This window comes from Podarcis pityusensis, assembly GCF_964106645.2.
Source record: "Podarcis pityusensis genome assembly, chromosome: 7".
In the NCBI taxonomy this organism is placed as follows: Eukaryota; Metazoa; Chordata; class Lepidosauria; order Squamata; family Lacertidae; genus Podarcis; species Podarcis pityusensis.
The window spans coordinates 44,478,900-44,623,078 of NC_138031.1; the positions used below are offsets into that span (position 1 = coordinate 44,478,900).

At 42.5% G+C, this 144,179-nt stretch overlaps 2 protein-coding genes and 1 long non-coding RNA gene across 4 annotated transcripts; all 3 read left to right on the forward strand.

Annotated features, from left to right (window-relative positions):
• Positions 1–9,232: 9,232 nt before the first annotated feature.
• On the forward strand, positions 9,233–68,168 carry CHST9 (carbohydrate sulfotransferase 9). 2 transcript variants are annotated; one of them, XM_081014461.1, is made up of 4 exons: positions 9,233–9,477; positions 19,039–19,250; positions 54,166–54,203; positions 66,782–68,168. In XM_081014461.1, the coding sequence occupies exons 2-4, from the start codon at positions 19,151–19,153 to the stop codon at positions 67,877–67,879; spliced, it is 1,236 nt and encodes a 411-aa protein (XP_080870587.1). In that variant the 5' UTR covers positions 9,233–9,477; positions 19,039–19,150; the 3' UTR covers positions 67,880–68,168. The 2 variants fall into 2 exon arrangements, with proteins under 2 accessions (XP_080870587.1, XP_080870588.1); XM_081014462.1 differs by lacking the exons at positions 9,233–9,477; positions 19,039–19,250 and adding an exon at positions 50,539–50,771.
• A 15,727-nt stretch (positions 68,169–83,895) lies between these two features.
• On the forward strand, positions 83,896–96,822 carry AQP4 (aquaporin 4). Its single transcript, XM_081014465.1, has 5 exons — positions 83,896–84,019; positions 88,976–89,390; positions 92,113–92,277; positions 94,081–94,161; positions 95,878–96,822. Exons 1-5 carry the CDS (start codon positions 83,985–83,987, stop codon positions 96,154–96,156), a joined length of 975 nt encoding a protein of 324 aa, XP_080870591.1. The 5' UTR covers positions 83,896–83,984; the 3' UTR covers positions 96,157–96,822.
• Positions 96,823–96,845: 23 nt separating this feature from the next.
• On the forward strand, positions 96,846–100,496 carry LOC308481774. The gene is made up of 2 exons (XR_013988883.1): positions 96,846–98,487; positions 98,749–100,496. It is a non-coding gene; the product is annotated as an uncharacterized lncRNA (long non-coding RNA).
• Positions 100,497–144,179: the final 43,683 nt, after the last annotated feature.

Consider the following 144,179-nt stretch of genomic DNA (forward strand, 5'->3'; position numbering starts at 1 on the left):
ACACATGCTCAAGAAATACTTGTTTTTGGTTTAATTTACCCAGATACCATGCGTGTCATCTGACTATATAGCCGAATCTTTAGGAAAATACAAAGTGCTTTAAACTTTGTATTTGAACAAAGAAAGGAAACACTTGCCCCATATTACAAAAACAAGTAAGATTCTTTTATTATGTAAGAACTGCGCATTGCTCTGATAAGTCTTCCTCTTCCATCTATACTGTGCAGGCATAAAACTTAACTTAAGCATTCTGTGCAGCTAAGAGAATGAGACCTAGCAATTCCTAATCACTCATTAGCCATCTGCATCATGATACGTGGCACAAGAAAAACCTATTATGAAAGGCTTGCCCTGAGGCTGAACTGCTTTTTTATTGAGTCAGCTGAAACATGTAGCGGTGCCAGCTTCAGTGTATAAAGAATCATGTTCTCTTCTTGTCAGTCCTTTTGCAATGCTGGTTTCCTTCATAAGGAAGTTTTAAGGAAGGAAAATCTGGCTATGCAGGTATGTTCTGATATATTAACTCTTTTGGGCAATGATAAATAGTGCTGGAATTTGGTTATGGAAATGTGTTTTATGTTTTCTTCATGCTGGAACAAATCTGTAGGCTGTACAGTTCATGCTGTTGAACACTTGAATCAGCCTCTTTTGAGCCAAAAGTTGTATGCTCATTCCATGAAAATGCACCTATATGGACTGAGGGAAGAACAAAGTGATATGTGGAGGAGAGCCCCTAAGAAGGGGCTGCAGTATTAAATATGTGTTCCATGAATCAATGTTCCAAGTGAAATCTAGATATTCTAAATACTGGGAACAAGCAAGCAGCAGAAATATGTCAACAAGACAGTTAGGTGACTATAGTCAAGCATTATATTGTGTGTAGTGTGTTACACCTGTGTGTGGCAACCACTTGGGCTACTAGCCCCTTCAGCCCTGGCATGTGGTCCTTGGATAGTTAGCTAAGCTGTTGAGGCCCTTACCTCATTGTGGAACATTGGGATGAGAAGGGCTATTGACATGATTGCCCCAGAGTGCCTGGCCTGATATGGCAGAGCTTATTCTGCTCTTCGGTTCTTTTCAGAGTTACAATGGAGCTGGCTGGTCAATGGCTAAAGTAGAAATGACAAATAGGTTAGGTACAGTGAAAGGCATCAGCATAAATCCAGAGTCTGTGATCCTTCCAGACCCTGCACTCATTGCCCAGCTGTCAGGGACTGGACAGAGGAGGAATGGTAGAGACCGCCTCCCCCGCCTGACCCTTCCAGAGAAGAGGAAGACAGATCAGAATTGCAACAAGGGTTTGAGGGAGGTCACAGCTCAGAGGCAGATGACGGGGGAAACTGGGAAATAATGGGAGAGGAGAAGGAGGAAGAAGAGGAAGAGGAAGTGGAAGCACAAGGGGGTGACAACTGATGGACACAGTGTCTTTAGAAAGCATTCCAGAACCAACCCCCTCCCAGAACCTGGTGAGCCTTGAAAGTAGGAGAGCAAAGAGCTTGGAGACAGAGGGGCCTACGCAGCACTCATAGAGGTGATGACAGTGACAAATGAGGAAGTGGGAGAAAGGTGAGGTGGAAAATCACTTGGGACAACACCATTATCCAAGAAGCTGTGTTCCAAAGTGTGTCTCTGTAAATATTGAATAAAAAGTGGATGGTAAGAAACTTTTCCTTGTCTTTGTACATTCCTGGCAACTGGCCATGGGAGTTCCTTGCAGGCATCTGACACCAGCCACCTGTAGCCACAGAGTGCCAGCTGAACAGACATCCTTGGTAATAGAAGATAACCATTTACCTTTTTATTTAAAGATCATTTGAATAGATTCAAGATGTGTGGTAGATTTGGAAAGTGCAGTTGTGATAATATTTTCTCTGTGTCTCTCCTCTGTTAAGGGGAACACAATGTGCACTAAAACCACAGCCACTTCTGGGCAGGCGAAATAAGTGAACTAATAACTTTTATTAGACCCACCAGGTTTCAAAATGGAGCCCATTAGCTTTTGAGTGACAATTTTTTCTTCTTCAGGGTAGATTTTAAAGAACAATATATAACCATCTTTCTTTTTAAAAAGGAAAGAAACAAGGTTCTGGGTGGGAGAATGTTGTCAAATTCAGTGCACCATTGGTCTCAAAACTAGAAAAAAATACTTGTAGACATAATGAGATTAAAACTAGGATCTAGTCTTAACTTAGTAAGTACTTTCTCCCATATAACTGCTAAAGCATGTGCAAGGTTTTCAATTATTCAAAAGTCTTCTGGGACAGGACAGTAATGGAAGAAGCTCCCTCTGAAATCATTTTAAAAAGTTATAAACCAATCTCTCTCAGTGTTCTCAATGCTATTTTGAATTCATAATCCCCTTGAGAGGCAGAAATAAAGAAAAGCAAACTAACTGGCCTTTTCACTAAGAACGCTGGAGGTTCCCTAGAAAGGGTGTGCTAAGGACAAAGTCAACAGGAACTAAATCTACATTTTAACCCAACACTTCCTCAAAACAGTTTGCTTCCCTCAATCATTGTGTTCTCACAACAACCCTGTGAGGTAGGCTAGGTTGAGAGATAATGACCTGATTTAGAACACATGCTGAACAAAATCTTGGTATTTTTGTTTTCAAAGCTAGCATGTCACAGAGAAAATGACATCCTTTCCTATGTAGCGGGAATTATTTGTATGGAGAATAATATAACAATATAAACTCCCTATCTGCAGTCTGAAATGGTACTGAAGAGACACACATTAATCATCTCAGGGAGAAATTGACCTTAATGTATATTTTATTTACTGTGGGTGATAGTACGGTAATTCTTTAAAGATGGGACCAAATTCAATTACTTTCAACTTGTGCTGCCTGACTCACTATCTGTGATCTGCACTGTAAAGCATTTGAGTTTATGCTGTCACTGTCATAGCCTGTGATCTGCCATAAAGAGTTTCTGAAACCTCACAGAGCAATGTTTCCTATTCTTCTGGGGCCGTACCCTCACACGTACGTGTGTGTGTGTGTGTGTGTGTGTGTGTAGTCCTTAAATCTACGATATGAAAACAATGCAAGCTCACTCTTTCTATCTACAACCTTTAAAAACCTAACCCATTTTAATGAAATAATTTCAAACATACTAAATATTGAGCAGCTTTCCAGATGTACTGTATACTTTTGTGGGAGGGATTCAACTGTATGCAAGAAATTTAGGTGTACACAATTAAAATGGATGAATGCATGCTGGCACAGTACATCAACTTTTTTTAATGGACTCTTTGCAGTTAGGAAAGTGATGGGGAAATGCACTAAAAAGTGTGGAATAGATAACTGATCAACAGGAATACATATGACCACTGCATAAGTAAATCAGAATGAACACCCATTGATGTACAATCTCCCCAGGGGGGCGGGAATCAGAATGAACTTTCAATACATATATTGTCAAACTTGTACATGAGCTTTATAAAGGCACACCAGAATGAATGCTCCATAAACAAGTTGCTCAGAGGATCCCTCCATATCCAAACTGAGCTGTGTCACTAATACCTACACTTAATTCAATTAAATTGTTGTGACATTTCCTGTTGCAGTTGTCAAAGCCTTCAAGGTCATTCACCAAAAGGATTACCGTATGTCTGCTACCAGGTGAGTGGGAAATGTTCACCATCTTCTGGAAGCACTTATCCATCTTTTTTTAAATGGGAAAGGAAGGATACTGGTGCCCAGACAGAAACTCTCACAGAGTCCCTGTTGCAACTGCTTGGTGCTATGCTGGGAAAAGCAAGGTGCAGCTGCACTACAGCTGCTCCCCAGTCATACCATATTCCTCTCCCATTCTGAGACTCAGAGCAGTCACAGCTCTCCATGCTTTCAGCAACAAATGGTAGACTGCTCAAGTATGTTTTCTCAGGGCCCAGCCCCCCGCCCCTGTCAAATACCTTTGAAAAAAGACCACATCCCAGTTTTGAGAAATTGGCAGATTGATTGGCTTCCTTTGGCTTCTTTTAGTTCATTTGTTTAAGCTCCTTCTGTTTCTAGCTGCTGGATTTGGATTAATAGCCAGACATGACAGTTTGGTATGTGCAGATATCTACTATGCATGGCAGACACATGCCCTTTTGACACCATTTCCGGTTCTTGAACTGTTTAGGCAGGAGCGCAGAGCCCCAGCTCATTTGCTCACATATGTTCTGGGGCAGGTAAATCCTGTTAGCTACATTGGCTCTCACTGCCCCCAGGGTACTGAGTTAGACCATTGGTCACTTTGCTTAGTATTGTCTGCACTGACAGGCTGCCATTCTCCAGGATTGCAGACGGAATCTCTCCCATCTTGGGCCTACTTAGAGATGCTATAGATTGAACCTGGGACCTTTCACATGAAAAGCATGTGCTGTTTCATGAGCCATGGCCCTCCCCACAATGTTCCTGATGATTATGCTGTGTTATAATTAGGATACTTCTCCCGCCCTCCTTCTGCCAATATGATATCACACAGACTGTTGGTTCTGCTTTGGCCACAGATGGAACTCTGCGACTTGGAGTTCTTGAGAATCCTTGAACAACAACTTCTAGCATTTCTTGTGTTTCCTGTTTATGTTAGAAAATGAACAGCTCACTGTTCAAAATATCGCTTGTTTTGTTTGATCACTGCTTCTAATTGGCTCCACTAAATCTCACAGGAACTGGATACCATAAAGAAGGAAAAATAAATTTGTATAGACTCTCTTAAGAATAAAATACATTTTAGCCTCAGTATTCTCCTTCACAGTAATGGCTATGCAGCATTGGCTAGAATTCGCTGAAGTCCATTAAAGCGTGCCCATTTCTACTCCCACTTCATGCTTAAGGCCAGTAGAGAAATGAATGTTCCAGCTAGAAGAAGGGGCTTCTGGGATCATTACTGAACTTAATAAACCACTGGCCCATTGTTCTCACTGCTGTGTCCCTTTGGAAATTCTAAATGAGACATACTTTTTGCCATCTTCTGGGTAAAAATTTTGTGCACAAACTGTATAGGCAATACATTTTTTATTGTAACTATCTGTATCTGCAACAAAACATGTCTCTCCCATATTGGTCTGTACAGCCACAACAGGCTCAGTCACCTTCCAACAGTTTAACTTCACCCTGAAAGGTGCATTCTTCCATTGTCTCCTGAGACAGATGGATCTCAACCACTGTGCTTCTTCTGTTCAATCTCACATAAGGACATTAACTGCTGCCAAACAAGTGCAAGTTTTCCAGGGTTAATCTAGACAAGGTAGTCAGAGATTCCTGATCAGATCTCCCACTGTATTTTAAAAGTTAAAAGCAGCTACACTGGGTGGTGGACGAAGTAAATTGGGACTATAGAACTGGGGAAAGAGCTTTTCAACCCTTTCCCTTCATGCTTTTCTCACTATTGAAATTTCCCCCTAAACTGGATATTTCCCCTTTTGTTTGTTCTCTATGAAGCCCTTTCTGTAAGTGGCTGGCAGAAGCTGTGAAGAGTTGCAGCAGAACACATGCTTTGCATGTAGAAGGTCCCAAATTCAACCCCCAACATCTGCATCAGAGAGAGACTTGTCAGAAAAGCAAGGTACCTGCTGCTAAACAAAATAGCTAGAAAGACCAATGGTCTGACTGGGTGTAACACAAGTTCTTTTGTTACTATTAGATGGCAGACAGCTACATATTGTGTTTTACCAAGCTCAGGAAGCTGAGATAAGATTGCTTTGTGTTGGAAACTCATGAAACTCAAGGGGATAATGAAGCAGTCCAGGTTGGGCTGTTTTCATAAGTAGGAGAGGGGAAACATTTTTGAGGGCTGCTTATTGAATATCATTAAATACATGCATGGGTAATATTGCAGATATATTGTTTCACAAGGCTAGGATTGCATTTCTATGCACCACACTTTCCCAGGATTACACTCCACTGAACACAATGGAATTAATGTCTGTGCAAACATGCATGGGATTGCACTGTAAATGTTGCAATCCTAAGATGAACAAGTCCATTCAACATCACACTTGCAAGAGGAATAATAATAATAATAATAATAATAATTTATTATTTATACCCCACCCATCTGGCTGGGTTTCCCCAGCCACTCTGGGCAGCTTCCAACTGAATATTAAAAACAGTACAGCATCAGACATTAAAAACTTCCCTAAAGAGGAAACCATGAGCTTTTTGCCAGCAGTCACTTGGTAATGTATCCTTTTGCCAGGTAATTGATATAGAAAGAGGAAAGCTATCCCTGACCAAAAGAAACAGTTGAAAACAATACAAAGGTCAGGAAAAAACCTATACAACAAAATACTTTATTATCATATAACAGCATATATAAAAAGAAAACTAAAATGTTTAGAGTACAAAAAGATATATGCAGTACATGGAAACATTGCTCAAATCAATCTCCACACACACTTTCTTTGGGTGTAGACGGAAGATGAGAGTTCAAATCATCAACAAACATAGGAGATAATAGGCAAATGGGATTTAAATAAAAATAGATTGAGGGGGAGCACTGTGGCTACAGGCTTTGTTCTGGAAACTCACACGTTTGTGTTTGCTTGCACAAACTAAGCCACGATTTGGTTTAGCATTATATGCAAACTCGGTCACTGTGTGTTTATCAATGCTCAAAGGAAAGCATCTTTCTAAGAAAGTATCTCATAAGAACATGTAACCATATATTTAAAAATAAACATACCCAAAATACTTGCATTCAGCTAATTGTTTTGACAAAATGATGTTTGTTTTGACAAAATGAAGATTGTATTTCCTCCTGACATGTAAAGAAACACACAGAAGGTTAGCACATGCACCTGGTCAATGAAACAACAGGACACACACACCCTCCCAAATTCCAAACCTTTGTGAGCGCCAAGGCAAGGCAGCACAGTGAAATAATGCCCCATAACTTATTATCACAATATCACAAAAATGTAAGAACAACTTTGTTATCTAAACAAAATCATTGAGCACAGAAAGCCTAGTTGTAGTTTGGCTTGAATGATTCAAAGTGTTACATGGCTGAAAGAAAAAAATAAATAGTTCTGTATTCCTCGGCAAAGATGAAGCTCTGCCAAGAATATTTGGGGCAACTTACTTTGATGTCTGTAAATTGTGGAGGATTCAGAGGGGAACAGAGAGATTATAAATGGCCTGGAAATCCTTTGCCATATTTCTTTCTGCCTAGAGAGAAAAAGATTGAGGGCTAACACAACAGCTTCCAGGACAATGTAATAACAAAAAATAGAAGGGGGTGAGAGGATAAAGAAAGCACAACATTAAAACTGCAGCTGTAATTTAGTTTGGCCAACAGGGAAAACATCCTAACTTTAAATTACACAAAGCCTACTGCCACTGTGCAAAATTTCTTCCTTTTTCTTTCGTAGGCTGCAATCCTATACTCACTTCCCTGGTTGTAAGCCTCATTGAACTCAATGTTCAAGTGGGGGTGCCTAGCAGGGATCATAAGTCCCCACACTTGATGCTAAACTCCCCAAGATGCTATCAATTTTGGCAACAGCATCATAAAGAAAAAAATTAAACTGGCCACAGTTTAAACCTCTCTGCTCAGACAAGTGGCCTGATGGGGGGGGGGGGAATGGCCCCATCCTAGTCATCATAACCTGGTCCTCAGCTGAGAGAAGGGGAACTGTGCGCACCCAGTCATACCCAGACTTACTTGGGAGCAAGCACCATTGAACACCATAGGCCTTAGGTAGTAACAGGTAAACAGTGTCTCTTGCTATTATGAGCAGTGCCACAACTAACCATAACTGTGCCCAGTGTGCACCATATATTGTGTGCCCCCCTCAAATTGCTATTTGTATTAATGATCAAACAAAAAAAAATGTAATTTGCAGGACTGTTGTTGTTGTTGTTGTTGTTAATCATATTCATGAACCACATATATGAAACAAGAAAAATTGTAATTCTGATTTAACATGAACAGCAGCAATTGCCCCTTCATCATTATTTATTAGATTTATATACCACCATTTATCAAAAAAGCTCAGGGCGGCTCACAAGATAAAAATATTGCACCCCATGTTGGGACACTTGCCACTTGGTCCTAGCTAAGCAGCTTGTGTGTCACTAAGACTTGACCCTTCATATGGTTCATTCTCCTATCCAGTTGTGTTTTAAACTGTTCATCAATAAATAGCCTCTTGTATCAATGGGTTATGCGCCAGATGGGTGGGGTATAAATAAATAAAAAATATGATAATGATGATGATGGTGTTGATGATGATGTTTGAGTTATGTTATGGTGGAAGATCCATTCTTAAGGAAATCAGCCCTGAGTGCTCACTGGAAGGACAGATCCTGAAGCTAAGGCTCCAATACTTTGGCCACCATGAGACGAGAAGACTCCCTGGAAGACTCTGATGCTGGGAAAGATTGAGGGCACAAGAAGGGGACGACAGAGGATGAGATGGTTGGAAAGTGTTCTCAAAGTTACTAACATGAGTTTGACCAAACTGCTGGAGGCAGTGGAAGACAGGAGTGCCTGGCGTGCTCCGGTCCATGGGGTCACGAAGAGTCGGACACGACTAAACAACTGAGCAACATGGTGGAAGAGGGGGGAAGGAGAAAATAAGGGGGGAACCAAATCTTGTTAATAACTTATTATTTATACCCTGCCCATCTGACTGGTTTACCCCAGCAACTCAGGACAGCTTCCAACATAATAAAAACACTGCAAAAAATCAGTCATTATATTAAAAAACACCTTTCTTAAAAACCTATTAAAACATTTTAAAATAAAGCTTCTTGTTCTGAGCCTGCAAAGCAAGCAATCCTATCTTTTATCACACAGAAACTTAGCACCTTACTTCTCTGCAAGCATGCACAGAAAGTATACTTTTGAATAACTAAACCTCACTGGCTTCAGCAGAAAGTGAACCTTTAAAAAAGTTTATATACAAATCTAAACCGTGTTTCCGGAACAATCCTCCTTCGACTTACAATGCACAACTGTGCACCTGTGCCCTTTCTGCCTGTCACGTCGCTCTGACAAGTCGCAGGACCCCTCGAGGCGTGGGCAGCGCTCTCAGAGCGGGGTCCGCGCGCCTTACTACCATCAGGTTAACCCAGCAGCTAATTCCAAGGAGCGTCCCCCTCCCCGCGCGCGCGCGCTCCGCGTCCCTAGAGCTGCAGCCTCAGTGCAGCGCCAACTTCTCCTGGCAGAAAGTAAGGGCGAGGGTGGGGGAGGTGGCGCGAAAAGGAGGCGGGGGTGCACGCGCAGCCCGGGAGAAGGAGACGCGCTGCTGGGGCTTGTTCTATTCCGCTCTGGCCGGAGAGAGGTCTCCAAGAGGGCGCCGCGCGCGCCTGAGGGGAACCTTCCGACACTTTTGCCCTCTTCTGCCGCCTCCGCCCAGTCCTCGGGTAGGTTGGGAAGTTTGCAGGGCGGGGCTCGGCGAGCCGAGGACGAAGAGAGAGCCGGGGAATTCTGTCCCGCCCGGTGCCATTCCACAGCGAGCCGCGGGCGCGCCAGCAAGGTAAGCTGCCCTCTCCGGGGAGGAGGGGGGAGGCCGGCGGAGAGGGGGACCCGCTCGCGCGGGGTAAACAAGCAGCGTCTTTTGGCGCGTCCGCTTCCAAGCGCCTCTGCCCGCCTATGAGGCGAACTCAGTGGCCGCAGCCCTTCCTGAGGCGGCGGCGGCGGCGGCAGGGGCTGCCCGAGGCGGCTGGCCGGAGTCCTCCAGCGAGAAAGGGGGCGAACTCGTCTCCTCTTCTCGCCCCCTCAGACTAGAGCAGAGGAAGGAGCCTCTGGGGCACCTGCTTGCCTCTGCTTGCCCGAGCCTTTTCTGACAGGCTCTTTCGCCACGCCCTTGCCATTCCCACTTGGGAAGCCCCGTCCCGCGGCGCAAAACCCCGCAACTTTTGCGTGTCATGAGGGGACCGCTCCTTCCCCGAGAGCCTGGGACTATTCTTGGTGGTGCAGGTTGAGCGGAAGTTCAACAGGTGCTGCCCCTCTCGAGTTCCTGCTTCTGTTAAGGGCGAGGGGGAGACCGTCCTACGGTGTCTTATGGGTCCATCCCATAATGAGCAAGTGTGGGAGCTGGAGATTTCCTTTCTTCAAAGGCTGCACACAACTCAAAGGGGTGGCTCTGGGCAAGAGACTGTCAGCCGAGCTCCACCTTCCCATCTGCAGTACATACCGGCCTTCCTTACAGGGCTTTTAGGTTGCTGAGGTGGTGGTTTCGGAGTTTTTTTTAGGAATTTTAAAATATCTGAAACAGAAATGTGAACGCTGAATGCTTGAAACGAACTGTAAGGATGCAGTGTTGTTAAGGAGACTAAAGAATCCATGCACACTGTTGAGGATCTTTAGATGACCTTTAGGCACTTTGTCACTCTTTTAGCTCTTGTCCTGCGAGAAGGACTTAAGGATCTCTGTCATCAAAATGGTCCTATCTACATTCTCCCCTTATTGGGTGTGATCCTGATTTTACAAAGAGTTATTCCGGAGAATGCATTTCATTGTTCCTCGAGGCTGGTGCAGAGTCTGTGTTTCCATCTCTTAAATGTGTGTCTTTAAAAGTTTGCACATATTTATAGCTGCATGGGACAAAACCCTTTAAAAGAGAGAGAGAGAGAGAGAGAGAGAGGGAAATTGTGATGATGGTTGACACGTGAAGTCTTTGAGTTTGTGCATTTAGGTCTGACACCACAGTCTGCAGACATCAGTGGAAATATAGCAAGTGTCTTCAGATAGCTTCAAATTATTCATTTCCCTCCTGTATATTCTGAGTATAACACCTATCAAGATATCACAGGAAAATGGAATAACTAGGCTGTTGCAGAAAACCCTTAAAAAGAAAGTTTGCTTTTTAAGGGCTTTGACGTGCATTAAAAGAAGTCTTCAAAGTTAAGGAGAAGTCAGGGACTTAAGTGATTCTTGTGAGAATGTCACCTAGACACTATTTTCTAGATACTGCAGTGCAAAACATTTGTCTCAAAGCAAAAAGCAGGCATAAGTGACAAAGACAAAGTTTCTTGGGATACTGTCAAGTTTGCTTACTTGGCATATATAGGAACTGAGAAAATCATGCTTTTTGGATAATTCACATCATTTTGAGCATCTGCTGTTCAAATATTTATATACGTCAAAAATTCACTAGCTACATTTTGAAAATAAGCTTCTGTATGGAAATTGCTTGAATATAAGTTAGTTCCATATAACTGGTTGACACAAAACTCTTTAAAGTTGCTAATAGTGTGACTGAAAGAAAATAGAACGGGGTTGTTGTTTTTCTGTACTGTAGGTCCATCTAAAAGGTAAAAATGGCTGTCCATTTTGCTTTATGCGGACCTATTTGATTAAAATCTGTTGTTCAGACAACGAATATTTTTTAAAAAAAATTAAGTGGTTTTTGGCTTCTTATTTGACTGAGAAATTACCCTGCTGGATGCAAATGGCTACCACACAAATGGACTTGAAGTATTCTTTGGGACGTTCCATAACTTCATAACTTTTATTCAAAGTGGAGATAACAGACAAAGACCACTTTAATCAGTTATGGAAAGAACTGCTTGAATTATGGGACAATTTTGTGATTATGATCCACATACAACTGAATTTGCAATCCTTTTTTATCATGTATATTGAGAATTAGGAATATAGAAAGCTTCCTTACAGTGAGTCAGACCCTTGTTCCATCTAGTTTGGTATTGACTACACTGACTGGAAGAAGCTCTCCAGGTTTTCTGACACGAGTCCTTCCTAGCCCTACTGGGAAATGCTAGGGTTTAAACGTGGGACCTTCTGCATGCAAATCAGATGCTGGGTCATTGCAGACCCAAATGTATAGTATCATTTTGCTAGTTAAAGTTTACTCCAGTTTATGATTTACTGTTTGTTAAACAAAAAAGTTTTAACAAAAAAAGAATGTGTCCGACATGCTTGCTTAGAAGTAAGTCCGGTTTTGTTTAATTGGGCTTAGTTTTTAGTATGTGCTACTGCAGCTTCTGACTTCACTGGATTACTAGTTAGTAGTCTATTTTGTGTTGTGTTTTGTTTTTAATACTGCTACAGTTCTGTCCAGTGCTGACACTTTCTCTGGTTTCCTCTTGTAGGAAAGAAGTGAAATACTCTCTGAATGTGTTTGCTGTACTTCTCAGTGTGAACATTTCTGTATCTCTGCCATCTTCCTGTCCAGTGTTCTGTACCCCCCAGCAGAGAGAACAAGTATAGGTGTCATACGTTCTGACAACCCCTCCTGCTTAATATAAACCACATTTTGACACTATTGTAGCTTTAAGCAAATGCTTTTTTTATGTAGAAAACTACAGCAGTATTAGTAGAACAGAATTGTTTAACTTTACTAATATTAATAGTAGGAAACAGAAGTGTTGGTGCTTAATTCTGTCTAGGAGATACATCCTGCAAAATTAGAAACTCTTGTTCCTATTTGCAGGTGTGACTGAAATGTTCATTCTCTGAGTCCCCCTCTCTAGTGGCGTATAAAACACTTTTCAAGACTGGGAAGGATCTTCAAGGTGCAGTCTAGGGCCGAACTCTGATGAGCTTCAGCTCAGGTTGTTGCATATTTTGAATAATTAGCAGGGGACTAGCAGAATTAAGGTTTCAGTAGTATAATCAGCGGGTGGTGCTGTGGTCTAAACCACAGAGCCTAGGGCTTGCCGATCAGAAGGTCGGTGGTTCAAATCCCCGCAATGGGGTGAGCTCCCGTTGCTCGGTCCCAGCACCTGCTAACCTAGCAGTTCGAAAGCATGTCAAAGTGCAAGTAGATAAATAGGTACCGCTCTGGCGGGAAGGTAAACGGCATTTCCGTGCTCTGCTCTGGTTCACCAGAAGCGGCTTAGTCATGCTGGCCACATGACCCGGAAGCTGTACGCCAGCTCCCTCGGCCAATAAAGCGAGATGAGCGCTGCAACCCCAGAGTCAGCCATGACTGGATCTAATGGTCAGGGGTCCCTTTACCTTTTTTAGTGCCAAATGAAGAGCAAGGTAGCAGTGATTGGGCACCATTAACCAATATGTTTCTAATTTCTGATGAACTATAATGAGCCCAGAAATTTGGGCTTTTCATTATGCACAAATGCCCCTTTAAAGTCTATCATATATTGCATTGCAATAAAGTTTTGTGTCAAAATGGTATGAGGGTTCTTTGAAGCAACTGCTATGGTGTGCATGTCAGTGACATCTCATAGATCGTTTGCCTCCAGTGAGAGCTATGAAGATGTCTTCTGCTGGACTCTTTCCATGTGGGTGCTTTATAGGGAAACCCTACCCCAATATTGGTTATAAAACAGATCCACTTTCTATGGATTTCTTAAGGTTTATGCTGGTCTTTTTACCTGGTGTAGCTGTTTTATAAGGCCAAATCTGGCTTCTTAGCCTGTTGGAAGTCTATTGCTTCCCTATTGTTTGTCTCAACATACAACCAGGCACAATTTCCACCCCTCTTTCTTCCACAAGTACCTGCGAGAGCACTATTCCTGGGATTAGGAACTTCAGGTACAGAGTCACATGGGGCTCTCCAGGCCTCTTTATCTAGCACTTGAAAGTCTTGCCAGGCCAGGCCCCATCTCCCCAGGCTGCATCCGTCACCAGCCCTGCTTTGCAGCCTCCTTAAGTATTTTTACTTGGTTGGAATGCATCCTTGAACTCTGTTAATGCTTCGTGCTTGCCTAGATGAAAGATAGAGAAGAGCATGTGTAGAAACTAGCCTATTGTATGAATGTAAAATGCCCATATGTTGCTCTGCCCATTCTTGTCTGCTTGTTTGGAATGTTCTGGTTATACTTGGGCATGCTACTCTTCGTTCAGTATTTTCTGCATGCTGGTTGAGTTGCTTTCAATCATTGTTGCTGCAGGCATGAAATGAAGTTGCTGGGTTGGTTGCTGGCCAGCTCCTTCTGAGCAGAGTAAAGATTTTCAGTGTGGAACATAAAGGAATAGGAATAAATAAGATGAAGTAACTTGTTTTAGGATGCTGGTGTTCTCAGCCCGAAATGTTTCCAAAATCAGGACTCTTCCAATACAGTGGTACCTCGGTTTATGAACTTAATCCGTTCCGGAAGTCCATTCTTAAACTAAAACCGTTCTTAAACTGAAGCGTGCTTTCCCTAATGAGGCCTCCCAGTGCCAGTGCCATTCCACCGTTTGGATTCCATTCTTAGACCGAGGTAAAGTTCTCAAACTGGGACACTATTTCCGGTTTTGCAGAGTTTGTAAACTGAATCATTCTTAAACCAGACTGTTCTTAAACCGAGGTACCACTGTATTCTGGATTTATTTTATTTTTTTAAAAAAAATTGTTGCTTTCTGATTCTTGTGCTTTTCATTAAAAAAACCCATGTTTCTCTAAAGAGTATCTCTCTGATAACAGAACAATAACATCTTGCTCATATCTTTCAACTTCATAGAGACATACTTCACTGTAGAGCTCTTGCATTCAAGTAGGGTGGCATAAACTAAATTTATCACATGAGGTGAATTCCCAGGTGATAGAATTGAGGTCTGTAGAACTTTTGGGACTTTTGTGTGAAAGAGACTATTCCTTAGCAATATGCTAATGGCACAAACTTAAGAACCCTTACAGAGAATTCTAATAGAAAAAGTTACCTCCTGCTGTGTCTGACACAGAAGGCAATGATCTATCTTCGTGTCATAGTCATGGTTTTAATGAAGCTTATGAGCGCAGGCTGTAGATCACAAATCATTGTATTAACTGCACTAATTAATCAGGCTGGCATTTTTCAAATCTTATGCAGAATAATAACTGTGCAAATAGTCTGAGCCTGAAGTGTGTGAGTCTTAATTAAAACTCTGCCTAAACACAATAAAATTGTGTGACTGCCAAAATTCTTAAAGTAGAATTTGAGGCAGCAACCACAGGTGAGCCCCAGCAGCCAGCATGCAACCAGTGTTTTGGTTTTTTTTTAAAAAAGAACTAATGCTCCCCGCCCCCCATGCCATTTCTCCTTTCTCTTTTCTTTTCCTGCTTTTTGTGACAAACCACTTCCTTGAACCTCCTACCTTTAAATATAAACCCAAAACCTTCAGTTAGCAAGAATGTTGACTGGGGCAGCCATCAGATCATGCCATATTGATTGGAAAGATTTCCTTTGGCCACCTGTTCAATTCTGTGCTGCATTTCAGATGACACTGTTGTGCTATAAAGCCCGAAATGACTTGGGGTCCTGGTATTTAAAGGAATGCCTCTCCATATATCAATCTGCTCAGGTTCCTAGTTTTGGGAGATCAGGGGCTTTTCATTGTTCTACACCAGAGGAAATTCATTAGGTGCTGACACAACATGGGGTTCTCTCAGTGGCAGTGTCCCAGTTATAGAATGCCATTCCTATGAAAATGTAACTGGCGTTGACCTCGTTGACATTTTGGGACCAGGTTCAAGCATGCCTGTTCGCCTAGGTATTTATGGGATGTTGGCCCACTGCTACAGTAGATGTGGCAGAAATTTTTATTGTGCATTTGATTTAGATCAGGGGTGAGGAATCTCTTTCAGCCCAAGGATTGCATTCCCTCCTGGGCACCCTGCTGGAGCCCACATACCAGTGTTGGGAAGGGTCAGAGACATAAATGGGGAAAAGCAATAAATGTCAATCCTACAGTAGTCTAGCTCCAACACACACTTATCCTTCCTTCTATCCTTCGTTTAGGCAGGCAAGCAGCATTATCAGCATTCAAGGACAAATTGCAGCCTGGCAAAAACATTTAGGGTCATTGTGAATCAGGACCAGTGAAGGGCCACATCTGGCCTACGCCTAAGGTTCCCCGCCCCTGATTATAGCTTTCTCTTATTTAGTTTGGATTGTTTTAATTGTTGTTTTAATTTTGTTGTAACTCTCTGGGATCAATTAATGAAGTGCTGATTAAAAATGTAGTTAATCAAGATGTGTGCATGAATAGCAACAAAATGAAGGATAGAACCCTCTGACAACAGCCTTCATTCAGAAATCTATAGGGCAGAGAGGACAACAATTATCAATACAACTTAGTTTCACAACCCCCTAGATGGAGTACAGCTGTTCATCTGGCGATGCTGTTATTTCTTTACTTCTCAGGTAATTGAGCCAGCCTTAAAAAAGCAAAAGAAACATAAACGATTTTACATTGCACCTAAAATATTTTCAACCACTGATGAAAACAAATTTTGCCCCAACCTAGCTTTCTCATCATTCATCACCAGCAAGTTCATGCCTGCTATAGCAAGTAATTGACCTGACCTGACCTGACCTGGTAACTTGAATGCATTTGAGCTCATTTAGATGCTCATAAACCCATAGGAAAAATAGATATTTAGTCAGCCTGATTGAGACAGGTCTCTGGTTTGAGCGGGCTCCATGTCAAAGCCATGCATTTGTTGTTGCCAAAATTCAAATAAAACCAAACCTGAGCCTAATGACAGCTTTTCCCCTTATGGAAATAGCAGCTCAGGGGCAGAAGGACTTTCATCAAGGTGAGCATAATGCTGTGATCCTAATTCTTATTTGGTTCTGCCCCAATTCTTATCAGCCCCTCCCTGCAGCTTTTGTTTAAAGTTTTAAAAGAATCATGTAGCACCATGCCCTTTTAACAAAACATGCAGTTTGGCCCTGATAGAGGAGGATGGACAGCAGTTGTCCAGTGAGGAACTGCAACCTGTGGTACAATGAACCAAATTGCTTCCATGCCTCTGTCACTGTGCTAGTAAGTGCTAGTGCCTGTGCAGAGTGGGGAGCCTGTGGCATTCCAGATGTTGCTGACCTCTCAGCTCGCATTAGCCCCAACCAGCATGGCCAGTCATCATGGATGATGGAATCTGTGGTTTTAACCTCTGGAGGGCCACAGCTTTTCCACCCCCTGTGGAAAGCAAACCTTTTCAGCACACTGGCACAGGGTTGGGTACCTTCCAAAAACTTACTGGTGTTTGAGCTCAGTATCTGCTAGACATTTTAAAAATTAGCTTTGTTATTATTATTTACTTAAACACAACTTGGCATTCTGATAATCATCCTATACTGACATTTAAGTTGTTTTGTTCCCTGTGCAGCATTTGGTTGGAATTATCATGTAGTCCTTAACTTTTCTGTATTATTTTATCAGTGCAGAATCATTTTATTTTCAGACTTCTGGGCTACATTTTTTAAAAGGTTCCTATGATAGCTATTGCTTACATTATACGTTTCTCTTAATAAGAGCCAAAAAGCTGGCTCTGAAACTTATGGAGAATCCAGTATTTGAGGGCCAATTTCATTTGTCTGTATACCATATGGTGTTCAATCTTATATAACTTGTTTATAGGCCTGTTCTTCTGCAGAGATCTAGGTCTACAAATAGAAACTTCACCACCAGAATGGCAAACAAAACATCAAATATTTCTCAAATGATTGTTCCCAACTGTCTTATTTTACCTTATTACTTATTTTTTTCTTTAGTTCACTCGAAACACTGCTTATTGAATATTCTTTCCAAGGGCATCATTGTACTGAATTTCAGGATAGGCTGGATTTTTTGCTTTGCAATTTAATACTCCCTCTATACTATACTCAATTGAATTACAATGTGCTAGATTTTAAAAGCAATTTAAGAAGCTTTACTTTCTCTAGCATTCTACAAAAGGTTCTGTATTGCGTTTTCGTCAACTCTAACATCCTGCTGTTTTTGAGTGGCAGGTGAAGGGCATTTAAATTAATGATTTCCCTCTCCTGAGGCTCTGTGTTGCAAGTAAGATTATTCTTCAGAAAGCTTTGGGCTTGAGCCTGTTCCACTTGAAGCCACTGGTGAGAATCTGGCTCTTAATAGGGTTGTTTCCTATGTAGTTTGAATCGATGACTGCAAAGTGGTCCTATAAAAAAACAAACCTTGATGCATGTTCCTTGCAGAGCCAGGTTTGTGCTTTTAATAGGAACTGCCACTGAGCTAACTTTTGGCCTATAGGAATATTGTTGAAGGTACGGCATTGCATTGGCTTCCCATATTAGTGTATTTATACTGCCTCCTGCTTCCAGAGAGCTGTTCATCTCGACAATAGTGGTGTAAGAGGTTCAGAACTTTTTTATTTAATTTTAATTTTTATTCTTTTGGTTCTCCTCTCAAGTCAGAGGTGTTTCCTTCTAAATTTTACCCTGTTGTAAACAAAATCTGCCCTTTTCCCCTTATGGGGTATCCAAGAGCCCATATAGAATCCTTACGTGGGTTCCCTATTGGTAGGAGAAAATAACAGGGGCCAACCAGAGAATATTGAGTAGCTAAGCAGCTAGTAAGCCTGATCTTTATTAAAACTGTTGCAACAGGGTGCTCCCCTCACATGCAGGAGGACAGAGGAGGACCCCTAACAAAGGTGTGCCTGCCCTTATATAGACATTTCAAATTCCCTGCCCTGGAGCTCAAGACCACCCCTCCATACATCATACCTACATCACAGAAAAGAAGGTCTACAACAGAAATTTGAGTGTTGTTGTTTTTCCTGTCTGGCCGATTTTCTGATAATGCCTTATCTGATTGCCTGGTGATTACCCACTTCCTGAGACAATGGGAAAGTTCCCTCACTCCCTCCCTCCTTGCAGAGAAAACATTTGGTCAGTTTGGGAGTCAAAATGGTTTCAGGAAGGTGTTCCTGTGCTGCTCCATACATTGGTACATTTATGAACATTTATTTTATATATATGACCTTAAAATTCTTATAACAATCCAAGCACATGTGAACAAGTGTTCTGCTAGGAAACGGTAGTACAGTTGTGCTGATTTGTTTCCCAAGGCTGTTATTTGGTTTAGTTTCTCACAATCTTGGGTGCCTTTACCTTTAGCAGTAAGAGAAAGTTTGAGAAAACTTTGTGCAATCCTGAGATGAGCCTTTTTTATAGGCATCAGATTTTAAGAATCTTCACAACTCCCAGTTTAAATCCAAAGCTGAATTACTGAGGAAGTGGGGAAAACAGTCCCAGAAGAAAACACAAGCTTGTTGGTTCCTTTCACTTGGAGAAATAAAAGGGAAGGGGGGAACCTGCAAAGGTATATATAGTATGCTGTGATATTCATAAGAAGAGTGCACTAGAAAAATGAATTTATCTTATTGTGTCTTTTCCAGATTGGCATTTCCAGAAAAACAGAAGAAGAAAAAGATAATGAACTGAAAGCATCTGAAAAGTATATTGTGCAATCCTCTGAAGCGAGTAGAAATGTAGTCCTCCGATAGGGCCATGAACCTAAAACTAGTCTATGTATCTGTACTGATGTTTGGAATAATGGGTTTATTCCTCTTCATGTACCTGCAAGATTGGATTGAAGAACAACATACAGGTAAAATAACTAATAAGCTAGCTAAATCCATATCAGCTGTTCAGTGGAAAAATAAACAATGGCATGGGCTTGTGATATGCGCACACACCGTTTGAGAAGTGGCTAGTGTAATCACACAGATGTGGGTTGAACCATTCGCAAGATAAAGCTGAGTGGGGAGGGGGGAGAAATCTCCATGTATGACCGTCTCTGAAAGTTAACAGCTAATACATCAAAGAATTCCAAAGCAGCCATGTTTACTCATCTGAAATGAATGGCTCCTGATTAAGTAGAATTTAAGGGATTACATGGTATTTAACTTTGTGGTCAGAGTAGACCACCCACTGTGCATAATGTTTTTCTTTTCCATAATTAGGTACCCCTGCCCGTACGGGCCAGTCGTGTCCGACTCTAGGGTTGTGTGCCCATCTCACTTAAGAGGCCGGGGGCCAGCGCTGTCCGGAGACACTTCCGGGTCACGTGGCCAGCGTGACGAAGCTGCTCTGGTGAGCCAGCACCAGCGCAGCACACGTAAACGCCATTTACCTTCCCGCTATAAAGCGGTACCTATTTATCTACTTGCACTTAGGGGTGCTTTCGAACTGCTAGGTGGGCAGGAGCTGGGACCAAAAGATGGGAGCTCACCCCGCCGCAGGGATTCGAACCGCCGACCATACGATCGGCAAGTCCTAGGCTCTGAGGTTTTACCCACAGCGCCACCCACGTCCCTTTTCCATAATTAGTTTGAAGTAAAAAAAAGGGGGGGAAATATGGAGGAAGTTGGAAAATGTAGTTGGGTAAGAGGCTACATAGCTTATTTGAGAGAAATCCTAGCAAAAGTTAGACAAGTGAATGATTTGCTTTTACTAGTTCAAAATGTTGAATACTGTTGGGAATGTTTAGACCACTACTTGATTACTTTATAGGTGGCAAAAAATATATATATGTAAGTACAGTACAGAGTTTGGAAGTCATGCTGTATACTTTTAGGAAATAAGAAGCAGCATTTTTTTCTATCTTACAAACATTAGTAAGCCATTATTTAGTCCAAAGATGTCAAGAGTCAATTAACACTCAAAAGCATAAATAGCAAAATTAATAATTTAAAAGCAGCAGCAGCCAGGCACATCCAGCATGAATATATGATCTAAAAATTTAAATCATTATCATCATGGTATATTTATTTATATGCCATCTTTTTCCTTGACAGGGACTCAAGGTGGTTTACAAATAAAATTAAGAACAACTAAAAACATTTTTATCATTAAAAAAACAATTAAACATTAATATAATTTAAAGCTACAATATACCGGGGGGTGGGTGGGTGTGTATTAGACATAATTGCAATAAAAACAACACAGTTCATTAAAAACAGTCAGTTCCCAAAAGTCTGTTGGAATAAGGAAGTCCTCACTTCTTCATTAAATAATTTGTTAGTTTCTTTTTAATAGGATTTTAAGTTGCACTTGGCCTGCAAAGAAGCCCACTAATAGAGAAACACTTTCTGCCATGGCTTCTAAATGAATGGAATTGGTTGCGTTCCTTTGTATGTCAACAAGGGGACTGGCCCATGCCCTAATCCCCCCCCCCATGAAGTGCCACCCCAAAGGTACAACTCCCTTTGGGGCAGCATTTTGGTAGCAGCGTCTCCCCTCCCCCTGCCCCTCCCCCAACAGGCAGGTGTGTGTGTGCAGGAGAAGGAGTAGGGAGTGTGCAAGCCGAACACCTTCACATCTCACTAAACCATAATTTGGCTATGTTTGGAAGGCAGGCTTGCATGTTGCTCTTCATGGTATATCTGTACTAATATCCTAATTTGTACAATGAACAACCAGTCAGTATTTCTATCCAATATTCTACTAGGTTTAATGACTCAATAGACTATTGTGGTGTTATGAATAAAAAAAAAGTAATTTCAATATAGAGAGGCAATTCAAGAAACTATATTTAGAAAAGGAGGAGACTGACTGTGCACATGTAAGGCCCATGACTGTGAATGAAGCCTGGAAATTATATTGAGAATCACAGCTCTTTTTCCCCTCAACCAGCCAAAACTCCATATTTGCCTCTCCACTGGAATAGCAATTATTTCAGACACTGCAAAATGAAGATAAATGTAAGGGCACAGATGAGGACTTTAGACAACTTCTTTCAGTAAGGTGCATTGTACTACTTAGTAAGGAGGAGATTATCATGGAATGGTTCGAGGTCATGTTTACAGTTCTGAAGTCTCCCAATAGGAGATATGCAGCCAATTCGGTGTCATGGAGGACATGCAAACAAGTTTTTGTGATGATTTCCCCCAATAAGCTACTGCGTTTTTTGTGCCTGCTGTAAGTTATGTTTTACTGCTGATTAAAATGGCATGTGGGCTATGCTAAGAAAATGAACTCTTGCTGGGAATAACTCAACTTCAAATTAGTCTTCTCAAAGGGCATACATGCTCAGCAAAATGTTGAACAGCTGTTGTCACTGTGTTAAGAGAGAGAGAGAGAAAGACTTGTCAACTCATCACCTTCCAAAAGTGCTCTGGGGTCTTCTGTTACAGGACAGCTTAGCTCTGAGAAAACTTGAAATACACACCGTTCAAAACCATATCCCTCTCTTGCTTTGCATTCAAATTCAACACTTGTACTTTCATAGTGCAGTGTATTATTAGTAAAGGAGATCAAAGCACTCTTACCTAGTTTAAGGTGATCTTCAGTTTAGAGTCTCAGAAATGTGCAAGATCTCAAAGCTTTATTGAATAGGACAGTCAAGAATGCTGTTCTGTGTTTCATTTTGTAATCCTTAATGAGGCTAAAAATGTATACACAACAAAAGAAATCCATTAACAACTTTTTTCCTAATCAAAGCAGCTGTGATAAAGAACTCAAACTCTACATCTGCACAAGTGTTCCATTCTTACTCATACTCTTGATGAAACAAATCCCTATTTTACTGGTGGGGAGCTGAGAGGAGTTTTCCTTTGTGTTGGGTGTGTGTGAAGGTTCCAGCACTCTATCTCCACTGATAGAAACTCTTTCATGAAACCACAAGACAGTGATTATATTGCTTTCTTCAAGAAAAAACAACATGTTTTCGTCAAACAGAGAATACTAAGAGAATTGCAGAGGTTTTATGCAGGTTTTATGGTGTTGTTGAGGTCAGTTAAGCAGCACACTTCTGCAAAACGAGGATGGACAGGGTTAACATGAGCCTCAAAGATTGTACTTTGTTTCTTCTAATGGAAGTTAGAAATGAGATGAACAGATACAGTTTCCAATGAACATGTTAAATCAAAAGATGGGACCAATCTCCTTCATGCAATGAGACAAAATGTCATATTAACTGCATTGGCAACAAATTTGTACAAATTGCAATGGTGAATGAGATACAAAAAAGAGTTCTGCTAACTTTCTGTCTAATTAAAACTTCATTTAACTTATTTGCAGTTGTGGTAGTCAAGCTTGCCTCTTACCCCCAAAAGGGCTAAAAATGGCAGTCAGATGTGAATAACTTCAAATGACTTTTTTTTAAAAAAAAAACAACCCACAACAAAAAACCTTGTGCTCATTATTGTTCCATCATTCAGAACATAAGAATGGAGGTTACAAATATAAGTAGCATGCTCCTTTCCCAGCTTTTATAATTCAAGAAACCAGTCTCTTCATTACCTCTTCAATGGGATATAAATTCCATTTATTGTACACAAAAACCTTCTTAATCCACTCTAATAGGCTGAAAATCCATTGCAATGAATGAGTTATGTGATTATTTGCTTTCTTAATCAAGGGGGAAATGGCACAACGTTTCATTATTTGTCAAATGTACTTTGTTTTTAATTATTTACCACAATACTTGACAGGATGAGAGTCAACATGTAGCCCTATGATTTGTAAGGGTTGTGAAAGAATTATAATAATAGGTACTCTGTACTCCACCCTGCTATTAAATCCTCAGCTTTCAAGTGATTTCATGGTGAATGATGAATTATGGGATTCTTATGCATCTGTGTTAAATGAAATGCTGAATTTAAAAGTCTCCCATACACTTAAATGTGCAGGGTAATTCTTCGGTACAAGTTGATTGTATATGGGACGGTCAAAGACAGAAGCAGCTTGGAGCTCTGTCGTCCAGTTCAGCTTTCTTGCCATAAAAAGGAACAGCTGGGCAATGCTCAAGTTGCGCCATTACATGGGAAATGTAAGAAGTATCCAGTGTTCTTCACTAAGAGAAGGGTTCATCTTTCCATGTGATACTTCTCCATTTGCCAAGAACTCATATGTGGAGTGGAGTGGACCTGGGAGACCTGAAGTTTGGTTACTGGTTCAAGAGGGTATGTTCTAATAAGAAGAACATTACAAGTGACCTTCTGGATCAGACCAAAGTTCCATCTAGCCCAGCATCCTGTTCTCACAGTGGGCAACCAGATAATTATGGAAAGCCTGTGAGCAGGGCATGAGCTGAACAGCACACTCCCTACTTTTGTTCCCAAGCAACTGATATTCTGAGACATTCTGCCTCTGATACTGATGGTGGTGCGCTACCGTGATGTAGTCATTGATATCATCCATGCATTTGTCTAACCTTATTTTAAATCCCTTAGAGTGGTCATTAGAGGATCTGGAGAAGGTGACATTCAGCTCCATTTCTCTAACATCTTAATCAGGTGCAGTTATGCAGTGCTTGGACTAGTTCTTGGACATACTGGTGATTTGGATGAGGGCCAATAAGCTGAAGCTGATTCTTGAAAAGATAAAGTCCGGGACTAGGAATTGAGTAGGCTGCCTGTTTTAGATGGGGCTGCATTATCTCTGAACGAGTAGGTGGTACACAGTCTGGTGGTGATCCTGGATCCATCCCTTGTGCTGGTTGCACGAAGTGGCAAGGAACATCTTTTCCAAGCTGTGGCTGGTGCAGGGATAGCCTGACTAAAGTGACCCATGTGTAGATAACCTCAAGATTGGTATGGCAGCTGGGAACCTGGGGTTGTCTTCATTAGATGTTTGTTTAATTCCTTATTAAAAGGTCTATCTCACCCTTGTTCCTAAAGGAGATAAGGGCAGCATGTTACAGTTCTCTATATGTGTTATAGGGGCAACAGAGCCTATCATGTGCCAGCCTCCTCTAATGTGGCAGTTGAGCCTTGCAAATTGGTAGAACTAACCACACACAATCTTGATTGGATGAATTATAGGTAACAATACTTTGTTTTCGCCTCCTCCACAACAATTGCCCACACTTCATCCTGTATGCTGCTTCAAAAGCAGTAAACTATATTAGAAGAATGCATCATTCCATTTGATGCTGAGCCACACTTTTCAACTGTATACCATTAAATATTTGTGGAAACAGTAGATGTTCATTGGCCCTGCCAAGTGGAAAGTGGAAAGTGGATAGTCTTAACTAGAGAAGACCCTAATGTTGTCTTTGCCTCCCTGCCTTCTTTTCCAAGTATTCTCCATGTGTGGAAAAGAAGACAGAGAACTGTCCCATCATATTAGCTTTTGCAGATCCATGTGGCATATAGTTTTATGCCCTAAACATGGAAAATAAATGGAAAAATACATCCTCATGCATTTCATTGAATCTTGGCCCAAACCCATAGTAGATAAATTTTAAATAATGTAGTTTTATCAAATGCTTTCCTTTCTACCTAATACTTATTTTTAAGAACTGTAAATTTCCCCCCAATATCATACTATATGGTACTTTTTCATAAAATCTAATTTCCAAGTGAAGCTGTGCTCTGCAAGCTAAACATTCAATCTTATTTTTCCCCGTGCACCCATACTCTTTTCAGATTTCTTTAGGTTTAGGGGTTGGTTTTAAATGTCATTTATACAAGGTCATTTCCTTGCCACCAACCTGTGTATTCCTTGTGGCATTATTTTACAAAGGGAAACATTAAGCTTAAATGAACTTTCATCTGTATCCTAGCAACAGACTATGATTAATCATACCTCTCAGGTAAATGTGGATAAATAAATGTTTGAAAGCAAAAGCAAATTCTGAATTGGCTAGTGAAAGATTGATTAACGATCAGGGAAGAAGCATCCGATTTGGTCTTCCAGAGAAGCTTGCAATAAACACCTAGGAGTGAGGGTTTTATATAGAAACATAAATAGAGGGTCATTTATAGAAATATATATGAAAGAGGAAAATAGGATGGGCAAAGACTTTTCTACAAGTACAGTGGTGCCTCGCAAGACGAAATTAATCCATTCTGCGAGTCTCTTTGTCTTGCGGTTTTTTCGTCTTGCGAAGCACGGCTATTAGCGGCTTAGCGGCTATTAGCGGCTTAGCGGCTATTAACGGCTTAGCGGCTTTAAGAAAAAGGAAACAAACTCGCAAGAACTCGCAAGATGTTTTGTCTTGCGAAGCAAGCCCATAGGGAAATTCGTCTTGCGGAATGACTCAAAAAACGGAAAACTCTTTCGTCTAGTGAGTTTTTCATCTTGTGAGGCATTCGTCTTGCGGGGCACCACTGTAATGAACAGCTGTGTGTGTACACGTGCGTTCACTTTCATCTGAATTGTTACCCAGTCATGGCGGGGAAAGTGCAATACTAAGAACCTAGGAAGCTGCTTTAAATACTGAGTCAGATAAGAAGTGCCTGCTGGATTGAACCAGTGGCCCATCTAGTCTAGCATCCTGTTCTCAAAGTGGCCCACCACTTGCCTATGGGAAACCTGCTAGCAGGGTTTGAGCACAAAATCACTCTCCCCTTTCCAGCAACTGGTATTCATAAGCATTTCTGCCTTCAACTGGAAGCAGAGCCAACAACAGCCCTCCCCTTCATTAATTTGTCGAATCCTCTTTTAAATCCACCTGTCTCTTATGGGAGCAAGATCCATAGCTTAACTATGCACTGTGTGAAGAAGTACTTTCTTCATTGGTCTATCTAGCTCAGTATTGACTACACTGATTGGTTGCTACCTCCAGGATTTCAGGCATTGGTCTTCCCCAGCCCTACTGGAACTTACCAGGGACAAAACCTGTGCTTCATAAATCATGCACTTCGCCACTGAACTATGGCTCCTCTCTGAAGGGGAGATTTTGTGGCAGAGTAACAGAGCAACCCAAGTATCCCTTTGGTACTGATGAAAGAAACCAAGGCCTGATCTCGAGGCTTTTATAGATTCCAGGCCTTGGCCCAATCAGTGCTAAAGGGCTTCTTGCATGACTTTCTGTTGATCTTTCTCTTTCTCTTGGCCTGTGTTCAATGGTAGTGATACACAGTCCCAGGTTCACTGTACTGTTGACACACTTTCCTATTTATCAAAAGATCTCTCAGAACTACTTAGTACTTAATAGTGGAAATGAATACTGTGTCATTTAATTAACGGTTAGTGTTTTCATAAAACAACTGTAGTGCCGCCTTTGAGGAACATTTTTATGTTTTCAGTACAAGGAGGTGTTCAGAAGATGGAGATCCTCATAGATAATTGCCTCCTCTTGTATCTTTTTGTAGGCCTTTCTTCAACAATCAGTTGCACTCATTGTGTCTTAAGCCCTGCAAACAGTATGCTGTTCAGATGCTGAGCCTGGCAGATGGGCCGCACTTTCAGTGCAATCCAATGTGTCAACATAGGGAGTTTTTTTGTATCGTATTTGTACCTTTTTTCTTTTTTCAATCAGGCAGCAGGATTTCACTCAGAAAAACCCATTTAGCACAAGACTGGAATTTGAAGAAGTATTGTAAAGCTCTCGCCAGTGGCAAAATACACATAGTTTAGTTATGTATAAAATTATGGGATTTTTGGTAAAGGCACTCTTGATTGTTTTACTCCTTTTCAATGTTTTATTTAAACTTCAGCTTTTAAGCTTGCCAGAACATTGACATAATTAAAATTGAAATACCGCACAAGGCTGCATTGTTAGTTCATTAGACCAGAAGGGCTCTGAAATAATGAAAAAATGTATTTCTTGTACTATGGAGCCAAGTTGTGTCTGTGTTCTCCTTTCCCTCCCACCCAGAATAAAGGATACAGTTATTTTGTATTGAGGGATATCTCACAACCTAGTCAGTATCTGAGGTGTCCTTATCAGGGTTTAGGGAATTTGATAATCAAGTGCAAGGATCATTAACCAGAATTTTTTCTCAAGCAGTTTATTATTTTTAAAGCCTGGATGTTTTTATCAACCTTTATAACTAGAGCAGAAATAAAACCATTCCAGTTCAGAGGCACAATGTGTACACCAAAGACTATAGATCAGCTGCTGTCAAATCCATTTTTATGAACTGTTTAATTATACTGTCCTCTCGCCTGTGTGGAACAAGCAGGGAACTGTTTAGTTACTGTTCAATGTCAAAGCGGCACTTTCAATTTATTCCTCTTCATTTGCAAAAGTTTTTTAGGAGTAGGGTGGAGTTATATCATGTGAGGTTAACTGTTGACAGTGTGCACAGCAGATTTTCACTTACTCAGAAATTTTGCTACTATGTTCTACTTTGCTGGATTTATCACTCTGTCCCCCACACCCCACATCTTGGGTGGGGTGGGGGGAGAATCATTCATATTTCACCTCCCTGGCCCAGGGAGCTTTACCCTCCCTGCTAGTTTTGGTCAGTGAAGAGGGGCAAGGGTCCAGGGTGCAAGTGGTTGCCCTGACCAATCCAAGTACCTTGTCCACATTCTTGAGCTTTACTAACTGAAACTCAATCGACACAGCAGGGACTAAACAGTGCTCTGGAACACCCCCTTGCTAACCAAATCCCTTGATATGTAATTGATACTTTTGCCAAAATGAAAGCAAGGAAGATTTTAAGTGATTAATTGTAATAAATTGTGTTCTCTTTGAATTATGGAAGAATTTGATAATTCCTATTCTTAATGTTAGTTATTGTAAATACAGTGGTACCTCAGGTTAAGAACTTAATTCATTCTGGAGGTCTGTTCTTAACCTGAAACTGTTCTTAACCTGAGGTACCACTATAGCTAAAGGGGTCTCCTGCTGCCACGTGATTTCTGTTCTCATCCTGAAGCAAAGTTCTTAACCCGAGGTACTATTTCTGGGTTAGCAGAGTCTGTAACCTGAAGCATCTGTAAGCTGAAGTGTCTGTAACCCGAGGTACCACTGAAAGTCGTTATAGAAATTCTGATTTGTGACTCTGAATACCAGTTGCTGGGAATCACAAGTGAGGAGTGTTCCTTTCCTGCTTGTGGGCTTCCCATTGGGGCATCTGGTTGGCCACTCTGAGAACAGAATGCTAGACTAGATGGACCCCCTTTGCTCTGGTCCATCAGCCAGGTTCTTCTTAGGTATGGATAACAGTTGCTGGGAATCACAAGTCAAAAGAGTGCTGTTGTAGTCAGCTCCTGCTTGCAGACTTCCCAGAAGCACTCTATGAGGATAGGAAGCTGGTTTAGATCCAGCAGGGCTCTTATGTTGAGGGAATTGGGTAGCCTGGAAAAGATTCTGACTAACATCAGGCGTAAGAGCTACTCGACAGTGGAATGGACTCCCATGCGTCATGGTGGTCTCTCCTTCTTTGGAGGTTTTTAAGGAGAGGTTGGGTGGCCATCTGTCATGGATGCTCGAGTTAAGATTCCTGCATTGCAAGGGGTATCTACAATTCTATGAACCATGATCAAATTGTAGATGAGTGCTTTTTTATTAGGGGATGACACACATTCAACAGCAGCACTACCATCAAGAAGGTGGTGGTGGTGGTGGTGGTTATTTGCTGGTTGCTTTATCTTGCCCAGGAGTTTCATGTACAGTACAGTAGGCTGTCATGTCAACCCAAAATTTGTTGGCTGGTGAAAGGTCCATAAAAGAACATAGCCTTCAAAGAGTTGCTACTCCTTCTTCTTGCCTTCCCATCCCTTGATGCCATACTTTCCTCTGCCCATAACTCTGCTATTATACTTCCTTTTGCACTGGACTTTGCAGGGCTGTGTCTAAGTGGGTTCCCGCCCCTGCCCCCCCCCCCATCCTGCCACTTTCCCTGGGGAAACCCACTGTTACTGTTGAATTGGAACAAATTGCAAGTGTTGGAATCCCCAATTGCTGCTTGTTCTGATTCAGTGGGAAACAGTGGGTTTTCCTGTTGAAAGCAGTGGGACAAAAAAGTACTGCTTGGATGGGCCTAGACCTGGAATGTGTGGGCATGTGCCTAGAAAGCACAGTGCAAAAGGAAGTCTGAATAATCCCTCAGGTGAGTATTTCCCATCAGCAGTTTGGATTGATAATGATAATACAGACCCTGATCACTGTGTTAACTTGTACAAGAGGACATTATATTTCTATTGCTGCTCTTTGCTGAAGGACTGAAAAGCTGTAATGGCTCTTTGATCTGGAACTCACTTGCCAAACTCATCTGTTAAGCATTCAGCTCTGTAACATTCAGATCTTAATCTTTGTTGTCCCTTGGTTATCTGAGAAGCAATGTTGCATTGCCTGACAAAGAATTCACATTGTTCCAGGCCTGTGGGCAATAACATTTTTCAGGCTGCTGATCTGTCTTTATTATTCGAAAAATATATACAAAAAATAGTTCCAACAACTCCTCAAATAGCATTTTGTAGGCTTCAGCTACTTTATGTCAAAGTACAGAAGCATGTATGAATAATGTGGCAGAATTTAGTCTGGTTTTTTGTTTTCGTTTTGCTCATCTGATTTCAGAAAAATATAGATAGTTGGGAGAGGGTTTACAGTGTGTGTTCTGAATATTAATACTATTCTAGGCTCAATTATGGGGGTTAGGCTATTCATACCATTTTACTTGCAGAGATATTTGTTTTGTTCTTGCAATGTAATTTATATAAGAGTTTTCACGAATACTTGCATTTTAGAATGATAAGCCAGAAAAATAAGTGTACTGTTGTGAGTTTGGGAAATTCAATTGCTGAAGTAGCCAGGCCAGTTTCTTGGTAAGAGTCCTAAGCATTTCATTAGTCTGACAAAGGAAATTGCTGTGTGCCAGAGGACAAGTGGATGGGCCCCCTCCCTTACCTGGCTGGTAGTCAGAAGGATAATAGCCAGAGTAGAGTGTGTGAGAGCTGGGCCAGAAGCAGGCAGAAGCCAGACAGTGAGAGCCATGCCTGATTTTTGTTTGACTCCAAGCCTATGATTATGGGAGAAGCAAAACCTTCTGGGGTGTTAATGCTGTGAGCTCCTCCATCATAGGTTCAAGTTGTATATATGTGTAAAAAGCCATATATTACAAAAACACCACAGTGTTGTCTGCTGTCCTGCATTCTAATGAAACTGACCTCTGGGTAAGTGCCTGGAACCCTGGCAGTCTCACACTGCCCAGAGATTTGGGTAGGGTGCAACAACTCAATAGCGTAATAGGAGCAGCAAATAGTTTCACAGAAGTAAAGATTCACAAAGAAGAGGAAAGTATTTATAAAATTAAAGCGTATTCTATGCCAGCTAAGGAACTAAAACTTGCTTTCAGGGGTTGATCCTGTAATTGGTAACTCTAGCAATGTAGCTCCTCATAGGATTGGAGACTTGCCTGTATTTACCTAGCCTAAGGCATAATTTTCCATTATGCCTCATGGAAACACATGAAAAGCTCCCATGCATCTTTGTGGGGATTCCACCAAAGGCACTTGAAATTGACTGTGTCTGTTCTTCATGGGTTACTTGAGGGGGTGTCTCATTAGTATGATACAAATTTGGTTCTGGGTTAATTTTGTGAAGGAAGAGAAGGTGCATTTTTAGGAGCTCATGGAATTTTCCAAACAAGGTTGTATGCCCTCTTGCATTTGTTTTGTCTTCAAAAGTAAAGCTGCCAGAGAAGAGGAGATTATAAACATTACTGCCCTAGCAAATCTGACCATATGGAAGATCCCATAGAGATAACAGTTACAAAGCCCTAACCTACCTCAGTAGAAGCAGGCTGCAGGCAGGAGCCAGAAAGTTCAGAGCCATGCTTGATTTCTGCTGGAATCCCAAGCAGAAGCATGGGAGAAGCAAGACCTTCTGGGGTGTTAATGCTGTCGATCTTCGGCTCAGGTTGTACGTATGTGTAAATAAAGGCACCACAATCTCTGCTGCCCTCATTCCAAGGAAACTGAACCCTGGGACCCCTGCAATCTTGCACCACTCAAAGATTGGGGTGGCATGCAACAATACATTTAATATAATTGCATGAAATATGACCTGAAGGATCCATTCAGATTGACTTAGATAGGAAGAGAGAGATACAAACAGTAAATTAGTTGAAGGGCTGAAATGACAGTGACAAATGATAATGAACAAACTGGGTTGGGGAAAGATAATCTTGTGGCACAGAGATCATCCTTGGGTCCAGGTTTTAAATGAACAATTAACATCTTCATTAGTGTGATAAATGAGGAAACAAACAGTATGTTTAGCACCTGTCTACAAAATGGAGGAAAAGAAAAGCAATACATTGCCAAGCACCTTGCAAATTTGAAACATGGACAGCTAGCTGTGTGCATGTGTTTAAAAATCATACATAAAAGCATTAGCAAAACTTTTTTCAGTGTTTTATGTTAACTCAGGATACAGGGATATATCTATATATCGGATAGACTTAGAAATGGCTAATAAAATGGATGGAAACCATCATTGCCCCCAACTTGGTGACAATAAAATAAATTATGCAGAGAGGGAGCTGCAGCCCAATATAGGAAAAGCAGTAGTGAGGGAGCACCTGGATTCTTTCAACAAAACATAGCTAAGAGTAGCCAGAGTTTCTGAGTAATGCTAAACTCTGTTAAATTGTAAGTGAAAGCTTCTAAACTTCTCACAGCCATGCTGGAAGAGGAGAGGCAGGGCAGGGGAGCACATGACCCCTGAAGGAAGGCATAGCTCATTCCCATCATGATGAATAATGGTTTGACAGTGCTTGATAGACTCTCATGATTCAGTTTTAATAAGTGTGTAGTATGTTTGTATAGGGGACGCGGGTGGCGCTGTGGGTTAAACCACAGAACCTACGACTTGTCGATCAGACGGTTCGAATCCCCACGACAGGGTGAGCTCCCGTTGCTCAGTCCCTGCTCCTGCCAACCAAGCAGTTCAAAAGCACGTCAAAGTGCAAGTAGATAAATAGGTACCACTCCGGCGGGAAGGTAAACGACGTTTCCATGCACTGCTCTGGTTCACCAGAAGCAGCTTAGTTATGCTGGCCACATGACCCGGAAGCTGTACACCGGCTCCCTCGGCCAATAAAGCGAGATGTGTGCCGCAACCCCAGAGTCGGTCACGACTGGACCTAATGGTCAGGGGTCCCTTTACCTTTATGTTTGTATAGTGTTCATAGTTTATTTTTAAAATTCTTAATTTGCATTTAAAATAATCCAATCCAAAAAATAATAATCAAATGTCCAATTGACTACAGGCACAATTATTTCACTCCTTGTATTTAAGTGTTTTTCCTTCCTTCAAAACAAAACAAAATATGCTGGGTTAAGTGTACAGAGTCACTGTACAAGAGCATGTATATGCAGTATTAGGTCTGAGGCCAGTTTTGAGCCAGATTTTCTGCAACAGAGCAAAAACACCCAACTGTTAATAAGTGGAGAGAGGGGTCGAAATTGATTGGAGCGTGTTAGGCTGAAAAGCACTAAACAAGATTTTAATGTTTAAGTAACAAAGCTACCTTTTGTTCTCACATCAGCACCAACAGAACAGCTGGAAATAGATGTCCTTTTGAAAAAAGGTCATTGAAAAATGCTTTGACATGCCATTAGAAGTAATATGAGGGCACATGCACATGATGACACCAAAAGTTCATCAGAAGTTTAAACTCTGCTATCTATTTGTAATAGAGAAGCATAGTTGCTTCTCTAGTTATAATATTTCAAGGCGTTCTGGACATAATTAAAAAAATTGTTATTGATTTCATTTTACAATGCCCACCTCTGTTTCAGGATCACTAACACAGCACCTGTTGGTCCCAGTGCTTCTGTCAGTACCTCTTATAGTGCCTGCAAAAGGTCTTGGTAAACATCTCAAAAATTCACAATGCCCATATTTCATTGGGTGCTCAGATTGGACACTCACTATTCCTTCCGCACTGAGAAGAGGTGAAATAACTTCTTTCTGTGAATTAGTGTGGTGGTGGCTGATGTAGTTGCCTTTTTTCTTTAATGGGGGACATGTCTGCACCATAGCTGTCAACGTTTCCCTTTTTTTAAAGGGAAATTCCCTTATTCTGAATAGGATTCCTCACAAGAAAAGAGAAAAGTTGACAGCTACGGTCTGCACTATTTTATGATCCTATATCTTTTTCTACTCTTTTGGATGTGGCAGTCATTTTGTTTTATGACACCCTATATGTCAGCCATTTTGTGACTGGCACCTATAGCACTTTCTCAGAATTCCACATATTAGACTATTTTCTCTCTTCTTTTTTATTATAATACATGAGTTACATTGCATGTGAAAAATAGAAATATAATACCATTACAATTCTTTAACATGTCTAAAAAATCTGTTTCCCTACTCCAGCTTCTTCTTGTTTTCACTATTTACAGTGGTTATTTGAGTTAATGGTCAGCTTCAGTCCTTCATTTCTACAGTCCTTTGCTTCTCACATGAGATTTATAAGCCCAGTCCTAGTATGACTTATGTGATTGCCTGTATGATTCACATAAGTGTGAGTGTTAGTGAGTGAGGAATAGCATGTGAGGTGAGGCCTGAGAAAAAATGCCTGACTCTTTCAAAACGCAGTTACTTCTCTTTTCCCCAGCAATCCTCCATCACATTTCAAGCCTTCTCAGTGCATACCAAGAGAAATTCCCTACTGATAGTTTTGTCTATCTAAATGGAAAAATTCTCGCAGTTTTTAATCTTTTAGTTAGATTTTTGAATTAAAAGGTGTCAGTCGTTTTGGTGCTCCTCAGCACATGTACTGGGTTGTGTTTAGCAGGTTGAACAGTATAACTATCAGCTAACACATCAGTTAATCCATCAGCTTAGACCAGCAAAAGAACAGACTAAAACAGAATATATCAATGAGAAGTCACCACACACCCTTCTGGAATGGGAAAGCCTGCATACCAGATGTATTCCATATTTAAGTCATACTACATCCATCACTTCTGTTTCTGTTTAAGTATATTGAAGATTGTTACTGTGGCTTTTTTCTTTATATAAATGTGTGTGTGTGTGTGTGTGTGTGTGTGTGTGTAGTATACCCCACTATTTGCCTTGTATTTACATCAGTAGTTTCCACATGAAGCTGAAGTCTTAATATAAGACAAACTGCAGGAAAGTAAGGAGGATTTCTGATATATGTGACAAAAATAAGTCCCAAAGTACAATACAAGTAGCCAGTTGTGTTCACATTACATGCTGGAAAATGTTCTAGCCACATGAAAACCATCAAAATGACCACAGCCAGTTTTCACAAAAACTGAATTTGGCTAGTCCTGGAGACATGTTGGCTCTTGTATATTCAATAATGCAAGATACATTTTCCTTTGGTGAGGAAAATGTGTTGTGAAGTAGATCTTGCATTACATGAATTGGCCCACAGAACTGTAAAACAAAACCTCACCCACCACCATGTTAATTCAAATTGTTCGCTTGATACATTCATTTCTCAGTGGAATTCAGTTTGGGATGCTCAGTGCACTGATTTGCTTCCAGCTGAATTTCTTCCCAAAGAAATTCCTGGGTTTTTTATATTAACACCCTCCCCCCATTTAACTGGATTTTTAAATGTTAGGTAATTTCTCATGATTTTGCTTAGGTGATTGAGTTAGCCCGTCCTTACGTTGAATACTCTGTGCCAGTCTTCCATGGAATTCAAAAGTCGCAACATTGCCATGTTTGAATGACAGTTAAGTATATCAGCTCACTCCTTGACAGGAGGTCACATGGCTTTGTGATAAAGTACAACATTAAGTGGGTTTCTGAATAATAGAGTTTGTGAGTTTTTTGTCTTGTGCAACTTTTGACAGAAGTCTTCGGCCTTCAGTGAATAATTTTGAATACCTGGAACTCCACAGCCAAGCTGCCAATCAGGCTGCCACCTTTACTTCCCTTCAGGCTTTACAGTGAAGGAGATGGGAGAGGCTCTGAACATCAATTGCTGCCAGATTTCAGCATTGTACCGCAAAGCAACAGGCAAAAATGGCACACTTTCCCCAGCCTCCCTTGTTTCAACAGCTTGACAAGTTAGGCAGCTAGGCCCCTTGGTGAAGCAGATCTGAAGATTCTCCCTTTCCTGTGAAAGACACAGTCTTTCTCACAGTATTTCTCAACTATAATTGAAGTGGGATAAGGCAGCATGAACGATCACATAGTCTCTGGTCAAATCCTTCTTGTGAAAGAGAATTAGAGATAACATCAACGCTGTGGAGGTCCATTCAACTTCTGCTTCTTCCAGTTGAAGAAGTTATCTGAGATTTCAAAGGGACAAGTCTACTTTTTTGAAGAAGAAGAGGTCTTTGAAGAAGATCTATAAAAGTGTTGGCTAACTTCATCTAGGTGGTAAAAAGGTGATGGCCATGATGTTGCAATGGGGCTGATGTTGAAAGTCCCAAGCTTTGCTATAGGTGCCCTTGGAAAAGTCAAGTTTTTCAGTAAACCTCAGATATCCTTCTAGACAATGGAGTAGTAATAGTCATTCCAATTTCAGAAGGATTGCTATGTGAATTTAATAAAATTAAACAATTCAAGACAATATATATACATGATTAAGAAGAAAAACTAGGGAATGTGTGTGTGTGTGTGTGTGTGTGTGTGTGTGTGTGAATAAACAGCCATAGTTTTTTACCCAAAAGGAATGGGAGATTATAGCACCTCAGCTACAGAGTTATTCATTTAGGAAACTAGAAAGTGTGTCTTCTGAGTTTATGGCTCATAGGGGGGTGCTGGAATGACATGATGTCCCGTTCCCCCACCCCCTGTTTCCTTCCTTTTAACATGCTGTGCTATTTTAAATGTGTTTCTGTAATGATGCATGTCTGCTTCCTTTGTGTTTTTTCTTCTTGTTCAGGTATAGTCATTAAAGGATCAGGTTTTGTGTTGGGGTGGGACATAATAATTCTGTCCTTTCCATTGTTTATAAATGCCAACACCAATGTATTTATTATTTCCTCATAATTTTCCTCAGCTAAACATAGAGAGAGCTTCCTAAAGTGTAACTACTCCCCTTGCTGGTATTTATAAGTCATGACAATGTTGGCTATAATGCATAAAAAGATTGGCTATAATGCATCAAAATAGGAAATGTGGACCAAATAAATTTTGTAATAAAAAGCATCAGAATAGTCATCTGCTGATAATGATAATATTTTATTCAGTTTCAGAGCAAAAGTTGACTTCTGAAGTATGGAAATTTTTGATAGCTATTTTTGTTACATAAAAATAATCATAGTGCAGAAACAAGTAGCAGTAGGATGAAAAAGATACCTGTGCATAAACAAATAAAAACTCAGTTTTGTTACAGTTACACATTCTTAAATGATTTAGAAACAAGCTATATTGTTTCTCAGACCATAATTTGCCTGGCTGACATCTAACAGCAATCTATGGTTTGGTGCCACTATGTATTAGTAAACCACCTTATGAGGGCAGTATGTCCTGAAAGGCAGGTTATTTATTTTTGTTCATTAATTAAACTTTTAGACTGCCCTTTATTGTTGCAGTATACAATCAGCATGATTAAAATTAATCACACTAAAACATAATAATACAGTAGAACAAAAAACTTTCATATAAACAATGTATAGGTAACTAAAATAATAGAACAGACTAGTCAACACAAACAACATAAAATCTCCAAACAGATTAAAAATTTTGAACTGGCACCAAAGAGATTGTAAAGTCAGCACCAGCCTCTACAAGGAGGGGTAATCTACAATTGGGGTGCCATGTCAGAGAATGCTCTCTTCTGTTCTTGCCATATAGGAGCCCTAGTGAAGGTACATAACGAAGATCTTCAGCTGAAGTTCTTAAGACATAGACATGATGTTCTAGAGAATAAGTAAAGTAATTCGCCAGTTTTCTAAAATTCAAAAGAAAAGGAAAACTCAGAGCAGTCATCTTGAGGGAAGATTATTCCATAGCTGCAACTTAAAATGCCCATCCCTAAACCACCATAGATCTTTACCTCCTTTTCTGAATGTTTACATAAGGTTGAAAGCCATAAAAGTACTTGGACCTTACATGTATTAAGGAGACATTTGTTCCTATGGGGACCTCAAGACAGAATTTGCTCTTGCCTGTAGTTGTTCTGTTCCTAGTAGTAGACTAAGATATCTTAAACACCCTAAGCTGAATAACATTTGGATGCATTGTTAGCTGTTGACTGTCAAGGTGGGAGTTGGGAGCAGGTCAAGAAGAACTTACAAGGTGTCAGTGAAGTTAACTCTTTATTCAAAGAAATGAAATGGCTCAGGCCTACTGGACAGAGCAACTCTTCCCAGCAAGTCTTGCCCCAATGAGGCAGTTGCAAGCACTGAAGCACTGACCACTCATTGTGATCCCACCACCAATCCCCTGGCTCTGAGCTTTCTTTCCTTGGGGGTACCCCAGCTGGTGCCTCCCACCATTCTTCTGCATCCAACTAGTCCAGGACATTGGTCCAGGGAACCCAAGCCCTCAATCTTTTGTGATGGGTCCCAGATCCTTTTCCCTTTTGCCTCTCCTTTTCAAAAAGTTTTTAAACTATGCTTATGGAATGGTTTGGTGCACTTCAAAGTAAAATGCTGGTGAAACACTCTTAGCCACCCATCACCTTTATTTGATTAGAGGCCTCTGTGTATATCAGCTGACATGTGCAAACTTGTGTCATAGGCCTGTGCACTGTTATTTAAATACCCATTACCCCATCTGGAAACTTGCATTGTTTGGTTTGGTTTTCTTCCCTCCCCCTCCAACACCCCATCTTCTTGCATTTTCTTCTCAGTTGTGATCTTTTAATTGCTGCTGGCAGAAAGTGTGCATATGGGAGAGAGAAGATGAATGTGACTCTGCTATCCGTTAACCAGGCACTTTCTGAGAATGGGTGTGTAAGAATCAGTTCCTTCATCTATGATCTCCTTGTGCTATTCCACTTGCCACAGTTCCCCACTGATGTTGTCTCTTCCTCTCTTCCCATCAAAAAGAGCTTCATAATTTTCATAAAGACAACCCTGCCAATGTATGACTACTTGCGTTAGGCATACTGCTTGGAGTTTCTGGGTGCTTTGTGTCCCTTTCTAAAGGCACTGCTTATCAATGTTCCACAAAATGCAGCCATTTGGTCATGAACCCAGCCAGGAATCCCTTCCTGGTGACTGTGTTAGTGGATGAGCTTCCTTCCACACATGACTTGGAAGGGGCTGGGTTTCCCAATGAATGACAGAAGCAGCGACATTTACCACTCCTTACAGACCTCTGTGGCACTTGCAGAAAGCCTTGGGCAGGCACTAGATTTTCACTTCAAGCTAGCCTGGGAGAAACAAGCAGTGATGGGGAATCCTCACAGCTTCAACATATTTTCTACCCCAGCATAAAATGAATCCTTCTCCCAAGACCCATGCACGTGCCAGAGGACTTTGGGAAAGGGGCTTGAGTGACCACATACAGTTCTTGATTGTAAAGGTAAGCCATTGCTGCAACTGATTTGACACCATTGCTTTATTATTTTAAGTTCTAGCAACTACAAAATATTATAACTGAAATTCTTATTTTTATTAACTATTTTGTTTTCTTTATAGAGATATTTCTATCCTGCCTTTCTAGTCACTAGGCATAACTCAGGGTAGCTTACAACTATTTAAAATCCACAATGTAATAAAATACAATAAAACATGACATTAAATTTATTAATATGATGGATAAGGGTAAAAACTTTCAGACGGATTTTTTAAAAACAGAAAACCAATAGGAGGTTATTTCTTGCAAAACTTATTTTCCTGATTTTCATTTTGTCACTAGAGGGCACTTCACCACACAGAATCATCTTTGTTAACTTGTTCCTTGGAAATGCAGCACTTATTTCAATATAAGGTTCCCCTGTATGAAAACTCCGTTCACTGCATTTTGAAATGATACCTGGTACAACTAAAAAGGAAGTGATGCTTGCAAGAGCTGCTTTCTTCCTGGACCCATTGAAAAACTGGTTAACAGTGTTAATCAACATAGTCAGTTAAATTTAATCTAAGGTAACTTCATTTGAGATGCACATATCATCATTATAAAAATCAGGAAACCCTTTTTATGTTACATGCAAAAAAAAAAAGGAAGCACTGTAGGGAGCTTAATTCTACATCTGAAAAACTAAAAATTTCATGCGTTAATACTGAGCTTAACTTAGAGAGAGAAATGTGTTTCATGTGTACTTTTAAACTTCAGATGTAAGCAACATCATACAGAAAAGGGAAAGTGAACTGGGTGATCTTGTTCAACCCCTATACAGTACAGTTGATTTTCTGCAAGATTAGCTCTGGACAGTTACCTGTATATTGTCAATGTGCAGGCTGTGGACATGGCATCTAATTTCAGCAGTTGAGGTACTTTAAAATGAAAACTACTAACCTCCAGGAGTTTTGAAGTTGATATAAGTTGGCATTCCTGCCCATACAGAGGGTAGTAGTCAATAAAATTTACTCAGAGTAAACCCACTGAAATTAATGGAGCTGGCTTAGTAGTGTTCATTAATTTCAGTAGGTCTACTCTGAGTAAAACCTATTTGATTATCACCAAAGGTATTGTGCTGTTATTAAGGGTGATTCAGACATCGCTCTTACGCAGATATACTGTGTTGAGAAAACACAATTCACATCACTTGTTTAGTGACGGGTGTGAGTTTTTATGTTTTTTGAGAATGCTGACTTGAAAGGAAAGTGATCTCTTTAAGAAATATATTTATTATGTATAAAAGTGTCTCTGATACTGTACACAATTAGGTTAATAAGAACAAACCCTGCCCACAGGGTTGCAATCTGAAAAGGAAGGGGAAAGAAGAGAAGAGGCAGGTGTTAAAGGCTTAGGGGAATAAATACATTTAAATGCTTTCGTAGAGAGAGAGATTGAGGGGGGCATCAAGTTGCACAGAAATGGAAGCAAGACTGAAAAAGATGGAGGAGTGGAATAGAAGGTTTAGACAAGGGAAAGTATCAAGAGCAGAGAAATTAAGAAGGCCAAGTGAGAAAGGAAAATATCTAAAAAGAAGACAGAGAGACAGTGCAACCCTGTGTGTATCCTTGCAGAAGTCCCATTGTGCTCAAATGGGCTTACTTGCAGGAAAGATTTAATTTTTTTAAATCGTGCCACTTCATATAAGAAAAATATCGAAGCAGTTTCCATAAAAGCAATAAAAATGCAACAACATTCAGTAAAACTTTCCTTTAAAACTAGATAAAAATGATTTAAGGGAAACACAAACACAACTGGATATCAGAACTAAAACTGGGCAGTATAAGAAATTAAAACATTAAAAGTCAGAGCCCAAGAAAGCTTACTGTTTCCACTTCACAAATCACCTGAGGAAGGACATTTCAGACGGTGATGGTATCACCAAGAAGGCCTGCTGCCACATTGTGACCAACAGGCAGTCCATTGGTCATGGAACACAGCCTGAAACATTCTGTTGCAGCCCAAGTCACTCTGTTGTTTTTAAAACTGAATCTGAATCATCTGATAAGGAGGTGGGGGCCTGTGAAGTGAGACATAACCAAGGAGAATGGAAGCAAACTGCAGATACAGAACAAGCCAAAAATGGAGGATATCAAATTGAATTGTGGCCATAGTGTTTGGGGAGAGGAGGATTAACCTTTTTTGTGCTATGTCAGTCTATGCAATGGGTGAATAAATTAGGGAAGTGGTGTCATGGCTCTTATCTGGACCACAATAGTTGTTTTGAACCGTAAAAAAAAAAAGTTGGAAATCAGATTGGAGGTTTTGCAACATATCTAGTTTAGCATTCGAAAAGAGTCAAAGCAGAGGGCAGAAGGTTATCATAATTAAGCTGAGAAATGTATAGAAAAGAAACTGTAATGACTGTAGAGTAGAGGGAGTCAATAAAGAATGCATTTTAGCAAAGCTGAAAAGTCTAAAACTACAAGTTTCTTGTAGTAGCTTGAATGGAAAGATTCAGAGAAGACTTCAAAGAAAAGAACACTGTTCCAGAAGTCCCTTTGGGAGAGAAGAACTAGTTAAAAACTGTTGTTCAATATTTGCATCAGAAACATAGAGGGCAGTAGTGCTAACACTAGTTGCATGCTAATCCTTGGTGCATAACCAGACTTCTTTAATTATAACATAGGTCACTGTTTCTGGTTCTGATGCAGGAAGGTATTTTGGAGTGTGTCTGAGAATGCAGCACAGGGGTACATACTGTGCAAAAGTGTTCTGTTTCCACAGGTGCATAGAGATTTTTGATGGCTGATAGAATTATGAGCAGTTATCTAAAACTAGAAGCAAAACAATGCATTGCTTCTCTTTATTCTTCCAGGGTTGCCCCTCACTATGATTCTAGATTTGGGTAGGTAGCCACCTTGGTCTGATGCAGATGAAATAAATAAAAAAACATTAAAAAATTGTCCAGTAGAACCTTAGAGACCAACTATATACCCAGAACTAACTTAGTTGGTCTCTAAGGTGCTACTGCACAATTTTTTAATTTCTTAATTTATTTCCCTCACTATATCAGTATGATTTCTATGAAATTTCACAATTTATATGGATCTTTGCTGGCATCAGTGGAGAGCTATTTTTGTGTCTACTAGTTTGCATTACCTAGCATGGGCACGCAGAGGCCAGCTTGCCAAATTATTTCCTCCCCACCCTCTCCTACTCTGTCCTGTGGCCAAGCTATTCAAACTATGGGGAGAAGTAAATTGAGAGACCCCTGAGTGGCTTGCTGTACTTTGCTGATCTGCTGCTGCTGCCGCCACCGCCAGTCACCATGGGCAAGGAAGGCATGTTGGGATTCTAATGCTCTCTACTTGGATGTTGAATTATGCAATAGACACAAGTGTTAATTTATAAAGACTTCACTCCTGATCTGTGCAGTGACACAACTGTAACAATAAAGAGCTTTGTAGCACCTTAAGGCCTAACAGATTTATTATGGCATAAGCTTTGTGAACCATAGTCCATTTCATCAGATGCATGGAGTGTTATTCTGAGTTGTGGGGGCACACACACACACACACACACACACCCCTAAGTGGAGGGAGAGACAGACGATAGAAAGTGAGGTCAAGTGAAAATGAAATGTATAAATGTACTGTGTTAATTAGGTGCTTAATAGCAGCAATTCACACACACACAGAACTCTTGATGACACAGACATTCTGGCGTTGGTAAGCCAATTAACACCTATGCCAGGCTAAAAATCTGCACATGATAGCACTGGCAATCCTTGACATACTGCAATTCAACAGTTTCATGTTGCAGTCTCCCTTTACAGTTAATACTGTATGTTGGTTTTTTGGGTGCCACAAGAGTGTTTTTGCTCCAAAAGATGAAAAAGGCTTTTCCTCTGGAAACTTAACAATGCTTGTCTTGATAGTTCTTTCCTTTTCTCAAATACCTGCTGCTCTGGCTGAAAATGGACTTGCTTATAATACAAATACGCATTCTTGTAAGGATTACATTGAAAATGTACCGGTATGTGAATTGCTTGGATAGTCAAAACTATATGCACCAAGTATTATTATTTTGTGCTTCAACCAAAAAAAATGATACAATACATTTTCTCATTGATTAGATTTCTTCACCCTTGGAACTATTTTCAAACTGGGTGTTTCAAATTCTGTGTTTAGCTAGGCATTGTTGAAGTAAAAGTTACAGCAGTCAATTCAATTAAGATTGCCATTCATTTTAAAGTTTGAGTGAATATGGAAAGTCCTTAGTAACCTGTCATTTTAACATGCTGTATTCTTTGTTTATTTGATTGTTTTGGGAAAGAAAGGTTGTCAACTTTTTTCCTGAGCAGGTTGCTTTGTCTTTAATGGAGTTGAGTACTTTTATGAGCTACGACTGTTTTTCTTCATATAACAACCAGTTTACTGTATTGGGTGAAATTAGTAGGGGATTCATTTTGGTTTCAATGTTGCTGCAGTTAGCTAGGTTGATATTTGCATGCTGAGTGGTTGTTTAAATTTGCAGGGTAAGGTGACAGTGCATGAGAGGGCCTTTTCTTTGATGTCTTCCCTCCCCTAGACCTCCCTCTCTCCCAGATGACTAATAATGTTTCCTTTAAAGACAGCATTTAGAAGGCAATTAAAACTTTCCTTCTTAAAATCAAGCTATTGATATTTGAGTTGCTGTTCTGTTGTTCTGATTCTTCATACAGTATTGTTTTACTGTTTATAGATTTATGTCCTTCTAACTTTCATAGAGAAGAAAAGCAGAATATTGATTATTAAAAACACATACTTATAAAATCCTTGAAAGCCAAACAAGAAAATGTCTGTGCCATTTTTCGGTCAATGCAAGAGAAACCAGGACCATTAATTCTAGGGGAAATTTGAAGAGGGATGACTCAGAAGCATTCCTAATGGCCTTTTAGAAATGAAGTTTTATTCTGGGTATATTCTGCTACATGTTTATGCCACAAGAATAGTGCATTAGTGATTGATTTATTCTGCTATGTTAATCATTCGGTGATGCTTCCAAAATGCTACCACATTATTGCTGTCCAGAAAGGCTATAGAGCAACAAAAGCGGTATAGAAATAAATCAGAATATTTGTGTTATAAAAATCTACAGGATTTCAGCAGGAAGTTATTAGATATGAACTGATTGGAAAGCAATGTGACCACCACAAAGCTTTAGCAAGCAAAAACAGGATTGAAAGTGGGGTCATGTATGACTTGCCCTGATAGCATCATGAGCACAAATCATCAAGAATGTGCAATATCAAGGACATATGCAGTCATATATATATGCTTACTTTTGTGTTGACATTCATCTCTGTCTTGCCTCTCTTTAGGCTTGTACAGCTCCTCCACCTCCCAATTATATTACTTGTATTATGCAATAATGGCACCATGCCACAATTAGCGAAGATGTTTGTCTTCTTTCTGTGGTCTTGGGAGCTAGTTATCTTTGAAAACCAAAGGGGGAAAATGCTTGAAAACAGCAGTTGTAAACATCCCATTGACACAATATATTAACAAAAAGGAGTCTGTTCATCAGGCTAATTGAAGTTATCATGTGCCAGATGGCTAATTACAATACTACATTTTTAATAACTTCCACACATAACAATAAGAGTCATATATGGAATATACTAATAATCTGCATTTATCTCCACATAGAGATGGCCCTGGGATGAAAGGTGGGGATATATATAGGGCATCTCCAGACTATCAGTGTTTTGTGGGAGGCTTCAAGTGCACACCAGAACTTGGGGTTTGTTCATTTTAAGTAGATTAAAGCTCTCTGTCACCCTAGCACAGCAAATCCACTTCAAAAACTTTCTACCATTTGAAAAATGAGGGGGAAAGGCATTGAAATGTGTAGGGTGAACAAATGGCTAATGTGAAGATATGTAAATCACCTGCAATCAAATCATGTAATTGAACCAAAAACAAATCAGAATGAATACTCAATAAACACCAGATATAATCTAACCTCTGTGTACACTTTGCACAAGCAAATCATGATGAACGCTCAATAAATGTGTCATCTGGAGGGGGCCCCAAAGAAATTGACATTCAAGCATGTGTTCAGTACAAGGTGCAAAGGGAACCAACTGCCTGAAAATATACAGTGGAATTTTATAATACAAAGCAAACATCAGTTTTGTGGAATCTACTTTTTTTTCTAGAACTCTGAGATCCACAAACCAGAATCCAGTTCAAAAAAATACTACACAGAGAATTAAAGAATTCTGAATGCAGGAATTGAAATCACACTACTTCCACGCACAAAATCATTCCTCCTTACCCCAAAATGTATTCATTTCAGCAACATAATTTGGCAGAAGGCCGTCATTTTGTAGTTGCCATTGTTAAACATTGTTAAACAGTTGGGAGTCCTTGTAAATCTGTGTCAAATCATGCAGAGATCTACTAGTAGATCACAACCTACAGTACTCCTGCCCACTTCTTTCAAGGAGATTGCTATTTCAAACTTTAAAAGCTTGGAGACTGGGGGTTCAGGCCAAAGCCTAGATAATATTTGCAAATAACCTAGATTCTGGCTTAGACTGGCTGTAATATCTCTGGTCCTAGAGCCCATCAGCAAGGAAGGCAAATTCTTACCCAAAAGGTGTTCATATAAAGCAGTCTTTATAGTGAGTCCAAATATTCATTGAACTAGGTATTGGCTATTATTTATTATTATTAGTGGTGGGTCTTCAAGGCATAAAAAAGAAATCTTTCCTTGCTCTGCTGCTCTTTTCATGATGATGCTAGGAATGGAACCTGGGACTTCCTGCACACAAAGTGCATGCTCTACAGCCTAACCTTTAGCAGCTGAATCAAGATATAAAGTTTGGGGACCAGTTTAGTGGGATGAAGTTTACCTGAACTGGACTAGTTCAATCAGAAGAGAACTCCATTAATTGATAAGCTGTTGGAAAACAAAAGAAAGTGATTGGTAGCCACAAAGGGAGTAGTAGCTGGTTGAGACCTGAGAATGCAAGGGTAGGATGTTAACTGGCAGCTGAGAAGAAAGAGTTGAGCATCTCCAAAATCTTCAATTCTCTTGAAGTGTCTGTAGTCCCCCTGCACCCAGATATTACTGGGCATCAGCTCTGATGGTTGGCCGTGCTTGCCAGGGCTGATGGGAATTAGAGTCCGACAATGTGAAGGACCCCAGATTCTCCACCCCTGCCTCATTCTTGTAGCTTTGTTTTTGGCATCCATCTGTCTTGGGTGACAATGGAGGAGTGTGCCTTTTAAGGTGATGTCAAACCACTGGAGAGTTACAGTGCCTGCTGCGGCCGATATAGGAGAGACATGTTTTGTTGCAACTGGGGCAGATGACTGTGTCTTTAGAATGTTCCCCCCACTCCCACCCCTCTTTTTAAATAAAAACACACAAATCTGATGTGATAATGATCTTCCTCTATATTCCTTTTGAACTTTAGGGTGTAAAGCGGTACCAACTTGATCTTTTGCATATATAAAACCAGTATTCCCATTCATGAATGACCTTTAACAAATTATTTCCAATAAATGCAGCTGGATCTAAGTAGAAGCCTTGAAAGGTCATAATCTAACTATGGAAAATGTAGGTAAAATGAACTCCCTGCAGCAACTGATTACTTGGAGGTTTTTGTGTGACATCAGTATAATTATAATTTAAATTCATGCATTAGGAATGAATTTAAAGGTGATGGCCTCGCCTGGTTTCTTCCCACTTTCTGGCTACTGCCATGCTTCACTACAAATAAGATAATTTGGAGTATGCTTCTTTATTTTACTCTAATAATAAAACAAGATGAAAGCGTTTTACATTCTGTTTTAGAGAGCCCTGTTTTTTTGTAACATTTCACTTTCCATCTTCATGGACATAGATCAAGCAAAGTATTTATGTTGAATCACACCTTTCAGAGCAGCCAAATCTATCACTCCATTGGACCTTTGTTTTTTCTCTATGGATATTCGTTATTTTTATTGATATTCCTTATTGTGACTAAATTGCTCACCAGGCACCAAAGACAAATGCAGAAGCCAGATTAAAATAAAACTGACCACATTACAATGCAAAAGCCTAAGTCAGATTGATCATAACACAACTAAATGCCTGGGCAAAGAGAGCAGTCTTTACCTGACACTTAAATGCGATGAAAAGAGGTGCATGATAAGTAGCCCTGAGAAGGGCATTCCACAGATAGAAAGTCCTCTCCCTCGCATGATCCCTCTCATCTCTGAAAGTAAGAGGCACCTTGCCTACCACTGGACAGGTTCACATGGGAGCAGGATGCTGCTGCTGTGGAGGCTTCTATAAACCAGAGTTGAGCATCATTAGTAAACTGAAAGAGCAATTTTCTTCCATTCTGCTGCTCATTTAACCACCTTGGCAGCATGACAGGTTTTATTTTTGAAATGAATTAGCATTCCAATAAGGCTTCACTTTGAATCCATGTTTTTGGTCTTTTCCCTGCGGCCAACAAATGTACTACATGTAGTGTACAGGCATCCCCCCACTTACACTGAGGTTAAGTTATGGGCCCCACGTGCATAAATTGCATAAAGTGGGGAGCACCAATTTAAAGGGTGTTTAAATGCCCTCTCTGCCGCTCTCTCTTCCATCCATACAAAAAATACTGTATCCAAAAATATCCACAACTAGAATTGAAGCTTTGGAGCCAGCAGCAGGTTGGAGGACATGCAGGAAAGGGGCTGCTACTGCACTACTCCACACATCAGCTGTTAAGCCGGGAGGCAGAGCAGCATAAACAAAACCCCACTGCACCTCTGGTCTCTTCAGGGCTTTCTCCGCTCTCACTGACATTCTCTTCAGGGTCTGGGGAGGGTCTCCTCATGAGCCATGAGGATTCTCCAGCTCTCTCCCGCCATTTCCGAGTTTGAATTGAAATATTTAATTATTTCCTGGTACCTATACACAACTAAGTGCTTTGTCAATTGTTCGTAGGTGCAGAGACACCTGTACTACACAAGCTGGATTGGGGGGAAAGTATTGCCTTAAAGTGTTGGTAGGTAATGAAACCACAAGCACAGGAAGACAAGATGGGACTACCAATCTGATTTGCTGGGGCAGCAAACTTCCATATTTGCTTTTACTTCTGTTGCCCCCACCCTTCAGAATGAGAGGAGTGGGAGAACTTCATTAACTCTCAGTGGCATCATTGCATATTCAAATTTGATTGGCTACCAAGCACTGTGAGGTCATGTTCACCACATGGACCCTGATTGAGCTTATGTAGAGCTATTTTGTGTTAAAAATGGGGGGGGGGGGTTTGGCATCCAAGCAGCAGGAGACAATTACTGTGCAATAAAAGTCGTCGATGATGATGATGATGATGATGATATAAACTTTGAACAGGAGTGGCAACATGAAACCATTGGGCCATATTCAACTAAATAATTGTGTGAGCAGAATGACTTCCACTTGCACAATGGAGCTTACACTCACACACACAAGCACACTGCCCCCAAATCTGCTACAGAGGTTGGGGGAACCCTAGAACAAATTTTTGGTGTGTGCAAGGGAGGAGAAGAAGAAAATGTTCCACTACAGGGGGGAAATAACATGACTTCGTACCAGGTATAATTCCACCCATTTTCATGACACACCCATCACAGGAACTTTTACAAAGAAGTCAATATTTAAAAAGAGGAAGAAGAATTGACCTGACACTTCATTCTACAGCCTGTTAAAGAGCAAGTAAATGTTTTAAAATTCGTGTAAAGCTTGATTTCAGCTCTTCTGAATTGGTATGGCGAAACTAGGGGTTTACCTCTCCCAAGAAATGAACAGCTACATTCATAACCTCCATGTTGCAAACATGACAAAATCCATGAGCTGCTGATTCCTGATAACAATCAAATTATTCCATCAGGCTGACTTAGTGTGCAGCCATATGGTTCTTATTTAGGAAATTAGGTATAGTGTTCTTGTGTTTTCTGAACACTTGCGGTTACTGTTTTAGCTTTCCAGTGCAAAGTAAAATCCGATATTTAAAATAATGAAATGTTTAAGCATAGTGGCAATAATAATGAAAAAGAATCATTAACACTTGTATAGTGCTTTAAAACATTTTACATGGATTTTCTCATTGCAATCTTTACAACCCTGTAAATCACTGCTATTATCTACCATCAAACATAGACTGAGGCTAAGAAGTGGTTGCTTATCTAAAGTCTCCTATTGAGTTCATGGCAGAGACAAAAGTTCAAACCAGGGACTTCCTGATTCATAGATCAGTCTCTTCCTCATTACACCATGCCAGCTCTTTATTTATACATACCTCTTGTATGTATACCTCTTACACATACTGCTGTGCTTAGAAAAGGAGCTAAGGCAAATTTTGGCTCAAAATTGAAGTCTAATTTCACTTTCCCCTTTTTATTCACAAAAACATTAATGAATGTGTACTCCCAAATTCTTTTCACATGAGAGTCCCTTTGTCAAATTGAGGAGAACATCTTGTTTGGTTGGCATTGTTGGTAATGACTTCATTAGGCAGAAGCTGAATGTGCACACGTGGGTCAGCACAAGATATTTGGCTGCATTAACTTTTGCAAATGTTTATGTTCCCAGGGTCCTTTGAACCTCCTAGGAACAGCTCTGCATCCTTATTAGAGACTGACAATTAAAGAACTGTTTTCATATCAAAAGTAATCACCAAAAATTAGCCAGGGAAAGACTGTAGAATGCTGTGAGAATTCAAAGGCTCTGAAATGGCCAGCTTTCCTTCATTTGGTTCAATCAGTTTCAACTTGGGGTTCCTTTTTATGTTTAACGCTGCCAGGGTAACTGGTGAGTTGGCACCGTGACAGCTTGCTACGATTATGCAATACTAAGGAAAAGGCAATTAATTCATGGCGGGACCTTTTCATCATACCCTGTCGCTTAATTTGCACAAAATAAATATGGTGAAGCTATAAGGCACTCTAAAAAATAGGGAGAGGACGCATACTTCTACCCTATTTTATTGAATTTTGTTTACATATCTATATTCAAATCTGGTTAAATTGTAATGGTTCATGGGGGGGGGTATTTAATCTACTAGCTTGCATGCTTCTTAAGCAAAGAAGCAATTCTCCAATTTTACACTGTTGAGGTATTAAACATTTCTGTGGTCCAACCTTCCAGCATAAGTCAAGCCTACAACGCAAATCATTCATTCAATGCTAGTCAGTCCACTATGTGCTATATGCATGTGCTTTCAAACAAGAGCAAGTGCAAAGAGCAGTAACTAGAATGATTGCAAGGAGAAAAGATTCATTTGACAAGCCTATATTTTTAGAGTTTGCTACATTTAGAGAAGGCAAAAGTGCCTGAGAGACAATGTGAAAGCACTGTTGCAAATGCAACAGATACAAATAACAGTAGATGAGCCATTCAGATTGAAGAAGGTGCTTGTTATTAGAACTAATGGCTGCAAAGTAGCAAATGTGCAAGTAAGACATTCAGGACTAGCCTCCCTAGTGATAACGTTGGGATATGTTAAGAAACTGCTATTGCTGTCTCAGAGCTTGCAGGAGTAGTAAAGCAGATGGATAAACAGAATTGTGATAATGTTTGTCTGATTGTGTAGAAATGTGTAAAGGCTTGTATGCTAGGGCAGCAAATTGTGTGTTAAGAATTTGGCATCGTTTTTTCTATACTATTGCAACACCACAAAACTTTGTATGTTGCCACTGTGGTGGAAAAGAACATGGGTACAAATGGGTTGAGTTTCCAGAATATAATAGTTTCAGATAATGGTGCAAGTCAAAATACTTAGGGGAAACTACCCTTAATAATGAGGACTTAGATCAATGATCCTGTTGCAAATCCTTCAAAATGAAACTGTCAGAGAAGTCCTTCCAGAGTTCTACAATTTCTTGGTATGTTTGAGATAGATACCATAAATGATCCCATTTGCATTTGTAGGCATTCCTGTAAATACAGTGAAACGGCAGGCCACATGCACAAAATTCAATTTCCCCTCTGGGCTGTCTTTAGAAGCTCATTGATGTCACTTCCTTCCTCAGTCAGCAAGTGAGTTTTTCTTTAATTCTCAGCCCCAGCTGTCTATGCTGTCAACACAAAGTTATTAAAATTCCTTTAAAGTGAAATAAAAATAGCCTAAAAACAAATGTACTGGGAAGCAGGAAAGCATCAGTATTCAAAGTCCACAAACCTTTGAGCAAAATAGAGTTGATCCAACCAGAGATTGCAAACATTGGTCTTTCCAAGCATCTTGTACATCATTAAAGGATGTTTAAAACACATACTCCTTAATCTTTTATTACCAAAAAGAGAGAGCCTTATTTGGTTACAAAAATTAGCCTCAAGATGTGATTTCAATTGTCACAATGATGTTCTCAATGAACACAGCAGTGCCTACTGAAAGACTGCCTAAATAATGTTTAATTTTCCTTCTTGAAGCAAAAAAGTAACACTTGTATCTACAAAACAAAATAGTACACCGTTATGCAGGAAGTAATTACCATAAAGAGACAATCCTCTGCCATAGCCTAAAGCAATAAGTAATCTTGATCCTTCTCTCTCTCTCTCTCTCTCTCTCTCTCTCTCTTTCTTTTTAGGAAGATAGTTACTTTAAGAGATCATTAGACAAGATACTTCTTTAAAACCTACCTTTCAAAGTAAGAAAATACTAGGACTATCTTCACAAATGCCTTACTTGGAATTGAGTTATGTAGAGACCTAGAATCCAAATTCCAAGCACTCCGAAATTCAGGACACCATTGGTCATAAACCAATAATTGAGTCCATTTGGGTTTCCTTGTTATCACCCAGAAAATTACCTACACTTGCAGATATTTATCTTCCATAGCTAACAGTCACTCTTTATTATTCTTTATTATTTATTATCCTGTCTTTCATCCAAGGAGCTTGATACAGAATTCATGCCCCTCTTTTACCTTCACAACAACTCTGTGAGGTAGGACAGGTTGATATATGGTCCCTGGCTCATTGTCACCTAGCGCTGAGTAGAGAAATGAGCCTGGATATATCCAGTTCCAGTCTGACATTCTTCACCACCAGCAGCTCTCAGAAGAAACTCACATATTTCAAGAAATAACCATATTATGTTGCTTTGTTGCAGAAATAGGGAGCCTCTGGCCCTCCAGATGTTCATGGACTACAGTTTCCATCACCCTTGACCTTTGGCCATGCTGGTTGGGTCTGATGGGAATTGGAGTCTAGTAACATCTAGCTAGCCATAGGTTCTCTATCCTTGGTTTATTGAATCATGCTATTAATCTATCCAATCCCATACCATCTACCTGACTGGCAACGGCTCTCCCAGGTTCTCAAGCAGAGACGATGTCCAAAAATTAAACTTGAGACCTTCTGCATGCAAAACAAGTGCTCTGCCACTGAGCTATGGTACTAGATGAGTCAAAAAGCAATTTCTTGATTTGTAAGACTGATGCAAAATGCTTCTTCTATTCAACTGGAAGACCTTGGGGACACCTGGTAACACATGCAGAACTTGAGCATGGAGATTTTGGGATTTGCTCCAATCTGCATATAAAGTACATGTTCTTATCAGTTGGTCTATGTGCAGAAAGGAGTACACACACAGGTCTCCACCAAAATGAATAAGCCATCTCGTTTGCAGGGGAGCTTATGACATGCATACATTACTGGATAGATATGATAATATATGCTGTTAAATTAAGGGAATCTCTTAGGAAGATATGTATATTTCACATCTCTAGTTAATGTGTGCCTTATCTCATTTGGTCATTTAATTTTGATCTGCCACCTTTTTAATTCAGCCTATCAGTTTTAAAGATACTAACCACCAGATTATTTGGATTGAATATGCTCAATAACAAAAGTAACCACGAAGGTATTACTGGATGTTCTGCCATGTAGAAAGATCAGCACCTGTAAATCAGGTGAAAAATACTATTTTTTTAAAAAAAGAGGTTTGATCCATTTGTTGTCCTGCAGGGAAAAAAATGCAATTTTGTAAACATGAAAGCAAACCTTCAACCTTCTGTGTTTGAAGAAGAACAAAAGTGAGCGCATTTGTCAATGCCTTTAAACCTGCCAGTTTGATAGTTTGCCTAATGTGGCTCCACAGCAATCCCTCTGGCTACACAAATTGTGACGCTGACAAGCTGTAAAAGGAGTGCCATCCACATATCCTTGGCCCAGAAAACCGTGATTGATGGAGTTCAACTGAAATTCCCACAAACAAGGTGAAAGCCTTTCAGTGATAACGGTAACCTAGTGCACATGAAAAGTTTAAAAAACCACACAACAACAACCTTTGTTGCCTTTATTTTCAACATATTCTTTTAAGCTGCATAAGTAGGGAGGGGAAAAGAGGATTTCAGCCTGCACTTCCCTTTTCTAAATGGCCCTGCTGGCTTTCCCAAGTCACTTCTAATAAGAGAACAAGATGCCTGAATCTGTCAAACCACTTTTCCACCTTACCTGCCTTAGTTGAAGTGCTGGCATTTTCTGTTGTAGAATGAGTATTCCATATTATGTATACAGTCCCTGTTCACTTTTGCATGTGCAAGCTCCATCTCTTTCTGTCGTATCTTTTCATATGTAGTTGTTTTTGGGGATTGCAGCCCTAGATAAAGCTGTGTTGTAATAGAATACGCTAATAAAACTTTCCTAGGCAAGCCTCTAGTACATCAGCTCCTCAGTATTATGGCTTAGGAAATGTTCTAGGAATCCATCCTGGAGCTTGCATGGCCTGAGGTAACTGCCCAAGAAGCCTGTGTTTGATGCCTGCTGTCTTCAAAAGGCAGAAGCAAAATTCTCTTGTATTTGGAGCATCCTCTTCTGAAGGGGAATGAAACTATTAAGATGTAACTATATATGGCATGCAGTGACTGATGTGTGAAAACTCCTTATGTTATAAAATGTTAAGTACCATGCTGTTGGCAGTCATTTAGTATATTTCTGCTCAACCCCTTGTCCTTTTGGATTTATTAAGGAAATATAATTTAATTCCCAGGCAAGAGTTTTTAAAGATGTAGGTATAAGATGAGGATCAAAAGATCGGACAAGAAGTGGTCAGCCACAGTGCTACTCCTTGTGTTGCTTCACAGTGTCACTGGTGTGCTACTACTGGTGTTGCTTCATAGTGTTGCAACAGCACACAGTTAATTGTTAAGGTGCAGGGCTGGGTTGGCATGTAACACTACACCATGATTTGTTAACTAAGGTTTGTTTAAACCATGTTTTAATGTTACATACAAACTAGGCCAATATGCTTTTCCTAATGTGTGAACATTCCACATATTCTAAAATACTGATTAAAAAGGTAGCTAGTTTTAATATTTCTGTATACTTTTGTACTTTGTTTCATAACTTTTCTCTCTTAACTTAGTTTTGTTATGTACATGATCACTTCATTGTAATATACTACTTACTGATTTTTAATTTTTTCTTTCAGTGTCTGAAGAAAAAATACAGCAACACGCAATTAATCAGGTATTTTAAAAATGTATATAAATCTTTTAACTGCATAGTTCATGAGATATACATACAGTACTTTGCATTAGATATTTTGCATTAGATAGGTTAAAACCCAGTCAATAATTTATAGGCAGATGTTTGTGGCACACTACACTCCCTATGGTAAAAGGTAAATGACTGGATGGTTAAGTTCAGTCAAAGGTGACTATGGGCTGTGGCACTCATCTCACTTTTCAGGCCGAGGGAGCCGGTGTTTGTCCACAGACAGCTTTCCAGGTCATGTGGCCGGCATGACTAAACTGCTTCTGGTGCAACAGGACACCATGACAATTGCCAGAGTGCATGGAAATGCCATTTACCTTCCTACTGCAGCGGTACCTATTTATCTATTTGCACTGGTATGCTTTCGAACTGCTAGGTTGGCAGGAGCTGGGACAGAGCAATGGGAGTTCACCCTATTGCCTGGATTCAAACTGCCGACCTTCTGATTGGCAAGCCCAAGAGGCTCAGTGGTCTAGACCACAGTGTCACATGCATAACCTGCTCTGTCCCAGCATCTGCCAACCTAGCAGTTCAAAAGCACACCAGCGGAAGTAGATAAATAGGTACCACTGTGGCGGCAAGATAAATGGTGTTTCTGTGCACTCTAGCACTTGTCACGGTGTCCCGTTGCACCAGAAGCAGCTTAGTCATGCTGGCCACATAACCCAGAAAGCTGTCTGGACAAACGCCGGCTCCCTCGGCAGGAAAAATGAGATGAGTGCCATACCCCGTAGTCGCCTTTGACTGGACTTAACTGTCCAGGGATCCCTTAATGTTACCTTTACCTTACTCCCTATGAACAAATAAAGTGGTACCTCGGGTTAAGTACTTAATTCGTTCCGGAGGTCTGTTCTTAACCTGAAACTGTTCTTAACCTGAAGACCACTTTAGCTAATGGGGCCTCCTGCTGCCACCGCGCCGCTGCTGCACGATTTCTGTTCTCATCCTGAAGCAAAGTTCTTAACCCGAGGTACTATTTTTGGGTTAGCGGAGTCTGTAACCTGAAGCGTATGTAACCCGAGGTACCACTGTAGTCATATGAAACAACCCCCTCTTAAAAGCAGGATTGAAGCATAAAAACAATGTGAATAAAAACAAACTGTTTAGAAGTAATTATGTCTAATTCAGTGAATGGACAAGAAGGAACTGAAAATGTAGAAACTGCAGACTGGAGGTGGAGCCAGACATTGGGTGTAATGAGAAGATTCATTAAAAACAGGTTTTTTGTATAGATTAAAATATTTCTTTTAACATTTAATAAAAGGAGCACAACAGTTTTAGCTGAAAACATATGGTAAACAAATTAATTAGGTATCTTCAAAATAATTTAATCTTTTGTTGTTTTATTATTATTTCAAGGTTCAACTTAATCCATTACCATGTTTGAATACAGACAAAAAGAATAATGTATTGACATAAAATAAAACTCTTGCTGAAGCCAGTGGGTTGGGTTGGTTTTTCACTTTTCTCTGTAGCTGGCTTGAAATTATCTAACAGAGCTCAGTTGTTCCTATCCAGAGTAAGTTGGTTTTGCTGAAGATCTAACTGGAGCTTAATTTAGTTGCAAGTAATTCATCTCCTTTATTTGAATAAAACTTAAACACAACTAACTTTCTCTGGATTAGAGCCAAAAGCTGCATGCATATAAATATTTACCAGCAGTTAATTCCATTTAGAGGATCATAGAGTGTAGCCCTAATGTGGAGATGCTACTAGGCTGGCAAAGATTCAGAATTCCTCAGCCATCATGAAGTTCAGCTTATTGAGAAAAAAATGCATAATATTTTGACTGTAAGAGGAAGACAAGAGGGAAATTAATTAGCAGTTTAACAAGAATTGGCAAACAAAATTGGAGATTAATTCCGTTTATCCAAGTTACTGCCTACACAAATCAGTTTGTTGAACCAGATTGTGCAAACTGTCTCATTTCATTAATACATGTGATTTTATACAGTCTTGTATGAACAAATCAGAAGCTAAAAGAAAGTGGTATGTTTTGACTTAGCCAAGGAATTATGTCTTGATACTTTCTCTCCGCCACTCCCACCCCACTTAAGATAATCTAGCTCCCTCCACAGCCCACTCCATGGGACTAACAGCTGTTCTTGTTGTTTTGAGAGATGAGAATCAGGGAAATTACTCATGGGGAAAGGGTTAAACCTTTCCTCCTGTGCCACTGACCCCCATTTCATCCTCTTTTTGTGGCTTCTTTCTGTAGTTTTTTACCCTTTGTCATCTATAAGTGGGCACTGGCTGCTGCATTCCCAAGTTTATTTACTTAAAACATTTTAATGCCAACTTTCATCTTATCCAATTTCAGGGCACAGCATAACACAAATACAAAAACAGGAGAATAGAGAATAAAATTTAAAACACAGTAAAGCTTGCTCCCATTTTTCTCTTTCTGGTTGCCTTTCCTGGATTCGACAGCATATATTTTATTTCACGTTTTGTATATTTTTTACATTTTAAGCAACCACACTGCTAAATTTAAAAGGTTTAAAACATCATTGCAACTTAAATAGCCTTTTAAATATCTTCCCTAATGGAAATCCCTGCTTTTCCAAACTGTTCTGGCTTGCTTGGGTTATGCAGTCAAGATGCAGAAGTTACTGTATCTCGGCAGGGTTAGCCAACGTGTGCCTTCCAAATGTTGTTTGAATACAACTTCCATCAACCCCAGATAATCTGGCCAATTGTCAAGGATGATGGGAGTTGTAGTCTAGGAACATCCGGAGGGCACCATAGTGGTTGATTTATCAAGGCAACTGAGACTCTTGTCTCACTTGCATTGGACAAGGAAATCCTGGGTATTCTTAGACACAACCCCAAGGCTAACCATTATTGAGACATTTAAGGGCCACTGTGATTCCTTATGGAACGGGAAAGACCATCCTTCAAAGGTCACCTGGTTTATGAGTTCACTGAGGTCACACATTTCATGTAGAAAGTACATGAAGCTACCTCGGTAGAGAGCTGCTCCACGCAGGTGGCCATAACATGAGTAACATAATGCACAGTAAAGCAGTGTTGCATGGGTGCACCAGGAGCATCCAGTGATAGCGTCATGGCCCCTCTGTGTGTCTCATAAGCCCTGTCCATCTCCACAAGATTGCTGTGAGGGTAAAGTGACCTTTCCGAGCTTCTCGGCAGTACAGGGAATGCAAGAAGAAATGCACATAGACACTCTGCTTCCTGGAATGTCACATCTGATGCACTGCAGGTAATGCTCGGAAGGTGAAAGTGGGACTCTTGCTTAGGAGCACTGAAAGCTGATTAGCTAATACAGGGAGACACAAAATCACTACTTCCAAGGTTTTTAATTTATACGGAAAACATGAAAACAAGTTCCAAAATATTTAACTTGCATCCATTTGAGTAAGTGGCCAGCTGCTCTTTGTGCTTTACATTTTTCTCTTTGCTCCTTTTCCTAAATAGAGTCAATAAAACAAAGCACTTATGGAGGTTGCCTCTGTTCAAATGTTAGTTGTTTTCATTCACTAATTGCAGCAGTTAGTGGGCCAGATTCAACTGAGCAGATGCACTAGCAGGAGCCAGAACAACTGTCAGGGGTTCAGGGACAGAGGCACAGGGTAGGCAGGAGATGGAGAGCGATGGGGATGAATCCCAGGACAGCGAGGAAGAGGATGACAATGACTCAAGAGATTCCATGAGTCTTTCCAGCGAATCAGAGGATTCCCAGAAGGGGGCGCCGGTGGTCAGGGCCAGGGGAGCCCCAGGGGGGACGTGTCAGGAACAGGGGGCCAGCAGGGGATCCCAAAGTGGCAGCTGGGCGTCAGGACCAGCCTCCCCGCCAGAGTGCAGCAAAGGGGGTGGAGGTTCCAGTGTATCAGGGGAAGCAGCTCCGGCAGCAGAGGAAGGAGGGAGGTCGAAGCAAGCCACCCTCCCGGAAGGGGAGGGGAGTAGTGAAGGGAGTAGTGTAACTGTCAAAAGGAAGGTTAGAGGTTGGGCGCGCGCCCCAAGTTCAAATGTAGAGGCACGCGGAAGTACAGGGAGCCCGGAGGAAGAGCCAGGTCCCAAAGCCCGCAGGAGGGGGGAAGAGCAGTCTGGGGATTCCGCGTCAGGGGAATCCAGGAGGGGCGAAACCCCAGGGGGCAGGAAGACCCTGCGGAAAAGGAAAGAGAGGAAGAGGTGGAGCAGCGCAAGCTTCTTAAACTGGTGCAGGGGAGGGACTGACTCAGAGGGGACTTCAGCGGTCTAAGCGTAACAGACGTAGGGCTGCGCGCCTCGGATGTGAAGCAAACAATGAACTGCAATAAACACTTTTGTATATAAGAAGAGATTGGCGTTGGTCTTTTGTGAGCTGAGACTTGAGGCAGCCCTGACAGTAAGTCCCCTCTCAAAGAAACCGCAAATTTTTTTTTGCAAAGCTCACGAAGTTTGGCAGACATGACTACTGAGGAGCAGATAACGACCCTGCAAAACGCAGTCGCTGAACTCTCCGCTGCAGTACGGGTCTCTCAGAAGACAGTTGTCGAAGCAGAAGCGCGATGCCAGGATCTGCAAGCCAGGTGGGATCATGCGTGCAAAGAGAGGTTCCCGGGGTCCAGATCAGAGGGAATCGGACTCGGACGGAGGGGGGGCAATTTAGTAGCCCACTTCGATGGAAACCTGAAGCATTATCCCAGTTTCAGAGCAGACGTCGTATACGCGCTGCATTTGCTTCGGAAAGACTTCAAAGATGAGGAGGAGAAGGTAGGCTTTATTGTGTCCCACTTGCATGGGGAAGCTAGAGCCTGGTTACGCAATTTGTGGCGCGAAGATGGTCCTGCCCGCAGGAACTCTGATGAATTTATCAAAGCCATGGACGCTTGCTTCCAATCTACAGTTGATGTTGATGTGGCGCGCCGGGAGATGCATGGATTGCGGCAGGGCAAGGCTACAGTGCGTCAGTACCATTCTCGCTTTTTTGCTTTGCTGAATGTGCTGGGCTGGGAAAAGGACTCATTGGCAGTGAGAGACTTGTTCTGGGAGGGGCTTCATGGCTCCGTAAAAGATGAGTTGGCCAGGGGGGACAGACCTCAAACCCTAGCAGACGTCGTGCAGAGGGCACTCACGATAGGAGTGCGCCACGAAGAACGCCCTTGGCACAGTGAGGAGGGGCGCCAAGTCCGCGCACCAGCTAGAGCGCCTCCTTTTCTTCCCAGCGACCTGGGATGTACGCATCCCTCGCCTAGGCTGAGGGAGGGGGAGGAACCAATGGAACTGGGTGGTGCAAAGGCTCAGACAGCTGCCGGAGCCTCAGCGTCCGGAGCAGTCAAGGCGAAGCCTCCTAGAGGGACCAGGAAGTGTTACGTCTGTGACAGTGCGCAGCACATGGCCAAAGAGTGTCCCCAGAGGCTCCAGAAGCACACTGCAGCCTTAGCAACAGTAACAGGGGAAGCGCTCCAAGGAGAACAGTTTCAGGGAAACGACAATGCCTGGCTGGAAGCAGACATGCTGGGGCTCAGCCAGGCAAGTCAGTGAAGCAGTCCCCAGCGCTTTTGCAGCCTACAGACCCCTTACCACCCAAGCCAGTGGTGCAGCTCACTGCTACTCTCCAGCTACCTAATGGACTCACCCTGGAAGTCCCCATTACGATTGACTCAGGGAGCAACGCAGACTTCGTGGGGATGCAGTTCATCAAGCAGCATCGCATAGCGCTACTACCAGCCACGCTGCCTCTGAACGTCGTCACGGTAGATGGCAGGAAGTTGCTGGGTGGGCAAGTGGTACAACAGACGCCACCCATGCTGCTGAAAATTGGGAATCATCGCGAGGTCATCAGTTTCAATGTCACCCGACTGTCAGACACGCCTATAGTGTTAGGCATGAGTTGGCTGGATAGACACAGCCCATCATTAGCGTGGTACCAGCGGCAGCTCACCTTTGGCTCATCCTACTGCGCACAACATTGCATCCAGACCGGCCAGGAGGAGGAGGGCCAGGAGGAAGGGCAACAGTTGCATCTAGGCATGGTGCAGGCAGTGCCCCACAAGTACAAGGGGTTTTTGGAGGTCTTCTGCGAAAAAGAAGCTGACCAATTACCACCCGACCGGCCCTACGACTGTGCAATTGACCTCTTACCAGGGGCGACGCTACCGACTGCGAAGCTGTATTCCATGTCTGAAGATGAGATGCAGGAACTCAGGGAGTTCATAGATCACAATTTGAAGCGGGGATTCATCCGAGAATCCAAGGCAGTGGGGGGCAGTCCTGTGTTTTTCGTGAAGAAGAAGGACACGCCCCAAAAAAGGCTCATTGTGGACTATAGGGCCATAAACTCGATGACAAAGCCCAAGGCCTTCCCAATGCCCAAAATTGACGACCTGCTCGCGACGGTACGGAAGGGGAGGATCTTCACCAAGTTGGATTTACGCGGAGCATACAATCTAATACGCATGAGGGAAGGTGACGAGTGGAAGACGGCCCTGTTCACACCGCTGGGCACCTATGAATACAGAGTTATGCCGTTTGGTCTCCAAAATGGCTCCCACTGTTTCCAAGCCTTCATGCACCACGTGCTAGCGGGACTGCTCTACAAGAAGTGCGTATGCTTCCTCGACGACATTCTGATCTTCTCAGAATCGCGGGAGACTCACGAGAGAGACGTAAAGGAGGTCCTGCAGAGGCTGCGGGAGCACAGACTCTACGCCAAACTGGAGAAGTGCCAGTTCGACGTGACGGAGGTGGATTTCCTGGGCTACCGGCTGTCCGACAAGGGACTAGCCATGGACAGCGCCAAGGTCCGCGCGGTGTTGGACTGGAATAGCCCGCGCAATCGGAAGGAAGTCCAGAGGTTCGTCGGCTTCGCCAACTTTTACCGCAAGTTCATCAGGGGTTTCGCGAAAGAGACGGCAGCTATCACGGACACCCTCAGTTCCAAGAAGAAAAAGTTCACATGGACGGACCCGGCGGAGCAGTCCTTCAGGAGACTTAAGAGCCTTTTCGCGTCCGAAGAACAGCTGCTACACGTGAATCCCGGCAGGCCCATGCGGGTTGAAACTGACGCATCTGACAGAGCAGTGGGGGCCGTCCTCTTGCAGGAAGATCCGCAAGGGAACTGGAGGCCCTGCGCTTTCTATTCCCGGAAGCTCAGCAAGTCGGAACAGAACTACACCATCTGGGACAGGGAGTTGTTGGCCATCCACGCGGCTTTCAAGGCGTGGCGGCACTTCCTCATCGGAGCCAAGCACACCGTGCAAGTCCGCACGGACCACAAGAACCTAGAGTATTGGCGCACGGCGAAGCTCCAGAGCCAGAGGCACATGAGATGGGCGGAGTTCTTTGCGGATTTCGACTTCAGGATAGAGTATATCCCGGGAGACAACAACGTCATAGCGGATGCCCTCTCCAGGAAACCGCAGTATCTCGAGGAAGCGGCACCAGTGGCAGCCAGGCACATTTTTGCACTGCAGGCGTGGGCATGCGCTTCCGCCGCCATGGACCTGGACGCGGTACGCCGCGCGCTACAGACGGATCCGTTCGCACAATCCAAGATGGAGGAGGTGCGCAGAGGGACAGCAAAGGACGACGAATTCCAGATACGCGACGGCCTGCTAACCCGCAAGGGTGCTCTCTACGTGCCGGGAGACGATCTCCGCGCGAAGGTTTTACAGCAGTTACACGACGCACCCAGCGCGGGTCACTTCGGCAAAGAAAAGACGGCGGACTTAGTAGCCAGGGACTTTTGGTGGCCCCAGATGCGAGGAGAGGTCGCGGATTACGTCGCCAGGTGTGACACTTGTCAGAGGTCCAAGCCAGTGCACAAGAAGCCAGCGGGATTGCTGGAACCGCTGGAGACGCCACTACAGCCGTGGGAAAGGGTGGCGCTGGACTTTGTTACTGATCTGCCCAGTTCGCGAGGCAAGACGGCGGTGCTTGTGGTTGTAGACTTGTTCACCAAGATGGCGCACTTCATTCCTTGCGCGAAGGTGGCAACAGCGGAACAGACCGCCAAGCTGTTCATAGACCACGTGTTCCGGGTGCACGGCTTACCACGGTCCATCCTGTCCGACCGGGGTCGCCAATTCATTTCCAGTTTCTGGCAGAAGCTCCTGGGCATCCTGAATGTCAAGATCAACTTAGCGTCGGCGAGACACCCGCAAACCAACGGCCAAGCGGAGAGGGTCAACGCCATCATGCAGCAGTACCTGCGATGTTACGCCAATCAAAAGCCTGCAACTTGGGTGGACTACTTACCGATGGCCGAGTTTGCCTACAACAACACGAAGCACGCGTCAACGGGGGTGACACCGTTCTTCGCCAACAATGGGCGACATCCCAGAACCTTCCCGGCGTTGGAGACAACGACGCAGGGGGAGTCGCAGGGAGCTGAGCATTTAGCAGCAGAATTGCAGGAGGTCCACGAGGAGCTACGACGGCACTTGGAACTAGCTAAACACGCCTACAAAGTGCAGGCAGACAGGCACAGGAGGGCAGGAGAAGACATCCAGGTGGGGGACTGGGTATGGTTAGCAGCCCAGGCGGTGCCGGCCAAGTCGTTAGCTAAGAAGAAGCTAGGACACAAACAGTTAGGGCCATACCAAGTTGAGGGCAGGATCAATCCCGTAGCTTTTCGGTTGACCCTCCCAGAAGGTTCCAGAATGCACCCGGTCTTTCATAGGTCGGTGCTTACACCCTACAAGGCCCCACACAGATTTCAGGAGCCAGGGACGGCACCAGACCCACGTAGAAAGTCACAAGGGGGGGGAAGTCACCGAGGACCCTGCCACTCAACGAGGTCACGGAAATTCTGGACTCGAGATGGGGGGAGGAGGGAGTAGAATACCTCCTCGCCAGGGAAGGTACCCCGGCCAGCGCCAACAGTTGGGTGCCAGATTATGCTCTGGAGGAACCTCTTCTTAAAGACGAGTTCCATGCACTCTTCCCACACAGGCCCATGCCAGCGGAGTATTTTGACGACTGGCTTTTTACGCCCACGCTTTCAGACAGCACCTTCCGGGGGTTCTCCTCCGCAGAGGAGACCACGCCAGAATCGAGCCCTCCAAGGGGATCGTGCTCGGGGGTGGACACGGACTGCTCTTATTGGTGGGACGATCAACCAGAAGTGGGGTGGCGACGGGAGCCTTGGCAAGCAGCATCGCCTGAAGTAACAGGGGGAGGGGAGGACTTGGATATGTTGGGGGAGGACCCTGGTTTCGAGCACTCATACACTGAACTGGAAGCAGAGGAGATCGACGTCGACAGACTGTATCCAGTATCTACCCCCGCTACAACGGAGCTCCCGGAACCTGCGCCCGAGCAGCGGGAGGGGGGAAGGGGGGGCTTCGAGGGGGGGATGGATGTCAGGGGTTCAGGGACAGAGGCACAGGGTAGGCAGGAGAGCGATGGGGATGAATCCCAGGACAGCGAGGAAGAGGATGACAATGACTCAAGAGATTCCATGAGTCTTTCCAGCGAATCAGAGGATTCCCAGAAGGGGGCGCCGGTGGTCAGGGCCAGGGGAGCCCCAGGGGGGACGTGTCAGGAACAGGGGGCCAGCAGGGGATCCCAAAGTGGCAGCTGGGCGTCAGGACCAGCCTCCCCGCCAGAGTGCAGCAAAGGGGGTGGAGGTTCCAGTGTATCAGGGGAAGCAGCTCCGGCAGCAGAGGAAGGAGGGAGGTCGAAGCAAGCCACCCTCCCGGAAGGGGAGGGGAGTAGTGAAGGGAGTAGTGTAACTGTCAAAAGGAAGGTTAGAGGTTGGGCGCGCGCCCCAAGTTCAAATGTAGAGGCGCGCGGAAGTACAGGGAGCCCGGAGGAAGAGCCAGGTCCCAAAGCCCGCAGGAGGGGGGAAGAGCAGTCTGGGGATTCCGCGTCAGGGGAATCCAGGAGGGGCGAAACCCCAGGGGGCAGGAAGACCCTGCGGAAAAGGAAAGAGAGGAAGAGGTGGAGCAGCGCAAGCTTCTTAAACTGGTGCAGGGGAGGGACTGACTCAGAGGGGACTTCAGCGGTCTAAGCGTAACAGACGTAGGGCTGCGCGCCTCGGATGTGAAGCAAACAATGAACTGCAATAAACACTTTTGTATATAAGAAGAGATTGGCGTTGGTCTTTTGTGAGCTGAGACTTGAGGCAGCCCTGACAACAACAAATCCTGCTAGTGCAATGGGACTTCTTTCCCCTCTTCCCCTGTGCCCTCCTCCCACCAAATTAGCTCTAGGGGGTCAGGAGAATTCCCAGAACAGCCCAGGTGTTTTTCTGTGTGTGGAGAACATTCTTTCTGGCATGTGGAAACACTGAGAGCATGATCAAATTAGTGCAACATTGAATTCCATCCATTATGTTTAACATAAACCTATTTTATCTATCTGTTTATTTAAATGCATTTATATCTCACTATTTTCTCCAAGGAGCTCAAGGTGGTATACAGGGTTCTTCCCCATCTCATTTAAACACAACAACCCTGCAAGGTAGTTTAGGCCCAAGGTTTTGAGTGAGGAGTTGAACCCTGGTCTCCTAAGTCATGGTCTGACACTGTAACCACTATACCACACAGGTTCACGAAAGGAAGATAGGCTATAGTGATGATTTATTTTTTGACAAGCCAGTATACCATTGCAATTTCAACAAAAAGTAGGATAATACAGGGACTATTCATGCTACTTGCATTGAAATATTCGGTGCTTCTCACGCTATCTGATGTGGTGGATCAGCATTCCCCACAGATACTGGTACCCTATTTGGTCCCTGAAGCATCCCGCCCAAGCTGGGCTGTGGTGGAGTCACCATGGACCAGCAACCAATGGCTCACAGACTGACACGGATTGTCCTTCCCTCACTCTGCACTCACTTACTCAGTACCTGACAGTAACCAGCCATTAATCACTACTTGGTACCATTGTTAATGACTTTGGAACTGCAGAAAGATTAAGTATGGGGGCCATGAAACAAAATAGCAAAAATGGTCCTTTACATAATGCAACATCCATTTCCCCCCTTTTTTGTCTCTCTTTCCACCCCACATCTGATTAGTGCTGCCTTCTTCCTGACTGACAATTTCTCTCCCAGAGCTGAGCAGGGAGCAGTTCCACGGCACTCCTGCTGTGTGTGTGCCAGTTGAACCTGGGGAGAGCTACCTGAGGCACTTTTGAGAAGCTTAGCTGCTCTAGCAAACAAAACAACAACAACAAAAGTCACTCCTGTCATAGTGGTTCAGCATCTCCTGCTGCAAGTGCGTACTCTCTTTCTCAGGTAGCTGCACTAGAAGTCCTCTGGTCACTTTCTGTTACCTCTCCGCAATGTCCTTAGGGATAACTTTGAGCTTTGGTCAGGGGTCCCAGCTGACTTGTTTATTTAAATCAGTTCTTGGATAATAGCCATCACCTGGCTTTTTATATCTCATTCCCTCTTGTTGAAATCGTTCAAAGGTTTTCCACTCATAATACACTGAGGGTAAATTTCAGATCTACAGATGTTTGTGATATCAGTGTTGTTATCTGTATTTGCATATTTCCTGTATATATCCTCAGCTGCCGAAGTTCATTTGTATCATTTAGGGATTCCTGGGATTCAATCTACACAACATTCAGAAAAGTACAGTTATAAATAGATTCCTGGTCGCTAGTCAATTTCAATCAGCTCGTTTGTCTGTTTGTTTATTCAGCTTTCACCTCAACCCATGCTAAGCCCTGTAGGCAGTTCGCCATATAAAGCCACCAAATTGCAGCACAAAATAAAACAAATAAAACCACCAGTAAAAATCAGTTGGAAGATTCCAAAAGTGTCCTTCACTTCCACATGTGAAAGGTGTCTTCTAGTCATGGAAGGATAGTTTATACCACATCCTAGATCTTTTTTTAATCAGAAAAGTTAAGCAGAATCCAAAGATGTGGTTTCTCTAGTGCAAGATAAAGCAGAAGTCCCACAGAACCTGGTATTATAGTACTGCACAAATCCTTGTGCAAGCATTTGTGAAATATGTGGGTTATAAATCTGCTCATAAATAAATAAATCTAGCAAACCCCTGAGAACCATGCATGAGAGGACTCCTTGTTACTCAACTTCTGTAAAAAGATAAGTCTCATCTCTTAATATTCATTTTCCCCTTTAAAGAACATAGAACTACTTGTTCAATAAAAAATATACTGAGAAGCCATTTTCCTTATCTGCAGCCTTCCTACAGCAAATTTCACTCGTTACCCATCACTTCATTACTTTGTTAATGAAGGTTGACTGGTGGTGAGCAATGCAGATAAGATCTGTTTCAGCAAGCAAGTGCTATTTGTTTGGCTTATGTGGCCAAAGCAGACAGCACCCATGCTCAAGAGGGAAGTGCAAGCATACACTGGAAACATCAAGGGCTGCAGTAGTAGTTGGCAGTTTTTTCTAAAGAAACCAAAACCTTAAGGGAGTGAGAGTCCCAAAAAACATGCTTAATTTCTACATGCTGGGTGAATGTTGGGGCAGTCGGGGGATGGAAAATTGGAGGGGAGAGAGAAAGGAATGGGGCAACTGGAATTCTGAAAAGCAGCTCTCTATGCAGCAACATTTTTAGCAGGCCCCAATAGAGGAACATTCTAAGAGTTCTCTGGTTTCTTTTTTCCCCTCTTAGAACTTCAGATTCTATTCTTCAGAGGAACCTGAAAGAAAACCAAAAAACTGGGTCACTGGTGAAAAGCTTGACAAGCCACGTAAAGCTCTTATTGAGATTGGACATTCTCAGGGAGATGCTGACCCTATTCTAGGGATGGCAGGCTCCTTGACTACTGGATTATCTGAAGAGTCGCAGAAGATTAAATCGCTTCTTAAACAGTTCAGGCAAGTGAATTTACCACCAGTTCTGCGCCCTTTAAACAAAACTTTAATCAAAAGCAATCACTGGAAAACCACAGATGAGATGCAAGAGAAACGAAGATCTTTCCTTTACGATTTCTGCAAAAGGTACACTGGCAAAAGCAGACCCCGGACTCACCTTACGCGCATGGTGTCCAGAATCTATGTGGAAGATAAGCACAAAGTCTTGTACTGTGAGGTGCCTAAGGCAGGTTGTTCCAACTGGAAGCGGGTTTTGATGGTGCTCAGTGGCGTTGCTGATTCTGCTGCTAACATTACGCATGATGCTGCACATTATGGAAAGCATCTCAGAAAACTAGACAGCTACAATCTAAAAGGGATACACAAGCGTTTAAAGACATACACCAAAGTTATATTTGTACGGGATCCCATGGAAAGATTAGTGTCTGCATTCAGAGATAAGTTTGAACATCCAAACAGCTACTACCACCCTGTATTTGGGAAGGCAATTATTAAGAAATACAGACTTAATGCAGATAGAGTGGCATTGGCAACGGGCTCAGGAGTGAAATTTAAAGAGTTCATCCAGTATTTGTTAGATTCCCATCGGCCAGTAGGTATGGACACTCACTGGGAACAGATCAGCCAACTCTGTTATCCTTGTGCTATCAACTATGATTACATTGGAAAATTTGAGACTTTGGGAGACGATGCCAATTATTTTTTGAGACTAATAGGTGCACCAGAGGGGCTGACTTTTCCTAATTTCAAAGACAGGCATTCCAGTGAAAAAAGAACAAATTTAGAAGTTGTCAGACAATACTTGGCAGAAATTTCCGCCACAGAAAGACAGCAGATTTACAACTTTTATTATCTGGATTATTTAATGTTTAACTACAGTGTACCATATGTATAACCCTGACTTGGATTGGTTTAGTATGTAAGCAATTTTTACCATTTAGTTTGGGAGCAGAAGAAACGCAACAAGTTATGAGAAGAAAATTAATTGCACTCAAATGTCTGGACAGAAAAACACTTTTACATTAAGAAAGTTTTAGAGTCTTCAAAGCAATGTATCTAAAGGGAATGAACCAAGCATTCAAAACCTCTGAAATGGCATAATATTATTGTATCTAGTCATGTTTCATGAATGTATTTTTGTATTTCCAAGGAAATATTAAGTAAAAACTAGCTTTCTTAACAAATTTGTATGTTGTATCTCAAGCATTCATAGAACATCAAAATGTACTGTTGGGGTTGGATTGGTTGCTAGTAAGCAAGTCCAGCTGTGTGCATACATAGAACCTTGTTAGAAATACAATGGCTGTACCAGTCATAGCGCCTGCCCACCTAGCAGTTCAAAAGCACGTCAAAGTGTAAGTAGATAAATAGGTACCACTCCAGCAGGAAGGTAAACAGCATTTCTGTGCTCTGCTCTGGTTCGCCAGAAGCAGCTTATGTCAGGAGTGCATGCAGGAGCCAGGCCCTGTGACCAGTAGGGCTTTGCAGGACTGGGGCCTTCCTAAGTTTGTTCTGGAGAGGCAAGGTGCGGCCGCACAGGTGAGGCCACTTGGTAACTCACTGCACCTGGTGGCAAGAGCCAGGAAGGGATATAAGGTCAGCATTTCCCTCCGGCTCTTTGCCACAGCAACACGTTTCCTGCCTTGCTGCATTTGGCTCCTTGCTTTCTGATCCTCGGACCTCAGCTCCTTGACTCCTTGCTTCTCGACCCCTGGACCCTTGACTTCATGACTCCCTGCTTCCTGACCCTCAGACCCCTGGCTTCTGGACTTTCATTCCTGCTCCCACCCCGCCATCTTGCCCCCGGTCCCGACATCCTCAGCCAGGACTTTGATCGCCCGTAGACCAGACCATGACAGCTTAGTCATGCTGGCCACATGACCCGGAAGCTGTACGCCGGCTCCCTCGGCCAGTAAAGTGAGATGAGCACCGCGACCCCAGAGTCGTCCATGACTGGACCTAACGGTCAGGGGTCCCTTTACCTTTACCAGTCATAGGAACTTAAGAAGTCCAGCATCCTGTTCTCACAGTGGCCAACCAGATGCTTATGAGAAACCCAGAAGCAGGACCATAGTGAGAATGTCTGACAGTGGCCAACCAGATGCTTATGAGAAACCCAGAAGCAGGACCAGAGCACAATAGCATTCCAACAATGGAGATGCAAGACACCCATCATGGTTAGTAGCCATTGATAGTCTGATTCTCCATGAATTTGTCTTTTACAGCCATCCAAGTTGGTGGCCATCATGACTTCTGGTGAAAGCAAATTCCACAGCATAACTGTGTGCTGTGTGAAGAAGCACTTTATCTTGAATCTTTCAACATTCAGCTTCATTGGATGAACCTGAGTCCTAGTGCTATGAGAATGGGAGAAGCAGCTGTTTAGGGAGCATGGGAAACTCAGTCCACCACCCCTCCTTCACCGTTCCCAGTTGTGTTGTACCAACTGGCTTTCTAACTGGACTTGGGTATGAATGGCAGCTGGATCACTGATCAACATCTCATCCAGCTTGGACCATAATACTGTGACATGGTTAATTACTCCTCAGTTACTTTCCCACCAGGGAATCTGATAAAACTTTCACATCAAGCTAAAATCATTGAAGAATTTACAATATGTGTTCAGCTTTGACCCTCTGAATGGTCACCTTGTGAAATGTGAGCTGGTAGGCTGAAGAGATGACTCTACAGAAGGTGATTAAAAGGAAGCAGCTTCTGCTTTTTACTCACATTTTCTTTTGTTGTGGTCCAAAATTACAGCTGTCCAGCTTGCTATCACTTGCTGAACTGCATGTCCCTCATCCTGTTCCAGGAAGAGACTTTGGAGCAGAACCTGGAGAGTCTTGAGGGCCAGGCAAATAGGCTCCCAGCCTGAGGTTTCCCAGCCCTGTGCTAAATGATAGCTCCAGTACTCAGCACCAGATGGGAATAGAGGGAGACCATAACCTTAGTTGCTAAAAATCATATTTTGTTAGCACAGGTATCCTATGACTAATTTTTCCATACATTCTCCTAGAACAGAGGTGGATAAGCCTTTTGCCATCAAGGACCACATGGAGCAATGTGTGACCATTGGAGGGCCTAAGTTGGTGGCATCAACATGGTCTGAGTGCACATGCACACACACACATATTGCCATAGTCTCTCCCTGCTCGGGCCAAGAAAGGCAGGCTTCTCCATCACAGCAATGAGTAAGAAATCCTTTTAAAGTGGGGATTACAGGGGCAGCAGCCAGCGTGATCCTCACTTTCAAAGTCCCTGATGAGGCAGAGGAGAGCAGATCCTTCCCCACCCTAGCAATGAGAGATGGGGCTTCCTTTAGTTCCCCCAAACAGCTTCCTCCCCATTGCAATCACACACCCTCCAACCCAGCAATCAACTATGGGGCAAGCTGGGAGGAACACAGTTCATGTGGTGCTCCTCTACCCCTTCTGTAACATTGTGCCATTGCAGTGGAGTCTCAGAGAGAACCCTTCCCATACCTAACTTCCCTTGTATTCTGAGGGTCATTTTTGGTGCTTAAGAGACATGAATGAGCACAAATATATGGCAGCCACCTGCTCTTCAGGCTTAGGATCATAGCAGCTGAAATGCAACAGCAAAAGTCACTGCATTCCCCTCCTTTGGCCATGTCTGCAAGCAAATCTGTGATGGTAGTGACAGTCTTCTTGAGTAGCAAAGTAAGATGGGAAGTGACAATGCCAGTCCTGATCTGAGGTTCCCCCCCCCCTCTTATAGCCAACCAAGCCCAAGAGGATCTGCAGTTTCGACACTACAGAAAGGGATGGCAGGAACCTTTTGAGAACACAAAGCACTAATAAACAGTGCAATGCACTTCAGCATCTTGAGATTGGTTCTCCATTCTTATCATTTCTGTTGGATGCATCCCATTTTTGTGAGAACATAAGAGCAGTGGCAATAATGAGAGACCCATGTAATGTCACAACTATATTCTGTCTGAAGCACTCTGAAGTCCAGAAGCCAGATGTGCACATGAAACAAGGTTGGACTAATAAAGCAATTAAACATATTTGTGTCATTCCAACCATTTTTAGAAATGAGCTGAAATCCAGCTTAAATTATATAACTTTCAGTTTTCCAGCTTCTGAAAAACTCCTGGAGGGCTACAAGTTCCCCATTCCTGACTTAAAGCGAAGATCTGGTGAGCAAAAACTAATTGTGAAATTTTAAAATTAGGCTTAATCTAAAAATTGTACGCTCTTCACTAAAACCATGGTGGTCATTTGAAATCTGCAAAGTTGATCTGAAATTGCTAGCAACGTGTAGCAGCAGTAAACAAGTGTTGATCTTGATGTAACTACACTTTCATATCAAACAAAAGCTTGATTCCTGGAACTTTAGTGTTGGGATAGCTGCATTCTGATATCCTTAGATAGTTATGTATTGAGAGCTCCCTGTACCATTAAATGGCATAGTGTAAATTCGCAAAGCTGCAGCAAAATGTAACTGTGTTTAAAAATTGCTATTCCTTTTCATGCCTGTGCTTGTCAACGTGCTCTCTTTGCCTGTAGGAAAAAGTGGCAAAGAGGTATGGACAGTGCTTCCCAAGCCATATGCCAGCCAATCTTGGAGGCAAGCATTACCTGTCTTTATTGAGACAGGTTTATGGAAAGGACCAGATCTGGCATTGTTCCATCTGGATTAGATCTGTTATCCTACACACCACCTGACAGCTGGTTCTAAATCTTCTAAGATCTTGAGATGAGGCCTGGTCTTGTTCATAGCCCACAGATGCATTACCCTTTCCTTGATGAGATTCAGGGTGCTCCCAGATGACCTGCTTGTTCAGCATTCATCCTGATTCAAAGCTGGAGTTTATTGTGTCAAAGCAAGTGCTATCCCTCACTTTATAGTGCCTCTTCCAGTCACTTTCCTCATTACAAAAAGTCCAGTCTTTTGGGGAAGATCTCCCAATCCACTACAATTTTGCATTTGCCAGCATGTGTTTGAATGCCACCTGAAACTAGTGACAGTCTGGGAGCCTCCTTAGTCTTGCTGACAAGTATGGACACATGCTGATAATAGATGGCAGTCTTGTCTGGTACATGGATGGCTTTTGAGCACAGAGATTCTATTAGGATTCTACCGGGACTTCCTGTCCTTCTTGTGTGCAGAAGTACATTAGTTCTGGGGCAAATCAGAAGAATAAATGTTGGCACTGATTTCACAATAATAATGGCAGTTTGTAAAACATTGTGTTCTGGGAAGGGCTTTTTCATGTTCCCCTTTGGAGTTTCCCTTTGTCTTCTAATTTACTCTGCTTCCAGCTCTCCTCTTTGTTCCCCACATAGCTGCTAACAAGTTCATGTAGACACAGATCCACATGTTTTGTGAAGGAGGCAGCGAACATACAGGAATCTCATGTCCCATCCAAGCCTACAGAAGTTTTAAGTGTACTTAGAATTTGAAAATTTTAAAAGCTGAAAATTGCAGCAATACTGTATTGCCTCATTGCTAAAACATAGGCAAGCAGGCAGAAATGGGAACAATAAACTGGATTTTGCTAATAATTCAGTATTTTAAAAATTCTCTAAAAGTTACTGTAATAATAGTCTTAAGTAGTTCCAACATATGTCTCCAGACAAAATATGCCAGGTTGAATCAACCCTGCCGATCAATGGGGTGACAGATGTCGCAGCCAGATCACCTTCACATCCATTGGTTTGATTTGATGGCAGGTCAGTGGGACAAAATTCAGGTGCTTGTTTATCTCTGGTAACAGAGTTCAAGATTGTGACCTGCCTCCATCTCATATTTTGAAAGAATTCACTCTGGAGTAATGCATAGGACTGTTTGCATGTCACAGAAAGCAATAAAAGAAATAGCAATGTTCTTTTTTGTGCTTCTGAGATCATGCATTAAGTGAAAAAAATGTACCTCTCCTCATTGAAGAGAGTAGTTTCACCTTCTGGCATCTTTGTCTTTAATTGCATTCTGTAATTTGGGAGAGATGCTTTATGTAAATGACAATTCTTATTGTCAAACTAATAGTGCTTCTTTAAACTAGCTTTCATTAAATCTTCATTTTACCTTGATGCACCAAACCATCTATAGTTTTATGTGCAAGTAGTTTAATTCATGCAAACAAATAAGGCACATGCAAAAGAACAATTGTTTGTGCAGACTTTAAGACTACAAAATCCATGATGTGGCACTGTCTTAACCAAACATACAAATTACAGTTTATGCAATAACACTACGATGTGGTGCAACAGCAAGTAAAATACAACATCCAGAAGAACATTCATTAGTTAGAAGGAGGACTTGATCCCTGAATCAATGATTCTGCTAAAACTTGTGCTATGTAAGCAATTCAAGTAAATTTGCAGGTAAATGCTGATCTTGATATCTGCCATCAGACTGAAAACTCAGCCATTGTTGTTATTATTTCTTAAGTCCAGATAGCTGCTGCAGGTTCACTTAGGGTGCCCCTCTCCTTTCCCAGAGAAAACCCTTTATTTGGTGTTAAATTGAAGCAAACATTACTTTGGAGAAACCCCAAATTGTTGTTTGCTGTGATTGAGAGATAAAGAGTGGTTTTCCCCTGGGGAAAGCCGTGAGATAAGAGGAAGTGTGGATGAGCCCTTCGTTATAAAGACAGCCTGGGTATTTTTAGTTGCAGGAGCCAAAAAGTGGATGCTGGCCATATTTTCTTCATGCCACAGACCACAGAATGAGTCCTATATAGCCATGTTAGCCTTTTTTAAAGAATGCATTTGAGCAGAAACAAAGAGTCTCATGGGTACTGCCAAGCCATCCTATGATTCATAGTACACATGGGCCAGACTTGAAAGCAAAAATCACACTAAACACTTCTTATGCAAATGTTTTAAGACACGGGAGTAACGTGCAAAAGCATAGTGTGAAATCACCACTATTCACTTTCAGTGCATCTCCTTTCTTCCCCAAGCATCCTTTTTGCCAAAGGAAACAAGCTCTCCCAGGGAAAGCTTAAGAGATGCTTGCTTGCTGCTTTCTGCCAAAGCTGTTCTGCTTGCTGAGCGGTGTGAATATGCTGAACAAGAGAATCTGGGTACTTGTCAGTGCTTGGACTTTCCATTCATTCACATTTATTATGCCTAGACTACGTACCTTGGCACAGCAGCAAAATCCTGGGATCAAACCATTGTGGGGCTTCACAGAAAATTCTTTTGCTGCAGTTAGAGGTAGCAAGAAATGCCAGCCTTTTCAGTCCTGGCAACCACCATTTACTAGAAGGCCATGAAAGGCCTCTCACTCTCTTTCTGCCTCTTAACCACAGAACAGTACCCTTTTCATGTTAAAAGGCCTCTGAAGTAATTGGAAGTTCTAAGTATCCTTGGGAAGGAAATATGCCTTCTCTTCCTTTTCTTAGTTCTTGCTTCAGTTCTTCACATTCCACACAAATTGAACTTATTCAAAAGTCAAGTATTTCCCTAGCCTGCATTTATTCTGTGGGCACCTTGGACTCCACCTCCTTAATGATAAAAGACTCATTGGGGGCTTCCAAGCAGCTGAAACAAACCTTTTTACCCTGAGTTGAATCTGTGTAGTGTGCATTCAGAAACACTCTGAAAATACACTGCCCCCCCCCCAAAAAATTCATTCAGTCCATTCCCAGCCCTCCACTTTTTGCAAGTTAAAGATAGTTGGCCCCACATTATCTGCCTTTTAATGGAAGATACCCATCTGGTCACTGTACTTTCTGTTAGTTTTGCAGCCTTGTGCCACACTCTTGCTAAATCTCAGATCCCTTGAGCATGAATAATTTTGAACAACTACATGTGACCACAACCATTCAAAAGTCACCAGGTTTGTGAAAAATATAATGTACTCTTCAGAAGACTAAAGGACTCCATATCCAACATGGATTTCTCTCTCCTCTCCTCACCGTAGTACCTGTGCCCTGCAAGCAGCCTTTCCTGGAGTTCAAGGGACCTTTCAGGAAAGGCCTGGAATGTGATAAGTGAGGCTACAGTGTGTCAATGAGAACTGGGTGAGGACAGCTTGAGTGAACAGAGCTTCTGGTATGGAAGCTGTTTCTGTCCATCCCCACCCCTGTTTCCACCTCCCAATACAGCCCCCCACAACTCTATGCCAGGCCCATAGGCACACCAATTGTTGAGGCGGAGCATAAGCAACATCGAGCAACGTCAGGACATTGTGTTGGGCCCCCTCAATGTTCTTTGGAAGATGGCGCTTCCGCTTAAGCCTTTCTTGAAGGTCAACCAACTGCCATGAGAGACTTATTGAATGATGTAGGGAGCTGCAGTCAGAGTGGCATTCCGCTCATGTTACCATTAGGATACAATCCTATTCAGAATGGAATTAAGAACGTATATTTAGTTTTTGTAATCTAATTTCAAAAAGAGACAAACACCTCACCTCTGCTAACTGGAATAGTGTTGCTTTCCTTTCATGTTGTCCTGTGAAGTTAAACATTTGAGTCATTGGTGGTGGTGTTTTAGGAATGGCACAACTCATTCTGGGTTGGCAAAGAGAGAAGTTTTAGTTAACCACAAAGGAGCTAGCAAAACACCTCTAGGTCATCAAAGTTCAGGTACTGCCGGGAAAGTCTCTGATTAACAGTTTTAGCATTCTTGATCTCCAAATGATTCTTTAACAAAACCAGTTTGCTTCCTAATCATGTTTTGCTTTGTTTTCACTATTCCTAACTGGCAGCTTTTCTTTCTCTGCTGTCACCAATAGGATGTTTTAAAACAGGGTTGCTGTTGTCTTCTGGAGAAAAAAATATATTAATCGTTCACCGACTCTTCTTCCCACTTCCAGTTGTAAAGGCTTCACAACTGGAGGCTTATAGATAATTGTTTCAGTGATGCGTGTAGCTGAAAAGAATCTAACTTTGGCTCTGCAGTGTTCATGGTAGTAAAAACTCAGCATTGGCAGTCAAGTAAGCAGATGGGCAGTTTAAATGGGAAAGGAGACAGGCCTAGTGAACAAATGACATGTTAAGATGTTTGTGTAGAGGGGACAATGTAGTGGAAAAGCCCACCATATTTGCCATCCTATTTGGTCTAGTTTTTATTCAGGCTAGTTAAAAGCCACTTTTCAGCGTCTCAAAAGGCTAAAGCATTTGGTTAAGCTCCTCCTTTACTAGGGGGAAGACATGGTTTTCTGACTGACTGAAAAAAACCTTCTTTATTGGGTGGGTGTGAAAACATTGCTTAAATGTTATTTAAAGCCTTGCACCAGTTGTATTTTACCCTGCTTTGCATTTTCCTTAATGCTCCTGCAAGAACCAGCCCCCAACAGTATGATTTGAAATCCCAGCTGCTGTCTGCATAAACCCACTGGTGGAGGAAGAGGGTGCAGCCCACCCAGGTGTCATCCCTGAGGGGGGTGACATTGCCTCCCTGGGATGCTCGCCCCACCATGTGGGCGGCTAGCCCTGCCCCCCAGTGCACAGCATGTGCGCCGCTCCAGGTGCCAGAGCAGCTAGCTCTGCCTCTGCATATACCCATGCACACACAACTTGTTTCTTTACAAATCTTTTTAGCTGTGTGTTGCACAGCCTCTGAAGAATTTACTTAAAGAGCATAAGGGTAAAAGCTCATACAATGGTGGGCAGTGGTGCCACCAGAGCAGATCTGTGGGGTGGAAGATCGGGGCCCCACTCTGCAGAATGAATCAGAAGAGCCCCCAAACAAAGCAGGGCTACCTCTTATGTTTTGTTGCGTATTTTAAATATGGATGTTTGTGTTTTGACGCATGTGTCATTGGGTTTTATGCTTGTACACCACTAAAAGGCCTATTTTGGCATTAAGCAGTATGCAGATACAGTAAATGCTTCTCAAAAGTTTGATTTTGTTTATTACAAGATCAGAAATAGTATCTATTCTTCTGGCTAAACTAAAATGTTGTAAATAAAAATAGACTGGTGTTCTGAAGAAGATGGAGTTTGCAGTCTTGCACTTAGCCTTAGATTGCCCCACAAAGCAGCTTCTTGTATACCTGGCTTTAGAAAAGGAATTCCTGTGACAATTTGAAATGTGAAAACTGTGGCACTTCAATTGTGTTAGATGCCCTTGTGTGGGAACAATGGTCCAATGCAGTGTGAATGCAGCTCCTGCACATTTACACAAATTCCTGGTAATTGAAGGAGCTTCTCTCCCCATATATGCCAATCTGTGTATTGAGATCTGCTGGGGCAGCCCTGCTGATGCCAACTTTAACCACAGCTCATGCCATGGTGACACATAGCAGGGCCTTCTCGGACTTGGCACCCTAATATTGTAATTCCCTCCTGGTGGGTATATATATATATATATATATATATATATATATATATCCCCCTTGTTCTTATCATTTTGCTGCCAATTGCTCAGCCTGACCCTTGGAAGGTCACAATATGATCTGTGGTTGCTTTGTGACTATATGTTGTCCTGCTGTTGGTCTTTTCTGTATTATCATAATTCTTGGGTTAAAATGCTGATATCTTATTTTGCATTTTAATATAAATTGTTCAGCACCCTGGGAACTTTGGTTGAAGGGTGAGCTAAAAATACTGATAGGTGGTTAAGAAAAAATTACTGGACTGAAATGTGCAGGTTGAGAGAATCTACACACCCTGAATGAGCTTTCTTATATTAAACACCCATCTAATAAAGCACTCTTGCCCTAAGTGCCACAGCAACTGTAGCAATTCATTTTGGGAATTGCACACCCCATTGCTGGCTGCTTATCTTGCAGGTTTTGTTCTTCCATTGTAACACTTTCCATTTGTTTCCACGTTGTCCATTTTATTTGGTTTACAATTTGTTCTTCCATAGCAATTTCTTCTTTAACAATATATATATATATATACTTCGGACTGGCAAATTACTTTTATGCCAGCTAAGGAAACAAACCATTTTGCCGTATAAAAGGTTTTTCTTAAACACTGCAACAAAATCTGGAGGGACTTGTTCAAATGAATTGCCATGTTGTATTTTCTAGTCCCCTAGCATGGGATTATGTGTGCAGCTTCTGTGGGGAGAAGGTGTGCGTGTGCTGGAGAACGATGGTAAAACTAAACCCCCTGGATGATGGCCAGCAGCAATGTCAAAATCCCTTGACTGATTTCCCATGGAGTTCTTGATCTAAATGTCAGGGGACGAAGCATCTAGTAAGGCTTAATGAACTGACCCAGCTAAGATTACAGTGTTGTAAATCTGTCGTTATTATGGATCTGGGAAGATTCAGTTTACGACAAAAGCTGGAGCAGTGCTTGGTGTGTTTTAGATGTGAGACAGAATACTATGCATCTTTATTGTGAGATTTGTTTGCTTTAAAAATGTGAAAGATAAGGATCTGCTTTGGACTACCAAAGTCCTATATATTCTGACCAGGAATGGCCCTCCCCAGAATCTGAAACCTTCATAGAAGCATGTGTTCTACCAATATGGACAGACGCCAAGTATGCACACAGCTGTGTCTCCCTACAATCAATGAGGATGCTGTTGTACCATCTGTTTTGAAAGACTGGGTCTCTGTTGAGGAAAAATACATCATTAGATTCCCACCCTTGTGGATAATTTAAGATCTCTGTCCAATCTGCCATTTTAAGCAAGGTGCTTGGATGAGTTGTGGCACCTCAACTCCAGGCATTCTAAGATGATACTGATTACTTGGATCCTTTCCAGTGTTTGCTTCAGGCCCAGTTTCAGGAATGAAACAGCTTTGGTCACCTTGGTGACCAGTCTTCATTGGGAGGAAAGTGTCTCTGTTGGCTCTGCTAGGGCGCAACAGCTTTCACTACCATTTATCACAATGTCTATTTGGGACATTCAGTGCTTACTTGAAATGACAGGAGAGAGCTGTAAAGTCCTCGTGGCTCACAAGAGCTCTCACTGCTAACATGCTACCTGTCAGGGACAGGGTAGAGGAGGAATAGTGGAGACCATCCCCATCCTGACCCTTCCAGGGAGGAGGAAAAGGAAGACAGTATAGATTTACAACAGGAGTTTGAGGGATGTAGCAGCTCAGAGGAAGATGAGGGGGAAAGCTGGGAAATCATGGGAGAGCCAGGACAACACCCAGCTGAAATGTTGTCATTAGAAAGCATTCCAGACCCTCCATCTCCCAGAACCCAGCAAGCCTTAAAAGTAGGAGATCAAAGAGCTCAAAGACAGAGGGCATGAGCAGCACCTGTAGAGAAGATGATGAGAATGACTAATGAGGAAATGGGAGAGATGGGGAGGGGGAGATTCATTTGCGACAACGCCATTATATCCAAGAAGCTGGGTTCTATAGCCTCTCTCTGTAAAGACTGAAATAAAAAAGGACGGTAATTATACTTTCTTGGGCAACCAGCCGGGAGCTGCCGGTAGCATCTTGACACTTCCCTGCTCAACAGCTGTTGGGTGGGAAGCTATATTTACTATGCTGGGCTCCCTACTTATGCGCATTTCACTTATGCACACTGGGACCTGGAAAGTGATCCCCATGTAAGTAGGGAATCGCTGCTTCAAGGATCTTTGGAAAGGGCCATCGCTTAGTGGCAGAGTACATGCTTTGCACACAGAAAGTTCCCAGGTTCAATCCCTGGTGTTCCCAGGAAGGGCTGGGAATAACTTTTGCTGGAAAGCTGCTGCCAGTGAACTCAATGGGTCAATGGTCTGACTTGGTGGATGGCAGGCTTCTGTTTTCAAACATAAGGAACAAAGCAGATGAGCCACTGGAAAAACACTGGCCTTTCCTTTTACAAAAAAGACAGACAGACAGACAGACAGACAGACAGAAAGAAAGAAAAAATACCTGCAAGAGACTTTGATTTTGTTTGGAGTAACAGCCCTTTAGGGATGAGCTGCATGACCCTTTGCCCCAGGCTATTTTCTTGCTCTAAATATCCCCTCCCCAAAATTAGCAACATGGAGGAACAAGGGGGATGCAGGAATTATATTGGTACCTACATTTTTGTCCAGCACGCTAACAGCATCTTTCAAGTAGATGTACATATATGTAATTGATATTGAGGGAAGTGACAAGGGGAAGACAAGGGATAAAGACATGCACACCAAGACTGTTGCACAGGTTGGTAGTTCCCAATATATTTGGGGTGGGGTTGTTTTTGAAGGCAATTTTTTTGTACATTGATTCCTGAGCAAAAACTGCTTGGGAAAGCAGTCATGCTGCAGCTCACCAAAGCAAACTTGAAAAGGGCCTGCATATATAAAAGCACAGCCTTCTGTTGATAAAGAAACAGTCTGAGAACTGTCAAGCAGTCTCTCCCCCCCCCCCCCCGCCCTTCTGCTTCTTGGAAAAGCGTTAAGCACCTGTCTCTCCAGTGCTGTTGCTCCATTCAAACTGAAGTCTCTTGCAGCTGCTTCAATGTGGTTTTTTGGTTTTTTTTAAAGGTAATCTGACCCTCGATCTCCTGCATCACATCTGTTTTGGCCCTAACAAGGGAAGACTAGGAGAAAGAAAAGGGAGATGAGGCAGCGGTGGAGGAAGCCACTCGGATGCCTAGGGTAGCACACCCAGGGGCGGGGCGAGCCAGCCATAGGGGCGGGGACTCACCATGGGGCCTCCAGAGTCTGCCTGCCTCCTCCCACTGCCTGCCCTACAGCTGGGGGGGGGGCAGTGGGCGGACCGTTTGGGCAGCATGGAGCCTATGGTCACCCAAGCCACCGAGTCTCTCCCAGGAGAGACACATGGCTCAGGTGTGCTGAAGGCCTCGCAGTGAGTGCTGCCCAGCATTTTGTCACACACACCCCTCAGTGATGACACCCAGGATGACTTCACCCCCCTTCCTCCGCCCCTGAGTTGAGGTGCAGGCAATGTTAACCCACAACAGAGAGCAGAGGAGCAGAAGAGGCAAAGCGGGGTATCAAACAAGAGATGGGTGTGAGAAAATGCATTGCACTTACATGTGCTTCAACTTCAATTCCACTAAAGATGATAACTTGAAGATTAAGCCTAACAGGAAATATAAGCTTTCAGAATAAATTTAAAGGCAGAAGGGAAGCTGTAGGCAGAGCTAGCCCACTCAGGAGGTGAGGTGAAGCAACTGCCTCAGACAGCAAGATCCACAGTGGCAACAGATCCAGATGTTGATCTTTATTCCCCCTCTGTTCATGATGTAGATGTTCACTCGCTCCTTTTTCCCTGGTGGGGAGGAGGAATCATTTTGCGATTTGCCTCAGGTGCTGAAATGTATTGGGCCAGCCCTGGCTTTTGGCATCACCTAAGTGTCCTGAAGGGACACGGGTGGTGCTGTGGGTAAAACCTCAGCGCCTAGGACTTGCCGATCGCATGGTCGGCAGTTCGAATCCCCGCGGCGGGGTGCGCTCCTGTCATTCGGTCCCAATGCCTGCCAACCTAGCAGTTCGAAAGCACCCTTAAGTGCAAGTAGATAAATAGGTACCGCTTTATAGCGGGAAGGTAAACTGTGTTCCGTGTGCTGCGCTGGTGCTGGTTCGCCGGAGCAGCTTCGTCACGCTGGCCACGTGACCCGGAAGTGTCTGCAGACAGTGCTGGCTCCCGGCCTATAGAGTGAGATGAGCGCACAACCCTAGAGTCTGTCAAGACTGGCCCGTATGGGCAGGGGTACCTTTACCTTTACCTTTAAGTGTCCTGAAAGGGTTGTTAGTGTCAAAAAAAGGTGCCCAATTCTGCCACTTTATTTAATCTAGGTTTTCCCTTTCAATGAAAATCCAATTAGTCTTATTTTAAAAAGAAAATGAAAGAAAAGAAAGTCTACTGCCATTGTCCCTTTTTGCAATATCTTAATGGCCAATTTGCAATATTAAGCTCCTGTCTAGAAGCACCTCAATGCTGTGAAGTAAAGCTATCCATTTCTCAGCTTTGCACAATCCAAGCAGGGGGAGTCTGAGTCTTAATTATCTCAGTCATGGGTGTAATGTAGGAACACGTTGCCTTGGATCTGTTTCAGTTCGTTCTGCCCAATGATGTGGAAAACTCCTCTTGCATGTTTGAGAACTGTCACCTGTTCTGTGGATCCTTACCCTTCCTAGGTAATGAAATTTGCCAGCTATGGGCTTAGTTTATTTTATCAATTTATTTGATTGATTTCACACCTGCCTTTTACCCTAAGGCTTAACTTCTGCACCTCAGCAGTGGATAATGTTTCTCTGGTGGAGGTATTGTCCCTACTGCTTTTTTTAAAAAGCAATGATTAGATATATTTTAAAGAAAATCAAATTTTGATCTTTTGATCTTGGATAACTATTGTTCAATTACTCAGGTTTCATTCCTGAGTATAATATTGGAAAGTGTCATTTTGGATTATATTAATTGACTCAGCTCCAGTCAGGTGTCTGGCCTGCCTTTTCTTTTTATCCTGGTGGATGATTTATGCTCAGGGGCGGAGGAAGGGGGATGCAGTGGGTGTCACCACTGAGGGGGGTAACAAAATGCCAGGTGGCACTCACTGCAGGCCTGGAGCGCGCCCGAGCCATGTGTCTCTCTTGGGAGAGACAGGGTGGCTTGGGAGCACTGCAGGCTCCGCACTGCCCAAATGGTTGCCCGCTGCCTCCCCCCCAGCTGTAGGGCGGCTGAGTGGGAGGAGGCAGGCAGACTCCAGAGGCCCCACGGTGCACCCCTATGGCGCCTGAGTGGCTTCCTCCACCACTGCTTATGCTGGCATGGGAGTACAGTCCTATAATTCAGCAGTGTAGAACATTTGGTCCACAGGCCTGATTAGGCCCATTAAGGGTTCTAATTTGTCCCATTTTCCCCACACCATGTGACCTGTCCTACACTTGATGATGACAATAAGGGAATAATAAATAAATAAATAACCACAGGTTTAGGGCAGAGAAAGACATGGCTCCCTGCTAAAAGATCAGGTGCTGCCTGATCAGTTGATTGATGGTGCCTTGGTCTCTACAATTTGATTTCAGACCCATGGACAAAGGAAAACGTCATGGTGACATCAAGTGCTTAGTCCCACCCACTGGTCAAAATGGCCCATGGAAGTGCCGGGGGTGGGGTGGGGGAGGTCAGGATCAGACTTGCAGGCTGGGACCAATTTCTCACCCCTGAATTACCTTCTCATGGGCCTTGCAGCTCAGCTTCACTGTAGTCGTCGTTGCTCTGGTTACATCCAGATTAAACTGTGATGCAGTCTCTACAGGGCTGCTGTTGAACACAGTTTGGAAACTTCCACTGGTGCTGAATATGGCAACCTGTCTATGCTTGCAGATGCTCCATTGTTGACCATTAAAAAAAAATGTTTCTTTAAATCTGCTGTTCATTGAATATTTTTGTAGGTCTAAAAGGGGGCAGAGGGCAAATTTGGAAATCTAAGGAAATCACAATATACCCAGTTGACCAAAGGAGCACTCGTGCTGCTCAGAGTCCCACCCTGCAAACAACTGGGTGGGCAGCAAGGGGTGTGTGTCTAAGGGTGCTGTTAAGGATCCCCGATCTACACCAAGGATAGGTCACCCTTTTCTGTTGATGCCCACATTCCTTTAGGGGCACCTCTGCTGATGGTGGGTGAATCGAGAGTGAGAAAGATGTTCTGGATTAAAGGCTGCCCTCCTTCAATTTCCCCAGCGCTATCTGCAGCGAAATCACCACCAGCAGCTTTGATCCCTGGTTTCAAGGTTGTATTGATGAGCCGCCTGGAGGGGGCATTTTGCCCTGAAAGGCGGTGTAGAGAGTCCTGTAAACAAGCAAACGACGTCGAGGAGGGCCTGATCTACATTTGCTGGGATGATGGTCAAAACTTGATTTCCTTCCCGACCGTGTGTATTCGATTCTGTTGCTGCTGCGTTTTGCTGCGCCTGGCGAGGCGGTCGCCGCGTGCCTCGAGCTGATCAGGTAAGGGAAAGTTATCTGCAGTTCAAATATAACTTCGCGACAACCTGCCATCTGCTCGGCCAGCCGCCCTTGGCTCCCCCAAACCCCACCAGGCCAGGCGCACAGTAATCCGACTCCCCAGAGCGCGCCGGGCGGCTTCCCTCCTCCTCCCTCGTCGCTCGCTCTCCAGCAACTCCGGCGCGTCTCTGCCAGGCGCACAAACCCGGGAAGGAATGAGCGACAGGAGCGCATCCGGAGGCTGCTGGGGGTGAGTCGTCGGGGCGCTGCAGCAAGGCGCGGTGGGGTGGGGTGGAGGGCGCCCCAAGGGCTGCTTCACGCCAAATGGCAGGAGAGGCGAGTGTGGGATTAATGGGGGGGGGGGTTGGCGCAGGTGGGGAAGGCGAAAGAAGGAGGCGCGGGGCCGAAGGCAGGTGGCAGAGAGAGACATGCAGAGAGAGAAACGCAAAAAGTTTGGCTACTGTGCACCGCTCCAGACCTTGGAGTCCAATTCGCAAAAAAACCCCAAAAAACCAAAACAAAAACCGCCCAACTTTTAATAGCGATGCCTCGGAGTTAGATCACGGTTGGACGTGGGCTGCAGTTGAGATGCATGAAGACAGCAGCTACGCACACATACGCGCACAAAAGGTGGTTTGGGAAGAGCTACTAAGAGGGAGAAGGGAAACAAGCCCCGCTTTGTTCCGGCGCGCCAAAAGAGCGAAGCAGGCCGTTTGGGGCTTTCCGTTTGCCAAAAGACGAGAGAGAGGCGAGCTTGAGATTTTCCTGGAACTTTTCGGCGGGTGGGGTGGGCAAACGAATTAAGAGGAAGGGATGCGATCTGCACCAGCAGCAGCAACAACAACGCAAAGAGGCTTTGGCCAGGGCTCCGCGAGTGGCAGAAAGCGTGAAGGGGCTGGGAGAGTTGCGGCTGCTGCTGTAGCAGCTGCTGCTTCGCGAGGAGGACGTCCAGCAGGCTGCCCGGTCGCCCCCTTGCCACTCAGAGGCCAGTGCCTGGGAGGCGGGGCGAAGCAGAGGCCGTCGCGAGAGTCCTCTGCCGCGCCTGCTCCTTCGGCAGCCTCGGCGGAGCTCGCTCCGTCGTTTCTCTCCTCCTCCTCTGCAATCCCACATGTCTCCCACCGGTGGCCTCCTGCGCCCGGATCGGCACCCTCCGCTCGCCGTTGTGAGTTTGGATTCTGGGTCGCTTCTCCCATCTTCTTTGTAGGCTGCCTTGGGATGAGCTCTGGGTTGATCAATATCTGCGACGGTGTTTCGTTTGTTAGTTTGTTTGGTGCTTTTTTGCTTTGTTTTGGCAGCATATATATTCCCTCTCCGCCAAACAAGCCGGCGAAGTTTCGTGAGAAAGCCCCACTTGCAAGTCTCTCCTGTTTGCAATATATACAAGGTTTGCTGCGTGCGCGTACGCTCGCGCGCGCTTGGACCCATAACTGTCTAAGCCTGAAACGTTAAACCAAGGCGATCGGCGTCCCCGGAAAGGTCAAGGGCAGTCCCCGTCTTTTTCACCTATTTGGAAAGAATCCTAAAAATATACCGTTGCCAGCAGTTTGTGCTTACTCCGCGAGGTGGCGGCTGGGTCAGGGCAGAGAGGGCGGCCAAGGGACCCGCGACTGCAATTCTCAGGTTTGCGTTCCAGAGGACTTCAGGCGCGGGACCCGAAGGTAAAAAGTTGCGTCTTCCAAATTCTTTTCCCACCTCCAATTTCAGACCCTTTTGGACGCCAGCACGGGCTTGACCTCAGCATTTGCTGAGGTTTCGAAACCCTGAACGTTTTGCACAAGTAAGGGAGGGGGGGAAGGATTCCATTCTCGTGCTTGCAAAGATAATATTTGGCTTGTTCTCTTTCGTCCCTCCCCCTCCTACTGGGTTGCTAAGTGGCGCTCAGGGGGGAAAAGATGCAGGCAGGCACACACGCACTCCAGACCGCTGTGCTCTCAGAACTTGCAACCAGGCACAGTTGCTGCCAGGAATGTCTCTCTCTGTGTGTTCATAGTTAGAATTCTCCTCTTCGAGGAAGCATGAACCTGCAGAGGGTGTCATGTCTGTAAGATTGCAACTGGCAACTTGGAGTGGATCTGGCCTCCACAATGGGAATGGCTTGGAACAGAGGGCCATTAAGGTAGGGAAAGGGAATGCCTTTCTTAGCCCTCTTCCTTCTGGCTAAACTTTAGGAAAAACTTTCTGGTGGAAAGAGCTATTGGACTGTGGAACTGACTTCCTCCGAAGGTGGTGGACTCTCATTCATTGGAGGTTTTGAACAGAGCTTGGGTGGCTGTGATTTCTGCAATGCAGCAATTGAACTAGATGACCCTTAGTTTCCTTCCAACCCTTCTATGGTTCCGTGACTCCTAGAGCCACTGTTGGGTGCAGGTGTTAAAAACTCAGGTTCAGATCCCTGCTCAGTTGTAAAACTCTGGAGATGATGGAGAATTTGTCAATTTAATTAGTTGAAAGATTAACTTTTTGTGGGACCAGCTTCCGTTTACTGTCCAGATCAAAAGTTAGTTTATTGTACTGGCCAACTTGTATAGTTAATTTGGCAGGTATCTGAAGTTGTCATGTGGCATGTGATGGATAGTGTAGCAGTAATTATATAACAAATATGATGTATGCTGTTTATGAGAAGGTATAAAAGCTGTGTAAAACCTGTGGTCATTACAGTACCTTTCACTTATGGGACTGTCCTTTACTGCAGTAAAGTTAATAAAGAAGGGTATCATCTTGCTTAAATATAGGTTGTGTTTTTATTCAATAAATTCCCTACCTGGGGATGAACAGTATTGCCCATGAGTAAATGTCACAGCAAGATAGAATCCCATACAAGTTTTGCAAAAGTATCTGTAGAGTTCATTGGTTTCCAGTATTTTGAGTATATGACGGCAGTATTAGGATTGCCAACTGTTTAAAAGGCAAAGGGCTCATTTAAAAGTTGCACAGCACATAGAAATTCATGAGGTGAAGCTTTCCCCATCACTTTATCTTTGTACCAGGAAAAGTTTCACCTGCTTAGTTTCTGCCTTTCAGGAAGCTCTTAATGACATGAGGAATCCTGCAAAAGTGAAAGTGATCAACCTTATAAGGTGCTTCCAACTGGTTTTTACATCATGCATCCCACTATATTCTTTTAGCTGGAACTGAGGCCTTTTAGGAAGTTTTGATATTTGGTTCCAAATTAGCAAAAAGCTGCTTTTATAAAATCAAAGCTGAGTCAGTGGAATTCCAACAAAGTGTATAAAATGTATAATTCAGAAAAAGATGGTATATCAATCTCTGGAATAGATAAACTTTATTTTGTGAAAGCATAATGTAAAATACAGCGGTGGATAGCTTCTATTTTGATAATGTTGGTTTCTCATAGAACCATGCCAACAGCTGGGAAGAGAAACTCAAGTATGTAATGAGGACATGATTTCCTTACTTTGGCAGCAGATCATTGGCAGGGTTGAGTCTAGTAGGTCAGGCGGGGAGGATGAAGGCAGGCAGTGAGAGAAGCCAGGAAGAGCAGAGGCATGCAGGTTTAGGCTGAAGAAGCAGAAGAGCCTGTACGGCAGTAATCCTAGTTGCTGCACCATCATACCTTAACTGCAAGTGGAAGTCCATAGGGCACAATAGACATCTGTAGGTGGATTTAAATAACTACGTAGCATCAAGCTGGAGTTTCAGGACCTTGGATAGCTCTAATCAGACAACTCGTTTTACCAAGGTCTGGAGCTCAAATGAAAAATGTATCAGTCTTTGGACACCCTATCCTTTCCATGCTCTGTACCATTCTTGAAGAGTAGAGTGCCTTAAAGTGGTAGTTCTCTGGCCTAGAACCCTGTTGCCTATCAGTCATCTCATGTCTTCTGCATTGCCTGGATTGTGGAGCAAGGACTGGGAAGTGTGAAGTCCCTGGTGTAAAGGGAATCTGTCTCCAGGGGTGCTGACTTGCTATCTCTGGGGGTTCCAGTTTAGGGAGCTCTGGCTGACTTGGCACTGGGGTTGGTTCAAGACTTGTACAGCTTACATTGCTGGCCTTCATGGTGCAGCTGGTTCCACTTCTGTTTTACAGCACTACCTACTGCTCAGGGTCAGGGTACGCTCAAGCAAAGTCCTGGCCTTATGAATTTACACTATACAGTGGGGGATATTGCTTCCAAACTGTTCAACCCTTTGGCAGTAACAACCTTGGTTGGCTCCTTGAGATTGTACAGAGATTGTGAAGCCAGAGGCCCTGGGTTCATGTATTTAACTTGCCTATTTGACCAACTAATATATCTGATGTGTGGTTCAATCAAGAAAGTACTGCAGCTGTGCTGCACACAGACTCAAATAACAACTTTAAGGTGTCTTTGGATGTTACAGGGAAGAGAGCAGGGAAGGGGAAATGAAAATGACTCATTCTTCCAAAGGTATCCATCAAAAGTGGAGATTGTGCATCTTCTCCCATAGTGATGTGAGGGCATAGTTCATATAAATGACTGGTTACCATACAATCTCCTGTTGGGAAGATTAAATTTGGGGTGATGGCCAAATCATATAAATGGGGGTGTATATCCCTTCTTCTAAAGAGTCCAGGATTGTGGGGGAAGATGTATTTCCTATACTCTCTCCTTGCCCCCCCCCCCCCACTCAGAAAAGGAGGGAGAAAGCAGTCCGAGCTGATTCCAAGATTGGGGGTGGGTCACCTTTACTAACCCCCCTTCACTTGAAAGCATAGAAAACAACAATTCTCTCATGCCACTTCTAATTTTTTGGGGTGCTCCATGCAGTTTGACAATGCTGTGCTGTTGGAGAAGTTTCAGGTGTTTATTGGAACCTGGACCTCACCACCTTTGAGAAACAGTTCTGGGCCATGGTGCACACACTACTCCTATATGCAGTTTGTGGGTAGCAAGTAGGATTCATTCATAACCTCTTACTCAGTGCTTGATAATTCTGGCATAGCAGAGAGCAGGACCAGATTTGAGAAATCCCAGATCTCCTCCCATGGTCATAGACTCAGCCATGTACAGTATGTAAATGTGGGAAATAACAGTGAGAAATAGGGGAGGCATGTGGTAAATGGAAGTGGGAAGTGAGCACCCTTCCTTCACCCCACTCTTAGCTAGTTATGAATAAATGTTAGCCCCACCTAGTCTGGGACCTTCTGCAGATGATTAGGAGTATTTAGAGCCAACCTTGAAGTTACTGGGTCAGCTCCTGATGTTGCTTTGTTTTCCTTTTTCAGTAAGTGCAGACGTCTGTGTAAGTGCGAAGCCATCATGGTGGCATTTAAAGGCATCTGGACTCAGCCTTTCTGGAAAGCTGTTTCTGCAGAATTTTTGGCCATGCTCATTTTTGTCCTCCTCAGCCTTGGCTCTACAATCAACTGGGGTGGAGTCGAAAACCCTCTGCCTGTCGACATGGTCCTCATTTCTCTCTGCTTTGGACTCAGCATTGCAACAATGGTGCAGTGCATTGGACACATCAGTGGTGGCCATATTAACCCTGCTGTGACTGTTGCAATGGTCTGCACTCGGAAGATCAGCCTTGCCAAGTCAGTCTTCTATATTGCAGCCCAATGCCTGGGTGCCATCGCAGGGGCGGGAATTCTCTACCTTGTCACCCCCCAGCGTGTGGTGGGCGGCTTGGGAATTACCAAGGTAGGGTAGAGGACTTGGGAGTTCCCTATTCTTATGAAACATAATAAAATGGAACCTGAACCATACAGCACGTTTCCAATTTAAATTCAGGAAGATGCATATTTTTGCTCACTGTTGATTTCCCTACAGATTATAGGTGGGTAGATAATATGTATTAGCTGTGGTCAAGTACTAGGTATGGTGGAACAGTTATCTATCGAGCGTTAGAATGATGCAATGTGGAGTCTAACGTATCAGTTATTGTGACTGAGAGAACACGATGCATTAATTAAACTTTAATCAAAGACTACAACTGAATTTTATTTTATTTTTTGGCTGATGAAGCTTCAAACAGCTACTGCTTCAGCCAGTTTGCAAAGCAAACCATCATTCTTGCCAATATAGTTTCAACTTTGAATTATATTTACACTGGCACAAATGCTCATTCGCATTGAAATGTATCACTTCTGCTTTATCTTGCTTCCGCCAGGCTCTTTATATTAACCTTATGCATGGAAACATTCACACTTGAGTATAGATTTGTCAGAAGAGCAGCATGGATATAAACTGAAAGACTAATACCATGTAAATGTGCTTTAATGTCCTTATTTATATGAACAAAGGAGAAATATGTGGCCAAGGTTAAACATTCTGCAAGAAGATGTTTTGAGAGTGTGCCTTCACATTTGGAATGGCTTCTCGTGTGATTCACACTGCTATCTTTTAATAAAAAGGGTGATCTCTTGATAGTCATCCTGTGGTGGAGACTGAAATGGAACCCATTTCCATGAAAGAGTTTAGCATATGCTTGGCAAACTGTTTTTCAAAAATCTTGATAGGCAGGCTGCCAAGGGCTTCATGAATCCATTCATAAGAACAGATTCCATGTAGCTCTCCATAATTAAGTGAATGCTAAAAATCTATTTCATGAGAGCAGGGTTGGTGGGGAGGCAGCTTGTGTAAGCTTTTAGTGAAGAGTAGGTGGTATTTATTCTTTAACTCAAAATAACAGCGCAATTTTATGTAAAAGCCTTTGATTTATCCTACTGACAGCCTTTTCTTTACACCCAGCAATTGTTCTCTAATAGATATTTTCTTTTTAAAACTTTTAGAAATTATTTAATACCAGGTACATAGCAGCCAGGTGTGAAATGCAATTTTAAGATGAAAACATGGGAGTGTCAAAATCTATGTCATTATTATAGTGACTGATAACGCCATATATTTAAGATGACACACTTCTTTATAATAGACTGTGCCTTAAATTCTAGTTTCATTCTCCACTAATAAAGAATCCCATCAGTTAGCCTCACTGAAGGAAATTAAAATGCACTTGGGCTGCATGCTGCCTACTTTTAATTGAAACTGAAATTAATTGAGTTAGAGCTAATTAATGGATTTATAAGAGAACACTAAACTACTGTCCTCCTAAGGAAAAAAGAAGCCTTTCATTTCTTAAGTATATCATGTGAACATCTAATGGAAAAACCAACGCTCTTTCCTTATATGCTCTATATGCATATAGCAGACTGCATCTTCTGCTAGGCCAAATCTTGTATGTTTCTACCATATATGATAGTGACTAAACACCCAGTTCTGTGGCTTGCTGCAGCAGCGCAGAATTGCTTGTGTCAGAACGTGAAGAACTATGTCACTTTGACATTTGAAAAATGGACACCACATTAGTACCACAGCTACACGATGTTGCTATCAGAGCTGCAAAAAAGCCAGACTCACAGGGAGCTAAAATAGTGTCACTCATGCCAGAGCACAACCTTGGTCAACCCAGAGATCACCCAGAATGTCCTGTATCCAGTCCTGAATCAATTCAGGGATGGGACTGTGTTTAATTAAGGTGTTTTTAAAACCCCCCCAAAAAACTCTTATTAAACTTACAGCCAAGAGCACAGAGGAAGAGGCACTGTGTTGCCTTCCCCTCAGACACACTGAGAACAAGAGAGATAAAGTCCCCCCTCCCTGCATACCTCCCTGCCAGGCCTTGCAGCCTATTCTCAAGGCCCCGTTGCTATAGCAACCTCCCAGACCTTCCTCTGCTACAATGGCGCCCTGCTTGCTTCTCCTATCACTGCTGGTCTCTGCAGCGGTGGTAGTAGACCTGGGCAGTCACTGTGGCAACAGGGCCTGGTGGTGATGGGATTCTGCAGGGCACTCCTTCACAAGAACCTTCCCTGACAGGAAGAAGCTTGTAAAGGAACTCTGCCATTCTGCAGTACTGAATCCTCTGTGGAGGACTATGTGGGGTGCTGCTTTGCAAGCCCTTTCCCAACTCGACCTAGGCCCAAATCCCCCCAAATCAGCCCAATTTGTCTCAGGATTAGACCAATTTGGTCCAGAGCCCTGTTCAGTACCACCACATGGTCTACCCTTTAAGGAAAGACCAGAACCATCAATAAGCAGTGCCTCCCAGCACTATCATAGTCGGTGACACAAGGCTGTTATTTCAATGACTTTAAATTACGGTAATCCATTATTATCATCATCAACAATTCAATTTCTTACCTATTGTTCACCAGGGCAGCTTACAGCAATATAAAAATACAACAGTAAAATTAGTTAAAACAATCTTCTCCCTCCTTTTCCTTTTCTTAACTTCACTACAGACACATCCAATTTGAAACGGCTTTAATTAGTAGAGAGGAAATTATATTTTCCTGATGTAAGAAAAGTAGTTTACACTTTTTCTGTGCTTCCTGAAACTCCAGTGTGTTTCCTTTATTTCTAGGTACATGATGACCTTTCCGCTGGCCATGGACTAGTAGTGGAGCTGATAATTACATTCCAGCTGGTCCTTACTATTTTTGCCAGCTGTGATTCTAAGCGAAGTGATGTCACGGGTTCAGTGGCACTGGCAATTGGACTTTCAGTTGCAATCGGACACCTGTTTGCTGTAAGTTGCCGGCCTTTTCCATGAGCTGTGCTAGGTAGCTAATGGTAAAGTGCATGTCATTACAATGTTTTATGAATCTTACTCCAAAACCCACTGTTGGCTCAAGTAAATTTGATGTAATGCCTGTATATCCCCAAGTACCTTTCGACTAACTTGCTCCAAAACATTGACTCCCTGCTTTGAAATGATATTATTGTATATGTGAAATAGGAATAATCTTCGTTTGTCTCACAGGAGGTGTGGTAGAAATATTCCTGAAGCAAACATATAAAGTCAGCGTACCTAGACATCTTGTTGGGACCCTTTCAGATTGATGCTTTATTGTGGATGCATTCTGTGACATGTTTGTAACATTATAATAGTGGTGGATTTATTCTGCTTTAGTTCTGTTCTGCTTTAATCCGTTCTGCAATGCTTCCCCAATGCTACCACATTATTGCCTTCCAGGGGACCTATAGAGCTACAAAACCAGGACAAAAATAAACCAGAATGTTTTTGGTATAAAAAGTGACAGGATTTCAGCACGAAATTAAGGAATATGCATGGCTTGGAAATGAAGCTCAGTGCAGTAGCACAGTTGGGTTAGAACAGGGGTTGTCAACTTGGTCCCTACCGCCCACTAGTGGGCGTTTCAGGTTTCTAGGTGGGCGGTAGGGGGTTTTACAGCAGAAGCTGAATCCTCCTCCCATTGAGCACTGGTGGGTGGTAAGGAAATTTTACCATCAAGAAAGATGCATTAGTGGGCGGTAGGTATAAAAAAGTTGACTACCCCTGGGTTAGAGTGTGGTGCTGATAATGCCAGGGTTGCAGGTTTGATCCCCATATGGGACAGCTGCATATTCCTGCATCACAAGTGGCTGGACTACATAGTCATAGATAGTCCTTTCCAAATCTACAATGCCATGATTCTATGACCACCCCAAAACCTTTTCAGGAACAAAAAGTATGGAAAACAAGGTCATTTGTGACCAACTCAATAACATCAAGAGCACAAATGACCATGAATGTGCAATTAAAAGGGCATTTGGAGGGACCCTAGGTTGCTTATAGAATTTTTTAATTTCTTGATAACAAATGACTAACACATTTAGTAAATAATTAAATAGTAAATAATCAAATAACAGTGTGTACATATAGGTGTTTGGTAGGCATAATTGTGTGACACCCACACTGTGCACATTTGTTCTACATTTTGAAAAGTGTTATATAAATCTAGGCCCACCGGCACATTTTGTTTTTTGAGTGAGTGCCATGCGTACTCCTCCAGTCACTTCTACCCACCCCAGATTACCCTCCCCCACTATGCTGAGAGAAAGAGGGCAAGGATGCACACACATACTTCTCTTTTCCAAGAGATCTGGGTAAAAGTTAGATCCGGCAGAATTAATCTGAGCTTTGAAAAGCACAAAAGATGAAGAAGAAAGTTGGAAAGAGTGTCCATATTCCATGAAGTATGAATAGTCCAGAGGGATGCTCACAGTCCTGGAAAGCATCTCCTAACAGTCCTGTATCCTGGTTCCCATTGCTGTCTCATCGCTTCTGGACTGGCATGAATCTTGAGGATAGACATCAGCAACTGGAGGTCCATGGGCTAGAAGTGGCCCACTGAGAAATGTTTCCTATCCCCATTAGCTGCCAACCAGGTGGGGGAAAGAATGCAGAGAAAGTGGCAATAGTGACTTGGGCAATAGATCTAGAGCAATGCCAGTCATAAGCTGGTTCCATCACAAGATCATTAAAACATGTGGATGTCTGATGGTTGTATAATAATGATTAACAGTCTTCCTTTTAAATATCTTGCAGATTAACTACACAGGCGCCAGCATGAACCCTGCTAGGTCATTTGGACCTGCAGTTATCATGGGGAAATGGGAAAACCACTGGGTAAGTGAATATACCTGGATACTTCTCATTCACTCATGCATGATTTAGCAATGGCCACCAACCTGCTGGTTTAGGATTAGACAAATTTGTGGAGGACAAGGCTCATCTATGGCTTCCTCCACCATCAATAGCAGTATTATTACCATCATGTATTTTATTTATTTCAAAAAAATTATATACTACCTGATTGTAAAAAAAAAAAACCCCACATGTTCCAAGATGAGTCAAAGTGAGACATTACCTATATTAAGTTTGATTCTGTATTGAAACAGAATCAATGCAATCTATAAGAACTTGTACTTAAACAGGATGCTCCTACAAATGTCAGTTGTCTCCTGTAACTAACTGATCTAATTAGATAGATTTCAGAAGGTTCTGCTGGAATGCCATCATAGAACCTTAGCTGTGTCTTCATGAGTGTATGTTTCTAGGCTTGCTTTCAATTGCTCACCAGATTTCCTTTCTTAGTGTTAGGAAACTGCTGAGATATGCTGGCAACATAAGTGCCAGTTGAAATAAATTAAAAAATTGTCCAGTAGCACCTTAGAGATCAACTAAGTTTATTCTGGGTATAAGCTTTCATGTGCATGCTTATACCCAGAACAAACTTAGTTGGTCTCTAAGGTGCCACTGGACAATATTTTAATTTATTTCAACTGCGTCAGACCAACATGGCTACCTACCTGAATCTAAGTACCAGTTGTTTGACTTCAGGTGTTTGTATTGTTGTGAGTTTGGGGGGTGGGTAGGCTGTATGCCTGAGTCACTTCCAACAAGGATCCACTTTCTTGAATAGCCAGACAAGTTTATTGGTAATCACCCACTAAGTATGGGTTGTTAAGGTAACAAAGGAAGTGGCTCCATAGAAGAGAGTAGATGGATGGGCCTCACTGCCTCAACTGTTCGTTAGTTAGAAAGACAAAGGCCTGAGTTGAGGCATGTGAGCTAGAAGCTTGAAGCAGGAGGAAGCTGGCTGGGAAGCCTGAGAGACAGAGCCATGCCTGATTTCTGCTGTAATCCAAGGCTGTGATTATTGGGAGAAAAAAGACCCAGTTGGGTGTTAATGCTGTGAACCCCTCCATCATAGGCTAAGGTTGTATATATGTGTAAATAAACTGTATATCCTAAAGACACCACAGTCTCCGCTGTCCCTCATTCCAAGGAAACCAAACCCTGGGTAAGTGCCTGGAACTGCTGGAATCTCACACCACTCAGCGGTTGGGGTGGCGTGCAACAGTGTGTTGTATTGATTTAGTTTCATCCAAAGCTATTTTATGCTGATTGATTCATGAACAAAGGCATTGCTGATACAAATGACAAAGCATCATCCAATCAGAATTCAAGAGAATACTAGCTATTCTTCAGTCAGCCTAATTAAGGTTCTTGGGTGTGAGTTTATCTTTCTGTGTCTGTATGTGCTCCTATGCCTATAAAAGACGCAGCATTCCAGGTATTTATAAAACATCTGTTCATGTGGCTTGGCTGAACACATGTGTTCACATACTGTGCCAGCAAAGCCTCCGATGCGCCATTTACACATCCAAGCCCTGCTAAACTGGGTAGGTTGTTAAGATTTCCTGCAGCACCAAATACGGGAAGCACCAACTATGCTAACCTCGGTAACATCCAACTTCCTTATTGGACTCTTGACATTTCTTTGAAACGTTACTCCCAATCCGTGCTTAATGTATGTTTCTTTCTCCCTGTTTTGTACAGATATATTGGGTGGGACCAATTATAGGAGCAGTTCTTGCCGGCGCCCTTTATGAATATGTCTACTGTCCTGATGCTGAATTCAAACAGCGGCTCAAAGAAGCGTTTACTAAAACAAGCCAGCAGTCCAAAGGAAAATACATAGAAGTTGAAGATACCAGGAGCCAGGTGGAGACGGATGATTTGCTTCTGAAGCCTGGAATGGTCCACGTCATTGACCTTGAGAGGGGTGATGATAAGAAGGGTAGAGACCCAACCAATGAGGTGCTATCATCTGTATGACTAGCAAGGAGCACTGAAAGCAGGGAACAGTCTACTAGCAGGCCCACAGATAGCCTTCCACCCATAAAAGAGACAGATTTGTTGTAAATTAGCCACCTGCAACATCATAAAATTATAGGAAAATGGCAGCAGTGAATTAGCTGTTTAATCAGACCAGACTCCCATTCTGTTGACATGGTAGCAGCTAACTATGTTGAGGGATCCTCATAGATTATTCCAAATTCATAAATGTCCTTTTGGTGGTAGCCATAAGGGAATCCTTTAATTCCCTCTCTGCTTTCTGAGTGAATTTTGAAAGAGGCATTGGTTTTAACGCAAGCAGTTATGAGCAGGAAATAGCAATCTTCGTCAATCAGATTGACAGATGAAACTTATCAAAAGATGCCTATAGACACAGAAAGAAGTGTCTATCAGATTGTTCTTCTGACACTTAATTGGCTGTTGTCAATCCTGATTAGAATTTTAATGACAAAATCTATGGCAGGTTCAGTGAAAGCAGAGCCAACATGCAAGATACAACAAATGCTTGCAAAAGCCTCATTCCTCCCTTTCTTCTAGTCCTCCTGTTATTTTTAATCCTTCCATGCTACATTTGGGAGAAGACATTTAAACAAAACAAAACAAAACAAAACAAAACAAAAAAGCAAGAATTGCCATTTGCCATTTTATAAATTTTATACATTTTATACATTTTATACATATTCATACATTTTATACTTCCACAAAAAAGGAAGTCCTCTCCTTTTGACTCATAATCTTTAAATGTCCCCCACATTGAGTTGTCCTTCCACAAAAACGTTCTCATGACATACTATTGCTGGAACTGTTGAAGACATACAATGAACAAAATAAGTCCGTATTAATCGCCATCTTGTAATGTGCGCATTCCAGCCAAAGTTAAGCCCTGTGAATTCCAGATACTTTTACCAGGAGGTATTTATACACAGCTTAATTTTCCCAGTGACATCAGTGGGACTTAACAGTGGTTAACTTTGGGTGGATCATGTCAAATAAAAATACGCAGGTATCAAAAAGAAGTTGAAGGCTGTTCTGTTTTCAGTGCACTTATTCAAACAAATAAAATGTTACTGTGCCAATTTTATATAACTGAAATGTTAAAATTGTGTAACTATTTTGCTCACAATGTGATTTTTTTTAAAAAAAAAAAGCATAACAAACAGGCTTTTCATAATTATTTAAAATACTGCTGGGAAATGCTTTGGTGACTGATGCTTTGCTTTGAATACTCTGTCGCTAAAAATATTTGTTTTAGAGCTGCCTCAAACACAATGCATTTCCTATATAAAAAGCTCTACATCCAGGCAAACTGCATGTAGATTTCCATGTGTGACAGTCGCAGACATGTCTGTTCCACTGCTTGCACTCAGTGTACATAGGCCAGAAAGCCATTGTCAACAGAGATGTGTGCAATTGTTGCATGATCTCCATGCAGTTATAATATCAATGAAACAGTTAAATAGCAACTGTGAATTTTCAATGCATCAAGAAGCCAGAGCATGGAATAGCTTGCAACTTTGTGTGATGTTGTGCTGCTGAATGGTGAGTTTGCCTTTTATAAACTTCAAATGCTTTTGGTCAAAAAGGAGTAACGTTTACACTTTCTCTGAATGTAGCCAGAACTGAAATTTGCTATAGCTGAGGTTCTTTGTATGGAACTCATCCATTCCTATTAAGGTTTTTGGTGGTGAAATGTGGCAAATGTACAGAACCACCCTGAGAACACCTGGTCTTGTAGAAAAAGGACACTATACTAGTGGTGAATATTTCTAAGTAGGGAGAAGTACATAGATAATCTTATGCACAAGAAACACGACGTGATAAAAGAAATATACACTTCTTCCTCCATAGAAGAAGTAACGCCCATCTAACAAAATTGCCCAGTGTGAAGCAGCACCAAATGCACTGCACAAAAAAGGAAAGAACTGAGAGTATAGCAAAGCCAAAACAAAGAAATCCAACTAGGGCTGTGATCCTAAGCAAATCAAGTTACTTCCTAAGGAGTAAGCCTTGTTGGGTTTAGTGGAACTTCTGAGTAAAAAGACATCATGTTGTGCAGTAAAATTCACCAGGTCTGCCAAAGGGAGACCATATGAAGAAAGATACTAATGCCCTGATGAGTGCTGCTGCACTCAGATCCCTCTTGATGGCTTCCCATAGGCATCTAAACAGTCTGGTGAGAGCAGGATGCTGGACCACATGAGTCATTGGCCTGATCCTGCAGACTCTTCTTTTGTTCTTAGAAAATAAACTACTGTGTATTTTATAAGCATTGCAAGCCATTTGATGGTCATAAGGTAGCGTACAATTACCGTATTTTTTGCTCTAGAAGACTCACTTTTTCCCTCCTAAAAAGTAAGGGGAAATGTGTGTGCGTCTTATGGAGCGAATGCAGGCCGCACAGCTATCCCAGAAGCCAGAACAGCAAGAGGGATTGCTGCTTTCACTGCGCAGCAATCCCTCTTGCTGTTCTGGCTTCTGAGATTCAGAATATTTTTTTTCTTGTTTTCCTCCTCCAAAAACTAGGTGCGTCTTGTGGCCTGGTGCGTTTTATAGAGCGAAAAATATGGTAAGTTTATATGTGAATAGATGCGGCAATGAATCATTACCCCAATCAAGATGTCCATGTGTGTCTCAACGCACACCTAGAGCTGTTCCATTCATCTGTGGCGCAGCACCTCAGCAAACAGAAAGAGATGTGCACGGAACTCTCAATGAAAATGTCTAGGGAAATTCTGTGGACAACATTAGAGCTCATTACTCAAGAGCAAATTACTGGTTCAAGATCAAGTGTCTTGTGATTTCGACGTAGAACATTTTTCCTTATCTTGTTCAAGAGAGAGATCAAAACAATACCTTTTTAGTCACCATTTCCAGGTGGAATCTCTGTAATTTCAAAGTTTACAATAACTCTCTTGCCAATGCTCAATATGTGAACCCTCGGTGTCTTTCACAACCTTAAAAGTTAGAAAGACTCCTCAGCCAATGTAATATAGAATCCTGGAAGTAGATACAGAATTTTCATTTCACTAGTGATGTGAACTTCACAAGTGTCCTTGGTTGTATTTCTCAACATGTTTTGCACTGGTGTAACAGTTACTCTTTGGTTATACACTGAAGCTCCACTTCATAAATATATGGCTGTACTTTCCCTCCTAAGCCTTTTTGCTTTAAATTTGTATTTTGGTAATGTTTCATCAATGCATGTTTATAATTTACATTTTGTTAACTCACTGACTGTGATACACTTAGAGGTTATTTCAGTGGCTTATTAAGATGTCTTACAAACTGATGTAACATGTGAGTCTTATATTTGAGATAGTGTTGTTGCCATGTTGTTCATAGCAAGCACTAGATGCAAAGCAAATCATTTAGAGACTGCTACAGCTTCACATACCCTCATCAACAGAAAGACCTGATAGTTTATCCCACTTTGTGTACCATACCAGGCCAGCATGAAGTCATAGAAATTATTCTGAAAGAGATGCTTTATACTCACAGCTGCCTTTCTCCTAGCTTTTCTGCCTTAAAATAAAAAATCCTCCAAATAATTTGAAATTTGGATGCTGAAAGTACCCTAAGGACTTTGTTGTGTGTGTGTGAAAGAATAAATTGTGTATAGTTGTACACACAGTTTCTAGTGTGGTACTGGCAGAAATGGCAGCATGAACATCACCTTTGTAATGTTCTTGTTTTGATTTTTTGCCGTTCATATACAGCAATTCCCTACAAAGTTAATTGCCATAATCATTTGCATATGTTTCAGTTGAAATGTTTGGTACAAAAGGCAGCAATTTTACTTGGAATGTTATCTGTTTGGAGAACGTATGCCAATTTCCTTTGCTAGTTTTGGGAGCATGTGGATTAAGTGGGGTAAGCATTGTCTTCTGCTTCTCACTCGTGTCCCTCCGCAACTGAAGAGTCAAAAGAATCTTCATCGTGAATGTGGAAAGCTGTAATAAATAAAATGAGATGTCACAAAATATTTCATTCTGAAATCTCAGGTGCATATCCAGAATCCAATTTATAAAAGCCTATTAAGAGCTGCACGAAGGATAATCTATCACTTGTAGGACCAATGATAAGGGCTAAACTAGTAAACATACTAAACATATGGCCATTAAAAAAAAATTATTACAAGTTCATTCAACCTTATCAGAACTGATGTGATAATAGTATTATAAATCAAAATGTGTAACATTTGGAATAATCTACTTAAGATGTCCTACTGTCAACAATAGAGTTTTATCTTGTTCCTCTTCTCTTCTGCTGTATTCTTTATGGTTATGTCTTGTAAATAAACTATTGTCTGTTTTGATTCATCCCTGCATTTTCTTCTTGAAATGCATTTAAAACGTTATAAAGACTTCAGATATGAACACTGACAATTAGGTGTCATGATGAATAAATGTCATTTTGATAAGCAATGAATAGTTGCAGGTTGTGGGTTGGAATAATATTCCAAAGGTGTTCGTGATGGAAACTTTAGGCTCTTTAAGGCAGGGATGGGTGAACCTCAGGCCTGGGGATTGTGTGTTGCCTTCAGAGCCTCTCTAGCCCTCAAAACTCTTTGCTCACAGTTTCACACTCTGAGTGTGCCTGGCTGGAATGTGCCCTTGGACTCTGATAATGCCCCTTGATTGTCTAGAGAGAATACATAGGATTGTGTGGGTATGTGTAGAAACTGACCTGCTGTACAAAGGTAAAATTTACATTTTCCAATGAGTGAAGTCAGACCTCTGATTGCCAAGTGAGTTGTTTGGATACTAGGGGAGGGATAGTCCCTCTGGAGAGGGTAGTTTGTCCGCCATTGGTCCCCACCATGCACTCAGCTCTACCTGTGGCTCCTAGAAGCAGTCAGCATGTAACAGCAGCCACACCCCGGGAAATAGCTTCGACTGGCTGGCTAAACCAGGTGAGGGTAGCTGATGGGTCTCAACCCTTTGGTGATGGTGTAATCCAAAATATCTGGAGTGCACCAGATAGATGAATGTTGAATTAAGGTATCCTAGGAAGACCACTCTTCTCTGCCATAAACTTGCTACCTACCATTTTACTGAGATGACCCTGCATTATTGTATTTTGAGTGCACAATTTCTTCCATGTCATCTCGGGGATCATCTCAAGTCTGCTTTCGATACTATCCTTCCTATTGCAGTTGTCCACAAGGGAGGTTATCCACTCCCCAAATATTTATTTGCCTTTTCATTTTGCCTTCTCAAACTCTACAGTGGTCTTCGATCTGTTGCACAGCTAAGCTCAGTTAATACCTCAGAGAAATCAGTGGGATTTGTAGGTCCTTAATTCTACTGTGTTACAACCTGCATCTCTTGGGGGAACATGAATTTATCGAATGTTTAAATATTGTGCCATTGTTGTACATATAAGGCATGTGCCCCCTTTTCTCTTTATGCTTCAGCGAAGTCCAGCTATTCTGTGCATGTTATGTGAACTGCTATTTGTCAAAAGGGTCACTTTTGTTAATCTGTGGAGGTGAGGCTTACTCAAGGTTCATTTGGTTTTCTCAAAAATCCTTTGTTAATTCAGATCATAAGTCTACTCTGCTCTATCCAGGATTTGCATCATTTCCAGTCTTGTGACCTTGGAGATGCTTAACTGAGGACTGTCTGTATATGGATGAGAAAGTGCTCATCTGAGTGGTGAATTAGATGTTACAGCAACAACATCAGATCATGCCTTATTCCAAGAAATCAAATTGAGGGTGTATGTGTATGCTGTTCACGCCCCTGTTTTTAAAGGTAAAGATACAATGATTGTGATCATTATAATACTGGGTCTCTGGGCAGGTTTCAGCAATTTAAAAATGCAATATTAAAAACCGTTTAAAACAAATTACAGGCAACCCCTTATTTGCATGGGGCTTGCATTCCAGGTCATTGTGTTCTTGCGTGAAATCGCGTGCCATTGTAACACCCCATTCCATCCTGTTTCATTCCTGCTCTGCCCTGCTCCCGCCCCACCCATTTAATGACATATTTTATTACATTTCTGGGTTTGGCACTGTGTGTGTGTGTGTGTGTGTGTGTGTGTGTGTGTGTGACTGTGCACATATCAATCACTCCTAAAATGGGGGGTTACCTGTATATCTGAGATGTCAAAATCCCAGATAAAGAGGTGTGTCTTCAACATATGGTGGAAACTGCACAGTGAAATTGCCAGACACACTTCTGTTGGAAGGGAATTCCACAGAATGCCACGGAATGCCACAGAAAATGTCCTCTCCCAGGCTGCCACTCCCTGAACCTCTGAGGGTGGTGGAATTACCAAGAGGGGCCCCCTCTGTTGGTCTTAACACCTGAGAGTCGGCCTGTAGGAAAGGAAGTTGTTTTTCAGATAGTCGGGGCCTAAGTCATTTAGGGCTTAAACACTAGGGTGGGCAGCTTAAACTGGACCCAGAAACAAACTGGCATTCAATACATCTGCTTTAAAACAGGAGTTATATGAGTTGTAAATGAAACCCCAGCCAGTAATCTGGCTGCTGCATTTTGGACCAGTTGAAGTTTCCAAGTCCTCTCTGAGGGCAGTATATAGTGCATTGGAGTAATCCAGTCTGGAAGAACTTGGAATATGTAACACAACTTTCTTTTCAGAATTCAGCTTCACTTTAATAACCCACATCCCTCCCACCACTGCCTCCAAACACCAGTTTAGCACCAGCCCTTGATCTAAAAATGGAGGCATGTTCCCTGGGCACCAAACAGCACCCTAACCTGAGACTGGAAAAAATGGTTCTTCTTATATATTCCTTAGCAAATTGTTTATTTTGTGCAAGTAAATTCTAGCTAGCATAAAATCCTAATAGCATCAATGACAAGGAAACACATTTTTCATATATGTCAATGGGGCATAGCTATCATTCCCTGCAGAAGCTGGCCTTGAACTTGGATGGAATCATCTGTTCCCAAAGGGTGAACCTTTCGTATGGAGAAAAGACAGGAAAACACTAAGTTGCCACAAGAAACAGGAAACTTCTCTTGGCAACTCTTCAGGGGCCAACTGGAAAGTGGGAGGGAGAAGGGCATTTCATGGTGTGGTAAGTTGTCCCTGCAAACTTCTGAGCACATGCCCAGGGACAACACTTTAAAATAAAGACTTAATGTGTATAGAGATGAAACATGACAGGGTAGGGACAAAACAAGTTACAGAGATCAGGAAAACGTTGGGCTGTGATGCCATTTGCCTGGTGGTGATGCTTCAGAGAAACAGCTGCACAACATCTTCTCAGAGCTAATTTGGACCAGCTGCATCACAAACAGGAGACCTACAAGCAAGGACGAATGTTTTCCAAAGCACTTATGATTTCTCACTCTCTACACAGCTGTCCAGAACAGTTCAAGTTTACTGACTGGCACACACTGCTAGGGGACAAGAGGAAAGCTTCTGTAGCCTCCAGACTCAAATCTGAGCATGTTGCTCTGTGGCTTACAACCTTTTATATCTGAAAAAAGTGCCTAAAACAGAAATGGGGGGACAGCTGACCACAAGGGAAGGAGGAGGTCAAAGAGTCCATCTAGGCACATCCCTCAAAGTAATCAAGTCCTCAAGCTACCCTTAGAAATGGATGCCGCAGATACATTTCTCCTTGTGTGGAAAGATTCCAGTTGTCAGCAGCACCAGTATTATTTTTTCTTCTTCCTTTTGTAGGAAATGATGATGCGCTTGAAACACAGCACTAGTTGTGCTGTTAGATATTGGGAAATCTCATTTTCCAGGCATCCATGCAAAACCTGGCATGGGTGTTAAGTTAAAATGAGATTCCTAGCCTTCATTGCCATTGAGATTGCTGTGGTGGTCTTGGAGAGTGCCTGTGACACCACAGATGACAAGAGGCACAGCTCCACCGTTCCTTAACATTCTTCATGTGCAGTTTGTGTTTGTATATAATTCTCTCCCACCACCACCTGTACCACATGGTAGCTCACACAGCCCTTGAATGGGGAGGGACAACCCATCGCAAACATGAGCAAGGCTACCTACAGGAATGCGTGGTCATTTCAGATTGTTTCCTACAGGTTTTATGAAAGATATGCATGTTGTTCTCCAGCAATGTGGCTGTGCACACACAATATCTTAAAAGCCTATTTGAAGCCCTTTTCTTTTCATCAAAGAATTCTGGGCACTGTAGTTTGTTAAGGGCTGCTGGGGATTGTAATTCTGTGAGGGGTAAACGACAGTGGCCAGAATTCTTTGAGGGAAAGAATGTGCTTTAGAGTTCCAGAATGAACACAACTTAAAGTGCAATCCTTGGTTTCTTTAACTGGGGTTAGTGGTGGTTTTTCTCTCATATAGCAGAGGCGGGCAACCTGTAGCCCTCCAGATATTTCTGGACTACAACTTCTATTCTCTTTGATCATTGGCCACATTGGGTGGGGCTGATGGGAGATGGAGTTCAACAACTTCTAGAGGGCCTCATGTTTCTCAATCCTACTCTAGTATGTGGTCCCAGACTATTACTCTGTACTTCTTGTAGCTTTAATAAAATATAAACCTACTTATGGAAGCAAGATTCACAGCAATCAATAGAAACGTTGTTCCCAACTAAATGAATTAATAGCCATTGTGAAGAATCCAGCTTGTGTGTTTACGGAATGTTTCTTCCACTCTGTTAGCAAGTGGACCTCATGGGAGGCTGGAGAGGTGAGGAGCTGTTTGTGTTGCTAATTAGAAAGACAGACATGAAGATGAGCTCATGGTCCCAGGATGGCTATGATTTGCTCTAACCTCTTTGGAGAATGAGTAATTATCTCAGTAGAAGATGTCACCTGGCTTATGATACATAGTCATAATAATCCATTGAAAATGGAGTTTTAATTTTCTTTTGAAAGGATAATTTAATGGTATCCAGCGGAACCTGAAAAATACATTAAGATGGCAAGAATGAAATGCACTGGGGTACTAATTAATGGCATGGTGGCTGGCCAATTATTTTTGTTCATTAGAGAAACCAGGCACCTTGGGATGAAGGCTTAAATCTAGTGTCCAGTGCTCAGTGTTTTAGCAATTTACTTGGTTTCCCTTGCAGGGGAAGATAAAAGTGTGCAAATTGTTTCATTGGAGATTATCCTGCTGTATGTTTGTGTGTGACATAAACACAGCTGACAGCAGTACATAAATACAAAGATACTCTAGGACAAAATAAACGTGATGTGGGAAATTCGGTACCAGATTTTATGACTTTTCTTAAAAATTAAAAGGGTGCTGAATGAGGGGTGCTTAAACTAATTCTTCCCTTCGAATCCCTTTCCCAATCACAATCTCTCCCTGCTTGAAGCTGGTATTAGCCCTGCTCAGGAAAAAACAACATGTCCCTTTATTGCATTTGTCTTTTTTCCACAGCTGAACCAATAGCAGCTTGGGTAGATGGGAGACTTCAATCAGTAAAAAAAGGATTTAGTACACCCTTCTGAAGCGCTTCTTCCTTTCCCCAGCCAAAGGGGAGGAAACACACACGGTTCCTTCTTAGGATTCGAAAAATTGCCAGGAGATTCAATTGCACATCTAGAGTGTAAGATGTATACCAGTGGATTCAACCTCTTTTCAAATCAAGTCTTTATTGTGCAGTGCACATCGTCATTCAGTTGTATTTCAATGCAGGAACTTTTAGTTTCCAGTTATTGGGCTGGCATGCCATGCCGATGGCATGTTCAGTGCTGAAATTAGAAAAGATGGGGGCATCATGTTGAACCATGTTCTGCTATCCATGCCTCTCTGTGTGCCACCAAATGCTTGAAATTTACCCTATTGTAGACATTGTGGCCATTATGCTGACCAGAAGCTGTGCCAGCATTCTGAATTTTCCTGCAACTTGAACACTGTACTGAGATTCTCGAGTTCTGAATTGTGAAACAGCACGTAATCTATGCAGCTTGCTGACTACCAATGCAACGTGATGGCTACCAAACAAGATGGCTTTCAAAGGTTGGTTGGCATTCATCTGTCTTGGGAGACAATGGAAGAGAGTGTTTTCGGGGATAAAGTCAAACTGCTGGAGAGTTACAGCACCAGCTGTGGCTGTAGTGACCAATGCAGAAGAGACATGTTTTATTGCAGGTGGGGCAGATGAAGGCGTCTGGTTTTGCTGCTACAGGTGCACCATGGTGTTTCTTCTCTCTGCCCTCCTCCCAACAGTCATTCCTCATCTGGTCACTCCTATGGATACACAACCTGACTGTCTCCAGGTACTGCACGCGATTCCCATACGGCAGGGTTAATGTTGCCAGTCTTCATGTCACATTTGCAGACATCTTGGTAAAGCAGAGTTGGTTTTAAGATCAGGGAAATTCATGGAGGAAAGGGATATCAATGATGACGAGCCATAATGCTTATGCTCTGCATCCATGGTTGGAATAAGTAGTGCTTCCAAATACCAGTTTCTGGAAACCACAAGAGGGAAGAATGCTCCTGTGCTGAAATCCTGCTTTCAGGTTTCCCTGAGGCATCCAGCTGGCCACTGTGGGAATTTTAAAGGATACCAATCGACTAAGAAGAAGAAGAAGAATTTGGATTTGATATCCCGCCTTTCACTCCTCTTCAGGAGTCTCAAAGTGGCTAACAATCTCCTTTCCCTTCCTCCCCCACAACAAACACTCTGTGAGGTGAGTGGGGCTGAGAGACTTCAAAGAAGTGTGACTGGCCCAAGGTCACCCAGCAGCTGCATGTGGAGGAGCGGAGACGCGAACCCGGTTCCCCAGATTATGAGACTACCGCTCTTAACCACTATACCACACTGGCTCTCACCACACTGACTAAGCTGACATGCTTCCCACTCAAGTTTTCCCCAGGATATTGTTAATATATCTTGGTGCCCAGGTATTGTTCTGGCCCATTGTATCTTCCAGTTTGTGTAGCTGCTCCAAACTGACAGGTATGGATACAGAGCATTTTAAAATTTCAGGACCTTTTAAAACATTTTTACGTGAGAAAGTGTTTCAGATCAACATTGCTGCAAGCTTGGGTGGGTGGAGGAAACCTGTCAATCCTACAGCAACCATCCCACAACCTTCCTCAGTACACTGAGAGTAAAAAAGACACTAAGGCTAGATGGGCGGGAGAATGAACAGCAGGAGGCATAGACAGTCGCAATAGGAATGAGATTAAAAACAAACAAACCAATGCACAAGAGGGGAAAACAAGGCAGCTTTGTGAAGTTCCATCAAAGTCTCCTGTGCAATGTGAACAATTTCAGCTGAGAGAGAATCATTTCACATGGTCCAGTCGTGGCTCACCTGAAATGACAACTATACTGTGCCACCTTATGGTTGAATCGGTTACTTTTTTCCACCTAGAAACTTCATGAGCCAATGTTGATTATTTCAAACTATGCAGACACTACCTGTGTCTTCGTACTGTGCAGGCACTGACTGGGAAAGTGGTAATAATTTTTTCCATAGTAATATTGTAAGAAACAGTCCATTTTGTCCTCTATATTTGGTGAGGCATTTCCGCCCCCCGCCCCTCCTTTTTGGTAGTGTGTAAGTGGCCATGCTAAATATGAGAAAAGGTACCCAGATATTGGGTATCCTGTGGCCAGATAAACAGCAAGGGCAGATGGGAAGGGGTGTCATTCCACATGTCCAATTTGCCCATAGCAGTTGCAGTCTCTGTGTCATCTCACATCACAGGGTCTATTCATCAGTATACGGATGATACCCAGCTCTACCTATCTTTTAAATAGGAACCAGTGAAGGTCCTGTGTGAGTGCCTGGAGGCGGTTGGAAGATGGATGGCGGCTGTGCTGGTCCAGGGGGGAGGTTACCGTGGGGCGAGGTCCAGGACCTGAGTCGAGGGTTGGCAGACAGTCCTCCATGGGTGAAGCGGGGTCCACAGCGAGGAGCCGGGCAAGGACAGGAACTCTGGGGGAACCAGACTGGGTGCTGGCCGAAACAGCTCTTCAACGACGTTGCTCCCGCAACCTGGGACTGGGCTGACTGGCCTTTATCTTCTCTGAGGCCAGGGGCGGTCCCGGCCCCCAGGAGATCCACCTCTCCTGGCCTTAAGGCAAGCACTCCTCCTGGGAGAAACCAGTCCCCTCCGCCTCTCTGCCCTGAGTCTCTGCAGTTCAGGAGAGGCTGAAGGGTTACTGGACCCAGGGGGAGACTCACCTGTAGGCACCGAGTCCTCAACAACCTCCGGAGCCAGAGTGGATTCACCTGGGCCTGCTCCTGAAGATCTGGCACAGGTGCAGGCACTTCAGAATCAAGGCCCTGCCGCAGTTCAGCCGGCCCTGGAGGCGGGGACTCCTGTGCAGGCTGGGATTCCTCCGGTTCAGCCTCTGAATCGGATTCCCAGGCCATCACACCGGCTAACAGATTGAGGTTGAATCCTGACAAGACAGAAGTACTGTTTCCTGGGGACAGGGGGCGGGTGGGTATGGAGGACTCCCTGGTCCTGAATGGGGTAACTGTGCCTCTGAAAGACCAGGTGTGCAGCCTGAGAGTCATTTTGGACTCACAGCTGTCCATGGAGGCGTAGGTCAATTCTGTGTCCAGGGCAGCTGTCTACCAGCTCCATTTGGTATGCAGGCTGAGGCCCTACCTGCCAGCGGACTGTCTCACCAGAGTGGTGCATGCTCTAGTTATCTCCTGCTTAGATTACTGCAATGCGCTCTGCATTGGACTACCTTTGGAGGTGACCCGAAAACTACAACTAATCCAGAATGCGGCAGCTAGACTCGTGACAGAGAGTGGCCGCCGAGACCATATAACTCCGGTCCTGAAAGACCTGCATTGGCTCCCAGTACGTTTCCGAGCACAATTCAAAGTGTTGGTGCTGACCTTGAAAAGCCCTAAACAGCCTTGGCCCAGTATACCTGAAGGAGCATCTCCACCCCCATCATTCTGCCTGGACACTGAGGTCCAGCACAGAGGGCCTTCTGGCGATTCCCTCACTGTGAGAAGTGAGGTACCAGGGAAGCAGGCAGAGGGCTTTCTCAGTAGTGGCACCCACCCTGTGGAATGCCCTCCCATCAGATGTCAATTAAATAAACAACTATCTGACTTTTAGAAGACATCTGAAGGCAGCCTAGTTTAGGAAAGGTTTTAATGTTTGAAGTTTTGTTCTGTTTTTAATGTTCTGTTGAAAGCTGTCCAGAGTGGGGCGGGGTAGAAATAATAAAATTATTATTATTATTATTATTATTATCTCTGACCAGACTGGTCCACTGCCCTGGAAACGGCACAGCAATGGCACATGCTTCCAAGGATCTGAAGCTCAGGTTGCTTTCTGTATGAGGTCTAGCATTCTGCAACAAGCTCAATTGTCCACTTCTAGTACAACTTGCTGAATGCAAAAACTTGGCTCTGAGTGTCATCTACCACTCCATCCTTCAGTTCACACTCCTCTGTCATGAGGAGGCAAGATTTGTTGTGCAAGCTGCATATAGTTCAGGCATAGATTGTTCCCAGAATAGCTTGTCATCTCAGGGTATAGTTTTATAATGATGCCCAAAAGTCACATGTGCACATCCTGGTATTTGTTACTAGAATTTATTTGTGTATGTATTTTACCTCTGGCACAGATTCACCCTACAGTGCCTGCTCACCTATGCTTTCCATCTTTCTGTGTATTTTTTTTTAAGCCACATATAGCATTTTCCTCCTTTTTTTGCAGTTGGCATGGCAGCTTCAGAGGCAGCTCAAGGCATGAATCTTTGTTCACTGTAGAACACATGACTGACCTTAATACAATAAATGCAAAAAACAAAACAAAACCATTCAGCTTCTTTTCCCCTGGCTGTCAAAGCCTTGCAGTCAAAAGACCATGCTAAAGTTTAATGACAGTTTATATGATAGAAGAGTGGACAACTTATAGAAATTTATTAAAACAAGAGGGAAGAGAGTATAAATTAAAACAATTTAAGGAATTATCAGGAAAAGTAACAACATGGATACAATAGCATCATTTGAATGAAGCATTTAAGAAAGATAGGATGCGAGGGTTTGGGGAACAAATATCACAACTGGGGAGAGACCTGTTGGAATGTAATGTATAAAATGTATAAAATATTATTGGAATGGGAGACAAATGATGAGCAGATAAAATATTCAGTGATACATTGGGCAATAGACATTGGTCATAATATAGACATGGAAACATGCAAATGATTGTGGAATATGGAAATAAAATTTACAGCATGCTATGGTCTAAGAGAAAATTGTCTGAAAATGATATATCGATGGTATCTAACACTGAGTAAATTGGCAAAAATGTATAAATCTAAATCAAATAAGTGTTGGAAATGGAAAGAGAAAGAAGGTTATTTTTATCATATGTGGTGGTCTTGCAGTAAGGTTAAAACTTACTGGGAAATGATATGTAATGAATTGAAGAGGATGTTTAAAATAATGTTTGTAAAAAACCAACAACCCCAGAAGCTTTCCTTTGGGGATTATAGGGACAGAACTACCCAAACTGTATCGGAACTTATTCAGATATGCAACTACAGAGGCAAGAATGTTACTTGCCCCAAAATGGAAAGAAGCAGAAGTCCCAGCAAAAGAAGAATGAATACAAAAACTTACGGAATATGCAGAAATGGCAAAACTTACCAGAAGAATAAGAAGTCAAGATAACAAACTTTTTATAAAAGAATGGAAATGGTTATTAAATATTTACAGATAAATTGTAAACAGATAAGAACATTGGCAGGATTATTGTAATTACCAGCAGTTTCATGAGAGTATATATTTAAAGTAGATGAATAAATGAGCAAATCGGGGTGACTAACATGCAACTCTCAAGGTGTTGCAGGACTACAATTCCCATCAGCCTCAGCCAGCATGACCAAGGGGGATGCGAGTTGGAATTCAGTGATGTCTGGAGGGATATGGGTTCTTTATTCCTGCCTCTTATGTTCCTTCCTGTCCTTAGTGAGCCTCCTTGATGGAAATCTTGAAACAGCAGAGGAAATCATTGATAGTTCCTTTCTTCTCTAATGCCTCCAGGCAATCACAGATGGCTACTCTGCCACGGAGGTTCCCGTAATATTTGACATTTACTATGATTCGGTGTTTATATTTGGTGTGCTGGAAGGTCACAGACAAATCCCAGTGATTAACATGATTTTTCCATTGCCACCCGCTGGGTTTTTGATGCGGAAATCTCAGAAGCAAAGTATTTCATGTTTATTATATTCGGCTGCATTTTATTCATCTGCCTTTTCTTTCAAGCATTTTAAAAACCTCCTAGTTTAGCAAGTAAAAGGTTTCCTTATTAAATTTTGTTGACATGTTTTAACTCCAATATTGTTCAGAAGAGCTCTTCTGAGACACCTTGCTATTCCACACCTATCTGGTTCTGCTGTCACTGACTTTCTTTTTCTGTTTTCACTTTTTTTAAAAAAAAATGTTTTTTATTACAGATCCATTTTCTTCAAGAGGCTGGTGCATACATGATCGGCATTAGAGCTTGAGATCTACCACGGTTGGGCAGGCACTGGTGCTTTTGGCATTTCTTCCTACGACAAACTGTTTCTTTTTCAGAATTCACTGATCTGTTGGCTCAAAAATATAATGGCTTTATTGGAGGTTACATGCATCTCTAGTTTTAAAATCGGACTAGCCAGTGTGGTGTAGTGGTTAAGAGCGGTAGACTTATAATCTGGGGAACCGGGTTCGCGTCTCCGCTCCTCCACATGCAGCTGCTGGGTGACCTTGGGCCAGTCACACTTCTCTGAAGTCTCTCAGCCCCACTCACCTCACAGAGTGTTTGTTGTGGGGGAGGAAGGGAAAGGAAAATTTTAGCCGCTTTGAGACTCCTTCGGGTAGTGATAAAGCGGGATATCAAATCCAAACTCTTCTTCTTCTTTTTCTTCTTCTACAGTCCCATGGGTGCTGTCAGTGTTAGGGTCCTAGTCCCAGGAAGTATAAGCCTCTTACCAAAATACACACCATTACGGACAGGGTTGCAATGAGGACAGCATTGGTCATGCCAGCTGAGACTAATGGGAACTGTAGTTTGCCACATCTGGAGGGCCACAGGCTAGCCTCACCTGTTTCCATCAATGACCTTTAGAATTAATCCCTTGATCTTTCAGGTTTGTTTTCCTGGATCCGGGTAGAAATTTGCCAAATAAAAGGTTTGTTTCTGATTAGCTCATTGAAGTCTGAATGTAAATGGAAGGTACAGGGATATAAACGAAACCTTGTGGTATCAAATACTTCTCCCATAAATTTATTTTATGAAAGTCTGAAGATCTGCATTATCTTTAATAACATATGTATGTGCAGGTCATAAAAAGGACTCTATACGGAATGCGAACCGCCTGAAGCAAGAAAGATAAACATTAGATTTATTAACTAATGAAATAATGTAGTTCAAATTTTATTATTCATTTGAGCAGAATATCAGGTGTTCATTAAACTTGAATGATCCTTTGCATAAAAGGTAGGAATTGGGTGGCCAGATGGCTAAAAGAACAGAGTTCCTGCACCTATTATAGTTGCATGGAAGGGAGCATCTCAGCAGCTGTAGGCGGTTGTACAAGTTACACCAGCTAAAATCCCCCCTTCTTACAGACCTTTCAAGGTTCTTCATTTGCATCTGGCCAGCCTACTTGTGTCTGATTCTGATTCACACCCATTATAGAAATATGCGTGTAAATAAACTTTACCTGTGGCGAGGGGCATGTGTTTTACCTGTACTACCATTTGAATGCTATGGTGGTTGATTCTGCAAAGGAAAAGGTGAGTGTTGGGGATCACTTCCCCTTACAAACCCTGTGACTTCAGTAAGAAGTCAAGAGGAGTCTACTGGAGAAGGCCAATGACTCATCTCGTCCACCATCCTTTTCTCACAGTGGCCAACCAGGTATCTGTGGGAAGCCCGCAAGCAGGACACAAGCACAGCTTCACCCTCCTCACTTGTGATTCCCAGTAACTGGCATTCAGATGCATTCTGCCTCTGACACTGGAGGGAGAATGTAGCCACCACAGCTAGTAGTCAATGAGAGCCTTGTCCACCATGAATTGGTCTAATCCAGAATTCTCTGGGGGAAGCCATGACTGTTTAAAGAGCTTTACATGTATGGTGTGATGGTGGCTTGCTGTTGTTGTTTTAAATCAAACATCCAAATTCTGTGCTCTATCTTTCAGGGGCCCTTTTGACATATTCTGCAACATGCTGTTGACACAATGTTAGTGGTGGACTTATACTGTACAAGCCCACACATTATTCTCCTTTATTAGTCCTTCTGCAGTGCTTCCCCAATCTCATCTCTGGCTGGAGGGGCGTTCCTGTGCTATAGCACAACAGAAGCAGAACAAAAAAGAACCAGAAACAGAATATATAATACATTGCCTCCCTGTATGCTTCTGAGCACAATTCAGAGTGTTGCTGCTGACCTTGAAAGCCCTAAAGGGCCTCGGCCTAGTAGACCTGAAGGAGCATCTCCAACCCCCATCATTCAGCCCGGACACTGAGGTCCAGCCTTCTGGCAGTTCCCTCACTGCAAGAAGTGAAACTACAGGGAACCAGGCAGAGGCCTCCCCGGTATTGGTGCCCTCCCTGTGGAACACCCTCCCATCAGATCTCAAGGAGATAAATAACTCTACAGCTTTTAGAAGACATCTGAAGGCAGCCCTGTATAGGGATGTTTTTGAGGTTTGGTGTTTTATGGTGTTTTTATATTTTCCTGGAGGCAACCTAGAGTGGCTGGGGCAACCCAGTCAAATGGGTGGCAATAATAATAATAATAATAATAATAACGAAAGTTATAGGGTTTCACGAGGAAGCAAAGGGCCATGCATTGACTGGATGCAGGTGCAAATGGCACTGATAGAGGGGATTGCTATAACCGCTCCAATGTCACCATGAGCACAAATCTTCATGAATGCACAGGGATGTCAAAGGGGGCCCTGGTCTTCTCTGCAAGTGATCAGGCAAGAGAAGGCCTGCTCTGAAGTATTCAAAGGAGCTGGACTTGCCCCATTTTGACCCTTCAGAATTTTTCTCTTTGCCATCTTTTAGCATACTCACAAGGGACAGGGGACCACCAGGAAACACACGTAAAAAAATCATCTGCGCCACGCAGAAGGGGAAGAGAGAAAGTTGTTGGTACATTTCAGCATGCCTCATTAAAAACAACTCTAGGCATTACAAAGTGCATGTTATCAATATGCATATGTGAGGTCTCTGAGGCAGAGCTGCCTGTAAGGTATGTTTTCAGCAGGACAACGTTTTCCCATGTGAGGCAGGGAACAACAGTGAATCATATGTGTGGGAGGGAAAGCGCTGCAGGCTATGTACAGTATTTATTCCCTTTTGTGTCTTGCTTCCCTGCTCCCACCCCCCCTCCTCTCCTCTCCCCTCCCCTCCCTTTCCTTAATGGCTTCTGCAATTACTGGAAAGAGGGCTCTTCTAGCTGGCAGGAAATGGTGGCTTTTCTCACAGTCAGATTGTTTTTAGGAGATTTCTGCAAAATGAAAAGATGGCTTACTGCTGTCCAATGAAGAACAGTTTGTCTAAGATGATGCTGGAAGAATCAGAAGAGGTGCGACATCTGCAAATCAAGTGTTGCTCAGATTTGTTTATTTTTTTTAAAAAAGAGCCAGGTGTGGCAGAACTTGCTGTTGTAATGTGAAATGTGGGCCTTTAGTAAAATGTGAAGGGGTGAGCAAGGATGTGCATGTCAATATTTCGGAACATTCCAACAGGAGATTTGAAAAGTAGGTCAAGAGAAGCTGATCGCCACTAGATAGAGAGAGCATAAAAAATAATAGCTTCTCCGATCCACTTATTAGCAACATCAGCTGGGAGGTTTTGATGTGTGTTTTTACTCTGTGGTGTGGATTGTGAAAGGAGAACTGCATCTAAAACAGCTGCAGAAACCAATCAATAACAAATAATTGCTATAGCGCATTCCCCCGACCTCTAAGATGGTCTCATTTAGTCTCAAAGCCACCCAGCGACACTGAGAAATGATGTTCTGCCCAAGCCAACCAATAAAGATTACAACTGAACATGGGTATGATAGAATCTGGACCTCCTATAGCCAAACCAAATAACTGTAAGAGTGAGAATCATGATAACTGAATGCCAAGAATGTGAAATGTGGTTAGATTTCTGAGATTTAGAATGTTGTTGCTGGGATTCAAATCACATGTCTGGTCACATTTCACATATATTTTAAAATGATTTAAATAACAACAGTGAAGCAGGGTTAGGATTGAAATTGCACCATGTGGAAGTTTAACCTTTTCCCATTATGTAGGGCTTTCCTGGACATATTTGTGATTTGTACGTCGGAAATAGCATCCAAGTGGAATTTTCGGAAACCCCCAGTTGAAAGTGTTGATTTTTTGACAAATTTCCTTAAAATCCAATTTTTGGGGGAGGTTTTGCAAAAACAACAACAAAAACCCTAAAAAGCTTTGACCCAAAAAGCTGAACAACTTTTGTGTCTGGATTTTCATTTTTTGAAATATGGCAACCCTACCATTATGTTGTGGTCTTGCTAAAATCTCTCTCCATCTTGAAGCTGCCATTCTCCTGCGGAGGGGAACTTTTAGCAGTTCCAGTACAAGGTTTCTTCCTAGAGTGAACAGCACATGGGGGGGGGGAGCAATTGTAACTGGTATTGTGGCATGTAGAGAAAGAGTTAATCTCACTCTCATTGCATGCCATGGGCCCATTCATTATTAGGTCCCCTTTGGCAGCTATTTTAATTTTAAATAGGGAAATTTTACTTGTGGCACTGCACCCTACAGCATACCAGTGGGTGTTGACCTGGTCATGGGCATTCTCTGCCACTGTCCCCATGCTGTGGGCTGCAGATCCCTCTTTCATGCATGAAACATAACCTGTTAGTTGCTTGTGAAGACTTGTTGTTGTTGTTAGGTTTCCCTGACCCTGTTATTTCTGAATTCCTGTTTTCATAATACTGCTTTACTTATTTTATGTTGTATCCCTGTTTTCATTATACTGTTTTATGGTCTTGCGTCATTTTTCTTCAGCACATTGAGATTTTAAAATGTTAAGCAGATTAGAATTGCTTTGCAGCCAAACAATAAAATAAAATAAAATCCAGACCTGTGACATTAGTTTCAGGTTTGCAATTAACATCTAGTTTTCCCTATCCCTTGTGCATTAGGCCACTAGCAGGAGTGGGGCTGGTGATCTGCTCTGACAAGGGGGGGGGGGAGCACAAAGGTCTGAAAAGGAAACTTAGCTTCAACAATGATAGAGAAGATGTTGGGGAAACATTCTTTAAGAAACAGATAAAAGTTCCTTTAAGTTTTAAAGAGGGTTCCAGAATTTTCTTTAGTGTTTGGGAGTGGCACTCCAGGCTTGATTGGTGTCAGCTGGAGGGGCAAATAAAGGGAGGAAGTTGCAGGCTGCAATTTCTGCATGAGGAAGGCTCTCTCTCTTTCTTTCTGAGTTTATACCATGCTGCAGAGATACAGATGTAATGTAAATAAAGTGGTACCTCAGGTTACAAACGCATCAGGTTACAGACTCCGCTAACCCAGAAGTAGTACCTTGGGTTAAGAACTTTGCTTCAGGATGAGAACAGAAATTACATGGCAGCAGCAGGGAGCCCCATTAGCTAAAGTGGTACCTCAGGGCAAGAACAGTTTCAGGTTAAGAACAGACCTCCGGAACGAATTAAGTTCTTAACCAGAGGTACCACTGTAGTTTGTATATATTAGGAACAGAAATGCTTGTGCAACCAGTCAAGCAATAAAGAAGTTCTTGACTGAGGAATTTGACTATGACTACTGTTCTTGTCCTCTGCCTCTGGGGGGGAAACTCTGCTACAACACTAAGAAGTGGTTTTACTGAGGTGCCACCACACAAGCAGAAAGCATCAGAAGACTTCTGCATCTGAGCGAATATCCATGTGAGTAACTTCATGTATAAGGCTAGCAACTAGTATTCCACTAGCAACTTTTATCCCACAAAATGTGCACATAAAGGATACCATGAAGGCCATAGTCGGGGGGGGGAAATACTCATCTTTTATTAAATGTTTTAGAACTTAGCATTGATGGCATATATAGGCTTCAGCCCAGAGAAGTGTATTTTCAGGATACTCAATGAGATAGTTTCTTAAAATTAAGATTATATTAAAGTGCTTTTTATTATAATTTGGAATGTGCATTACACACACGTAATACCATCTCTTCAGCATTTGACCAGACATGGTGAAGTATTGAACATAGTGATGTAATACATAGTGAAGTATTGCAGTCTCCAGTTTAGGTCTTTGCTAATCAAAGTTTAACCAGCTGAAGGAACAATAAATGAAAGCATGGTAAGTTACTTAAACCATCTGGCTGCAGTTCCCTCCTCTGAGTGAATGGAGCTAATTGTCAGTTGCCACATAGGGGAAAACCTGTACAGTTATAAAATATAATTAGGCAGGTATTTTGAATGTGAACATGCTGAGTTCTAGCAGGGTTTGCATTTGTCTGTGGGGAAGAAGCATCAGCGCCAAAGATGGGAACACAACACTAACCAGTGTTCCTTTGGGTTACTGTCTTAATCCATCAAGTGTGTCTTGCTTAAAATGGCACTTCTGAATGCCAGATTTAAATATTATGTTGATCACTCAGTCCTTAAACTCTTCACCATGAGGCAGGAGATATTTATTCCCTATCTGTGCTGAGTAGATTACATTACTATGAAAGAAAAATAGAGCAGCTGAAAAGTCTGCTCTTGGCATGGCTGCAATCACATATAATGCTAAACCATTGTTCTGGCCCATGGTTTACAAGGCTTTGGGCTCAATATTGGGAAATTTTGGAACAAGACGGAGATAGACTGAAATTGCAGAGTTTTGAGAAATTAAAAAACAAAGTGCGAGATTGGCTTCATTATTATCAGATAATGGAGGCATATAAGTTGGATAAGAAAATTGGTTTCCAGGTGGAAAAATCAAAATTAGAAACAGAACTATTAGAACCCAAAACTAAGATTTTGTTAAAGATGTATAACTTGCTGTTGAAATGGAATACTCAGGATGAAATGGTGAAATCTGCTATGATTAAATGGGCACAGGACGTTGGACATAACATAATGATGGCTGACTGGGAACAGTTATGGACCACAGGTATGAAGTTTACGGCATGTAATGCCTTAAGAGAGAATATTATGAAAATGATATACAGGTGGTACATGACCCCAGTCAAGCTTGCAAAAATTTATCATCTGCCCGATAACAAATGTTGGAAATGTAAAGAAACTGAAGGTACATTCTTTCACCTTTGGTGGACGTGCCCAAGGATTAAGGCTTTCTGGGAAATGATATACAATGAACTGAAAAAAGTATTTAAATATACCTTCTTGAAAAAAACAGAGGCCTTTCTCCTGGGCATAGTCGGTCAATTGGTGCCAAAGAAGGATAGAACTTTTTTCATGTATGCCACAACAGCAGCAAGAATACTCATTGCAAAGTATTGGAAGACACAAGATCTACCCACTCTGGAAGAATGGCAGATGAAGTTGATGGACTATATGGAACTGGCAGAAATGACTGGCAGAATCCGAGACCAGGGAGAAGAGTCGGTGGAAGAAGATTGGAAGAAGTTCAAAGATTATCTACAGAAATATTGTAAAATTAATGAATGTTAGAACGATGTTGGATAGAAATTAAGTGGTTTCCAGCTGTAATGCTTTAAGGGAATATGAAAAATGGGTTGTTAAGAGGTAAAAATCTAACGTTACTATTTTAAGACCAAAGATTAGGACAAATAAAGAGGGTAAGGTTTTGCTGAACCAACAAACTGAACTGGAATACAAAAAAGGGAGGTATGAGGAGGTCCGGGAAACAAGCTAAGGGAAAATAAGCAATGGAAAAATTGAGTGGTTTTTAATCATTTTTATTTTGTATCTTTTTTTTCTTTTTCATTTGTTATTGTAATATTTAAAAAAATCTTAATAAATATCTTATAAAAAAAAAAAATACAAGGCTTTGGGCTCATGTATTCTTGCCTCCTCCAGAGCAGCCATGAGGAAGAGTTTGGGAGATTCACATCCATTTAAGATTAGACACAACTTAATCTAAAACGGAGGAAGAAGCTTCCCATCGCCTCACAGGTGCACCAGAGGAGAACTTGAGAATGCCATGGAAAGAATATTTAGTTTTCTCTAAGTCTGCTTCATGGCTTGCAAGCTACTGCAACAGTTGGAGTCAACAACCTCTGAAGTAACTTGAGTATGTGGATTGTGTGTTTTATTATTGTGATATTTTATAGTGTTTGTTGTCCATTTTATGATTTTTATGTGATTTATCTCTATCCTGGGGCCATGTGGTGAAGGGTAGACTATAAATAAGGTAAATAAATAAAACTCTTATGCAGCTACCATAACTAGACACAAGTGAAGCCCTGCCAGGGAAAAAACCAAGAACCTTGTAGCCCCTTAAAGACTAATAAATTTATTATGGCATAAGCTTTCATGATCAGATGCATGAAAAGTTTTCATGAGTTGCTGGCACTTGTGTACAAGCTGCAGAGGGGATATGCATGTAAACAATGAAATTAGAAGGAAAGGAAAAGCAGAAATCTATAGATTTAGTGACCAGTCACTAAAATACATGTGTTTGATAACACAGACATCCTGGTATTGGTAAACCAATTAACACATGTACTGTTGATATAAAAATCCATTATTCTGATTCAGTCCACAAGCGATTGCACTGAACCACCTGATGAATTGTAATTCAGCCGTTTCAAATTGCAGTCTTCCTTTGAAGTTTCCTTGTTCCCTTATGTCCATGTTAAGGTTGCTTGAAAAGTGCCCTAAGAGGCTGGATTTCCCTTTTTGCAATTTCTGACAACAAAAGTATGTGTATTTACTCTTTTTGCACAGAGACTGGCCTGCTTGTCCTATGTAGAATGCAGAAGGGGATTATTGGTAGATTATGGTATGAATCATATTGGAAGATGACCAGGGGAATGAACCCCTGATGTTGCATATGACATCATTAGGTCCTATAAAAGTGTTACATACAAGTAAACATGGAGACAGAGTTGGCATCTGGATCTGCCACAGAACTGATCTCTGTGACCATATACTGGTGTGTTGTTGCTGTTTTAGTCAGGCGCTGTTTTAGGTAAGCACAGGCACGTCACCCAAGCCCTGTGAGAAGGAAGCACCATTGTCCAGGATAGGTTGTGGATTATAGGTGGCCTTGTTGGTCTCCTTTTTTTTTTTTTTTTTAGTTTGTTGGATCCATATTGCCAGAGGAATGTCAGATGTATTTTGTTTGTTTGTTTTTGAGTCTCTGTCTTGACAGAGGTGGTTGTATTGTAAGGCTCAGCTGTAGACAGACAGTGGTTTTTGTATTGTGTTCTTTGTGGAAGCTGAAACAATGTAAATATGTGTAGAAGTCAGTGAGTTTACTATATAAGGTGATGTTTAAATGTCCATTGCAGAGTTGCACAGTAGCATCAAGAAAATGAACTTTTTGTGTGGGCTGGTCTAGGCTGAGGTTGATGGTGGGATGAACGTTCTTGCAGTCTTGGTGGAACCACACAAGCATTTCTGTCTGAGTACAGATGACATAGATGTTATCAGTGTGTCTTGGACAGAAGGGGAAAAAAGGGTTTTGGGGGTCAGGAACTGGGCAAGCATTGTTCTGGGTCAATGATGAAGGTGTTGGAGTAATGTGGAGCCATGGAAATACATGAACTACACAAAACTAAAGTAATTATGGGTAAATACAAAGTGAAAGAGTTTGAAGACAGATGCTCTGTATAGTTCCATCTGGTATGATATTTCTGAATACTTGTAGTCCATCCTTGTGGACCTGAAAGTCTCTAATACAGACAGTTATCTATTAGTTAAAACAAACAAACCATAATCATATGCCAACAACAATAATGCAAAACATTAGAGGCTCTCTGCTCCCACAAAATGGCTTCCCAATTCCAGAACAATCAAACATGAGTGCCTACCCTTATAATGAGCAAACCCTTGAGCTGCATGAGGGTTGAGTCTTCCATAGTGACCTGCTCATCACATATTTTCCCAGAGTAATATCATCCCTGTTTTTGTTTTGAATTGTGTTGTGTGACCATGTCACTGATTCTGTGACTGAGTCAATGTGACCTCCCTCAGGGTTTCTCTCCTTCATTTAGACTAAACATGGAAAGCACATATCCATGCTCCTTGCTTTGCTTATTTTAACCCTGCTGTGACTATGAATTTGAGGCATCCAATTCCACTCTTGACCCCAGAATAGCTCAAGTAAGATCAGGGTAAAGATATCACTAACATCAATAAATATTTCTGTGACCTTTAAGATACTCAAGAGAAATTAGATATTGATTTCTTTGAGAATGGGTGTGAAGATGGCTCAGGGGCTGGCAATGGAAGATGGGTGATGTTTGCTCTTTGTCATCAGTCCAAATACCTGTCTAGTCAGGAGCGGAGAACCAAAATCCATGTGTGAATGCTGTTTTGTTAAGGCACTGTTTGAAAAGATGACACTCCATTTGGACTCCATAAGGAATGCAAGTTTGTTTAAACTGTATGTTGTGTGTATTTGTGTAGCTGACAACTGGGTTAATCAGTTGGGGATTTTTGCTATTAGTTCCTTTGTCCATGTTACATACAGAACCACAACATATCAAAACAGAAATGCCTGCAAATGAATTTGAAAACTTTATTTTGAAAATCTGAGCTTTAAGTGTTAATTGAAGTCATGAGACATTTTCCTTCCATGCAGCTGAGTTTTACAGACATGTTCTATAGAACAGCACTGAGGTTTGGGAAACACAAATCACTCAGCAAGTACAGTGGCACCTCGAGTTACAAACGCTTCAGGTTACAAACTCCACTAACCTGGAAGAGTTACCTCGAGTTGAGAACTTTGCCCCAGGATGAGAATGGCAGCGCAGCGGCAGCAAGAGGCCCCATTAGCAAAAGCATGCCTCTAGTTAAGAACAGTTTCAGGTTAAGAACGGACCTCTGGAACAAATTAAGTTCGTAACTAGAGGTACCACTGTACAGTGGTGCCCCACAAGACAAATGCCTTGCAAGACGAAAAGCTCGCTAGACGAAAGAGTTTTCCGTTTTTTGAGTCGTTCTGCAAGACGAATTTCCCTATGGGCTTGCTTCGCAAGACGAAATGTCTTGCAAGTTCTTGCGAGTTTGTTTCCTTTTTCTTAAAGCCGCTAAGCCGTTAATAGCCGCTAAGCCGCTAAGCTGTTAATAGCCGCTAAGCCGCTAATAGCCGCTAAGCCGCTAATAGCCGTGCTTCGCAAGACGAAAAAACCGCAAGACGAAGAGACTCGCGGAACGGATTAATTTCGTCTTGCGAGGCACCACTGTACATTCAAATGCATAACCTCACCGTATCTGCACCATGCGTGCTGCTTTCTGTCATGCAAGTCACATGTAAGCTCTTTGAAGCTTACATTTGGCAGAAATTAGTTTGGAAATTTTATTACCTTTAAAAATGTACAACGAAGAGAACAGAATCTTTGAATTGTTGCATTTCACACGGAATTGTCTGGATTAAGGAACACACGTTTTCCTTTTGTTACATCAAATACTAGGTCTTGGAATGCTGTAGACTTGCATTATTTTAATAGTTCTGGATCAGACCACAAGACCATCTAGTCCAACATTCTCTTCTCACAATGAACAACTAGATGCCAATGGGAATCCTACAAGCAAGACATGAGCACAAGTACACTCTGAAGTGGGTTATTATATTAGTATATAGTGTATTGTGCCAAGTAAACTCATGTTAGCTATTACAGTCTTTCTTAGAGCTTTGTGCTCTTTTAACGTTTTTGAAGAAATATTTAACGTTCAGCTATCACTACACATACAGCAAGCACAAACAGTAAAATGCATATTGTACCGAGATAAGATACTAAAAACAAAAGGAAACAATTGTTTCTAAGGTGACAAACAACAGTTCACCTCTCTGACCAGCAGGAGGAGGAAGAGCTCATTTAATGTTCCTTTCTGTACCTCTTCAGCTGAAGTTGTACACTTTATTAGTACTCGGACAAGCTCAGACTGCTCCACTGAAAGTCTGTACTCTACTCATATTGTAATTGAGAAATCAAACGTTGCTTCACACATTAAACTGTTCTGACTCAGAGCTTAGAACCTGAGAGTGCAGTGCAATCGTCGTCTTGTCACAATGCCACATGAGCACAATAAACCTTGTTGCCCTCACCCAACTAATCAGAAGTTTTGGTATACCAATGCAAGACAAGTTCTGCCTATCATCCAGCTCTTAAACACACAGGAGCCTTGCCAGAATAATAGGTGGTATTATTAGAAGTGGCATTATTATAATAATAGGTGGTATGATTAGAGAACAGGGTGGAAATATGAGGTAATTTGGAAGCCAAAAGGGAACAGATGTGTCGTAAGGATGTGTTGCCAAATGACCCCTGACCCTTGCGGTTTTCATCAAAATAGAGATTTGGTAGGGCTGCCATATTTCAAGAAGTAAAAAACCAGGACACCCTGAAAGTTGTTGACTTTTTTAGAAAACCCCCAAAATTCTTGAAGAACAAAAGGCTGCCTTTCAGAAATTCCCCCAGACATCAATTCTGCCTTTGAAATCCTGCTGTTGACTTTATTCCATTTTTTTTTTTTAAAGCAAAATTCTAAGCCTTTTCATTGCTACCAAAGTCAACTGGGGCCCTCCCTCCCCATGCACACAGCTGCCTTTGGGGTTAGACCTTCAAGCTGGAATAACAAGTGTAATATGTGTGTGTCCTGTAATGCATTGAAGTGACTGAGGTTACACCTCTCTGCACACCTATTGGGAAGTAACCCCATTGAGCATACAGTGATACCTCGGGTTAAGTACTTAATTCATTCTGGAGGTGTGTACTTAACCTGAAACTGTTCTTAACCTGAAGCACCACTTTAGCTAATGGGGCCTCCTGCTGCTGCTGCGCCGCCGGAGCACAATTTCTGTTCTCATCCTGAAGCAAAGTTCTTAACCTGAAGCACTATTTCTGGGTTAGCGGAGTCTGTAACCTGAAGCGTATGTAACCTGAAGTGTATGTAACCCGAGGTATCACTGTAGTGAGATGACTTTTTAGTAAACATGTAGAGGATTGGACTGCAAGAGCTGGTCTGGCCACTGTTACCAGTTCCAAAATCAATGGTCTTTGTTTTTCTGTTGACATCAGAATCTTTATTGTATTTGTATACAGAACAGCAGGCAGGTGCCCAAGGGCTGGTTTGCGTTGGTAGACACAGCTCTGAGCAAAGCGGGTGGTATGCAAGCTATGCAAGCAAGAGGTATTCTGCCTGAGAGGCATCTTCCCTCCTGCTCGCTCTCTCCTGATCTGTGATACTATCACTTGGCATTATCACTTTGTCTGCAAGAGCAGTAAATTACCAAAACATCCCACTTTGCAAGCTCGGCTAATTTAAGCCATTCACCTTCACTGATCTCAGATGATCTTCAGGTTTGGAGTCTGAATCTTTTCAGCTTCATACACAACACCCAGGCAGTAAAACATATGGTTGGATCCAGACAGGCAGAGCAGTCCTAAGAGGGGCCAGGTAGTTCCTGCTGATGAGGGTAGATGGTGGCCTTCTTCTTTGCTGTATCACCTCCAGGCTGCTACAGCAGATCAGATTGGGATCCAGTAGATTCATGCACCCACTCCTGTAATTCCCCACTTCAGCACCCTCCAGGTCACTTCTCAACCACTTGCTTCTGGTGGGTGCAGCAGGGTAGATTTCCCCTGGTGGAGAGATACCCACACCTAATCATTTCTCCCTCCATCAGAGGAACTTCTTGAGTTAGTGATGATTAACATTTCCCATTGACTTCAGTGGGGCTTAAGTGGGGCTAAGAGTACAATCCTACATGCGTCTACTTGGAAGTAAGTCTCATTGCACTCAGAGCAACCTACTTCCAAGGTTAGTGTGCAACAAACTGCAGCCTTAGCCTTGTTGTTGTTGTTTAGTCATTTAGTTGTGTCCGACTCTTCATGACCCCATGGACCAGAGCACGCCAGGCACTCCTGTCTTCCACTGCCTCCTGCCATTTGGTCAAACTCATGTTAGTAGCTTCGAGAACACTGTGCAACCATCTCATCCTCTGCCATCCCCTTCTCCTTGTGCCCTCCATCTTTCCCAACATCAGGGTCTTTTCCAGGGAGTCTTCTCTACTCATGAGGTGGCCAAAGTATTGGCCTTAGCCTTAGCCTGGATCCAATCCATAATTGGTAAGTAATGAGGAATACCTATCAATGTCCTCTAAAGGCCTGCTCTTGGACTGACTCTACCCTGAGCCATTTTTACAACATTTTGCAAATTCTAGACTTCTCTCATTCCTTGACTTGTTTATCTACAATAGATCACAGACACCTCATGATCCATAACTAGTCATTGTTTCATCCTGGCAGGTTCAGCATCAAAAGACATTTCTTTCCATGTTGAGGTAGTGGTGTCACGATTGTTCTTGCCTGGACATGCCTAGCCTCACTTTTGTGTACTTGCACAGGGTTTCACATGCTGCTGCCCCTGTATAAATGTTAAGCAGTTAAATGTTATGTTGCTAAGTGGTACATGCATGCTGATCATATACATAAATTGTACTACAGAAATATTGTGAGGTGTCTCTGTTTATACCCATATATTTAAGTCTACATAGGAAAGCCCATAGCTCATTGGTAGAGCAGACAGCTGCTTATTCCTGCATTGCAGAGGGTTGGACTAGATGATCCTCAGGATCTTTTCCAACTCTACAATTCTATGATTCTGCAAGTGGAAGGCCTCTGATTCAATCTCTACTAGCACTACCTATTTGAAGGATCTTGGCCAGCAGGGCTGAAGAAGACTTTTCTGAGGGGCAGAGAAAAAAGTCACAGGTAGAGACCATTCTAGGCTACGTGGACCAGCAGCCTAACTCAGTATAAAGCTCTTCATATGTACATATCATTTGCCCCTTCAGATTCTCAAGTGGCTTCAGACAAGTGGCAACACTATGTTTAGGTGCAGGGTCGCAATGCTACATCCCCATGCTTTATGCATGCTGTGAGGAGTTGCCCAATCATGCAAAAGAGACTGATGGTAACTTTATATATTTCCCCCTAGACAAAATTGGAACAAAAACCACCAAAAAATATCCCTGCTTATTTCTTTAAAAATGTGGGCATCCCTGAACCTAACAGTTTGTGGCTCATTCTTTATGGAAGGTTTTATGCTTCATTATTTACAACACACAACAAAATACCACTGTTAACAGTGTTAAATAATAGCAGGGAGAGGGGGAAATTAAGAGCTATAGGCAAGGGAGAAAAGATGCATTTTCTGATGAGATTTGAAAAGAAGTGGAAAGTCAATGAGGCAGGGAGATACAGAGAAGGCGATTCCGAAGGGGGAGGGAAGTAAAAGTCTCTAGTACCACCGTAGCCAGATGGTGCAAGTAGACTTAGAACAAATATATAGAGTTCATTTGAAAATCTGTCTGTGAATTTCAGTCAGACAGTGTTTCATCCAGTGGACCATATCCTCTTCCCCATTAGCATACAATTCAGTGCCACAAACAAGGAGTCCAAAGTAAGTTGCTGCTTCACAACTGAAGGACTCTGCATCTCTGTGAAGTTCTACAGAAGCTTCCATTCAGAGGCACCATGCGTTTGAACCTGAAGGCTTCATTTATCTATCATGCCTAATAGCTATTGATCCTCCATGAATTTGCCTTTCCCCTTTTAAAGCTATCTAGATTAATGATCATCACCATATTGGGTGGTGGCAAATTCTATATATTAATGGTGCATTGTGTGGAAAAGTGCATTATTTTCTTCATCCTAAGCCTATTCCCAACAATCTCAATGAGTTCCAATGCTCTGAATCATCTTCTAACCACACCATGCATAATTTTCTAACCCCAGTCATATTTTTCCTAAACAAAAAGGTCCCTAATGCTTTCCTCCTATAGATGTCCCAGCCCTTTAATCAATTTGGCTAACCCTTTTAATCAATTTGGAGAAAAGCAATGACAAATCTAGACAGCATCTTAAAAAGCAGAGACATCACCTTGCCAACAAAAGTCCGTATAGTAAAAGCTATGGCTTTCCCAGTAGTGATGTATGGAAGTGAGAGCTGGACCATAAAGAAGGCTGATCGCCGAAGAATTGATGCTTTTGAATTATGGTGCTGGAGGAGACTCTTGAGAGTCCCATGGACTGCAAGAAGATCAAACCTCTCCATTCTTAAGGAAATCAGCCCTGAGTTCTCACTGGAAGGACAGATAATGCACCTGAGGCTCCAAGACATTGGCCACCTCATGAGAAGAGAAGACTCCCTGGAAAAGACCCTGATGTTGGGAAACATGGAGGGCACAAGGAGAAGGGGACGACAGAGGATGAGATGGTTGGATAGTGTTCTCGAAGCTACCAGCATGAGTTTGACTAAACTGCGGGAGGCAGTGGAAGACAGGAATGCCTGGCGTGCTCTGGTCCATGGGGTCACGAAGAGTCGAACACGACTAAACGACTAAACAACAACAACCCTTTTGGCATCTCTATCCATTTTTAGTTGGGCAACTAGAACTGTACACAGCTTTCCAAATATAGACATTCCATAAGTTTATATGATATGTGCATTGGATACTGGCTATTTTATTTTCGACCACTTTCCTAATAATTGCTTGCACTGAACTTGCCTTTATAAACCCCTGCCACACTGCTGACTTGATGTTTCCTTGAGCTCTCCCACCATGATCCCAAGCTCTCTTTGTAGGTTAATCCACATAATCTCAGATCCTATCTGTTTATATGTCTTTCTCCTCTAAATTAATCATTACCGTTACTTAGATTGGGCTTTGTGTGCCATTTTGCTATACAGCTGGGATCTTGGGGTGGGGGTGGGGAATCCTATTGGAGTTCTTTATAGTCCATTTGGCTTTTCACCATGCTACATAATTGGGTACCTTTTAAGAACTTGGCCACTTCACTAGTCACTTAACTCCAGATTTATGAATATATCAAATAGCACTTGTCTCAGCGCGTGTCTTTGACAGACCCTGCTGCTTACTTCCTCCATTGGGTGAACTGTCCATTTACTGGTATCCTCTGCTTCCAATTTTTTGACCAGTCTGCAAGACCATAGCCATCTTGTTCCATGATTGCTAAGTTTACTCAACAGCAATGGGTGAGGGATATTTTCAAAAGTATATAATAGGTACTGGATCATTCCTCTCTACATACAGTGAAGAATTCCCAAAGTCTGGTGAAGTGGGACCTCCCTTGGTAGAAACCATTTTGATTCCTCATCAGCTGAGGCAAGGCTGAATATGTGAAGCATTCAAGGGTAATTTATAGCCAGCCAGTCTTGTGACCATACTTAGAATTTCACACCAGTATGTTATGACTTTGGGGCAGTTCAGCCACATATGCAAATAGGTGTCTTTCAAGACATAGTTTTGCCGGCAGCAACCACAGCTAAGACCTGTGATTTTTCTCAGTCGCCAAGGGGTAAGGTACCATTTAGACATCACTTTAAAGTAAGCTTTTCTCAAAGTTTCACAGGTGGAAAATATTAACCCTTCCTTCCTCACAAACATTGCAACAATCATCATCACCCAGCCTGTCTCTGAGCTCCCTCTCCTACTGAGTGACTTAAATTGACTTATTTGCCCTCATCTTACAGATTCTCAAAACGTCTCCCTTCCCTTCATCAAATCTTCTTCCAGAACCTGCTCATTAAAGGCTGTAGAATCTCTTAAGTCATTATTTTGGGGTTTATAGAAAATTTAATGCCTTAACTGGCAGTGTTGAATTTAATGCAATCTAGTGACGCTATCATCCTACGGTAATTAAAAACAACTTTTTTTAAAAAAAACAACTAACTAACTAAAAAAACAGTCCAATTGTCCATCTCATTTGCATTCCTATTTGGACATATAAATTCATACAGGCAGGCCATACACCAAACTAAGGACAGATGGTATATTTCAATCGTTAATGTCAGCTGACAATGTGGGTTTTTTCCTTCTTTGTTGTAATACACACACACACACACCCCTTTGATTATGATCAATGATCATACCTGCCATTTTGAAAAATGCCAAATGTTGCCTTCATTCAAATCTTTTATATAAATAACTCCCAGTGAAGGGAATGTAACATACAGTATAGAGTTTTGCATCTACGTACATGGAAGTGCTCAGAAGATTGGAGTTTGATGTTATCTGTATGCCAGTGACACTCAGATCTCTCTCTCCATTTCCATCACAGCCTAAGAAAGTCAAGGAAGATCATGTTCACAATCTGGTCATTCTATAGAACCCAATCTTGATCCTGGATTCTAACGTTGCAACTATAGCCAAGAGTATATTTGCCCAGCTTAAGCTGCTACACTAACAGTGCCCTTTTCTTTACCTGTTGTGGGAAGGGGGCTAATGGACAATCAAACTAAGTGAAATACTGTAACAGCAATTTAAAAAAAAAAAAAAACATTTACACATGGAATAGAGCAACGCATCTGTACTAAATTCTCTATCTGGTTTGGCTATATTTAGATCAAACTTGTGTGAATCTTTGAATAATTGATTTTGAGGGAAATCAATCAACCCAAACAAGTCCTTCAAGTAATGTTGTGATTCTGGCTGGATAGAAGTAATACTTTAAATAATTGGCTTAAAGGATTGTATCCAACTAACATGTTCCATCAGCTCAAGAATTTCCTTGTGCACAGCGGAGCTTCTGCCCCACTCCTCTCCCCATGTGCATTCCATACCCTCTCCAAATCTAATCCAAAGGGTTGGGGGAACCCCTAAAACAGATGTAGGGGTCCCAGGGGGCAGGAGAGGGGGCAGAGTTTCACTGAGCAAATGAAAATCCTCCCCCTGATGGAACACATTATCTGGATAGCAACCAAAGGCTATGTGATAGAGTTACATACTGAGCATACATATATTCCTCTCCCCTGCCCACCCAGTAATAATCTTTGGCCAAACTGATTGTGGAAGCACTGTACATAATGGGACAGAAAAGGAAATGCATTTCTTTATCCACTTTCAATAACAGAACAGAGAAACCGCACAGAAAACAGGCGCACAGAGGGAAAGAATAAATATGCTGTTAAGATTTTACACTTGTTACAGATTCATGCAAAAATAATGTTAAGAGATATTCTCCTGATGCTGGAACAACTTCCACACAGCGTTTAAACGAAATCTGTTTCCATATTTGTGCTTGAGTGAAAAAGAGCTACGCGTGGGTTTGCCATGCATCAAGTTTGCCGTTTCCCCCACCCCGTCTCTCTGGCTCACATGTGTATTCGAATTCCTTATAAAGCAGGCAGCGTGTATTACTCTAACAAGTCTCAGAGCATGGATCTGTTCTAAAGATGTATTGCAGCAATACCCCAGCAAAGTGAGATGCCAATAACTGAGTGGGAGGACTCGGTGATCAACTTTATTATTCACAGCCAGATGCTCAAGAGAAAAGAGTGCAGGTGCAGCTGCAATGGATATGATTTGGAGATGGAACTCTGTGCCTGGAATAATGCTTTGTCAGTAAACCATAGAAAACTGATATGAATAGGGAAACAGGACTTCGGGGTTGGGGGGGCGCATCTGGCACATTTCTGCCCGAGTTTCCCTTTGTGTAATAAGGCTGGTGAAATAAAAAGCGTTAACTGTTACTTATACGATATTGCATTTATTAGTTGCTATTGAAAAACGATTCAGTTTCCTCACAACTGGGTTGTATATTAGAGGCCTATTAAAATGGGCACCAGGACTAAATTCACAGATGTGGGCAAGGCAACACTTCCACTCCTATTTCGAGGAAATTTGCTGAGTAGTTCCTGGGCTCTGCAACATTTTTAATTATGAGATTTTCACTTGCCACAAATTTGGGGCCAAACTGGACGTGAGGTTATTCATGCAATTCTTAATGGCATACATGCTTGTTTGTTTTTTTAAAAAAATGTATAAATAGCAGACTTTGTCCCAAACCAGACTGGGACTGCAGGAGGGAGAAGAGGGCTTCTTGAAGCTTTTGTCCCTTCCATGAGATTGGGAGCCTCTGCAGCTGATGTTTGCATGGGGAAGAAAACTCCCATTTGTGCAGTTAGGAGCTTTCCTTCTGATACAAACTGCAGGCAGTGGGTGGGTGATCTTGGTTGGCACTGCAGTGTTGGCAGGGCAAAGAGTTAAAGCTCGCCCTCTTGCCCTTGTGGTCCCAAGTTGGATCAAAGGACTGCATGGCTACTATTTACTTTAAAATAAACATTTGCACAATTGCACATCTGGAGAGCCAAAGGTTCTCTAGCCCTGCAATAGGCTCTTGAAAGATGTCAGCTGGGTTGTCTGCAGATACAGGAATCCTGGCAGCATGTTTCAGCAGCTGGGCACTTTGTTTCTGCCAGATCAATGTCAGGAGACGAGTGAAGAAAGGGAGTGAGTTCGTGAGGTGCAAATAGGGATTGGTAAGATCTGGCAATTTTGGGTCTCTCAATTTCTCTTCTTTCCAATCTTAAATTCAGTTATCTACCTTTCTGCAGCAATTTGTCCCTGTTTTTTATTTTTTAAAAAAAAATCATGAAAATTCGTCAGCATTTTAGTGCAAATTTCTACTAATAAACACATGTTTGAATGCATTTTAAACTGATGCACACATCAGAATCAAGCAACACAAATTTTGGATAAGGGAATTTTGAACATATTTGCTCTCATATTGTTTCAGAAAGTGAAAAACCAGGAGATTCACCTTTGAATGCAAACTGAATTGAATTATTCCCCCATCCCTATCTGTGGAGGATATAGGGGATGCAGTGAGATAGGAGGAGGAAGCAGGGAGGAAGTAGTGAGGGGCTGAAGAAGAGGCACAAATTGCCTTTCCACCCCCAGTAATTTCTTTTAGCACCTCGCTTGTACAACCCTATTTGGAATATATAGATGTTGAAATCTGGCTCTTAGGAACCAATGCTGTCAGCTGCCTCTTTATTGCCTCCCTGAAGCAGGCATGTGTGAAGAAGCAAGGAATGGGCCAAATGAGCTGAGCCAGCATCACTGGGGGATGTTAGTAATTTACTGCTGGCAATTACTAAACCTTCCACACCCATAAGCAGGGAGATGGCTGAGCAGAAGTTGCCTTTGAGGCAAGATGCCTCCCAGAGCAATTCCTGAGGTGATATAAATTACACCCCACCTTTTTCTAAAGCCTGTGCCTTTACTCAACAACTCTCCAGCCCTTAGTAGAGTTTCTGCTGTTTACTCTCTCCCTCTCTCTTTAAAGGGCTATATCATCCATTATTCCCCAAAGGAAAAGAAGTATACTGTTTGTGTTTTCTCCTCCTTCGCTTGTGAAGAAAATGTGTGTTTCCAGTTTTAGCTGGAGCTTTGCGGCAAAAACACCACAGGTCACTCACACTGATGGAAGTATTCCTATCTGAAATGAAAGTATCCAAAATGGAGCGAGCCTGAGGGGTGTTTCTCTTATTCTTTTGAAGCTGGAAACTTCCTCTTGGGTTAGCTTGTTAAAGTTAGGAGTATTTCTATTTTATTGTGTCCTTTAAGAAATCCAGTCTTGGGGCACATTCTGGTTTGTGCCCTCTACGCCTCTGATGTAGCATGCTAGAAGCCTATGGCTACCCAACAGGGTCAGGCAAGGATTTTCTCCCAATGGATGTGTCTCTCTGTGTCTTGCCTTCTGAAGCCTCCAGCTTTAGGATCTAGAGGGTATGTGGAATATTTGAGAAGTTGCAGGCTGCGGTGAGTTATTCAGTTCAATATCCCAGCTGAAAACTGTATATAAATGGTGTGTGCTTGTCAGGGTCAAACAAGACATCACATGGGCAGGTGGTGGGTAATGTTATCCTGACCAACCTTTGTATAAGCAAAAAAATAAAAAAAATACTTCTGGAGAGGTGCTCAGGGTCAAAGAAGTAGCAGGGACAGGATTCCATGAGGCATAGCTTTCAGTAATCGGGGCTAGGCAGGCCCAGCCCAAAACATTTTGCTGCCTGAGGTAAAGGACAAAATGGCTCCCCCTCTCAGTTCCATATGCAGAAGCTTGACTGACTGGTAGTGAAGTTTAACATGGATGATGGGATAGCACCCTCCACCACACCTAAGGCAGCAAGCCATATTAGAAGGGCCAGGAGAGCATGTATGACAACAGAGTAGAACTCAGGAAGAATGGCCAGGAGATGCTACTTAGGAGATGCTACTACTTCACCTAAACATCAGTGCTTGAGGCAGTTGCCTCAATCTGTCTAATGGTAGGGCCAGCCCAGGGGGTAGAGTATTGACAGTAGTGGCCCTCACGCTGTGGCAACCAATGTATGAAAGAGTCCCATTGCTGCAGCACTTTAGGCAGCAAGTAAAAATGTAGGTGTTTGAAAAGTCCTTCAGTTGAATAGTTTCTTTTTCTTGTTTATCCCAATAATTTCTTTCTAATGGCTGTTTGGAATTAGTTGTGGTGGATTTGGAATAGGTTTCTTATGTCAACATTTTAATCTTATGATTGGGGTTGGCGTGCGGTTGCTACATATCGTAATACTTTTGCGATGGTTGGAATTGTTAGCTACCTTGATTTTCTTTGGGAAATTAGGAAGGATATAAAGATAATAAATGAATATTCCTTAACCCTTTTGCTGCCAGCCACTTCTCAACTCCAGATCATTCCTTTCCTCTATTTTTCCATATTTGCAGTTCCACAGGAGCAGGTGGATAGAGGATGCTGCCGGGGGGGACGGGACGACAATTTGTAATACGAAAGTGAGCAAGTGGCCAAAGGGTTAAGCACCCCCTTCCTTTCCCCCAGTTATTTCACTTTCTGGAAATTGGACATGAAAACGTTGATACTATGGACTTAATTTTATCATAACAGACATATTATTCTACAATTTGTTTAAATAGACATTTACTGAAGCACAACTTTCTAGGCATTCAGATTCAGGAAAGAGGCTATAAATTGGATGACACTTTCTAATAAGACATTTTCATCAATATTTGAGAATTAGACCTAGTTCTCAATTTAATATACTTTTAAGTAAGTGTGTGTCGGATTGTGGTGCAATTTTCACTTAAATTGGAGCCAAAATATGATGCCAATAAATTACCCATATTTTATCTCGTTCAGTAGAATGTGTTATTGATTTCACTAACAAGAGGCTGTGGTGTGTGATGTGACTATATCTGAGACTGCTATAATAAGTGGCAGATCTCTAAGTGGAGACTGCTTCAGATCTAGGCTGTGCAATTTAACCCCACCTCCCATGTTGTTGCCATCACTCAATGACGCTTCATTTGCTTGAGGACTGAGCAACACTTATTGCTTTTGACCTTCTGACCTTTCTCCCGGTCTCTCTGTTGTTGAGGATTACACTCTCTCTCTCTCTCTCTCTCTCTCTCTCTCTCTCTCTCTCTCTCTCTCTCTCTCTTCCAGCTGCTGAGACTCTATTACTGTGTTTGGTAAACATTATAACTTTATCAACAAGAAATAAATAAAAAAAATCCAAAAGTGACAGATAGTGTCTTATTGTATCTGTCATCTCCTGTTACTCTTGGTGACATGAGAGGAGAACACAACCCGACTGTGATGCATTGTGACATGACACATAACACTAGTTACTCAATTTGTACCTCATTAGAGGAAAACAGTAAAAGCAGGAGCCAGCAGTAAACCTCCTTTTACTGATCTCCTTGTTCCTTTTGCTACTCTCACTAGGCCCCATGTAGACTATTTTTAACAGCGTCATTTTTATCATGTCATGAAGATGATGATCTCAGTGCTTGAGCAGGCCACTTGCTCTTTCCTTTGTGGTTACAGCAGATGTTTGTTATATTTCTTGTACCCACTGAAAGACTCCTGTTTTAGCTGTTACCATTAATTTAGAATAAATAAATCAAAATGCTTTGGCTAACTATGATTATGCCATTTCTTCAGACTTAGAAGTTTTTTTGCAGACTGAGAGGTTCCTTCTGGTTCCAGAAATGCAAATCAATGGGACTGAATGGAAACCCTCTTAGTAGTGTCACCTGCCATTGAAATCACAGCCTGACAGACTTCACTTCTTGATTTTCTAATAGGTTTCCTTCTAGCTCAGTAGTAAGAGTGCCCAGAATTATTGGGTCACCACCTGATGTTTTAACATGCTGACTCCTATTAAAGGGATCTTGGTGGATGTCCCTGTCCAGAAGCCAGCATGGGCTGATGGCCCATAGGGCTTCCAGTGGCTGCCTTAGTACGGCCACCTCAGTAGATGTTGGGGAGGCCATAATCCTTGGCACAACCTAGAAGCAGTTCCAGCCTTCTGGCAGGAGGCTAGAATGGATATACACCCAATGCCTCAGTTCCACCTACATCTGCAATCAATACAGTTGTAGCCATTTTAATTCCAGGTTGTTGTCTGCCTGAGTTTGTACTTTCACACTTCACCGCAGAATTAGAGCAGGGGAAGGAGGCACTGCAACTGGAACCACAACAACAGGCCAGGAAAGGTCAAGTAATACATCCTGTTCCCTATAAAGGTTTCCTCATTGGTTTAAACAACTTAGGGGTGGTAGTTCTCTTACAACCCAGACCTGCTGCTTTATTTTGGACACTTCTCAATTCTCTCCTCAGTTCTACCTCCAACTAGTTTATAACTGTTGGAGGTGAGTTGGAATCGGTGCTGCTGTGAGAAATTTCACCTTGTCAGTGTTTTGTTTTGTTTTTTAAAAAAAAATGTTTTACTATTAGCTAGAGATCATAGTTTACTGGGGAAATTGTTTGCATTTTGCTCACAGCGCAGTAAGGGAAATCACCTCTATTTCATTGCCAAGATACTTGCTTTCTGTGAAAATCTTCTTCCAGTTGTCGATGTTCTGATACATATATACAGTGCTTTTTTTCTTTAAAAATGTTTAGGGGTACTCTCATTTTCCTACTCATATTGAAATGCTGCCCCTCAATGAGGCCAAACCTAGATTCACAAAATGTTTAGGGGTATGCGTACCCCCATATTCTCCCAGAATAAAGCACTGGATACACACACACACACACACACACGTAGTGCAGACAGAGGTATCTCTGATATTGTAGCAACATATTCCCTGTTTCAGTATGAATGAATATCGCAGGCAGCAGCCACAAGAAGAATTGCTGGGTTTTAGTTTACTTTTTTTTGTTGTTGTTGTGCAGAAGTCTGATAATCAAGTATGCAGCATTTGAAAAAGTTTCAAACCGTAGCCAGGGGTCTTTGCTCTGGAGGCTCAATAGAGGTCCAAAAGATTTCACAACAATAGCACGTTAACAGCAGCTGAGGAAAGCAGGGGAGACGTGGTCAAGGCATTGTGCTTAAAGGATGTCCATGAGATACAGCTGTACAGTAACCAAGAGTGACATTCTTCATGTTGTATCAGTTTAAAAATCCAGATAGATCTAGATATAGATGTCAGCTACTAGGACAACCAGGCTTCCATCGCCCATGGACATCCACACAGCCAGCACCTGTCTACTCAGCAGGTTGTGTGCCTTGTAGTGAAGGAATTGGCATGATCTGCTTCCCCCAGACCCCTCCTTCCTCTCCCTAGGCAGATGCACCAGCAACTCACAGTGGAAGGTGCACCTCCTACCAGTCTGCACTGGCACATGGAATTCAGTCAAGGATGGCAACGGATAATTATTTGCTATGGATTGCAGATGGTCACTTTGTCTGCATTGCATTGGCTGGGTTTTTAATGCCCCTTCTTTGGTTTATAAGGTGGGGAGGGCAGAGAAAGGAATACACCAGCTCACAAGGAAAATGAATTTTAGGCTTCAGTCCTGAGAGGAGCCCCACTGAACACAGGGATGTTTCCCTCTGAGTAAGCACAAATCAGTTGTGCTCTTAATTGTGTCCATAAAAGTTATGCTTTAAGGTCTGGTCTTGCAGAGCATTGCTTTTTTCCGGACAATCTGTGGAGAAAGGTGCTAATACAGGAACAGCACTTTCACACTGAAACAGCAACCAAAAATAAAAGAAGCCCCATCAGGAGAAAGTGAGACTATAGGAGATTTCCAGTTTGAGCCACCATGTATTAAAATGGCTATAAACAGTGACAGAGGCAGTCTTTTTCACTGTCTGTTCTGTTAATTGTTTTAACTAGACAAGATGGGTGTTTCTTTGGGAAGGGGGGATAAGCTATTCATTTCAAAAGCGCAGCAGCTTTAAATGCCTTAGAATTAAGAGGCTGTGGGAATGTCCCCAAAAGAAATGATGATCAAAAAATAACAATAATGGAGTTAACTGGGGAAGCATTATGTTCACAGCCCAGCATTTATTTACTTATTAATTTCCCGTCTTCGTATTCAGTGCTGCCTCCTGCATTTTTTCACCAGTCAAGTCAACATTACTGTCTTTTTAAAACAGCTGTAAATCTCTTTGATTGGGACTGGAGGCTGGAATCATTCATGTTGTGTTAAACTAAACTGTCTTATCTCCTTGAGTGCCATGAAGCCACTGGCATGTCCAGAGCTGCATCTGTACATGGCCTAGGGATGCCAACATTTGAAAGCTATTAGGAAAGACATTTGGGGAGGAAACAGAGACATGACTGCATCTCCTTCACTCTCTGTCTCTCTGACACACACATACACACACAATGCATTTCTAAGATACATCCTATACTAATAGAAAACCTGTTCTCCTAGTGCTGGTCCTCATGTAGCCAAAATTACACTATCCATGCATATAGAGGGATATATAAGCAGGCTTAGGGGAGCCCCAAGGTTTACAGAACTACAAAATATTTGGGCGGGGAAAGCCCTAAGAGGTGGAGAGAACAGCACAACAGCTCAATAAGAACTGAGCATGCTCAGTGGGCACAGAATACTGCCTGACAGTATGAGAAGAGGATGGAAAAGCAAAGGCAGTGGAAATGGAATGACACATTCTGGGGAAAGGCATGACTGGTAGAAACCCTTACAGGAGCACACCATATTGTGACATCTTGTTGCATTTCCTTTCTTGATTTATAGCTAGGCCTTCTCTCTTTCATATGAGCATTAGCCATGTAGGTCTTCCTAAGATATTACGGCTTTAACTGGTAGGAGTGTGGAAGGAAGACCTGTTAGAAAACATTGGACATCAGAGAGGCAGAATCAAAGCCATCACATCACCACCAAGGGATTCTGATGCTGATTCACTGCAGATGTTTCCAGTTCAGGACAACTTGAGAGAGCTGATTTGGAGGGAGGAATGTAGGGAAGTTGCCTCATATCAAGTCAGATGAACGTTCCATTGAGAGCATGATGATCCCACTGTTTTTAATACCTGCTTTGAAAGACAATGAAAGGGGGAATGCCAAGGATACGGAAGGCAACAATATATAGCCTGCTAACTTGTGACCTATCAATCCAAATGCTTTCCACCAGCTTTGTGTTGTGGCCTTCCACATCCTTGACATCTCCCTTGTTCTTGCCATTCCAAGAGGCAAAAACTGTAGGATTTTCAACTCCCAATGAGAAGTACATTTTATTCGCTTGCTGTTACTCTACACCCAACCACTTGGCTGTTATTTCAGCTAGAGCAGGATTGCCCAAAGTGTCAATCACTTCAGGCACCTGAACATCATTGTGGTCAAAATGAGTAGGGAGATGAAGCTGGAAGATATGAGCTCATCCCACTTCTGTTCTGGAATTATGGGTGTAGGGTTTAGCTACTCACTTTTTCTCTGTCTCTGTTCTCTACCAGTAAAATAAAAATAATGGTGACCTGTTTGATGGGGCTATCAAAAGAATATAAGAAGAACACTGAATATAAAAAGAACCAGAGAAAGGGGGTGTGGGTCACCGCTACACGCCCACCTCCATTTAGGGAAGATAGACTAAAGGATTCCGCCCAAGGCCTGATATCGCCAAAGTTGTGACATTTTGCTACGGGAAAGGCAAACCTGCCAATGCAGGATAATTCCTTTCTGGCCCTTCAACAGTGACCTTGATGTAGCAGCACCCATGTACCTGTGGAAAAAAGGTTAACCTCCAAAAGAAGTCTTAACTGAGGGTGGGTAGGGTGGGAGAAGCTCTGGAGCCAACTGACGATTCCCAGGTAAGCTCCTCCCCCTATTGTGTGGGCAGGGTGGTCCCTCCCCCTACCTGGCCTGATCACTTTGTCAATGCCTCCCCAGGCGGGATTGGGCAACTGGCTGAGGTAGGCAGAGACCTCCAGGTATCCCACCTAGGGAAGGTGAAGCCAAGCCTGTGCTAATGGTTCTGCATAGGGTCCCGGGGGCTGTGCACAACCATGAAAAGGACACCCCCATTTAATGTGGGGAACGGTCATTTGGCTTCAGTGGAACTGAATCAGCTATAATCCAAATACACAGGCTCAAGTGATCTGTGGATTGTGTTGTGAAATGTTACAAACCCAAGATGCTCACTATTAATGGCAGAGTAATCCTTCTGTCCGAACATCTCAGCAATCTCAAAACAAGGGGAAAGACATCCTTTGACAGAAGAAAATGAAGTAGGGAAAGCAAGATAATGTCATATATGTTTTTTCACCCTTCTCTTTCCAATTTATATTTCAAAAGAAAAACTTGAACATGTACTGTAAACAACCTCAGGGCCAATTCCTGCAGTCAGACAAAACTCCTTTTATAGGTCAGGTAGTTGGTGCTTTCAAATAGGAAGCTGCTCAGAAAGGCTTTAGCTTTGATATAAAAACAGATACTCTAAATCAAAGGGGGAGAAACAGATGGCCTTCATTTTTAAGTCAAGGTATGGAATTATTTTGTTGTTGCTGCTACAGTCCAAGCACCATGTAAATCAAAGGCAAAGCCAAAACACACTTGCTTGGAAGTAGGAGCCATCAATTTCAGCAGAACAAACTTCTAAGTAAGGATGTTTGGATTGGGGTGGGGGCATGTTTTTTAATCAACAGTTTGGACTGCTACCCATTTTACAGATTCTCCATAATAAACAAACAACTTAGTAAGAATGGACAGAGCGTGTATGTGTGCTTCGTGAGGGAAAGGGTTTCCGGGGAGGGGGGGATTAAAAGGGAAAGAATTCATAATGTGACAAGTTACCATTTTTTCTCTCCACACAGGGCACCTCCTGGTTCCTTCAGCATGCTGGAAACCTAAAGGATCTAGAAGACTCGTGGGAGGTGGATATCTGAAAGCAGATAGCATTGACTATACAGCATTGTGTATATTGGAAAAAGTGTTCCCTATTAATTGTGGGTTGATTAAATTTAAGTTGGCTCTGGATACAGATTGAGATATTGTATTTTAACTGCATTCTGTTCTTATTAACTACTTCATTTGTTCTGATGAATTATTTAGCTGCATCCATTAAATATTTTTGAGCACTTTCTGATAGTGTGAGTTCCCACCCACCACCCACTCTCACAGTTGTGGCAATGATAATGACAAGGCACATGGAGGGATGTGCAGAAGTGGTAGCGAGCACTGATCCTCTGGTTGCACAGTGTTATATATATATATATATATATATATATATATATATATATATATTTATGTGTGCTGCCTTCTTCTGCATAAGTAAATTCAGCAGCAAATGCCTGAGGGCACGTAACACATGTTCAGGTTTTGTGGCACACTAGAGGATAAAAGCAAGGATGGTAATATCCACTAATAGAACATTACAGCCCATGAGGGACTTTCGTTTCTTTTGTGTCTCCTTTCCAGTATGTGGTCTGATCCTTTCACTAAAGAGAAAAAGCTCATTTCTGTAAGGTATAAACTTACCAGGGCACAGTCTGTGTCAGGTTGAAAATATTTCCTTCCCAATTAGCTGGCAGTTGGGTGCAGAGCCATGCTGCGTTCCGCCTTCACTTGACACTCAAGGTCGTCTGCAGTGCAATCTGGTTAAAACACAAAGCACACCGCAGCAATCTGGTGCTGGCAGCCCAGCACACAGTTAATAGGACTAGTTAAGTCAGAGCCCTTTGATTGTAAGCTGAAAGGCACGCTCAGTTGATGGATCCTAGTCGCTTAGATATTTACCCATTCACAAGAATTTGAAGAAAACGATGGAGCACTGATAAACTTGCAGATTCCATGGATGTACTCTTTCCTGGCTAACCTACTGATATAAAAGAGAACTTGAGCACCCAAGTCTTCCAGAGGCACAAGAACTATACTATTATCTGAGGCCTGAAAGCATTTGTGTTCTCATTATGCTGAGGGACTGCTGCCACTCAGGGCCAAGCAACACATTACAGACTAACCCATGTGAAGTGCCTTGGCAACTGCTTTTTGAAATAAAAATAATAAAAATTCGTCAGGAAGAGAAAAATGATATTGGTTTGGTGGCAGAGGTGGATGAGCACTTCCTCTCCATTTTTCCAGTACAATGCATCCTCTGAGGCAGCCACATTGGGCAGCTGGGTTTTTTGGTGTCATGGAAGGGCAGCAAATTGTTGTTTGTTTGTTGTTTTTGTAGCTGCCAAGAGCAGAATAGCTGTTTGTTCAATTTTATTTTTGATTCCCCCCCCCCTTAGGTGCCAAAATAAATTGAGCCACCTTGGATACCGTGGACCTTGACCTGGGGGGTTGTCGTTTGCTGTTTTGCCTCAGGCAGAAAAAAAATGTCTGGGGTCCAACCCTGTTTAAAATGCGTGATTTGAAAACCAATGAGAGGACCTGCTGGAGAAGACGGTGATTTGGAATGAAGAAACATCAGGGGTTATACACCCCTCCCAGCACCACCATTTATCTCACTCTAAATTTCTTCTTCCTTAAGTGTTTAAAAATGGTGTTGGGGCTCTGGCAAACAGACTAGCATGTAAAATGTGTGTGGTAAAGGCACTCTGTGCATAATGGAGGTTTCTCTCCAGAGTACTTGCAGGACAGTGGGGTTTAGCTGGGTGTTGCTAAGAAGAAAGATAGTTTAGCAACTGCTAATGTACCTTTGCATATCTTGCATGTTTTTATTGAAATCCTATTTTGCCTCCTCTGTGTATCTATATCGGTTGAGAATGTGGCAAATCAAGACTTCCGGGGAGGCGCCTGCGGTAATGGCTGGATTCCTCTGATCGGGAGGAATCCGCTCCGTGGAAATTAGGGTCTGGCCGCCACGGCGAAGGCGGAGACCCATCAAAAACCACAGGCGGGAGAGGCTTGTGGACGTGTGATTCGGCTGGCACCTTTTGCGCCTCCCCTACTCGCGGGGAAACCCGGTTTCGGGGATCCGGAGCGAGGTGGGGTGAGCGGCGCGGTGCTTTGAATTGACTCCTTTTTTCACGGAGTGAAGCCGCATTGCTGTTGCAGGAGAGCGCTGACTTTTTCCTATGGACAATTTGATCTTAAAACAACCACCCGTGAGTAGAACGGAAAATTGGATTTTTAAACGTCTTAATTTGGCATCGAAACGGGGAGGTTTCAAACAGGAAGTCTGCCTCCCCCTTTTGTAAATAGATTGAAGCAAAGAGGCTGCAAGCTAAAGCCTTGGAAAGTCTCTCATAAAGGATTAAACTTCCATTGGTTAAATTACCAAACCCCCCTTGGAAGCAGGAGAAGAGGGGGGAGATTTAAGATCGTGTAAGCCTGCAGGACAGAGTGAAGAAAGTCAAATTACCGCCGCTCTGAACCTGGAAACGGGCTGCTAGCAAGCATTGAAGTTTTGGATATGCTCATTGACTGTGAACAGATTGTCTGCTGACAGTAAGTTAAAGAAGGGAAATATCTTGTTTCCATTGTCTCCTTCTGCGTTTAAAAAGGAGTAAAAGTAACTGAAAATTGAAACAAACTTTATTGTTTGAACTGTGCCTAAAAGAATCATAGAATCATAGAGTTGGAAGAGACCACAAGGGCCATCGAGTCCAACCCCCTGCCAAGCAGGAAACACCATCAGAGCACTCCTGACATATGGTTGTCAAGCCTCTGCTTAAAGACCTCCAAAGAAGGAGACTCCACCACACTCCTTGGCAGCAAATTCCACTGTTGAACAGCTCTTACTGTCAGGAAGTTCTTCCTAATGTTTAGGTGGAATCTTCTTTCTTGTAGTTTGGATCCATTGCTCCGTGTCCGCTTCTCTGGAGCAGCAGAAAACAACCTTTCTCCCTCCTCTATGTGACATCCTTTTATATATTTGAACATGGCTATCATATCACCCCTTAACCTCCTCTTCTCCAGGCTAAACATGCCCAGCTCCCTTAGCCGTTCCTCATAAGGCATCGTTTCCAGGCCTTTGACCATTTTGGTTGCCCTCCTCTGGACACGTTCCAGTTTGTCAGTGTCCTTCTTGAACTGTGGTGCCCAGAACTGGACACAGTACTCCAGGTGAGGTCTGACCAGAGCAGAATACAGTGGCACTATTACTTCCCTTGATCTAGATGCTATACTCCTATTGATGAGGCCCAGAATTGCATTGGCTTTTTTAGCTGCCGCGTCACACTGTTGGCTCATGTCAAGTTTGTGGTCAACCAAGACTCCTAGATCCTTTTCACATGTACTGCTCTCAAGCCAGGTGTCACCCATCTTGTATTTGTGCCTCTCATTTTTTTTGCCCAAGTGCAATACTTTACATTTCTCCCTGTTAAAATTCATCTTGTTTGTTTTGGCCCAGTTCTCTAATCTGTCAAGGTCGTTTTGAAGTGTGATCCTGTCCTCTGGGGTGTTAGCCACCCCTCCCAGTTTGGTGTCATCTGTAAATTTGATCAGGATGCCCTTGAGTCCATCATCCAAGTCGTTGATAAAGATGTTGAATAAGACCGGGCCCAAGACAGAACCCTGTGGCACCCCACTAGTCACTCTTCTCCAGGATGAAGAGGAACCATTGATGAGCACCCTTTGGGTTCGGTCAGTCAGCCAGTTACAAATCCACTGAGTGGTAGCATAGTCAAGACCGCATTTTACCAGCTTCTTGACAAGAATATCATGGGGCACCTTGTCAAATGCCTTGCTGAAATCAAGGTAGGCTACATCCACTGCGTTCCCTTCATCTACCAGGCTTGTAATTCTGTCAAAAAATGAGATCAGGTTAGTCTGACATGACTTATTTTTCAGAAATCCATGCTGACTATTGGTGATCACAGCATTCCTTTCTAGGTGCTCACAGACTGTTTGCTTAATGATCTGTTCCAGAATCTTCCCTGGTATT

Bases quoted from the DNA above. Each gene is read 5' to 3' on its own strand.
- AQP4 (XM_081014465.1), top strand. From the start codon at position 83,985: ATGAGCGACAGGAGCGCATCCGGAGGCTGCTGGGG. The intron at 84,020-88,975 runs GTGAGTCGTCGG...TTCCTTTTTCAG, and splicing joins GCATCCGGAGGCTGCTGGGG to TAAGTGCAGACGTCTGTGTA. The intron at 94,162-95,877 runs GTAAGTGAATAT...TGTTTTGTACAG, and splicing joins GGAAATGGGAAAACCACTGG to ATATATTGGGTGGGACCAAT.
- CHST9 (XM_081014461.1), top strand. From the start codon at position 19,151: ATGAACCTAAAACTAGTCTATGTATCTGTACTGATGTTTGGAATAATG. The intron at 19,251-54,165 runs GTAAAATAACTA...TTTTTCTTTCAG, and splicing joins GATTGAAGAACAACATACAG to TGTCTGAAGAAAAAATACAG. The intron at 54,204-66,781 runs GTATTTTAAAAA...TTCCCCTCTTAG, and splicing joins AGCAACACGCAATTAATCAG to AACTTCAGATTCTATTCTTC.